The 113,512-nt window shown below is 49.2% G+C and overlaps 3 protein-coding genes across 5 annotated transcripts; 2 read left to right on the top strand and 1 right to left on the bottom strand.

Annotated features, from left to right (window-relative positions):
- Window positions 1–11,615: 11,615 nt before the first annotated feature.
- Mael (maelstrom spermatogenic transposon silencer) lies at window positions 11,616–48,485 on the top strand. 3 transcript variants are annotated; one of them, XM_027922852.2, is made up of 12 exons: window positions 11,616–11,806; window positions 11,958–12,050; window positions 13,025–13,124; window positions 14,351–14,506; window positions 15,615–15,656; window positions 23,147–23,271; window positions 24,007–24,061; window positions 24,162–24,303; window positions 32,720–32,782; window positions 33,510–33,642; window positions 35,342–35,417; window positions 35,959–36,317. In XM_027922852.2, exons 1-12 carry the CDS (start codon window positions 11,675–11,677, stop codon window positions 36,144–36,146), a joined length of 1,305 nt encoding a protein of 434 aa, XP_027778653.2. In that variant the 5' UTR covers window positions 11,616–11,674; the 3' UTR covers window positions 36,147–36,317. The 3 variants fall into 3 exon arrangements, with proteins under 3 accessions (XP_027778653.2, XP_071475866.1, XP_071475867.1); XM_071619765.1 differs by lacking the exons at window positions 35,342–35,417; window positions 35,959–36,317 and adding an exon at window positions 48,424–48,485; XM_071619766.1 differs by lacking the exons at window positions 35,342–35,417; window positions 35,959–36,317 and adding an exon at window positions 42,613–42,676.
- A 9,433-nt stretch (window positions 48,486–57,918) lies between these two features.
- On the bottom strand, window positions 57,919–68,489 carry Gpa33 (glycoprotein A33). The gene is made up of 5 exons (XM_027922855.2): window positions 68,399–68,489; window positions 64,314–64,469; window positions 59,352–59,471; window positions 58,595–58,730; window positions 57,919–58,213 (listed from the first exon to the last, which is right to left on the bottom strand). Exons 1-5 carry the CDS (start codon window positions 68,487–68,489, stop codon window positions 58,081–58,083), a joined length of 636 nt encoding a protein of 211 aa, XP_027778656.2. The 3' UTR covers window positions 57,919–58,080.
- A 17,184-nt stretch (window positions 68,490–85,673) lies between these two features.
- On the top strand, window positions 85,674–112,668 carry Styxl2 (serine/threonine/tyrosine interacting like 2). The gene is made up of 5 exons (XM_027922825.2): window positions 85,674–85,783; window positions 100,686–100,780; window positions 103,601–103,832; window positions 105,362–105,579; window positions 109,862–112,668. Exons 1-5 carry the CDS (start codon window positions 85,674–85,676, stop codon window positions 112,666–112,668), a joined length of 3,462 nt encoding a protein of 1,153 aa, XP_027778626.2.
- The last annotated feature ends 844 nt before the right edge of the window (window positions 112,669–113,512 follow it).

Genomic DNA, 113,512 nt, shown 5'->3' with positions numbered 1-113,512 from the left:
ACAGGGTGTTGAGACAGAACTAAGGAATATATGTTTGGCTTACCAAATATGTGTCGTCTCTCCTAGGTGCTAAGAACTAAGGATCCGAGGATAAGACAGACTTCTGCCTTTAGGGAACCTCATCTTGGGTTCAAGAGAGGAGAAATTCAGACCATTAGGGTCAAAATAATACATATTCATTGTAAAATCCAGCAAATGTGGTCATAGAGACACAGGGAAACTTCCTGGGGAACAGGAAGGAAGGAGCTAGTTGGTCTTGAGGGGGTGAGGATCACCATAAGGAGAGATAGCACTTGCACATTCTGCATGTGCAGAATGGGCAAGATCTGGGATGGTCAGGGATTGGTAGTGGGAAAATGTCATGTGTGGGGCATTATGGGCAGACAACACAGAAAGGTCTAAAATAGTGGCCCTGGCTTGAGAAGAGTTCCTAACTCCATACCTCAGGATAATCACATCTGAAAGCAGGGGTGACTTGAGCACATAGGAAACCAGGAGGAGACCCTGAGTGGGGGTCTTCCATGGCTACCTGGCTTTTGAGCTCCCTTCACATTTTTGAGCAAGTCCAACTCCAGGAGCTGAAAGTCCAGAGCAGCTCCCGATTGCTCCAGCCAGAGTGCAGATCCTTGACCCAGGCAGGTCAAGCCTGGCCTCTGGGTCACAGCAATATGGAGCGAGTCATCAGGAGGCAGGACAGTGTGACCATCTGTTTTGCTAGCCTCTCTGGGTTCCAGACTGTCTTCTGCATCTGGATCTCCAGCTTTCCTGGCTGGAGCCTCCTAGTATCTTTTCATGAACTCTCTTCCTGTCTGTTTTATTTTTGCCAAGATGATTTTGGGTGCACACCACTAAGAAACCTGAATAACATGCTGTGTGAGATGAAAAAAAAAGTATATAGAAACAAAGGAGGTACCTAACATTTGTGAGTTTCTTATTAGATTCTAGGCATAGAATCTCCATGTTCTACAATATTTCTCATTTAATCCTAATACGGACACCTAGGCCTTGTGAGTATAAGTAACTCCTCTGAGGTCAGGTAGCTAGTAAAAGACAGCACTCGCATTTGCACTTAGGTCATCCAACTCCAAAGTGATCGAGTCTGCACCATAAAAGGGTTTGAGGACACCAGAGGTTTGAGATGAGGCAGTGTTTGTATTATGTTCTGCCATTTGCTGCTATATGTATGTGCATACCTGGTATGCCAAAGCGTTTGAATAATGTTCAGTATCTGAGCACACTTAACAATGGCATTTTTATACACAATTTGGACACAAAAACAAGTTTCTACAGGTGAAAACGGGAAATGGACTGAGTGAAGAGACCCAGGATGTGCTGGTGAAGTGGAAAGTGAAGGCCCACAGAAGTGAGCTTTGCATGTGTGCTCAGAGTACATGCCTGTGCACACTTCCAGGGAAGGCAAGCAGTGTGCTGAAGAGCTCAGCCAGAGGGAATCACAGAAGACAGGCACCTGGTCTACCATCCCAGGAGCTGGAAGTCGGCGTAGCATCCTGCATGCCCACTTTATACCCAAAGAGCTACAGGTGGTCTATCCTGAGTCTTCCTGCATGAGTGGGGCTGCAGGTCATCCCCTAAATTAGTGTGTGCCCCCCCAAATGCACATTATTACCAAAATGATGGAGGTAACAAGCTTTAAGGGTTTAAGGGTATACCTACTGATTCAAAGCATGCAGCCTAAGGTAGGGAGCTGGGAGGAGGATGGGGCATATTATTTTGCCATATTGATGGAGGGTAGTAGAGTGTGACACCCAGAATCCCGTGTTCTTCCAAGTGTGGTTTTTGAATTTCCAACACCAGAATCACATTATCAGGCCCACTTAGAAGTCAAATTCCCAGGCTTTACTATAACTGATGAGATCTGATATGCCAGGCAGGCCTGGAAATCTGCCTTCCCCAAGTGCTTTTGATGCACATTAATGTTGAAGAAGCAATGCCTAACCTCTTGGGAAGCTGTGGAGTTAATGTTTTCAAATGTACCTACCCTCTGGCTAAGCTCCAGTTGTCCATTTGTCCTTGCCGCGTAGGACAGGACCCTAAATAGAGAGTGGCTCATCTTGACACTTTCTCCTGCAACTGGAAACCAACATGTCAGAACAAGTCCTATGTGGGACCAGACCAGAATTCCCAGGAAGCCACAGCTAGGGTTGTGTTTGGTGGGGAGGCAGGTGGGCTAACAGGCTGCTCCCTCAAAACTGTACATTTTAGAACAGAATTGGGACACAGGAAAAGGGAAGTGAACCAGTGCAAGGAGACATGCTGGTAGCTGGTAGCAACCACATAGTTATAAATACAATGCCACCGAATCCTTTAAAACACAGTCTTCTTGCAGACACAGGCGTGCACGCACACGAATCCTGCTAACACAGGTCTTTATAAAGCACACGCATAGAATCACATTTCCACTGCTCCTCTCCGATCTTGTGTTCCAGGAGGAATACAGGCAGTGTGCCTCAAGAACAGATGCCATGCTTCTCATCTAAGTTGGGTTCATTTCTCCTTCCTTGTGCTGCCTTCCCATCCCCCAAACCTTCAAAACCATCCTCAATTATAAGGTTAAAAAAACTAAATTAAACAAAAGAAATTTTAAAAATGGAGGCTCTATGCTGAAAATGGAAACATTTTTTAATCTGGAAGCCCTTTCATGTTGAGGAAAAAATTGTTTCGTTTTTTTAAAAAAGCAAATATAAAGTGCATGATGCCACCCCATCCCCAAAATATGAACTGGCAAGAACAGTGGTGAGTATATAATAAGTAAAAGACTAGAGAACATGCTGAGAAGTCGACTTGCGGCAGATCTAATCCAAGAGCCGGCTGCCTCAGGCTTCAGTCCAACTGCAGCAGGGCTGGATGCTGGGTGGGTGCTGGGCTGGGTACTTCTGTGTTCCATCCTGAGGCCAGACGCCCCCCCCCCCCCCAGCAGTGGGATAGCCTCCCCTGCATAAGCTCTCCCCAATGCTTTCTCCAAGAGTCCATCAAAGGATGGTGTGAAGAAAAAAAGAGTAGAACATAAAAGGATACTTACAGTATGGACTCAAATGTCAAAAAGTGCATTTAAAAGAGACAAAGGAAACAATAAAAGAGTAACAATAGCCATCTCTGGGTAAGACCGTCACCAATTTACATTTTCTTCTCTATGATTTCTATGTACTGTACTATGTTCTGTTGCCTAAGTTCATTTCTACAATGTAAAAAAAACTTGCTGGTCAGAAGATAGGCTTCTGCCAAAATTGACTGAGTCTCTAGGACGACCCCGGAGGAAGGAGAGAAGGGGGACAGGTGTTTGTCAGGTCTGTATTTTCAGCCGCCCAAAAAGCCCCCAAATGTACACCTGCTCTCCTGATGTTTCAATTGTGCTCAGTTAATCAGGTTAATTGTGAGCAGCGGGGCCCGGGAGCCCTTACCAAGGGAGAGTTCCAACTGTAATCTCTTTGTAATTTGAGCCAAAGATTGAAGTAAGGCTGCTTCCTTTAGGAGCCCTCTTTTTCCCTTTGCTTCTGTTTTTGTTTAGATGTGAGCATCTTCTGGAGACCTGAATAGCATTCATGGCCCCCCAAATGAGCAGCAGAGCAATTCTGATTCCAATGGGCAAGCAGGGCTCTAGGTCCAAGGGACCGTGCTGGAGTTGTGAGGGGGGACTCTCTCACACGTGTTGGTGCAGTACCCCTCCCCCAATTCGGGGTGCCCTACACACGGAGAGAATCATCATAAATTTCTTTAATTACAAACTATTCCAGGTTATTCACCTTCCTTTTCCTCATCTTTCTGTTGCCTAAGTTCATCCATTTTCCACACACAAAAGTGTCCATTATATCTAGAAATTCAAGATAGGCATTCAAAGGTGAATGAACTACATCCTCCTACCTCAAAGAGCTAATAATCAGGTTGTATCCATACGCACGGGGAAGGGCAAACACGAGGTCTTTCAATATGATGTGTGACAGGGTCTGGTAGGACATGTACCAGATATAATGTAGAAACAAGAGATGGAGAGGGATCAATTATCCATCAATAGTGCTGGTCAGAGATATCTTCATGTAAAGGTGACCCTGAGAAAGGGACAAGGAGGTCCTACAGAGGTGCAAGGAACAGGCAAGTGACAGCAGGACCTGCTGCCTGGAGCTTGGGTCCACAAAGCGCAGAGCCAGTAATGAGCTGGGCAGGTAGGCTGGGGACCGACAGGGGAGACCAAGCCACCAGGTGTGGACTTAACTCCACAGGCAAAGAACACCCCCATGAGAATTTCTAAGCAGAAGAAACATCAGACCTGTATTTGGGCAGTTTATCTGGCTGCAGAGTGTAGCAGGAGTTGGAAGAGAAACCAACAGAGGCCACTCCCCTGGGAAAGTTTCTTACCAGATCCCTAGAAGGGCCAAGCATAGAACTACACTCTGGGACAGCACAAGGAAGAACCAACAGACTCCACAGGGAGACAACAGGCAGAATCCACACGACCCTACAAGAGTTGCATGTATAGCCTGAGCAAGCAGGAGGATCCTCCACACTGCAGAGCACAGCGGTGTGTTCAGGCAGTGTCTAGAAGGTAGTTGGAGATTCCCCTCTGCTTTGGCACAGCATTTGGTAGTAAAAAGAGCATCCGTAAGGAGCAGATTGGTGTATGAATGTTGAAGCAGGGAGTGCTTAGAGCTCAAGGTCACTCATGTGGGGTGTGGCCTCAGTTTCCCCTTTGCAAACCGGCAAAATCACAGAATCCGTTTCATGGGGTTGCATGAGGAGGAGATGAAATGACCCTCCAGGAGCCTTTAGCAAAGAATCCAACACAGTACCTTGTAATGCATGTATCCTCTCATCAGCGCCACCATCATCACAGGATGGAGGGAGGACCCACAGTGAACAACGTCAGGAGCTTAACTCAAACCAGCATCAGGAAAAAACTAGGACATGTTTTACATGAACACACTGGTTTTCTCGGGTGATTTTCATAACATTTGGCTAGAAATTACACCTTACACTTCATGTTAAAAAAAAAAGTGGAAGCCGTCCAAGCCTCCAGTGGCTTCACCCCATGTAGGTAAACTCTAAGTCCTTATGGTGGTCTTGTAAGCCCTATAGGACTTGGCCCCCACTCCCTCCCTAATAGCCTCTCTACCTTCACCCTACCCATTTACCCCGGTCGCTCGCCTCGCTGAACGTGCCTGTGTGCTCCCACCTCAGAGCTCTGGACTTGCTGTCCCCTGTCTGAATGCACTTCCTCCCATATCTTCATGGTTTGCCTCCTCATTCCAGTCTTTGCTCAGATTTCATTTCCTCATAGACGGTCTTTTCTGACCACCCTAAAACTGCACAGTCCCTCCGTTGCTATTCCCTTATCCTGCATTAGTTTTCCTTACTCACCTTGTGCTATAAGATGACCTGACATCTTGGTAGGGGTATGACTGTGTATTTCTTTATTGTCTGTTTTCCTCATTAGAAGCTTTCTTCTATCCACCTATTATTGTGCTTAAGGTAGCCTAGTACTCAGTAGGCTCTTACTAAATAGACACTGAATAACTGAGTGCCTTCCTGCCAGAACGGTTCTCTTTCCTTGGTTTCCTGCACTTCTCACTTCTTAGAATGTCCCCCCTTATTCACATTTACTGGTCTTCCTTCTTTGACTTCTAAATGCTAGTGTTCCTCAGAACTCCATCCTGGATCCTTTTCCTCCTCTCCAATCTCTCCTTAGGTGATCTCATCCATTTCCATGAATTTAAATATCATCTTTATGTGGCTTACTTCCAAATTCCACCTCCAGCCAGAGCTTCAGCTTACATGGCTGACTGCCTACTTGACATCTCCACTTGAATACACAGTAGACATCTAGAAGTCAACATGACCACAGGGAACTCTGCATCCCCAGCCTCCCACACGCACCCCAACAAACCCTGCCAGCCTTTATAATTTCTGAATAGGAGAGCTGATTTGGTTGGAAAGTGGGGAAAGCTGTTCTGTTTATGTAGAATTATGTTTACGTAGATTTCTTTAAATGAATTGTACCAAAGAGGGAGAGGAGCAGATACCAGAAATTATGGGGAAGGTTTGGGCCCTCCTTGGCATTAGCTGCCCCCCTCTGTCTCCCTCTTAGAAAAAGCATCACTTGCCATTGAGTTACTCAAACCCAAACCTAGGGATCCCTCCTTTCTCTCTCTTACACACTCCTCGTATGAGCTCATTCTCTCTTTCCCTGAGATGCCCTTTGAGTTCTCCCTCGCCTCTCCACATCTACTGTGGTTTCTCTGTCCTAAGTCACCATCGTCTGCCACCTGGACTCTTGAGGGAGCCTCCCAACAGTCTCACTGTGCACATCCATCCTGCTGTGAGCCCTTCTTCAACAACAAAACTGATCTTCCTAAACTGCAAACCACACATTGATATGTCTTTAAAAACCTTACAGTAGGTTTCAAGTGCTCTCAGCATAGAAAATAAGTACATGATGTAATGCTTGTATCAGCTCGATTCAGCCATTCTGCAGTGGGCACATATTTCAAAGACTGTTGTACGTAGTAATTTGTCAATCAAAAACAAATGATAAATACACAAAATAAAACCCTTAAATGGCAACGGTTTTATTTAGAGCTGTAGTTGAACCACTCCTAGTGGCCACTCTCAATCCTGTCGATTTCTCCAACCTCAGCATGCACCAGTCTTCTACCTCGAGGACATCTGAGTCATCTGAGCCTTTACATATACTGTTCCCTCTGTTCAGAATGCTCCTCTCTCCATTCCTTTCTATCCTACCTTGTTCTAAAGGTCACCTGCTCTGCAGGGAGGTCTCCCTTGTCCACCTATCTAAAATTTAGTAGTTTAGTCTAAATACTGTTTTAAGATTAAAATAAGAAGGGAGTTATCTTGATCAAGATGGAGTAACAGGGAACAGATTTATCCAGCAGCCTGAAACTAAAACCCTGGTCGAATACATATGAAACAATTTTTTCAGAGAGGGTCTATCAGGGAACAGACGGGAAAACAAGGTGAGCCTGTGGTTGTCCCAGGTTGCTGCCAGGGGAGAGCCCCAGGATGTGGTATCAGGAAGGGCAGCCTGGGCAGAGTCAGGGGACTCCTGGGGCTGAGGGGATGGGCTCAGGTGTCCTGGTTGGACACAGTGGCAAGAGTGTGTGGGCAGACTACCAGAAAGATAGAAAGGGAGAGACTCCCTCCTCGCTGTAGCTAAAGCTGAATGCTGATCATCGCCGACGTGGGCGGGAACCACGGTGCCAGGGAAAGGACTGGGAGAAAGGATGGGGGGGGGGCAGTCTCTGGATTCACACAGGGCTGGAAATAGTTTGTTTCCCATCAGCCAAAATGGAGAAATCTCCAGACTCATGAGTCCTCAGGTGGAGTCCTCAGAAGGGTGCAGTATCAATAGAGGAGGAAATTAGTCCTAGTGGTTGCTCGGATCTCACACAAGAAACCACAAAAGCAAGTTTCAAAAGAAGCAAAACAGTCTTCAACTGTTTCTAAGTACCAAACTGTGACTCAGAACAAAGCACAAGAATATTTATAAGAATACAGAAATAGGCAGCATTTAAAAGGCTAAAGTTTACAAGAGTAGCATCCCGTCAGATACTTCCAGACATGCACACAGAGAAGCAAGACAATGCAGACCAGAAGAAGAAAGTCAGCCAGTAGAAAGAGACAGACCAGAAATGACTCAGATGACATAAACGAGTAAAGATGATTCAAGGTTACTATCTGTCTTCCATTTCTCTACTCAATATGGTCTATCTCTCTTTTCTACCTTTTTTAACATGCAATATAGTTATAAGGTTTAATATGATTATAATAACTATATGTGTGTGTATATATATATATGTGGTTCAGTTAACTTTTAATGATGAAAACTATAAACAATCTGATGAGAAAATACACTGGATGGTGTTAATAGCAGATTAGACATAGAAGGAAATATAAGGAAAGTATATAAACAAAAGAAAAGCCTAAAGGAAAATGAACAGCATTGTGAACTGTGGGCAGCCTCAAGCAACGCAGGGGTGGCGAGGGAACTTGGGAGATGGATATGTTTATTATCTCGATGGCAGTAACAGTTCCAGGTGTATACATGTATACATGTATCATCAAACTCCAACAACAACACTTTCAATATACTCAGTTGGTTATCCTTCAGTTATGTCTCAATATTGGTATTATTAAAAACCTAAAACCAAACAAACCTAAAACTAAAATCTTGGATGACATTGACAAGGCATGACAGGGACAGCAGGATGGGGGAGCAGTAGAAGAGGAGATGGAGAGGGAGAAGTATTAATTTTCTAAGCTTCTTGCCTGCTTGGGAACGGGGAGTATGGATACCTATAGAAGTTGTGATAAGCGTGTATGTTTTAAAACAAGAACCTTAAAACGTAATGGGTAAGGAAAGAATGAAGAGCAATAAGATGTGAACTTCAGAACCAGTGGAAGAGAAAGTGGAGAAAAACTGATTGATCCAACTAGTGTAAAAGAGAGAAAATAAGCCACAGACATAGTGTAGACATTGAAAAGAATGGATACACTTTTTATTCAAAAAACTAGAAAAGAATTTCGAAACAGCCTGAGGTGAGTAGAGACAGAGAGTAATAACCTCAAAAGTGGAAAGGAAAACTGTGACGCTGACAGTAAAACCCAAACAGATTTTTAAAGCCATCCGTAAGATAACGTTTGGAGGGCTTGGGTTGTAGCTCAACTGGGGTAGAGCACTTGCCAAGCACGTGTAGGTACTGGGTTTGACCCTGAGCACCACATTAAAATAAATAAATATAAAATAAAGGTATGGTTTAGTGGTGTATTAAGAATTGTAATGCAAAAATAAAGTTATAAAATTTTTTTCTAAAAAAAATTAGTTTGGGCAGTACTAAGAAAAAACTTAAAAGACACCCATAATATTAGGAATGAGAAGGAAAGGGACAATAGTACTGTAAACATTTGTTTTAAATTACAAGCAAATATCACCTTCCTTTTAAGCCAATATTTCTTTTGTTTATAAAATCAACTTTTGAGCTATAAATTACATGCAATAAAATGCACACATTCAGTGTATGGTTAGATGAATTTTGACATGTACTACTTACAACTACACAGCATGAAATATTTCTGCCAACCTAGGTTTCCAGTGTCAACCTCTTTCCCTGGCCTCCTGGACCCAGGTTGTGGCTGATATCGCATCTATACTATGGTTTCACCTTTTCTTGAGGCTTATTTTATGATGATGATGATTCTGGGGATTGAACCTGGGTGCTCTACTCCTGAGCTATGTCACCAGCCTTTTTAATGTTTTAATCTTGAGACAGGGTCTCACTAAGTGGCCCAGGCTGGACTTGGGCTCCTCCTGCCTTGGCCTCCCAAGTTGCTGGGACTACAGGCATGAACCATATCTGGATTTTCCACGTTTTTATATCATATAATATGTACCCTTTTATGTATACCTTTTTTTATTCAACAAAATTTCAAAACACATCTATGCTGATGAGTATCAGTGCTAGTTCATTCCTTTTCATTTCTGAGTAGACATATACTTAGCAGACATCTGTCAGTAGACTGTAACTTATTAATTCACCTGTTGACGAACATTTGGATTTTCTGGCTTGGGGTTCTTATGAATAGAGAGGCTATAAAAATTATCTATAAGCTTTGTATGACTATAGTTTCATTCCTTCTAAAAAAGTGGAATTGCTGGCTCCTCTGATAAATGTAAGAAACTGTCAAGCATCTGTCCCAGCAATAAAGTATGAAAGTTTCAGTTGCTTCATCCCCTTTCCAAATTTTCAATACTTGAAAATCCAAATGTAATAGATAATTGTTACAATTTGGATCTGGAATATTTCCCGAAAGCTCATGTTCCAACCATGGACCCCAGTGCAGCAAGGTTCAGAGGTGGGGCTTTTAGAAAATGATTGGATTTTGAGAACTATAACCTCATCAATGGATTAATCCACTTTATGGTTAATAATTTGAATAGGCTACCAGATAATAACTACAGGCAGACGAGGCATGCCTGGAGAAAGCAGGTCACTGGGATCTTGTCCTTGGGGACTATAGCCTCTTCCTCACTCTCTCCACTCCAGTCTTCATGGCTGCCATAAGCTGAACGTTTTTCTGTGACTGCCCTTCTGCCATGATGCTCTGCCTTTCCTCAGGCCCAGAGAAATGGGGCCAGCTGACCAGGGACTGAATGGTGTCAAATTCTGAGGCCCAAATAAACTTTTCTTCTAAGTTTTTCTTGTCAGGTATTTTGGTCACAGTAACGAAAAGCTGATTATCACAACAATTTTCTAAGAAAATTACAAAAACTGGCAGAGGAAAACTAGAAAAACTGAAAAAAACTAATAAACTATACTGAGATGGTAGTCAAAGGTCTGCCACAATCCCACCCTCCAGAGATGCACTATGATTAGAGAGTTTTACTAAGAACTTCTACCAAACTGTCAAGAAATAGGTAATTACCATCCATTTTCAAATCTGAAAGAAGAAAAAAATAGTAGTTCATTTTGTGAGGCTATGACAATGCTGAACGCTCAACGTTTGTTAAGGTCAACACCACAAAATCTGTAATTTGGTATCACTATAGTTAAAGAAATAAAAATTCTATATTAGGTATGGTTTTTAAAATTTTAGCAATGCCTCATAATTGAGAGGAGTTCATGCTAACAATGATAGGATGCTTTAACATTAGAAAAAACTAGCAGTATTATTCATTATGTTAACAAACTGGAAGATATAACTGTATGGTTATATGAAAAATGTAGAGAAAGCATGTAATGAAATTTCAATTGTTTATTTAAGATACATATATACATATAGTACTCATACACACACTTAATAAGATGAAGAAAGAAAGCATTTACTCTGGGAAATATATCTAACTAGGAAATTCAAGAGAATCCACTGGCAGTATTTGAACCAGTGCAGACAGTTCAGTATGACTAAATACACAGGATCAACACTGAAATCAATACTTCTCTACACATCAGCAGTAACCAATAAACAAAGAGAAAAAAAGAAATCTTTCATAATAGCTCCAAAAGTATTGTGACCTATTAATAAAACTGACAAAAACTGAGCCATACCTTCATAAGAAACCTAAAAATTTATTCAAAGACTTAGTTTAAATCTCAGCCTCTTGCTGTTTCCTTATCACATTTTTAAATGCAATTAAAATGTTTCTTTGTTGCTTCACTTGTTTCATCATCCAGTAAACTTCTTGCGGGAAGGACCTTATTTGTGGCGTTCCTCACTCTGTCCCCACCGAATGCCTCTCACAATTCTCAGCAAATAATCATCACTTGCAGTTGTAAAACACCAAGGAACCCAAAGCGCCCACCAGTACTTATTCTCTACCTACTTGCACACCTGGTACGCAACAATGTACGGAAAATGCGGCAACCCTACCACGTGACAATGCTCCTCCCCCAATCCCTCCTGGCCAATTAGAACAGTTCACATGTGTGACGTTGGCCCTCCCCACCCCAGGCAGCACCGTGGTGGAATCTTCCGGTTTCAGGCTGTTTTTTCCCTCCTCGGGCCAGTGCGGCTGCGCGCTGCGCTCTGATTGGCCGAGAGCTGGCTGGCTGCACGCGCAGTCGCTGCTCGGTTACTAAGGGCGGGAGCCCAGCGAGGGCGCTGGCGGCTTCTTCAGTCTCAGGCCAGCGTCGACGCCTGGACGCTCGCCATGCCGAACCGCAGGGCCAGCCGCAATGCCTACTACTTCTTCGTGCAGGAGAAGATTCCCGAACTGCGCAGGCGAGGCCTGCCTGTGGCCCGGGTGGCGGACGCCATCCCCTACTGCTCAGCGGACTGGGCGGTGAGGCCGAGGGCGGCGGCTGGGCAGTTGGGCAGCTGGAGGCCGAGGGCCTCGCCTGGGCCTGCGAGAGGACGGGCAGGCGAGGCTGGGACGGGCAGGGAGCAGCCGGGCAAGGTCCTCACCGTGTTCTCCTCTGGCCCTCCTCCCACAGCTCCTGAGGGAGGAAGAGAAGGAGAAGTACACAGAAATGGCTCGGGAGTGGAGAGCCGCCCAGGGAAAGGACTCCGGGCCTTCAGAGAAGCAGGTGAGGCGACCGGCCGAGGCGGCGCCACGAAGGCCGAGGGCGGGTGGGAGGCCGGGACCCTGCCTGAGCGCCGCGCGGTGGGCCTCGGTCGGCCGGTGCGTGGTGCGTGGGGCTGCGCTGGACGACCCCGGATTCCCCCGCAGCCCTGAATCAGCCCAGAATCACGACAGCTCTTGATTCTGGATGATTAAAGGTAGTTTGGAGGATTATTTTAAAGCATTCCCTAGAACCAAGCCAGGTGCTGTGTTTTAAAGGCTGGAATACGGGACTGGGATATCTTGGCGAGGGGTATCTCACAGGTTTGAATGAGCTGTCAGCACAGTTTCCGAGCAGTCGGATCTCGCTGGAGTACTGAGATTTGTTGTGTTGCTTATTTGTTTCAGGAAAGTACAAGGTAACTAACCCTTTCCCTCTGTTCCTTCCATTCTTACACTGTTAACACTGAATGAAATCAAGAGAGTTTTGCTTGTTTTTGAGAGATTTTATTATTTATGTTTGAGTAGAAGCTCTAGTCAGTTGAATTTGTACTTATATTTGTGACCCCTATTTTTTTTTTTTTAACTATGATTTCTTCTGTTTCCCTTCAAAACTTAAGGCGTGTTGTATATATACCTCCTGTGGGACTTGGAGTTGGCACAATCTGGTTTTTAAATATTAGAGTTCTTTGGGGAAAGGTGTTCTTTGGGCCACTGGCCTGGCATAGGTGGCTCAGGAACATGAGCTTGATCAATAGTGGATAATAGTTGAGTTTGTTATTTACCATTCACCTTCTGGTTCAGTATACTTATAGCTTTTGCAGCATTCGCTGCCTTTGAATGTTGGTGTTAGTGACATATATGATTTTTCATTGGGTTTATTGGCCCTGAGAGGTTTCTGACATAATCTATAGGTTATTGAGAAATTATTTTGGTGAATTAAAATGTTTGATCCATCCAGTTTTTAAGTGTGTGAATGATGATTCTTTTCTTCTTCAGAAACTTGTTTCCACACCACTAAGGAGGCCAGGCATGCTCGTACCAAAGCAGAGTGTTTCACCCCCAGATATGTCAAGTTTGTCTCTAAAAAGTGATCAAGGTAAAGTATTCCCCAAATATTTTGTTTGAATTTAGACACTCAAAACACTAATGATGTATTGGTCAGTAAAAACATTGTATTTTGATTCTCCATTTAAAAGTACTTGACTATAAGTGTTTAGATATTTATTATAGCTTTGTATAACCTTTAATAAAAGAAATTTTTAAAATTTTACTGGAGAGCTTTTTGTAACAAATGTCGTCTCTTGATTTCTATCATTCCAAATATTGTTGAATGTAGATACTTATTTGTATATAACTAAATACGCTTGTTATAAAGGTAGACAGGAGGAGTAAATTTTTGAGATCTATTGTATCATGGGGTGACTATAGTTAATAAAAGTGTAATGTATATTTCAAAATTGCTAAGAGTAGATTTTAAATGTTTGCATGACTAAATATGGGAAGTGATGGATATAAGCATGTTAATTAGTGCAGCTTAATCTACAATGTACATAATATCAAAATGACATTGTATCCCAAAAGGATATACAATTACTATTTTTCAACTAAAAATAAAGTTTAAAAATTATATTCTGGGGGAATAGTAAGGGTAAAGGTGAATTACTGAGCTAACAGAAGAGAAATAGCTAATAAAGGGCCCTTGCTCTTTCTTCTGGCTGTTTTTGACAGTTGTGGTCTTTGTTTAACACAGAATAAATATTTAATATTTGTCTTAAATATGGCCAGTCCTGCTAAATAAAACACTTCACACATTCATACATTTTTTTTCCTCATTTATACTTGGCTTACATATATTGGTAAAAAGCATAAAAGGAATGAGCTAAATTTTCCGTAGTTTACAGAATTTACCCATTCTGCTTGATTTGTATTTGCTTTTTATTTGTTGAATATGGGTCCTGAGAGTCAAGACTGAGTGTAGCTGATTTATAAAATTGAATTATTTATAAATTTATTTTTATATAATATATAAATTATATAATTTTGTATAATTAATAAATTTATAAAATTGAATAATTTTGTCACTTTAAACAAAGAGTGGTTACTACTATAATTCTTGATAAATGTAATTATAAAAATTTTGGCTTACTTATGGTGATACAAGCCAAAATTTTGTGAATTTTTTCTCATTTCAGCTCACTCAGGAATTTAGGAACACGCATTGGTTCCAAAACTTTCTTCCTCTCAAACTAAAGAGGCTTTTGGGGAGGGATAGATTTAAGACACTCATTTGTTCTTTTTGTCTTACGATTTTTTTTCTTGTAGCTCTCCTTGGAGGCATTTTCTACTTTTTGAACATTTTTAGCCACGGCGAGCTGCCACCTCATTGTGAACAGCGCTTCCTCCCCTGTGAAATTGGCTGTGTTAAGTACTCCCTCCAGGAGGGTATCATGGCTGATTTCCACAGTTTCATAAGTCCTGGTAAGTAGCCAGTGAGTGTAGATACTAGATCAAAGAGCATACTTTTAAAAAAAATTTATTTCATTTACTAATGGTATTTGTATTCTTAAAAGCATAAATACAAACAAGTTCTTATAATATAACAAGAAAAATTGAGGTTTTAGGTGTTTACATGGGGTTGTTGGTGTAGCTTTTAGCTTTAAGTAAGTGTCAGCATTGGTGAAACCTGCCCCTTGCTTTTCTGTGGCCTTACATTTGGATCACTAGTTTTTTATTAAGTTGCTGTTTGTAACCTTGAGGAAACTACGAAACCATTAGCTTGTCATTGGGTGGCCTTTACAGGAAACAGATGAGAGTGTGGAAATAGCTAGCACTCTCAAATTGTATTAGTATCTCTGCTTTCCATGATTCCACCCACAGTAATAGCCAGGTAGTTCTGAAGACATAGGATTTGGTTCAGTTCCCAAAAGGGTAGATGGAAGTTAAGGGAGCGTCATCTCCTTGAAGGTGAGAAGGGAAGGTTGAGAAAAGAACTTTGGCTTTAGTTTTGTCATTGGTTTAAATTAATTTTATATATAAGATGATCTTTCATTTTTATATATTTGAAAAACTAATCATTCTGCTCACACTTGTGAGCATTGCTGCCTAGAACAAGTTGAGCAGTTTCTTTTTCCTTGTGTGTTATAAGGCAAACTGTGGAGGTCTTCTTCCTGCAGGGCCTCAACCCAGAGCCCCATTCATGGACTCCTTTTGTAAAAGCTTTATATATATATATATATATATATATACACACACACACATACATATACATACTTTAATTTATTCATTTATTTTTGCATGGCGCTGAGGGTCGAACCCAGTGCCTCACGCGTACTGGGCAAATGCTCTACTATTGGGCCACAAACCCAGCTTTTTTTTTGTCTGTAAGGAGTAACTTTTGAAAGTAGTTTAGACAATATGCCAAGTTCTTGGGTAGTCTTTGCCTTTGGTTAAAAAACAAACACTGAAGGTTTAATTTTTTGTATTTTCACATAATAAAAATTCCTACGCATGCTGTAACTTGGAATATTACTATAGTACAAGTAGGGAACTTCCAAATTTCTGCTTCTCAAAATATTTTGTATTACAGGAGAAATTCCACGAGGATTTCGATTTCATTGTCAGGCTGCAAGTAAGTATCAAGGACTGGGAGAATGTAGTAGTTGATATGTGCTGCCTGGTTAGATTGTACCTTTAGCTGGGAAGATGGACTTCATGGAAATGGTAGATGGTGTCTGCAATCTTTGAAAACTTTTAAAACTTTTATAAACAGTAGTGTGATGTCTTTTCAGAGGGTGGTTTTATTTGTCATATACTCTATATCCTCTGTTTCAAGGTTTGCTGCTACTAGTGGCCAGGTACTTGGAAAAGTCTTTTGAGAAGGTCTCATTATCAAGCTTTAGGACCATTTATAAGGGAAGTCCATTCAAAAAAATATTTTCTAAGTTTATGGTTCAAAATAATAAGAGTTGAAAAAAGAAAGTAGTTTGAGTTTTGAGATGAGAAAAGCAAGTTTTTAAATATTTTGCAACCAAAGGGTATGACTATATGTATATCTACCCTTTCAAACTAAACTCCTTTCTAGAAACTATGTTTTAAGCAGTTTCCAGTTGAATTAGATTGATAGTCATAATAGGTTTATTTTTTAATTTACATTAATTGAAAAGTGTCATTGTTTGGTTAAGGACTATTGAAAGATTCCTGTTTTTATTTCTCTCTCTTTAGTTAACAAATGTAGATAAGTAATCTGTTGAAGTGTTTATAATTAGAAGTACATTTTCAAGTCTGCCATAAAAAGCAGGTATATTGTAATTCTTGTAATATGGTGTCTTTCCTATAAATGCCAATATTTTGACTCATTTTTACTTCTCTGTATTGATTTTTTTCCTAGTCTTATGAAAAATATGTACCAATTCATTTTTTTTATTATCTTTGAAACAGTATTATAAGTTGTAGAATATATTGTTTAAGGTTATTTTTTAGTAGTTCTCTTTATGTAGTTTTTGATGAAAAATAGTTTGAGGTTATTGAACAAAGAAGATGGTAGTTTAAAAAAAAAAACAAAAATAGAAACTTAGCCAGTAAACTAATTTTCACATTTTTACTTATGCTTTGTTTCTGGTTTGTTCGTACATTGGAATCTCTACTGTGTACCAGATAATCAACTGTGAGTGTCACTGGTTTACTGTTACTGTGCTGTCTTGATGCTGATAAATCCTTTTTAAAAATCTATTTTAAGGCTACTTTTACAACATTTTCAAATTAACCAAGTGTACTGGTTTTTTGTTTTTGTTTTTGTTTTTTAGAAAAAAATGTCTTTTAAAGACTAGGAATATTTTCTTTTTTTAAATATTTTTTTAGTTGTAGATGGACATGATACCTTTATTTTATTTTTATGTGGTGCTGAGGATCGAACCCAATGCCTTCCACATGCAAGGTGAGCACTCTACCACTGAGCCACAACCCCAGCCCAGGAATATTTTCTTAATTATTTAATCCAGTTGAAACTGAGCACAATGTTTCTCATTGAGGTAATCTCAAAATGTTTGGAGCTCACCAATTTAATAACCCTGGGAAATGTGCCAATTAAATATTATAAATGACAGAGTGACAGCTATGTCGACATAATAACTAAAAATGCCTGTGCTAAGGTAATTGAACTGACTGGGAGGAGACCATGTTATCTACAGAGTACACTGGAGCAGATATGTGTGTGTGTGTGTGTGTGTGTGTGTGTGTGTGTGTGAGAGAGAGAGAGAGAAAGAGAGAGAGAGAGAGAGAAATCCATTTACGTAGTAGCTAAATATCATGCATCTAGCCCTTTTGGCTCTGCTCTCTGATCTTTCATGGAGTAGTAAGTAACAATAAGTGAATGCTTCCTGGGCATTAGAATCAAAGAATTTCAGGATTGGAGTGATTTTGATGTGGAGTCCAGTTCCCCACCCACTACTGTTTTCCTCTGGAGAGGTACTGCAGGCTCTGTGTGAGCATGGGGTCTTGGCTCTTCTTCACTTCAGCCAGACCACCTCTGCTTTTGTTCATTTTACTGGTTAATATTAAAACTTGTCTTTTTACAAGTTTTACTTTGAAAGAAACAAAGCTTTGAATTTGAATACTGATGTTAGCTTTCAACCTTAAAACTCCATCAGCTTTTCAAATGAAGCTTCATAACACACACACACAAATATAACATTCATTTAAAGGGTAAAGAGTATTAATGGACAGCCACGCATGGTGGTGATGCCCATAATCCCAGCTCCTCAGAAGACTGAGGCATAAGGATGGCAAGTTAATAAAACCCTGTCTCAAAAATAATATTTATAAAAATGGTTGGGGATATAGTTTAGAGGTGAAACAGATTGTGTGCATGTTTCTGTACCTGCATTTGATTGCAAGTTGTCTTTTACTCATTTTTCTATTGTAGTATTTTTCTTTAAGCAGGTAAAATACACAACAAACCTTACTGATTTTATGATTGTGTAGATACCTATTTTCAGTTCATGTTTTGTGAGTTTCATTCTTTTTGGTCTGTTAAGGAAGAAAAGTTTTTGTTTTCAGTTTGCCAAATGTATTAATCTTATCAGTTGTGAGTTTTAGGTCCTGTTTAATAATTCTCCTGTACCTGAAGGTTATATAGTCAGTTTTCATCTTAATCCAAAAATTATAAAGTTTTGTTTTTTGTATCCAAGTCCTTTCCATCTGTAATTGACTTGTGTAGGTTTGAGGTAGAGACTCAGTTTCATTTTCCTCCATGTGGTTCATCCGTAGTTTCAGGATCATTGAGTAATCAGTTGGTTCATTGAGTAATCAGTTGGTTCATCAATAAGCAGTACCACCTGTATCCTATCAGGCTTCTGTTGACACACATGTCTTCTATTCTCTTTATTCTGTTGTTTTTGGTGCCACTGTCATACTCTTAAACATAATAGTTTGACGATACTTCAGATCAGTCCCCAACACCTTGTTGTCCTGGAATATTATGGCTATTTTTGACTCTTTATTCTTCCATGTTCAGTTTTATAATTAGGTATTCATTTTCACAAAAAAAGCCTGTTGGATTTAAATTGGAATCACCTTTAAATCTTTAGCTCATTGTGGAGAAAAAATGCTATCATTATAATATTTATATGAATACGCAGCACATTCTTAATTTTGAGGCCTGTAATGTCTTTCAATTTTATAATTATAGTAGTCTTAATACCTCTGTTAAATTTATATTTTGTCTTACCTTTTTACTACATTATAAGTGATGTCATCTGAAATTACATTTTCTAATTGTTTATATTTTTTTTGATGCCTAACACTAAACTTTGGAGTTTTTGTGAATTTCTTATCTGTGAAGTCACTTTTTTTCTAATCTGTGTATCTGTTTTGTTTTAGTATGTTGGCTAGGACCTCTAATTGATGATGTTTCACCAGTAAGGATTGAGGATGCCATTTGCTGTAGTTTCCTTTTTTTTTTTTTTTCTCTCTCTTAGCCCATCTCCTTTTTTTGTTTGTTTTACTCTTATCAAGAGAAATTTCCTTCTCTTCCCATTTTGCCTAGGGATATGTCAGCTCAGTGTTTTAATGAATGCTCTTTCTGCATCTCCAGTGATTTGTGTCCTTTGTTCATATGGTGACTTACTAATTTTTGCTGCATTTTTATTGGTGCATTATAGTTTTACATAATGGTGAGATTTGTTAATATTCATACATGCACACAGTATAACAATATAATTTGTCCAATGTCATTCCCCAGTAGTTCTTCTCTCTTGCCCCTCCTCCCTCTTGCTGCTCCCTTTACTGATGTCCCCTTGATTTTCATGAGAACCTCCCATCTCTTTCTCCCCTCTTGCTTCTGCATATGAAAGAAACATGCCACCCTTCTGAGTTTGACTTATTTCAGTTTCATCCATTTTCTGTCAGTGACATAAATTGATTTTTCTTGATGACTGAATAAAACTTCGTTGTGTATATACACCACATTTTCTTTATTTACTCCTCCACTGATGGACACCTATGCTGGTTCCATAGTATGGCTGTTAAGAATTGTGCTGCCATAAACATGGGTATGCATCTATCCTCTATAGTATGAAGACTTTAACTCTTTAGGATAAATATTTTAGGATAACTCTTTAGGATAAATATTCCTCATCTAGGAATGGAACCACTGGTACAGCTGGATCATAACGGTGGTTCCATTGCTAGATGAGGAACCTCCATACTGACTTGCATAGTAGTTGCACTAATTTATACCAACTGTGTAAAAGTGTTCCTTTTACTCCACATCATCTCTAGCAATTAGCATTGTTTGTATTCTTGATGGCTATGTACTCTGACGGGAGTAAGGTGAAATCTCAGGGTAGTTTTGATTTGCACTTCCCTAATTGCTAATGACAATGAACATTTTTTCATGTTGGCAATTTGTATTTCTTATTTTGAGAAGTGTTTGTTTAGTTATTTGCCCATTTATTAATTGGGTTATTTCTAAGTTTTTTGAGTTCTTTATTCTGGATATTAATCCTGCCAGAAGAAGAGCTAGCAAAGATTTTTCTCCCATTCTGTAGATTCTCTTCATATTCTTAACTGTTTCCTTTGCTGTGCAGAAGCTTTTTAATTTTGTGCTGTCCCATTAATTCTTTTTTTTTTTTTGAGGGGGTACTGGGGATTGAACTAAGGGGCACTTGACCACTGAGCTGCATCCCTAGCCCTATTTTATGTTTTGTTTAGAGACAGGTTCTCACTGAGTTGCTTAGTGCCTTATTTTTGCTGAGGCTGGCTTTACTTGTGATTCTCCTATCTCAGCCTCCTGAGCTGCTGGGATTACAGGCATGTGCCACTGCACCCAGCCTGGTTAACTCTTCTCTTGTTACTGTAGCTCTGTAGTATAATTTGAAGTCAAGAATTAGGATGCCTCCAGCATTGCTTTTTTGGCTTAGAATTGCTTTGGCTATTCTGGGTCTTTTGATGCCTTTTTTTTTTTTTTTTGAATGGACGATTGAACCCAGAGAGTCTTTACCACTGAGCTACATTACATCCCCAGCCCTTTTTATTTTTTATTTTGAGAGCGTCTCACTAAGTTGCTGCGCTGTTCTTAAACTTGCGATGCCCTCCTGTCTCAGCCTCCCAAGCCATTGGGAGTAAGGGTGTTTGCCACTGTGCCCAGCTGGGTCTTTTATTCTTCAGAATGAATTTTAGGACTGTTGAGTTCTGTCAAGAATGTCATTGGTATCTTGAGGGGATTGCACTGACTCTGTATATTGCTTTTGGTAGTATGGCCTTTTTGACAGTATTAATTCTGCCTATCTGTGAACAGGAGAAGTCTTCTATCTTAGGTTGTCTTCAGTTTCTTTCTTCAGTGTTCTATAGTTTTTGTTGTAGACGTCTTTCATGTTCTTGAATAGATTTATTCCTAGTTTTTTTTTTTAAGGCTATTATGAATGGGATTTTATTTCTGATTTCTTTCAGCAGATTCAATATTGTTATGTAGGAAAGCTACTCATTTTTGTGTGTTGATTTTGTAATCTGCTCTTTGGTGAATTTGTTTATTAACTCTAGCAGTCTTTTGGTTGAGCTTTTTGGATCCTCTAAATATAGGATTAGAGCATCTGCAAACAGTAATAATTTGGCTTCTTCCTTTCCTATTTGTATCCCTTTTATTTCCTTCTGTCATTTAATTGTTCTGATTAGAATTTATACTCCTGTATTAAATAGGAGTGGTGAGAATGGACATCTTTGGTCCCTGATTTTCAAGAAATGTTTTTAGTTTTCCCCCATTTGCTATAATGTTGGCTTTTTTTTTTTTGTAGATAGCTTTTATGGTATTGAGGAAGGTTCTTTTTATCCCTAGTTTCTTCAGTGTTTTTTTGTTTGTTTTAATTGCGAATGGGTACTGAAGGCTTTCTATGCACCTATCAAGATGACTAAGTATTTCTTTTTACGTGATGAATTTAATTTATTGATTTGTTTATGTTAAGTCATAGTTGCATCTCTGGGATAAAACCAGCTTGGTTATGATGTACATTCTTCTTACTTTGTCGTTGAAAATTATTTGCTAATATTTTATTAAGGATTTTTGCATCTAAGTTATCAGTGATATTTATATGTAGTTTTCTTTACTTGATGTGTCCTTATCTGGTTTTAGTATGAGTGTGAAACTAGCTTGATGGAATGAATTTAAGTGTTCTATCCCTTCCTGCCTCATGGAATTATTTGAGGTTCATTGGCATTCGTTTTTCTTTAAAAATTTTGTAGAATTCAGCTAAGAATCCATCTGGTCTTGGACCTTTCTTTTTGGAAGTCTTTTACTACTACTTCTCTCTCATTGCTAGTTATTGGTCTTTTGAGTTTTCTGTCTTCTTGATTCAGTTTTGGCAGGTTGTATATATCTATATATATCCAATTCTTCTAGGCTACCCAGTTTATTGGAGAATAGTTTCTAATGTTCCTCAAGATTTCTGTGATGTCTTTGTGATTTCTCCTTTTTTATCTCTAATTTTATTAATTTGGATCTTCTTTCTTTTGGTTGGTTTTGCTAGGGGATGATCAGTCTTGTTTATCTTCTTAGGCTGAATTCATCTTGAATTCTCTTTTTTTTAATTGTTTTAGTTGAACATGGACACAATACCATTATTTTGCTTATTTATTTACTTTATGTTGTGCTGAGGATCAAACTCAGTGCCTCATGTGTGCAAGGCAAGCACTCTTCCACTGAGCCATAATCCCAGCCCCCTGCGTTCTCTTCTTATAGTTCTTAATTTTACATTGAAATTCATAATTTGAACTTGTCAAACATAAGCATAATTATTTATCTGGAGTACCTGTGGATCTTTATCAACTTTATTTTGATTCTCATTCTTGTCTTTTTGTACTTGATTATAAAGTGTTTGAAAAAGTAAGTAATTTGGGACCTGTAATATTGTAATCTTCCTCCAGAGTAATTTGGGACCTGTAATATTGTTATCTTAGCTGGGCTTCTAGAAACTGTGCTTCTAGAAGTTGAAACCCCAAAACTGCAAAAGCACACTGCTCAGCCATTTGCTTTCTCTTTTGGAACTGGTAAAATAACCCAAGGGAAAACTTTTCCAAAATTAGCCTTGCTTCTCTGGATTTCTGTATTCTTGTGTACCTTGACTTAGTAATTCTTTACTCTTGTCATATGCTCTTAATATTCCCAAGGGATTTTATTTTTTTTCCTGGATAGTTGGTTCAAATTATTTGGTCTATTCTGGAAATGAAAGTCTTCATCATACAACCTCTTAAAAAGTAGTCATTACTACAGTGTTCCCCAGCCCTACTAATAAAATATTCCCAAGAGGCAGCATGGGAATAGTGAAAACACTGCAGGCTTGCTCACTTAAGCCTGTGTTTTGGGTCCTGACCCCACATTTACCAACTGTTATCTTTCTCTACCCATTTCTGGGATTCTCAGTGGCCTTTACTTTTGTATATATCATCAATCTCCTAAAGTGACTAAGACTATGAATTAAAATGTTAAGTACCTAAGCATACCAGCACATGGTACAAGTGCTTAAATATGAACTACCCACTATTCTCTTCTCTTACTCCTACTTCTAGACTACACCATAATATTTATATTGTTCAAAGTTTGAACTTCTACCTCCTTTTTATTTCCTTCAGGTGATTCTAGTCACAAGATTCCTATTTCAAACTTTGAATTGGGGCATGACCAAGCAACTGTATTACAAAACCTGTATAGATTTATTCATCCAAACCCAGGGAACTGGCCACCTATCTACTGCAAGGTAATTTCCAGTTAATAGTTCATAAGGTATCCATTTAGATACCGGAACATCCACAGAAAGCACCTAGAAAAAGAATTCTTGTCTGTGTATTAACTGTGTGTGTGAAATTAATTCTGAGTAGTTTCAGAGTGATTAATATATAATTCCTTTTCTTTTAAATTTCACTGATTTGGGAGAGATTTTGAAGACTATAAAGCTGAATATATTTTCATTTGGATAGATAACATATTTTCTGAGCTCTTCCTTTTGAAATATCTGCTGTGTCTTTTTAACCTGAAGAATGGATGCTGTATTCTGAACATCTATTATTCCACACAAGATTATCTTTCACAGAAAGTCTAATGTAGCATCCTCCCCTTTTTTGTAATACTGAGAGAAAACTATATTATTTATTTTATCTGAATTCTTCTAGGCTAGGAGTCAGAGAAATTGGGTTTTAACTTTTGTACTTATTAATCATGAGCAGATTATATAATATTTTCCTTCTTAATAGTTTTATGTGTTTGCGTATCCTAAGTCTCACTTTGTTAGCATTGCTATGTAAATGTAACTGGTGAGTAATAACAATAGTTTTTTTCTAATGTATGTCACTTTTTTTTAATAGTTCTCATTTAGTTATCAAATTTTTCAGTCTTTATTCCCTATATCTCCCCCCACCCATTTGAGAGGATTAATTAATTAAAAGCAACTTAAGGTAGGCATACAATATAAATAATTTTTTTTCCCCTTGTCCAGTCTGATGATAGAGCCAGAGTCAATTGGTGTTTGAAACGAATGGCACGAGCATTAGGTAAGTAAAACTATGGGTCACTGCAGAAGTGTGTTATAGTACCTGTTTCCATTTTGATACACACCTTCACTAATTGTGTTTTTTTCTTTACATATGGAAGAATTCAGGCAAGATCTAGAACTTCTCACTGTAGAGGATCTTGTAGTAGGGATCTACCAGCAAAAATTTCTCAAGGAGCCCTCAAAGACCTGGGTTCGAAGCCTCCTAGATGTGGCCATGTGGGATTATTCTAGCAACACAAGGTATTAATAGTGATTTTAATAAGAAAGTTACTTTGGCTTTTTTACTGAATTATATTTTCTTAGAATTGGTATTTTTTTTCTGAGAACATATGGTAGGGCTAGTTGTTTTTGCCTTTTTGAGCAATTTTTTCTATGAGACTTTGTATTGTATTTTTTTGAACATAAGACTCCATTGATTATAAGATACATTGTTACTTTGTGTACCACTAAAAACAAATGGAACTGCCAAATAAACTGACTGTTCTCTCTTATCACTTAGAGTTTCTGTACAATGAAAAGAATGTTTTTAAATTTATTAGATTTCTTTTTTACTGCATGAAACATTTTTGTGCTTACTGATAAAGGAACATGTAAAATGAATACATTGTCTGAAGCATTTTTTTATTTTGAAATAATCTCAGATTCACTGAGAAAGTTGCAAGAATAGTAACACACACCATTCTCTGATTTCCTGGTTAACATTTTAGTACATTCTCATTACAGTTTTGTCTCTACACACTTTTCATAAACCACTTGAGAGTAAGTTGCTGTCATCATGATTCTTTTCACCTAAATACTTCCATGTGTTTCCTAAGAATAAGAACATTTCTCTTACATTACCATAGTACAGTTACAAAATCAGGATATTGCCAAAGACACTGCCTAATCTGAAGACCATATTCATGGTCTCAACGGTTTAGAGAGTGTTAGGTTTCCATAGTGTCTGGAGCAAAAAACCAAAAATCAAGCCAGAGTACAATCCAAGAACACAAATAGTACGTTGTCTCTTTCAAAGCTTCTTTAATCTGTAACAGTTCCTTAGTTTTTTCTTTAACTTTCATGATCTTGACATTTTTTGAGAGTACAATCCAGTTGTTTTATAGAATGTCTCCCAGTTTGAGTTGGTCTGTTTTTCTTCATTGTTAGTTTAAGGTTATGCATTTCAGGCAGGAATACTACAAAAATGGTGCTGTGTCTTCTCAGTGTGCCATTATGTGGCAGTATGATGCCAGTTTGTCTCATTCCTGATGATCATGATAACTTTGTTATTTCTTTAAAATAGTGTCAGAGTTCTTTCTTGAAAAGTTACTGTTTTGTACCTTATTAATAAATATTTTGCCAGGAAATGCTGTGAGATTAGATCACTATTTTGCTGCTCGAATTTTCATATCCATTGATGATTTAGTCTAAATCATTTACTACTATGTGAAATAGTGGTTTTTCTAGTTTGATTATTTCTTTTGCATTTTTTAGTTGAAATTCTGTAAGAAAGAGCTTTTCTTTTTCACTCTTTTTTTTTTTTTAATATATTGACGTTAGCATGGACTCATGGATTCCTGTTTTATTCGGTGGAATCTAATCTGTTATTACAGTAATTTATTTTTATGCTCAAATTGTTCCATATATGGCCAGTGGGAAGTCCTTTAAAGCAGTGGTTTTGTTTTTTGTTTTTGTTTTTGTTTATGGCACTTAGAGTGAGCCACATCCCCAACCCCTCCTCACCTTTTTCCTTTTGGAGATAGAGTCTCACTAAATTGCTGAGGCTTGCTTTGAACTTGGAGTCCTCCTGCCTCAGCTTCCCAAGCCACCGGGATCACAGGCATGTGCCATTGCGCCCAGCTTCAAACAGTGGTTTCTGTGTCCTGACATTGACTCTTCATTCTTCAGGTGTTTTTAATTTCTGGCACTTTATTTTCCAGACTCACTTTGTAATCTGCTCCACCCTGAATTAGCTGTGATTCCAACCATCTGTGGTTCCTTATTCACTAATGATGGCATTGAGGGTTAGGATCTGGGTGCTAGGTGTGCTGTTGATTCCTTACTAGAATGTCATTGATTCTAGGTCTTAGTGCAGACAGTCAGGAAGTGTGTGTGTGTGTGTGTTCACACACACCCTCCATGTACACGCATCTCTTCTCTTTTTTCTCTGTATCTTGCTATGAGTTTGTACTGAACCTAAGTTCCAATGCAGTACGATAGAGTTGTGTCGCATTTTCTTATTTTTGTACTTCCTTTCTCTTGAAAGTGAGAAACCTGGATCTCATATTTTTACTTCCTTGTTCGATCCTAGAATGCATTGAAAGTAGGTTCAGAGTTAAATGGGGCACTGTTATAAAACAAAAGAAATGGCAATTATGATTTGTTTATAATTGTCAGATGGCATGGAGTCAAAGTAATGTTCAGAAGTTATTTGAGTTATTTTGTTTTCCACTTCAGTGTAGTTAAATTATGTGTTTGAAATAAGTTCATTTGCTTGTTTATATTCTGTGTTTTTGTTGATTTAGTTATTGTTTGAAATTGTGAAGTATGACCATTTTTCAAACAAGATATATGCAGATGTGTCACTTCAGGCCATCTCCATAACTTAAAACTGGACTCTTTATAGTGCTGAGTTGTATCCAAGGACAGGGATGTCTTGCCATTGGTCAAATCTACTTTTGTGTCTTTCAGATACATTTGAAATTTTTCCCACACAGATTGTGTATATCTGGAATTGACAGATTTTTTTTGGGGGGTGGGAGCATTTTCTTGATAACTGTTTTTGCTATGAAAATGAGTTTGTTTAGGCTTTCTAATTCTAATGGAATAAATTTTGATAAATTGTAATTTTGTAGGAAATTGTGCATTTTATGTAGAATTCTAGGTGTATTTGTTTACAGGTTTGCAAAGAAGGTATTCTTTAAAAAATTTTAAATTTCTCTTGTTTCATTGGTTATCTTATTTCTTGTATATCTGTGCCATCTTGTTTTTACTTAAGCCAGTGTGTGTGGTCTAGATCTGTTTTGTTTTGTTTTTTTTTCTCATTTTCAGCTTTTGTTCTCTGTACTCTGTAGTTCTTTTTCTACTTTGGGGGTCAAAATTTAATTCACTCCTCTTGTTTGGTTTTTATTGTATTTCATCATTGTTTTCAGTGGATCCCATTGATTCTGAAATGCAGTATTTTCATGGGTCATTTTTAACAAGTTCTTTAATTTTCATGACAAAGCTTTTAAATGTCCAGATAAGCCTTTCTGAGTTTTGTTTCTGTTAGTAAATTATGTTGCTTTTGCATTATGATCAAAGAGTGTTTTCTGTAACATTAGTAATTTTATGGAGTCACTTGGCCTTAGGTTTGGGGAGTTTGTTTTTGCTTAGTATATAATCAATTTTTTGTGGCTTGTTGTATGGGCATGTGAGAATATGTGTTATTTTTCAGGTCACAGCATTGCTGTATGTTCATAAGGTCTGCATTGATTATTGTGTTAGTCAGCTTTCTGTTACCGTGAAATACCTGAAATGATCAACTTATAAAGAGTAAAGCTTTATTTTGGCTCACAGTTTGGGGGGCTCCAATCCATGAGGGCTTTTGAACCTGTGTTGAGAGTGAATGGTGGTGGGAGTAGTGGGGAAGTGAGAGGGGAAGAAACTTGGCTCACAGTCCTTGGAGGCCACACCCCCAGGAACTTGGTGACCTCCCTCTTGACTCTACCTCTTGAGCACCACACTGGACATCAGGACTTCATTAGTACAGAGACCTTTGTGGGCATGTTCCAGATCCAAACTATAGCAGTTATGTTGTTTGGATTTTCTTATTGTTTTACTTTGACTTATCCTATTGCTCTATCTTGTACTGAGAGTGGCATTTTTTCAGTCTCATGTAATTACTGTGTTTCTGTGTCTCATTATATCTTTTGTAGTTTTGGCTAGTTGCTATGTTTTTTGGTGCCTGTACATAAAAAGTTCGCTGAACTTTGGTGTTAGTGGATTGATGAAAGGCTCACGGGAATAGTAAGAGGAAACTGTTTCCTATGATACTTTAGGCACATTAGTAAGGAAATGCTTTGCATAGGAGGGGCCTGTCACTGAGCTCTATAACATAGTAAGATTCTAATGTATGATATTTTACAAGGGAGTTTGGTTGCAGTGAACTCTAGTAGCTGATTCAAACCTGCTAATATAAATGAAGAGGACTCATTTCAAACACTGCTCTGAGACATATGTTAAGAAGACTGTAGTTGGTAATAAAATTTTGAAAAATGTCTCTTAACTCTAGGACTAAGGGGCAAGTTTATATTGGTGAAATGAATGCAGCTAGACAAAGCAAGTATTTATTATTATCTTTATGTTATTATCTTTATGCTTCCTGTAAGAATTCCTGTTGGATTAATTCACTGTCTAACCTACTGATGAAAACAGGTGTATCCTTTACTTAACCAACTAATATTTATTGAGCATATCCTTGGTGCCAGGCAGTTATGCTACTCACTGTGCTTACGGTGCAAAAAGTAATATGAGCCTGGTGCATTGGTGCACACTTGCAATCCCGCAGCTCGAGAGTCTGAGACAGGAGGATCATGAGTTCAAAGCCAGCCTCAGCAAAAGCAAGGCACTAAGCAACTCAGTGAGACCCTGTCTCTAAATAAAATACAAAATAAGGCTAGAGATGTGACTCGGTGGTTGAGTGCCCCCAAGTTCAATCCCTGGCACCCAAAAAAGGAAATTAATGTGATCCCTGCCTTTGTGAAGCTACCAGTTAAATGGGAAAAGGACATGGGTTAGTGGTTTTGAAATGGTAATTCTAGCTTATGGTAAGTGCTAAAAAAAATCAACAGGATACTCTTAACAGATGTTTGGACTGCTTTATAAAATGGTCCAAAAAAGCTGAGAACTGAAGCAGGAGAAAGATGAAATGAGGAGGGGCTCAAGGCCTTGTTAGCCATAGGAAGGAATTTTGTCAAATAGTGAAGGGTGGTAGGTTAGGTTTCTACAAGATGTCAGGGTGTTTCATGATTGTATTGGAAGGACACAATGAAATATGGAGCCTGTGATGGTTAGATAACCAGGCAAGCAGTGACTTGGCTTAGATAGGTGACATCAGAGATGGAGGGGAATAGGCTGATTTCACATTGTTTAAAAGTAGGCCTTCCTGGTGGCCTGGGCACAGGGAGAGAGAACTGAAAGAAAAAATGGCAGATGACATAGAGAGGAGCACATTTAATACATTCGGAGACACTGGTGAGGATCAGATGGACCCTGCAGCATGCAGATGAGATCACCTAGACAGAAGGCAGAAAGAGAAGATGATTCAGCACAGCTCTAACCAGTTCTGACATGTTAAAGGGGGCAGAGGCTGAGTTTTTGAGACTGTAGTATCTCTCTGTACAGTTGTGTGATGTTAGGAAAGTTCTCATAGCCATCATCAGTGTTAATTGAGGGGATCCTGAATGCAGTAACTGCAGATTTCCTTGAGTTACTCTTTGAGCCCTCTATTTGTTTTCGTTCCCTGGATTAGTTCATTTGGGGGAGTTGTAAGTTGCGGTCTGTTCTGGATGTTTTCATGTTGCAGGCTTTCCTTCAAGTGTGATTGTTCCTGGTTATGTTCATTATTAGAAATGAGGCTTCAAAGCCAAGTAAATATCCATTGTGTTCAGTAGGGATATCAACTGACTAGGCTTGGTTGTAAGGAAATTAGACAAGCAAGCTTGATAATAAATTAGAGGTAGAATCCTAGTTGCCAGAATATAGAGACTTTGCTTTAGGGTTTCAGCAACCACTTTTGCTGCCTGGTTCTCCAAGTTTAGTTTGTTCACCCCTTTGCCTGGAGTTGGAGAGGTCCTCTATTCTTCGTACAGAAGTTCAGCCTCAGTTCTTACCTCTGTTCTGTGGAGAGGGACATGTCCTCTTGAGAGTCCAGTGCCTCTAATAGATAGATCTTCTCCTGTTGCTTTCTCTGTTAGCACTGAAGGATATCAGTTACTGGTCTTCATTTTTCATGAATTTGTTAAATCTCTTCATCTCTTCCATGGAGATTTTTTCCCCTTTTTTGTTAAATGAATACATGTTATCTTTTTTTGGACTGGTAATTGAACCCAGGAGTGCTTTACCACTGAGCTACATTCCCCGCCCTTTTTTATATTTATATATTGTTTATGTATCTATTTGTCTTATTTATTTTTTACCTTATTTAGATTGGTAGGTATTGGGGATTAAACCCGGGGATGCTCTACCACTTATAAACATTCCCAGTTATTTTTATTTTTAGACATGGTCTCCATGAGTTGTCTAAGCTGCCCTTGAACTTGTGATCCTCCTGCCTCAACCTCCCAAGTAGCTGGAAGTACAGGCATATGCCACTGCACCCAGCTTGCCATTTATATTCATTGTCATTTTCAGAGGGTCTCAGAAACAATAGGAAATAATTTTGTACATGTATTTAATTCACAACCTTAAACTAGAAGCCCCAGCAATAGTAGTATTCAGAGAAGTAGTTTGTTTTGACATTGTTTTCTTTAGTCCAGTTTAATGACTTTAGTCCAGTTTTTATATTTAACAAAAATTTGAGTAGTTCTTGTGTACATAATGCATTAAACTAAATTCTGAGGGAAGTGTGAAGAAGTGACATGACCATCCCTGCCCTCTGCCTTTTGCCTCATAGGAGCAGTAGGCTGTGAAGACACCATGCTGATGCCCCATTTTCTGGTGATGATAGAAATGAGAGAGAAATCACTTTATATGAGTTTAAAAACTCTGAAATGCTATATGGAATTAATGTTTGATTTGGTTCCTCTGGAAAGATGGGTAAAATTTTTATGAGCAGAGATTTCAGTTAAAAGGAAGATTTTTCCATAAGGTTCAGAAATTACCTGAACAGTGACTTCAGAGTGAAGAAGCACAGAGATGGTTGAAGAAAAACCAGTGTGTCCTTTTGACTAGAGCGTTACATAGCTATAGCTGAATGGTTCTGAAGGCAGGATTGGCCTTGAAAAGTGTAAGGAATCATAACCCTGAAACAGGAGGGCAAGAGAACACCAGGACTGTCAACGGCTCTGGTGGAGGGAAACAGTATGGGGGATTTAGGAGGAAGCTGTGAGCCTACTCAGAAGATGTGAGACACTGTGGCCTGATGTTAGAATTTTGGAGTGGACATTCATAAAGGAAACATCTGAGACAGGGTACAATAGGAGCTAGATTGGAGGCTGCCCAGCAAGTATTAATAGCTTAACAAAGTACATAGCCAATCTGATTTTCAACAGATTTATAGAGTGAACTTTATTAGAAGAACACTCATTTTTAGGGAATGGGTATGATTTGGAAGTAGGAAATCACAGATCACAACAATGCTGTTTTTAAATACTTATTTTTTCAGTTGTAGTTGGATATCTTTTTAATTAATTAATTTATTTTTTATGTGGTGCTGAGGATTGAACCCAGGGCCTCGCCCATGCTAGGTGAGCGGTCTACCACTGAGCCATAACTCCAGCCCCAACAATGCTATTTTTAGTAGCAGTACAATAGCAGATTGAAGATGTTTTCCCCTGGGGTCAGTATTTTGTAAGTTTGGTTGGTTGGTTTTAATCCTTGAATATGTTGTTAGTTTTTCAATTTCATTTCAGTTCTGATCTCCAGTTCTAATCCTTCATTTCAGTTCTGCCCTCTCATTGCCTAAAAATGTGTTTATGAGGTAGATACTCTTGGGCCTCAAGTTCTAGACAAGGATCAAAACCAGTTAGAAATTAAAAGTTACTTAATTCTGTATGGTTGCATACAAACTTAGGTTTAGTTTTTTACTTAAGTTTAGGATTTGGAGGTTTATGAAGAACATATCCTGGATCACGTTTCTTTGGAAATAGTGGGGGAGTTTTAACCTTATTTTAGATAAGACTTTCATTCTGTTAAATAACTCATCAGTGTGAATGCATATCACTGACACTTTATATTTACTGCAGAGCATGTTTGCAATTTGAGATGAATATTCTTGCTAAGTTTACTCCAGTTTTGCATTATGCAAATAATGCTGTTCTGAATCTCAAAAGACTGTGTACTCAATGAAAAGACCCGCAGGTTTTGTAGTGGTACTCATCAAGTAACATTGTGTTGAATCACACAACTTATTTATTCACTTCCTCTCCAGCATTACCTCCTGAGGTCTCCACTCAAACATCGCCACCTCAGTGAGCCCCTTCCTAATGTTTATATCATCCCTTCTTACTTTTTCCTCCTTAGGCTGTATCATTATAACTTAATATCTAATTTACTATGTATTATGCTTGCATATTTTGGTTAGTCTCCCCACTAAAAAGTAAATTTTGTGTTATCTACTTCTTTCAACACTGTATCCCTAGTGCCTAGAACAATGACTGGCAAATAGTGTGCGCTCAATAAATGTTAAATGAATACGTGTTATCTTTAGTCACTGCTGTGCCTCTGGAACACCCTTTTTATTTCTGTTTAGGGTTATGTGTAATTTGTATAGTATCCTGACTCTGCATCAAATGAGATAAAATCTGGGTTTTTTAAAAAAAATCTATTGTGTATTAAATTTAGAAACCTTAATCTTTGAGTAATAGTGTGAGTTTTTCTTAAATTATTTCAGCTAGGCAAGCTAGAAGTCTGGCATGTGAAGACCCTTCAGCAGTGCTGCTTCAGTGAGGATATTAAGGTCCATTTTTTTGTACAGGTGCAAGTGGCATGAAGAAAATGACATTCTCTTCTGTGCTTTAGCTGTTTGCAAGAGGATGGCGTAAGTTGGGGAAGGAGTTTCTTCATAATGCTGCTTTTTGTGCTGAGTTCCTTGGTGTCCATTTTGCTTACTCTTGGGCAGGTGGGTGGGTCTGTTCACCCACCTTACTATATTTTTGTTAAAAAGAAAAGGTGGTTGTTCATGTTACTTCTGTCCTACCGCCCACGTCACTACTCACCGACACATTTTAGTAAATCTTCAGAAGCCTGCACTGAAACCTTTCCTCCTCGGAGTCCTGAGTGCTGAAGGACAGCACTTCCTTGTGGAGGTGCTCCAAAAGATAGACCTTTCCTCTCTTCTCGTAGTGAAAGCACCTTATAGTGAGTCCCGGATCTCGGGGGGTTCTGCTAGTCTCTTCACTTAGCAGGCAGTCGTGAGTTCTGAGGATTAACTGTTCCTGGTTTTAGTTTTATATCTGCTTCTGCCCTCTCATTGCCCTAAACATTAGAGAATCCTGGTCATCTTTAACCTCATTCCCATTCCTTCATAACACCTAAAATAGAACCTGGCAATCAGAAGATTGCTTACCCAGTAATAATCTTTTATGATATGAATTTTACTGCCTATTTCCAACTTATTTCTAAATCTCTAAATTTTCTTTTCCCCCCGCAATAAGAAGCAGTGTCTCTCAGATGCTTGCTTTTTGAGAATTTTAAAATATGAATGCTTTCATAGTGAATTGGATGAGAGTAATATAGTGGGTTTTTTGTCTTACTTCATTTTAAAGGTACTGCATCAGCAATTCCCTGGCCACTCTCTTTGGAATCCAGCTTACAGGAGCTCATATACCACTACAAGATTATGAGACCAGCAATAGTGTGACACCCAAAATGGTTGTGTTGGATGCAGGGCGTTACCAGGTAAGGACCCTAGGCTACCAGAAAAACCTAGATCTTTTGACTTCTTTGAGGAAAGTCTGTTTACCCTTTTGTTTCTAAATAAACTGACTTTCCTCTCGGGACGCTGCTTCTGTTAGTCTTCTCAAATGATGACATCATCCTCCCCTTCCTTCATCATGGGCTTGCATTTGAAGTAGTTGACCTTGATTTCAGCTTCCAGACTTCTTCATTCCTTCTCCCTAAAACCTATAGGCTTTGACTCTCATGCTGTCTAGGCAAGAGTACCTGACAACCCTTTTTGGATTCAGTATACACTTAAGTTGGTCCTCATTCTTAGAGCAACACTGGCTTGGGAAAACAGTTTTCCTGTCAAACTTCTTTGAGTTTCCCCATAGGTAATCTTTTCAGCTACCTGACCTCTGAATTTCTGAACTTCCCTTCCTCCAGTGTCTTCCACCATGGAAGTTTCCATTCCTGGGATCAGACCCTAGACCCCAAAGGTATTTTCTTCATAATCTCAATTTCAGACATGATCCTCTGTGACTGTCTTCCTCTGGTACTCTAGTGCCAATGATTATTTGACATATGTAGTTACTTATACAATTACTTATGCCTGCACGGTTGTACATGCCTTTGGACCATGCATTGCACAACCCCAGGGCACCTTTCACACATATGAAGATGCAGCCTCATTACCTCCTTCTGTCCCACCTTAGGTTCCCTGGTCTGTCACTTATTCCTTGCATTCATTGTCAGCTCCATTAGGCCTCTTTTCTTAATCATACTTGGTTGACAGAAACAACCCTGATTAACTCTTCCTGCCCTGTGGAGCTACGTGAGACTGGAAATAAACCAGTATGCTGACTGGTCTTTCTTCATTTTCATTATCACCAACCTCAAGAGGGCCATTGATATTGCCTGGCTATTATCCATGCCTCTAGTTTGGTTGCTCTCTCACTCTCCTTGACATTCTTGTATCTTCCATCACCTCTTCTCTAGCTGACCCTGATGACTCCTCTTCAACTCTAAGAAAATAGAAGCAATCAGGAGAAATTTTCCACCTATTCCTACCACCCCTGCTAGCTGCACCCACCACGTCCTCTGCTTTCATTCCTGTATTAATGAGTGGATTGTCTGTTTTCTATCTAAAACCAATCTGTTTATATATTAGATCTCATTCTCTTACTAATCAAGGACATAACACAGTAACTTATTCTTATTTCTTGTATCGTGAGGGTTTCCCTCTGTTCTGAATCTTATTGGCCAACAACCTCATCTTTAAAAAAAAAAAAAAAAAAGAACTACTGGGCACAGTGGCGCATGCCTGCAATCCAGTGACTCTGGAGGCTGAGACAGGAGGATCTTGACTACAAAGCCAGCCTTAGCAACTTAGTGGAGCACTTAGAAACTCGAGGAGACCCTGTCTCTAAATTAAAATACCAAAAAAAAAAAAAAAAAAAAAGGGCTGGGGATGTGGCTCAGTGGTTAAGTACCCCTAAGTTCAATCACCAGTACCAAAAAAAAAGGACCCTGTAATTCCTAATGTCCCTCCAGAGTACCCTATATCTCTCCTTCCCTTTGCAGCAAAAGCTGATAGACACAGGAAAACTATTTGAGTCTTAGTTTGCATTTGTAAAGAGTCATTTGAAGTAGACCATCCAATATTTGATAAGAAATAAACATTTCCCCCCACCCCTGGTATTTTCCTGTTACTTTACAGAAGCTAAGGGTTGAGAGTCCAGGATTCTCTCATTTCAACTCTTCTAATCAGGAACAAAGGTCAAACACAGCCACTGGTAAGCATCTTAAATTTTATAAGAATGTACATTACAGAGGTTTTAGGGCCTTAAAGCTTACTAAGGTCCCAGCTTACTAAGCATCAGATGTTCCTAGATAAGCTTTAGTATATAGGAAGCTTGTTGAATTAGGTGTTTTGCTTGGCATTAGTGCCTTATACAATTTGATATGTACATTTTTTTATCACTTTCATGGAGTATAACTTATTCCTCAGACTTTTGTTCAGGGTATTAGAAAAAAAGATTGTAGCCACTATGGTTGTATAATTTTGATGTGGTGATATATCTTTTGGGAGATGAGAAACTTTAAAAGCTAGTAAACATGAAATTTCAAGTGGTGCTTGAAGAACTTCAATTAGGATTTTGTGCTCTAAAAACAAAAGGGAACATTTTTCTGCCTTTTCCTTTACATAGAATTTCTTCTTTTCATTATCTATTTAAATAAGGCTTAGGGGCCTACAGTAGGATGAGAGTCAGCAATTAAAGTAGTCTTTAGAGAAAAATCACTACATTTCCTTTTATTATATTTTCAATATCCTAGGTGATTACCCATCTGGGGTGAAAATTTCAGGCCAAAACAGCAGTGTTCGAGGAAGAGGGATTACCCGCTTACTAGAAAGCATTTCCAATTCCTCCAGCAATATCCACAAATTCTCCAACTGTGAGACCTCACTCTCACCTTACATGTCCCAAAAAGACGGGTATAAATCTTTCTCTTCTTTGTCTTAATGATGGTACTTTTTTCAGTTTCTGGAAAAATAACAGGCCCAACTTCCCTTCTGACTACAGTCGTATTAAACACATAGATCACATCAATGATAAATGTCACTACTCTAAAGACTATGTAATTTGTAAGGAAACTCTGTTTCATAGATTAAAAATAATTGTGGTTGGAAAAGATCTTGGCATTCCTGCTTTTTTCCTTTTGAAGCTTATTCTGTTTTCTGATGGTATGGTGGGCATGCCGTTGAAGTTCAGTATTCTATAAGAACTGTGCTTTAGGGACTGTTATAAATTAGTAATTCTCTCCCCTGCAATAAAGGTATTTTGAGTATTAATCTGTTTCTTCCTATTATGAAATATAAGAACCTTATACTGGAGATCTTGAGGCCATTTGCATTGCAGATACCTAAGAAATTTAGATTTTAACAAAAAATAAAGTTGTGCTACTTTAAAAAGTTTTTGAAATAAGCTTACTCTGGCAAAAGGAGTCATTTGAAGATGAGAATTCAAAAGGAGAAAAATTATGTAAATTAATCACCTGGCTGGATAATGACTGAATTCTAGGATTTGGGGCCACAGAACTCAAGGAAATATCATACTGTATCAGGTGTCTACCCAGTGACTGAACCCTGCTGGCTGACGTTCTTAACCTAGTGTGGAGTATTAAGTAGTCCCAGAGGAGGAACACAGAATTTTGTTTCCTTTGGAACCAGAGCCAAGACTATACTTAACATAGGCAGAAACAGCATTCTTTCTTAGGACTGTCCAACCTGAGACCTTGGTCCCTCTGATTACACAGAATCACTTAAGGTGTGTCATGAGACTCTGAAGGGAAAAGGTTTTTCTTTATACATATAATTCTCCTTTACTAACTATTGAGTACTGACTTAGTGGATGTTTTATGTTTATCATCTTGTGAAATCCTTATCAACCACTCTGAAGGAGATACAAAACAATAGCACTATCAGCAGCCCTCAAGTTGCACAGCTGTTAAGGAAATGAAATGTTGTTCCTAACCGGGTCATTCTGATTCCAGATACCATGCTCCTGACATACCATCCTGCCCTCTAACTTCCTTTCCCCGACTCCATGTCTAATACCAGAGGTTTGAATAAGAAACAGTAGACTGTGTTTCTAGTAACAGGGGTTTTTTTTCTCTAAAAACTTCATATTCAAGCTTTGGAATCATTTTATCTATTAAAAATCAGCATAATAATAATTGGGTTTCCTGAGGAAGAGGAAGGAAGGTCTAACATTATAATTTAGCCCCCTAGCCATGTTTTCTTTCATTTGTAGAGAGAAAAAAAGGATAAAAAGGGATCTTATGAAAGTAGAAGGGAGACGAGTTGGGTAGAGGAAGGGGATCTGAAGAGGAAGGAGAGGAGGAACTAAGGAGTGAACTTGACCAAATTATGTTATGCACGTGTACAAATCCCACAATGATGCATTATTATGTACCATGAAAAAAAATTTAAAATATGCTTAACACAAATTACAAGGATACTACTGGAATGGTATCATCAAAAAATGGAAAATAAGAATGTGGAGAAATTTGAATCCTCAAATATTGCTGATAGGAATGTAAAAATGATACTGTTGCTATGGAAACCAATTTGGTAATTCCTCAAAAAAATTTAAACTTGCAGTAACCATATCATTCAGCAAGTCCATTCCTAGGTTTATACCCAGGAAAACTGAAAATGTTTTCCTGCAGAACCTTGGACATGATAGCCCCCAAATGGATATGACCCCAGTGCCCATTAACTAATAGATTGGTAAAGAAAATGTGGTATATTTATACAAGGGAATCATCATTCAGCTGTGAAAATGGAGTGCTACATGTACAACGTGGATGAACCTTGGAGACATTATGATAAGTGAAAGAAGCCAGACACACATGACCACATACTGTATGATTCTGTGTGCATATGAATTTTCCAGAAAGGACAAATCCATGAAGACTAGATTTGTGGTTGCCAGGGGGTGATGAGGAGTTACTGGATACAGGGTTTCTTTGGAGTATGTTGGTAATGTTCTGGAATTAAATAACGATGATGGTTCTAAAACCTTGTCATTGTATTGAAACCACGTCATCGTATTCTTAGTGAGTTGTAAAGTATGTGAATGCTCAGGAAAGGTGCTATGTGGAAGTCAGAGTAGTGGGACAGAGAAAGATTCCCCATTTGTGATGGACAGAATCCCAGGTTGATCTGGAGCAATTTTGTAGAGAGATTAAAATTAAAAGAGTGAGAAAGTTTCAGAATAGACGAAGTGAGGAGAGGGGAATTTAAAGAATAGCACTTGTTAAAATATGTATTTGAAATGAAGTAGTACATTTGAAGAATTTTAAGAATTTTTCCCTGATTGAAAGAAACCTGGATGCTTGTGCAGGAGAGGTGAAAGAGAAAAAGTACATCAAGCCAAACTGTTTGCTTTTGTGCTGATAAAACAAAGCCAGGAAACAGGTTTCAAGGTAGAGTACTAAAGCTGGATGCTGCTGCATTCCTGTAATCCCAGCCACTCAGTAGGCTGCAGAAGGAGGAGCACAAGTTCCAGTCCAGCCTGAGCAGCCTTTTGAGACTTGTATCAAAATAAAAAAATTTTAAAGGTCTGGAGAGTTGAGTTCAGTGGTAGAACACCCTTGGGTTCAATTCCCAATAACCTTCCCACCCACCCCCCAAAAATGAAAAAAGTCACAAGCACTGTCTACTTTTCCTCTCCCAAAATAACTGAAAATAATACATATGACAGTACAGCCCACACTGAGGAACAAAGTAGATTGAGAAATTCCTAGTAGAAAGGGCCTGCTGAGAGCCAAGTGGCATAAGTAAGAGAAAAACCGTAACAAGGACCTGCTGTCTGTAGCTTTATCTTTTTCAGGATAAAGAAGATCTTCAGGAGAAGATCCTTGAAAATAATTATTAGAGACGGGAATAAATTGCCTACAAAAGGCAGTTGATAATCAGATTGACCTCAGGATTCTTGTCAGCCAAACTGGTTGTAAGAAGACAAAGCAGTAATATCTTCAGAAGTTTAAGGAAGTTAGAAGTCTGCAGGCAAACTTTAGAGATGTTGTATGTTTGGTTCTAGATCACTGCATAAAGTAAATATGTGGCCATATTGCAAATTACATGGACTTTGGTTTCCCAGTCCATATAAACTTACGCTTATGCTAGACTAAATGTGTGATAGCATTGGGTGTTTTTTAAAAAAAAAAAAAAACTACATGGCTGAATTTAAAAATACTTGATTACTTAAAAATGCCAGTATCGGGCTGGGGATGGGGCTCAAGCGGTAGCGCGCTCACTTGTCTTGCGTGCAGCCCGGGTTCGATCCTCAGCACCACATACAAAGATGTTGTGTCCGCCGAGAACTAAAAAAATAAATATTTTTTTAAAATGCCAGTATCATCCGAGCCTTCAGGGAGTCTGTCTTTTGCTAGTGGAGGGTCTTGCCTTGATGTTGACGGCTGCTGATGAGTGCGATGACTGCTGAAGGTTAAGTTGGATATAGCAATTTCTTAAAAATTTGGCACATCAGTTGGTCCTTTCATGAAAGAACTCTCATGGGATGCTGTTACCCCTTTACCCACCGTGTTCACTTTCTGTCACTGTGACAAAGTACCTGAGAAGATCAAAGAAGGAAAGGTTATTTTGGATCATAGTTTCATAGGTTTCAGGCCATTTTTCTGTGGGGACTGTGGTGAGGCAGAACATTGTGGCAGGGAGCATGTGCTGGAGTGCAGCTGCTTATCTTATGGCAGCCAGGAAGCAAAGAGAGCAAAAGGGGGCCAAAACCAGGATATTCCATTCAAAGCCATGCCCCAAATGATCTACTACCTCCAACTAGGCCCACCTCTTATGGTTGTACCACCACCCAGCAGGCCATCAAGCTATAGTGGAAACAATTCATTCATGAGGTTAAAGCCTTCGTGATACAGTCACCTCCAGAGACCCCACCTCTGAACACTGCTGCAGTGGGACCAAGCCATCAACACATCAGCTTTTGGGGGACATTTCAGATTCAGATTCTAACACAGTAGAACTCCTTTCATAACTGGAGTTGATCCTCTGAAACACTGCCACTGCTTTATCCACTAAGTTGATATTCTTAGTCTTTGGTTATCTCAGCAGTGTTTCCCGGTATCTTCACCAGGAGTAGATTCCATCTCAAGAAACACTGTCTTTGCTCTTAAGAAGCAACCCCTCGTCCATTAAAATTTTATCATGAAATTGTAGAATTATGTCACATATTCAGGCTCCACTTCTGATTCTAGTTCTTTTGCTGTTTTTGCCACATCAAGTTACTTCCTCACTGAAGTCTTGAGACCCTGAAAGTCAACCACAAGGGTTGCAACCAACTCCTTCCAAACTTCCTGGGTGTTGGTATTTTAGGGTCATCTAGAATAGTGAATCCTTCCCAGAAGATTTTCCATCAGAGGAATCACTTTGTGTGGCAGCTATAACTTTATAAAAGGGACTTCCTAAGACTTGAAAGTAAAAGTTACTCTGACCCATGGGCTGTAGAGCAGATGTGGTGTTAGTAGGCATCAAAACAGCATTAGTCTTGAACCTCTCAGAGGTCTTGCATGACCAGGTGCATTGTCAGAAATTTTTTTCCTCCTGAGCAGTAGATCTTAAAGTGTTGAGTAAACCATGTTGTAAACAGATGTACTGTCATCCCCGTGTTGTCCCATTTATGGGGCACAGGCAGAGGAGGATTAAGGGCCTAGGATTTTCAGTGAGCACTGGCTTCAACTTGTCATCAGCAACACTATCTCCTAACTTAAAAGAGTCAGTCTGTTCTTTGAAACCAGGCCTTGAGTTCTCTAGCTATGAAAATCCTAGATGGCATCATCTTCCAAAACAGGGCTCTTTTATCTGTTGAAACCTGCTGTGAGTGTGGCTGGACCTGGTGGGTAACTCAGTGCCACTTGCACACCAGCACTTGCTCTATCATGCTGTGGAGATGTTGCTTCTTCTTTCACCATTGAGAGTTCTGTACAGAATCTGACTCTGGCAGATAAATGATGTGTGAATATTTTCTGCCATTTTGGGGTTGTCTTTTCACTTAAAGGAAAGTGTCAGTACACAGTTTTGTCCCTGTGTGAACATCGTAGAGTGTGCTTACATGAAGTTGGTTATGTCACTAGTTAATCTGAGGCTACTATCATATCATCATATACATGGTCCATCATTGACCGAAATGCCATTTTTGTAGCACATGACCATAAAAACATTTAAAGCTTATCACTTACAGGCTCTTTTCTGAAAGAATTGCTAAAGGATGTTCTTCAGAAGAAAAATGAATAAAATACAAGAAGTTAATTGGTAAAACATGCTGTCTAACTCACAGATTGGCAAGCCATGAAGCTCTGGCCAAAGCTGACCTGCCCCATTTTTTGCCAACAGTTTAATGGAGATATAGCCACACCAATTGTTTAAGTATAATCCATGGTTAATTTTACACTATAACAGCAGAATTGAGTAATGACAATTTTATGTCCTGTGAAACCTGAATATTTACTATATGGGCCTTGACTATTTAAACCAGTTCAGTTCCCAGTCTAAATTATTAGTGTTGAAGTGTACTTAAAAATAACATTCTAGTGAATAAAGAAACTGTGGTACATATACACAATGGAATATTAATATTACTCAGCATTAAAAGAGAATAAAATAATGACATTTTCAGGTAAATGGATGGAATTGGAGAATATCATGCTAAGCGAAGTAAGCCAATCCTCAAAACCCAAAGGCCCAATGTTCTCTCTCTGATAATGGATGCTGATTCATAATGGGGGCTGGGAATAGGAAGAATGGAGGAACTTCAACTGGGCAAAGGGGAGGGAGGGAAGGAGAAGGGGGCATGGGGCCAGGAAAGGTGGTGGAATGAGATGGACTTCATTACCCTAGGTACATGTATAACTGCACATATGGTATGACACTACATTGTGTCCAACCAGAGAAATGAAAGGTTATGCTCCATTTGTGTACAGAGAATCGAAATGCATTCTGCTGTCATACATACCTAATTAGAACAAATAAATAAATAATATATATTTAAAAAATGGCATTCTGGGGCTGGGGAGATAACTCGGGGTAGAGCGCTTGCCTAGCCTGTACGAGGCCCTAGGTTCATCCCCAGTACCCACCCCACCCAGTGACTCTGGAGGCTTTGACAGGAGGGTCACAAGTTGTAGGCCAGCCTGGGCAACCCTGTCTCAAATGTAAAGGTCTGGGTATGTAGCTCAGTGGTAAAACACCCCTGAATTCAGTCCCCAGAACTAGATAAAACTAGAATCCTTGACTCTGTCTGAAGGAGAGGTATGACAGACAGAGAACGGGGAGCTGGAGCCTGAGTCTTTGCCCTCTCAGGGGCTGAAAATGGTGCCAGGCTGGTGACCTGTTCTGGACACTGTCAAAAATGGGCAACAGTCCTCTAAAGGAATATTTCCTCCCTTGGTCTCTAGGATTCCTGGAGATCAGCATCAAAACAGTAAGCTTGTTAAGCCTGGGAAGTGTGACAGAAGGTGGAGATCCCAAGGGCAGTGTCCACAGACAGCAGTTGCCCCAGAGGACTGTCGCACTGGGGCTGTGGGTGAGAAGCTGGGACTTCAGGTATGAAGTGTCCGCACAGTCCACAAAGAGCAAGCTGTGACTGCTTAAGCAAGAATGTTTGAAGAAACAAAGGAACTTCTAGGAACAAAATACATATAATTGTTCCTGAAGTGACAAAACCCTCAATGAAAATTTATATCTGAAAAGAAAATTACTGCCTTGGAAGGTTATTTTAAAGAAATTACCTAGAATATAGGGAAAAAAAAAAGTCTAAGGAAAAAAAGGAAGTCTAATTGGAATCCCTACAGAGAAGCATGAAGGGAGAAAGGATGAGTAGAAGTATTTACAGGAATAATGACTTAAATTTTTAAGAAGTGAAAATCATGAATCTTCAGGATAAATAAATCTAGAGAAAGTGAAGGGAAAACAGAACATGGTAGATCTGGGAAGCAGCTGGAGTCAGACTGCAGACTTCCGGCAGCAGCTGGGCAGCCACAGCATGTGGAGAAGGACTTCACAACTTGTGTGAGAAAATAATTGTCAAACTAAACTTTTGAACCCAGTATAATATATTTGAAGAGAGGGGATAAACTAAATGTGGATTAAACAGAATGATAGATTTAATGAAATTGTGGATTTAACGAAAGTTTGCCGTCATTAAACTTACAATAAAGGACTTTAAGAGAATATTATTCCAAAACAGTCAAATGTGAGATGATATGGCAGGGATATCAGCAAATGTGAATCCAGACAGATTATTTGTATCAAAATTATACTGAGACTTTATTCCACTTTAGAAAATAAAGGTAGAAGGATCCTGTGTGCTTGTCCAGTAAATTGTGAGATTTTATGCCCTTAACTTTTTGCAAGGGAAAAATAAATAAATAAATAAATAAAAAGCCACCCTGAAACGTTCAATGCAGCCCCTGTTGGCTGCCACCTTAGGATTTTATTCACCCACTACAGCAGTTTGAAGAATCTAAAATGTCCATTTCACCATTTAAGATGATAGACAAGAGGACAATTTAAATAAAATTGGCTTCTGGGGAGCTGAGAGGCAAATCTGCCAGCAGGTTCCAAGGAGAATCTAGCATTTGTACTAGAACTCGCTAAAAATAGCGTGCATTTCTGCGTCCTGCTGGCACACCCTGGTGTTCAGCACAGCTACCTGAACGTTGGACAGGTCACAGAGGAGGCTGGCAAGCACTTAAGAGGCCTCTAACTAATGACCTCAGACCCTGACTCTACCAAATGCTGTCAACACCCTTTTTCAACTTTTCTCATTTTCTGGGACCTGTTTTTAACCTCCCCCCAACCAAAACAAAATGTCAGAGGCCACAGTGCTCTGAACACGACTTGAGCACAAGGTGAGAAGCTCCTTCTAGTGCCAATGAAGTATATTTAAACAATGACGCCAAGTCCTTGTCCTGGAGCTGTGGCCCTGGAGGGCCACAGAACCCACCATCCCAGTGTGGGTCTGAGGAGCTGGGAGCCAGAGGGTGCAGACTGTCACCTCACAGGGGCAGGCTGGCCTGGTGTGGACACCTGCTCTACATATACCCCCACTCTGCAACATCCCCAATTCCACGAACCTCTCGCTTCCCAACAAATGGGTATAAAACAAGTGGGGCAGAGCTGAATGGGATTGTAGGGCTAGCCAGTAGCATGGCACTTTCCCAAGCCCTGATGAGCATGAATTTGGACCAATGGTGTTGACCCAAGTGTAGAGAAGCCCCTCGACTAGCACATTCAGGTGGCAACCTCTGTCAGGCTCACCTGTTGTCCTTGTGAGAGTTCTCTATTTTCTAATTTTATTTGTTCATTTTAGAAATACATTCTGCTGTTCTTCACACTTGAATAAATCCTGCTCTTTCCACCCTTGGATTCTGTTGTCTGGTTTGTAAGACAAGAACCCAGGGAAAAGTTGGCGGTGAGCAATGGTGGCTGTGGCAACAGTGGTGGGCATGGCCCACCATCTAGAGCTCCTACCCTGAGAGCCGTAACACACACTCAATAGCAGAGGAAGAAGCTGGCTCTTCCAGGTGCCACACTTTGAGCTGATGCCACCTGCCAGGAGAAGAGGAGAATGGAGTTTGGTCTCAAAGTCTGGCTTCACTAGGACATTGTTGAGTGGTAGAGCACCTGCTGGTATGGGGAGGTTCTGGGTTCAGTCTCAGTACCTTAAAAAAATAGAGAAATAGACACACATAAAAACATAAGTTCTCACTCCTGCCTAATGATTCTCCAGCCCAGCCCAGGACAATTGTCCTCTGCCTCAGAGCATGTCACATTTTCCATCTTGTAGTAAAGCTGTGTATGTATATTTTGTCTCCCCAGTATAGGGACAAAAGATATTTATAGAAGTGTAGGATAGGTATTTCTGTAGTTCAAATTCAGAAGTTAAAAAGGGTAAACAGAAACTCTTAAGCATGACACCATTGTCCCAGAGTACCCAATTCCTTTTCCCCCAGACTACCAATGGGACCAGTTTCTTCGAAATTATTGATGTAAAATAATAACTTTAAAGGAAATAAGAAAATAGTTTACTTTGAGCCAAATATCAGTGTGACCATGGCCTTGAAACACAGATTCAAGTTAGTTTGGATGACGTTCCACTGTGAAAGAGGTGACATGAACTTTCATAGTCACAGAATAAAAAGTCATGAGTCAGTGTACTTACTAGATACACCGGTGAGGTCCTCCAGCAGGCGAACCCCAGTGAGATGGCGCAGTCTCCTCCACAGGGTTCAGGTGTCTCAGCTTTGAGGTTGGTGGAGGCTAGAGGTGTTTCAAGCTTAGCAATACATTCTGAGAGTTTTTTCTGTAAGTCACAAGGGTGTCAGATACAGAGGTTGATAAGAAGTGACTGTTAAAAGGGACAAAAGTAGCCCAAGATAACTTTGGCTCCCGATCTACACCACACCTCTGACGTTCCACTTAGCCAAGGCACACGTCTGTAGGGTCTTTGGTACACAGATGCAGCTTCTTCAACCCCAGGCCATAGCAGAACCGTACTCACCATGCCATGTATTATTTATTCCCTATATCAAAAAGCAGAAATGCTAATGTGGGGGAGGAAAATGTTTTTCTACTCATCTTGGGTTCATGATTAAGATCTTATAACCAAAAATCAAAACAAAAAACAGAAAAGCATACAAATTATAACTTCCACATGACTTGAGAGCCTTTATAACAAAATGGGAACTCAGTTAAAGTGATTTTCATAGTGGACTTAATGAGGAACGGTCAGTCATGGAAAAATATGATTGACGGCAAAAAGATATGAGGTACCAGTGATCAACAAGGGACTTAGGAAGGCCTGTTCGGATTCTTCTTGGCTCATAGTCCTGGAGGTGAGGATGCTCTTTCCTCCAGGTAGCCAGGAGGGCACTCCCTACAGGAAGGTCTCATGACCTGTGTTTTAGTCAGATTTCTCACTGCTGTGACTAAAAGACCAGACAAGAACAATTTTAAAGGAAAAGTTTATTTGGGAGCTCATAGTCTCGGAGGTCTTAGTCCATAGACAGCTATTTTTTCTTTCTTATGTAAAAGGTGGCATATCATGCATGTTTTTCTTCACTTTGCTTCCCTCAACACTGTCCCCTAGCGATCACTGAGAGACCCTCCTTGGTGTTTCTACAGTGTATTTTTCTGTGTGGTGGAAGCTCTGCCTGTTTAACTATTGACCCATCAGTTCCGGCTGCTGCTAGTCTTTATCACCAATAGTGTTGCAATGGTACCTGTGCATCTTGTCTTGTGCTACTCTTGCTAGTATGTTTTTGGATGGTGTTGTAGAATCTCGATTCCCAAAAGACTAACTTCCAGGGTGACTGCTTTGTCAAATGGTATCTTTCTGCTAGGTTTGGCCAAGTTCCTCTTCGTCTGAATTGTGCCATTCTCCCCTCCCTCCAGCAGTGCCGAAGGGCCCTCCTGCATCACGGTTGCCTCACCAGCAGAGCACATGCCACATTTTAGTTGTTTGCCAACCTTACTGGCAAGCAATGGTATCTTAGTGTAGTTTCAATTTACATTCATCTTGCGATAAGAAAGAGTGATATTGGGCACCTTTTCAAAGGGCTAACAGTCACTTTCACTTATTTTCTGTGCATTGCCTGTTCATATCCCTGATGAAGCTTTTCTTTTTATTTTGAATTATGACCTTTCTGTAAACAGTCTCGAATTCTAGCAAAAATACTCTGTCCAAGAGACCTCAGCTCCTGTGAAATGCAGTTGGAAGGTGGCATGGGACCCTAGAGTGTAGCTGATGTGTAATTAGCATATGGACAAAGCACAGATGTTTTCAGATGTTGATTCAGGTTTGAATCTAAGGTAAGGAATATTGGATTTCTTGGGTATTTCAATTCTCATAATTAACTAATCAATTCAACTAATAATGTTTGCGTACACACCGTGTCCGAGCACTGTTCTCCCTCAAAGAGTGGTGGAGAAGGAAAGGACATTATTCTCCTGATTCAGGGATCAGCCCTAAAGAATATACTCTTCTTTGCTATGATTTCCCTGTGTTTGCATTTTCTCCACTGAGTCAAAAGCAGTGGTAATGACCTGGTTTCTACTGCAAGAGTGACTGTTAGTGCTAGCAGACCTTCAGCCTCACTTGTCTCAGTATATTCTTTCATCAGTGAGGCCAAAAATCAACCAAACGAAGAAAAAATACCAAAAACCCTCCAGAGGGCTTGTCATTGCTAAGTCACACACAGCAGGGCCCCTGGTTTTCAGTCTTCCTGAGTTATTTCCACAGCCTCCGCCTGTAGAGCTAGGGGAGTAAAAATAACATCAATCGACTCTGCCTTTGGTGGCCTGGTCCATCTAGAGAGCAGCCCTTGTGACCTGGCCAAGCCCCAGAGCCCTCCTGGTCGTGGGACAGGTTCAAAGCGACTACAAGGTGTGTTTCATGTTGTGAGGGGGACAGTGGAAGCCAGAAGTGGAGCACGGGGCTGAGGGGAGCACGCGGGAGGGAAAGGCTGCGAGCAAGGGACCAAGGGAGCTGTGAGGTGAGCAACGTGTTGAACTCCTGTGTTTATTTAAGGGCTCTGCATCTCTCTGCTGTGGCTGGGACCTGGGGTGTCCCCACGTCTGAGTGCTGAGGGCGCGGTCCTCCCTGCGGTTCAGAGGTGGGGCTTTAACTGAATGGAACCCTGTTGAAGGGAGTAGGTCCCTGAAGGCATGCCCTTGGGGACTGTCTCTGTCCTAGCCCCCTTCCCCTTTCTCCTTCCCTCTGCCTCTCCCTCTTTCTCCTTCCTGGCTGCCGTGAGGTGAGTGGATTTCCTCCTCCATGCCCTGTGCTGCCACAGGTCTATAGCAGTGGGACCAAAGCCACTATGGACTGAATCTTGGAGCCAAAATAAACTTTTCCTCCTATAAGACAATTTTCTCAGGTATTTTGTTACAGTGACAAAAAGCTGATAAACATACAGTCTAAAAGAGAAAGTTCAGTAATAAAGCTCAGAACTTATAGCTAGGCCTGAGACTGGGTCCTATCTGTCATCGATTGGCTTCATGATCCAAGTTTGACAGGTGCCATCAATGTTCTGAGACCCGGTTTCTTCATCTATAAATCGAGATTAATAATGCCTGGCTGATAGTGGCATGAAGATTAAAATGGTGTGTGTCTTTGACTCTGCTTTATAAAGCCCAGTGCTTCTCAGGAGATGCTCGTGAGCTGGCTCTGTGAACTTCTAACAGATCGTTTCCACTCTTGACAGCTTCCAGCATGCCTGTGCACACCGCAAGATATTTAGGCAGGGAAACCAGCTAATTGGGATTTGCTGAGTCTGATTTTCTGGAAAGCTGGTAGAGTGTCTGAAGCCTCTTCCTGGATACCTGCTGAGAAGAGACTTAAAACCCACCTTGCAAAGCTCCTGCCTCCAGACAGCTGCCACCTCCTCTTCTCACAGCAATCAGGGATAATTGCTGCTGGCACAGTGAGGCCCGTGCCCATTCGGGCAGCACAAAGAAATTAGAAAACTCCTTGGGTTCTGATTGCTGGCGGGGGAGGGAGTGGAACAGCCTCAGTGTGTGTCCAGGTGCCATCCTGCAGGCACCCACTTCCGCCTCTGCTGCTCTGGAGATGCATGCAGGTGTGTGCTGCCGTCACTCAGGGCCCACGCACTGTGAGGCACTGCCCAACCCTGGAGGTCCCCACGTAGGCAAGGCTCAGAGTGAGAGTCTGTCCAGCCCTCTGGGAACGTCAGGAGTGAGTTTCATGTGCAAGCAGAAAAGCTTTGATCATGGGAACCTGACACTGATTCAGGAAAAAAGGTTGTGGAAGATTCTTGCACTGAATAAGCGATGCCCAATTAAGTCTTCCCACTTTAGAATTCCTCCAGCCAGTTCTGTGACAAAAAAGGGCAAAGTGGAAACTGGTGGGTTTGCTTCAAGTGCTAGAAAGGAAAGGACATCTTCTGGTGCCCTGTGGACCCTCCTCCAGCTGCGGAGGCAGCCCCTCCTCCTCCGCGAGGACACTCAAGGTGTCCTCAGAAGGCCCGGCCACTTCCTGGCCACCCTCAGAGGGCATCGCCTCCCCTTGCTGCCTGGGGTCCCAAGCCTGCCCCAGCTACAGCCCTCCATGCTCCAGGGACTGCCCGCCTGTTTCCTGTTTCCGCTCTCCTTATTCAAGGCCATTCACTCCCATTTTCTTAAAGGCTTAAGGCGGTTCCACAAATGCACAAATGATGAAAACCAAATAAAGGCAAAATCAATGTGAAGATAAAAATGAGGGGAAGGAAGCTGGAAGATAGACCACTTGTCACCAGCTCTACTTAGGAATATCCTGTACAGGGGCTGGGTGTGCCCAAGTTTGACCTGGAGCTTCCTCAAAACCACTCTAAAGAGGAGAACACGAATCATGTAGAGTTCGTGGTGTCCTTAAGCAAAAACAGTATGTATATAACAAATTTGTTGTTCGTGAGTAGCCATAACCTTCCTAGTAGGAGGACTTGAGAGAAGATTCTCCGGTGGATTCAACAAACGTGGTGAGCAGTGTCCTCGACAGTGTCCTAACAATAAACACAGAAGTGACTTAATACTGTTTTTAACAACAGCACCCTGTGGGGTACAGTGATTCCAGTGCCAAGGTGGCCTGAACCAAGAACAGCTCTGAGGGGTGGCCTGGGACGGGGTGAAGTCACTGTACCACAGACTTTGTACAATTCCCTGTATTGTTTCTTTCAATAGACATTTTGGAATTTACTGTTGGCAGTGAATCCAAAGTCAGAACCTGTCGAGGCTTCTGGGGTGCACATGTTCTTTTTGGGCCAGCAGAGGGAGGGGAGGGGAGGCCCCGTGGTCTTCATTCTGAGGAGGGGGTGCCTCCTGGAAACACTGCCTGTGTGGAGGCCACCCGGCCTGGTTCTGCATGGAGTTGGCCTGGGGGCCCCGTGAGAAGGAAGAACCGGGGAGGGTGGCTCCAACCAGGAAGGCAGCCCAGGTGGACCTCAGGTGGCCGGCCAGACCATGGGGAACGGGAGGACTCACAGAGGAGAGCTGAAAGCGGCATCTTGAGCCCCGCCTCGGGCTGACCTGGAGGACTAGGGCTGGGAAGACACAGCGGGGCCCTCTGCTCTTGGTGTGGCCCGGCCAGGTCGTGCCATCCAGCCATGATGGAGAAAGGAGGGGCTGCTGCAGCCCACACCTCTGGAACTGGCCGCAGGCATTGAGACCTCGCCAGTGAAAACCAAAGAGTCTGACTCCGCCTGCCACACCTGGAGACCGTGACCGCGACCAGGAGCCATAGGGGGCCCTTGAGGACTGGGGCTCATTGGGGTGGGGCCACCTTGGAAGCTTGGCCTGGGGGACCAGGGCTGGAGCCAATACGTATGGTCCCTGAGCCTCCTCCTCTGACCACCTGACTTCAGTGCAGGGATGCACAGGTCAGCACCCGGCTCTGGGCACCTGTGCCAGCACACGTTTCAGTCTCTTCTCTTTTGCCTCAGGAGGATGCCACCCACCCACCGGGGCACCAGGAAGTATGGGGATGTGGCAGCCCAAAAGCAACCCTGTTAAAAGACAGTTATAAGGAATCCAGTTTTTCAGATCTTAATTGGCTTTTCCTGGCAATTCTAGAATCTGGCAGCAATTCAGAATGTACCACCCCACCACATGTGCAGGCTGTATTTATAGCCAGAGAAAAGGAAGACACACACAGAAACCAGAAGCAGGAAGACAGACGCCTTTGCCTTATTTCAATGTGGAGACACCTGCGATGGATGGGCCAGCGCCGGTCGTTCTGATTGGCCAAGACCTGGCTACTGTTGCAGAGCAGATTCCAAATTGTCAGCCTCTGTTGTTCACTTACTGACTTAGGGGCAGCTCCTCACAGGAGGAATTAGCCCTTAACCAGCAGAATCTGCGTGCAGGAAGTTGGTAGGTCAATGCTCCAGGGGGTCACCGCTCCAGAGGGACAACCTGGGGGCCATACAATATGTAATATAAATTGTGTTGATATGTTTAGTATGTGTGTGTGTGTGATATATAGTTTATATGTAATTTATGGCATATGTAGCATATTATATAATATGTAGTGTATATAATATATGAATAATATTACATGGAAACAAACCCTCCATTCAAAGGAAGAGACCATCAGAATGGATTTTAAAAGGAAGATTCATTGTAAATAGAATGACACAGGTCAAATCTAAAATAATTTAAAAAGACATCATGGCCAGGCTCAGTGGTGCAGGCCTGTAATCCCAGCAGCTTGGGAGGCTGAGGCAGGAGGATCACAAGTTCAAAGCCAGCCTCAGCAAAAAAGCAAGCTGCTAAGCAACTCAGCGAGATGCTTTCTCTAAATAAAATATAAAATAGGGCTGGGGATGTGGCTCAGCGGTTGAATGCCCCTGAGTTCAATCACAGATACCTCAAAAAAGAAAGAAAAGAAAAGAACAAAAGCTATCATGAAGAAAATAGCAAAGTTTTATATTAATATTAGTCAATATAATTCTGAGACAGAGCATTGCCACTGATAAAAAACACCATTTCTTCCTACTGACAAAAAGGTTGATTCAGTAGGAAGACAATCATTTTAAATGTGTGTGGTTAATACCAGAACTTCAAAATAAGCAAAACAGATGAAAGTCTAAAAGCTAATTCCAGTTATAATAGTGTTAACAAAATTTAACAAATTTTAAATTTAACAAAATAACTGCATATCCCCTTACTGAAAACTACAAAATTCTTCTGAGAGACATTAGAGACCTAAGTAATAAGATAAACACACCATTCTCACAAATTGGAAGACTCAGATGTTAAGATACCAATTTCTCCAACTTGATCTGTAATTAAATGTAATACTAATCAAAATTACAAGCATTTATTTTGTAAGCATAAAGTTAATTTTCAAAGGGATTTAGAATTGTCAAAACACCTTGAAGAAGAATGAAGAGGACTCCAGCTCACTTATTGTAGACCCCAGGTGATCAAAGCAGTGTAGTATTGGCATAAAACTAGATAAATAGCTCGATGGAAAAGCATGGAGTCCAGAATTAGAGCCACATAATCGGTGTTTTGATTTGTTTTTGTAAAGGTACCAAGGCAAGTCAAGGGGGGAGAAAAGGCTTTTCTACAAATGGTGCTGGAACAGTTGGACCTACACAGAGTTGAAAATAGCACTGACCCCTAAGCTGAACCCCTCGCACCTCATCTGAACCTCAGTCCAAGGGAAGCAGAAGCCGCCTGGCTCCTAGAAGAGAAGTAAGAGAACACCTACAGCAGGTCCTCCGGGTGCAGAGTACCAGCGTGAGCAGGAAATGTGGCCCTCAGGGAGACTGACAGAATAAGCCAATAACCAAAGGAAACGGGACCCAGCTGGTCCCTGGCTGAGTCCAGGCAGACGGACCCAGGGGCGTGGTGGATTGGAATCGCAGGCCCTGGTGTGAACGATCCTCTTTACTACAGAGGGATGCATGGAGAAGTAAATACCGAGAGGAAGAAGTCGAGCATCTGGTCTGCTAGATCTTGCCACCACCAGGAGGCCTGAGCACAGAGCTCCCTCACAGCAGTGAGCACTCCTCATCCACACTCACGCACAGGCCTTGGCCTCTGCCTTCCACTTCCACTAAACAAGCCCAGTGGTCCTGGAGAGATGGCTGGTGTCAAGATGGGACAAAACAGAACACAACCAACCTAGAAGAGGGACAGCAGAAAGTGAGGGAGTGTACGAGGAATGATGGGGACCCGGCAAAGGTCCAAGAAGGCAGCTGGAAAGGCAGGTCCCACTGCAGGTCGGGGACAACTGAGTATCAAAATAACAATAGCAATGGATTCTAACCTGGTGCGTGACACTGAAGTGCGAGAATCTATAAAGCCTTCGGAGATCCATGAGTCAATTACAGGTTTGATGAGAACTGAAATCTTCACATAGTCTCTAAGATCCTCCCAATACTTACGATTTGCAGTGGGAAGCGAGTAGCTTTAGCATGGAGAAGACTTGCTATACCACCTTGATCCAGTGATCAAAGCTAGTATCTCCAGTACAGGAAAATGGAAATCCAGCAAGCCCTGGGCCTCGTGGCGGGTGCGAGGAGAACAGCTTCGCATCTGTGATTGTCTTGTCAGAGGCAAGAGCTTCATCAGGAGAAAACATCAGTCATCTCAAATCGAGACTCATTTTACAAAATAACTGGCTTGTACTCATCAGAGTGTCAAAGTCACAGAAAATCAAGGAAAGACACAGGAATTGTCACAGACTGAAGAAGATTAAATACGTGTGATAACCAAATGCACAGAGTATTTCTAAACTAGACCCTTTTGCTCTCACGGACATTGCTGAAAGGCTGGAGGGACCAGTGGGCTGGCCGCAGGGGCCCAGGAGGGTCCCGGGTTTTGGTGGCTGTGCTGCACTTGTGCAGGGAAACGCAGTGGAGCCCTGTGTCTGCAACCTGCCCTCAAGCAGGTATCTTCATAGTGTTTTTAGACATTTTTTTGGAAGATTAAGGTTGTTTCAAGAAAAATAATGTAAAGGGAAAGTGTAGGGGAGGGACCCCACACAATCCCCACCACCCTGCACGTGTCCAGCAGCCTCCCCAGACTCCCCAGTGACCTGGAGACACAGCTTGTTCTTTAGGTGCTCGGAATAGGCTGTGAGTTTCCTTTTGGGAACTTAAACTGCATCGGTGACTTTTATAGTGAATGCACTTTAGGGCGTGTAGAAGGGGGGCGAGCCCTCCTCTCCCTCCCAAAGGCACACAAGGTGGGGTGGTGGGGATGGAGGGCACAGGGCTGCTCGTGAGGGCAGATGTCTGGGGGTTCTCCCTCCCTCCTCTGCTCTTTCTTTTCTTCCCTGCTTTGCAGCCTGGTGACCCCACAGAGGGTGTGGTCCAGCTCGCTGTCCTCTGGCTGCTTCTTGGCTCCAGCCAGGGGGGGTGGGGCTGATGGGGAGTGGGAGGAGGACTGGCTGCGGGGCTCTGCCCACTCCAGAGGTGGGTGCTGCGGCCTTGGCAGTAGCTCCCTCTCCTGCTGGCCTCCAGCCCTCCGGGCTGCACCCCTGCTCTCCCCTGGCTCCCTCAGACCTGGGGGAGCTCAGGAGTGTTTTCAGAACACCCTTTCTACAATAAAAGGCACAGGCTGAGCCACAGACGAAGGCCTTAAGAAAGACGCTAAAGGCTCTGCACCAAAGCCTTCCTTTCCTGAGAAAGGTGGCTTCCAGTGAAGAGGATCAGCAGTCTATTGGCTTTGCGTTAGGGTCAGCCATGCGGGGAAGAAACCCTGAAGACACACCTCTCCCTGCCTCCCGCTGTAGGAGGAGGTGAGTCCTGCCCTGACACCTGGCTCCATCTGGGCCCTGAATAGGAGCACGGGCCACAGGGGCTCCTGCTCAGCTGAGGCCTCAAGGGTCACCTTGTGGTCTTGCCATCTTCCTTTTCCCTCGGCCTGAGACCAGCACTGTGCAGGAGTTAGGGTGATCTTCAGCTTGGGCCACAGAATGAGGAAGACCCAGAGCACAGCTGAGCCAGTCCGCTGTGTTACCTGAGCAAGAAGTGACCTTGCTACCATGAGCCACTGAGAGCGCGTGTGGTCATGCAGCTTGGCCTGGCTTGAGCTGACCAAAACAAAGGCCTTTCCTCTGTGTTACAAAAGAAGTTATGGATGAAAAAGACTACACTTAGGACCACCTTTTAAACAGATGGACCCTGGTACCCTCCTCCCTGCAATGTGGCAAGGGCAGGATCTATCCACACACTAGCAAGAAAGCTCAAGGTCAAAGATAGGCACATGGCTAAAAGTCTTGTGAAGAAAGCCAGCATTCTAGAAGATCCCTCACTTGAAGTCAGAGGAGCTGTCTGGGTCATTTTCACCTGCGGATGAGCCGGTCTTCAGCAGTGGGGCCAGCGCTGAGGTCCACGGACGGCGAGCCTGGTGTTCATGGTGTCCATCAGCACCACTGTGTTTCCACAAGGATCATCAGGGTCTTAGCATGATCTGGGGACTACCCCTTCATTTTGATGTAGCTGCCTCTAAGCCTAATTCTCCTATAATTCCTATTATTTTTAGAGTGTGATTTTGAAGAATGCAAAGTTTTTCAGAAATGCACGTGGTGTCATCCTGGAATGTCTATTGTAATGGCTCACAGTGCCATGTTCGAATTCAGACCAAAAGCCCTCCCTCCCCAATCCTCCCACAGGCTCAGGGCTGGGGGGAGGAGTGGGCAGTGCGGGGAGCTGGGGTTTGGACAGTAGAGCCTCCTACCCACTCCCCACCTTCTAGCAAGGTTAGCTGATGAGGTCCTTCTTGGAGCCCTGTCCTCCTCTCTGATATGGGAGGGGGAGGAGCTAGAATGATGTGGCTGTGGCAGAACCGGCAGCCAATGGCTTTTCCTCCTGAACAGTCTAACAAGGCAAGGAGCCTGCATTTCCCTGCTTGCCCTGCATGGTGGGCAGCGCTATGACTAGTGCTTGCCCCAACAGAACGGACATGGTCCCTCTGGGGCAGTTTAAGGAAGCTGCTATGCCTCTTGCCTGGCACACCTGCTCTGTTGGCTGCTGGCAGAAGGTGCCCAGCCCTGGGGCATGCAAGGCCACCACGGAGACAGGCAGAAGACTGGGAACCTGGGTCTGGCTCAAAACCTGCTGGGTGGGCAAGAGGGAAACTGCTGTTGATGTGGGCCTCACACACATTCAGTCCATGTTGTGTGGCAGTTTAGTTTATTAAGACAGAATCCACCCAACACCACAGAACCAGGGATACGAGCTTGCCCTCGTGGAGATAAGCTTTAAATCAATACATCCTAGACCACAGCAGAGATTTTAGGACCCCCTTAAGAAAAAAGAGCAATTTCCAGACCTCCTGACTTCCCTGGAGCTGGGGGAATTTTGGAGTAGGAATGGGAAAGAAGAGAGGAGCAGGGCTGGTGTGGTTGACTGAGGAGGTGCAGAAGAACTAAGTAGAACCAGGGCCAGCTCCTTCTGGAAACGCACCTGAGAACAGGAGAGCTCTCTCCGCAAACTCAGCAGCCAAGGGTGCCAAGGAGGCTGCTCCCAAGGACCACACTTCCCAACAGAACCACTTCTGCAGGTGCCAGGGCCCCCCCTGGAATCTCCAGGGTGTGTGCTTGCCTGGCATGCACAAGGCCTGGGCTCCATCCCTAGCCTCACCCCAATCGAAACAAGTCAGAATATCCAGAGATGGGGCTAAGACCAGAGAATATTCCAGAATTTCTGCACGTGATAAGAGGTCTGGTCACACTGGCACAGAGGACAAGGTTTCCTTGATGGTAACCAAGCTGTCCTATTCTGATTCCATGACCAGTCAGCCACTGAGGGCACGGTGGCCCCAGGTGAGATGGACCTGGGTCAGGTGGACAAAAAGAACCATCTGCTGGACGGATGTGAGCAGCAAGCCAAAGCTACATATGACCTGTGGGGACATCTCTAAGCAGCCTAGGGCCGTCCTTGGGTGACGTGCACAGCCAACATTGTCATATGCCTTAATATTTGAAACCACAAGGGAGGATTGTGTGAAAACTGACTCAAGTGCCAAACAAGGGCCAGTTGGGTGGCTTTTGACTCTTCTGCAGCACCTTGAGTCTCTGAACTGTCCATGAACACCGTGAAGTGGGAACGGGTGCCAGTCAGCCTAAGGAGACCGTACTGGGGGTGATTTTGACAGTGAGAACCTGCAACGACCTAAATTCCACTGAGTTTCTAGACTGAGATAAGTTCACGTCCACTGCATCAAGGTGCAGCCTGGAGGTCGCCTCCTCTTTGAAGAACCCAGACTGCCTCGGGCTGCTGTCTGCCCCACCACGTCCTGTGGGTCTCTCCCTCAGGTAATGGTGTTGCTGGGTCACTTCCTCCACCAGAGACTCGCTCCCACCTAAGGGTGTCCTGGGGACCAAGAGGACAGGCATACAGTAGGTGCCTACAAAACACCTGCTGTCGTGCTGACGTGATGGGTCTGATTTCCTGGTTCTCTTCCTCACTTGGGTCATCCAGACAAGACATCGATATTTGCTTAACAGTAAACTGCGCTTGGATGAGAACAGCCATGGGGTGGCCCCAGGCAGCAGGCAGGGCGGTTGGCCGGGGGGCCGAGGCTGAGGCGTTGGCAAGCCTCCACCAGGCGCACCATGTGGGCTGGGAGGCAGAAGTGGGCTCGCCACTCCTTCTGGGAGCCACCAAGAGAGGAGCCACGGGGACGGGGCCCCTGTACCATCCGTGAGCTCGTGGGTGTTCATTTTAGACCAATTCAGTTAACTTACTGACAAGTGGGGCACACCGTCCTATCAGAGAGGACCCACAAAGGAGGCCCGCCCTTCCAAACAGGCTCCCAGTCACGCTGCGGGGACTCCAGGGAAGCAGGAGCTGTGAGGGCTGGGCGCCCCAGGGGTTCCTACTCCAGGCCAGCTGAGGCTGGGCAGCTGGAGGCTGAAGGCCAGTTGGCGTGTGCCCGGGAGTGAGGCGAACAATGGAGTCCTTCGCGTACTCATTTATTCTTTCACTCTTTCAGCAAAAACGCACTAAGCACAACCCTCTGTGGGGTGCTCCTCTGGGTGCTGGGCTCCCTTGCAGGGCTGGCATGGCGTCCTCGGGCAGTTCTGAGCAGGGCTGCCCACATGCAGTGCACGCCTGCGGGAGCTCCCGCCAGCTTCAGCCGCTGGAGGCTGTGGCCTGGTCCAGGTCTAGGGGCAGACCCTGAACTAGGTGTGGCCGTGGGCAAGGGTCATTTTTCAGGGGAGTGGGTTGGCGGGTTGGTCAGAGGTGGGGTTCCTTCAGCCAGGCCAGCCAGGCCCCCAGAAGCAAGCATGGGGAAGAAGTGCTCCCACCACTGCCTGGGCTGGAGGACAGAGCTGGGCCTGGAGAGAAGGAGGCCAAGAAGCAGGAGGCTACGCCCTGACCCTCCCTGCACCCAGCTGCAGCGGCCTGTCACCGTCCAGCACGGTCAGGGGATTCGCGCCCTGAGCTCCTCTGGTCTTCGTGCCTGTAGTCGTCTTCCTCTTCCCTCCCTCTGGGAAGCTCTCTCAGTTGCTCTGATGGCTCCTGGTAAGCCGCCCGGTTCCTGCAGGCAGTGATGACAGAGGGGAAAGGTCCCTCACCTGGGCACCGGGAAGCTGGGCTCCTGCAGACTATGGGAAGAGCAGCCTCCACCCCGCCACCCCACCGCCACTGCAAAGGGACCTGCATGGGAGGGTCAGGCAGGGAGTGGGCAGGAAGGTGCCACAGACCTGACCTGCAGGCACTAGGGAGCAGCACAGGGACCCGCCCAGGCCCGGCCCCGGCCAAGCACAGACCACAGAAGCCAGCCCTGGGACTGTTGGGTGAGTTGCTCTTTTCTCAGCTACAAAATAGGGGTGCCCACGTAGTAGGTTCCCCAGAGGGGGTGGACGTGCCTGTGAGGAGTGGGCTGCCCAGGCCCCCCATGGCTGTGCCCCACACTCACGGCCTCGTGTCCTCCCGGTCCACCTCCTTGTCATCCTTTTCCCGGAAGCAGCAGCAGTAAATGATGATGCCGATGAGGAGGAGGGCTGCCACCACGCCCCCAGCAATGCCCGCATACAGGGCCACGTTCATGGAGGCTGCAACAGGTCAGAGCAGCTCACTCCCCAGCCCCTGACGTGGCTCGTGCCAGGGGGCAGCGGGCAGTGCAGGGGGCTGGGGCAGGTCCCTCCCAGCCTCTGGGCCTGTGGCACTGTTGGCTTCTGGCCACACCCCTCCAAAGATATAGTCTACAGGACCGTGACCAGTCAGGCCAGGGACACTCCTCAGGTTAGAGAAGGGACAGATTGGTCCCTGGTTCTGTACCTCAACACCCTGGGTCACCTAAGCTCTGAGACCTCAGGTGTTAGTCCCGCCAGCTCCTAGCTCATGCTAGAGCTAGACCTGGCGTCTAGCTAAAAAAAAGACGGGCCCGGGCCATGGCAGCTGTCTCTGGGTACAGCCCCATGATCACTGAGTGACCCTCGGGGCAGAGGACTGGGACCCTCCAGAAGGCCAGGTGCTGAAGTCTCAGGCTCCACTTCCAAAGATCCAGTGGAACTAGACTGGCCCCCAGGTGAGGGCAGGCCTGGGACAGGAGGCATCTTGCCCAGGTCCCCATGCTGCCCTGCCAGTGAGTGGCCCTAAGGGAGTCCCAGTTCATCTCCCTGGGGCTCAGCTGAGTTGGGACCACGGCCAGCCACCCGCCCCACGGCTCTCACGGGGTCTGACAGCCACGGTGATGTTGCAGAAGTCCGTCCCCGCTTCGTTGCTGGAGGTGCAGATGTAGTAGCCCGACATGTCTGTGGAGATGTTCTTCAGAAAGACGGTCTGGCCGGAGACTGAGGGGACAGCAGAGGGTGAGGCCGGGGCAGGCAGGGCCCACGGACGGAGCCGCAGCAGCCGCTTGCTCTGGGCAGGGGAATCTCCACCTCCGTGGCCAGAGCCCAAGCCCACGGTGGCTCAGTGGCGCGCGGCTGGTTAGCCCTGCGTCCTCGGCAGGTCCCGTGGCTCCCTTGAGCCTGTTTCCCCACCATGGTCAGAGCTGGCCACACCTGCCCCGCAGCCCGAGGGCAGGACATGAGGTGCTGCTGGTGAACGCGGCCTGGTGTGGCCTGAGGGCTCCAGGGAAGCACCGGAGCGGGGCTCGGAGGGTGCTTCACGGCTGGAAGGCTGCTCACCACCCAGACCTAGCTCGGAAGGCCAGGCGCTGAGCACAGGTGTCTGCCCCGAGGGTGTGCGCCTGCGCTGGGGGAGTGCAGTGTGGGGTGCCGTGTGGGTGTGTGGGAGGGTGGGGTGGGGGTGTGGGTGTGTGGGAGGGTGGGGTGGGGGTGTGGGTGTGTAGGGGTGTGGGAGGGTGGGGTGTGGGGGTGTGGGGTGTGGGGTGTGTGGGTGTGGGGCGTGGGGTGCGGTGTGGGTGTGGGGTGTGTGGGAGGGTGGGGTGGGGGGTGTGGGGCGTGGGTATGAATGTGTGGGGGTGTGGGGGTGTGGGGTGTGGGGTATGGGGGTGTGGGGGGTGTGGGGGGGTGTGTGGGGGGGTGGGGTGTGGGGGTGGACATGTGGGGTGGGTGTGTGGGGTGTGCGGTGTGTGGGTGTGGGGGGGTGTGGGGGTATGGGTGTGGGGTGTGGGGGTGTGGGGTGTGGGTATAGGTGTGTAGGGGTATGGGGGTGTGGGGTGTGGGTATGGGGGTGTGGGGGTGTGGGGTGGGGGTGTGCGGGTTTGTGGGTGTGGGGCATGTGGAGTGTGGGGGTGGGCATGTGGGGTGGGTGTGTGGGTGTGTGGGGTGTTCGGTGTGTGGGTGTGGGGGTGTGTAGGGGTGTAGGGGTGTGGGGGTGAGGTGAGGATGTGGGGGTGTGGAGTGTGGGGGTGTGTAGAGGTGTGAGGTGAGGGTGTGGGGGTGTGGGGTGTGTGGATGTGTGGGGGTGTGTAGGGGTGTGTGGGTGTGGGGGTATGGGTGTGGGGTGTGGGGGTGTGGGTGTGAGGTGAGGGTGTGGGTGTGAGGTGAGGGTGTGGGTGTGAGGTGAGGGTGTGGGCATGTGGGGGTGTGGGTGTGTAGGGGTGTGGGTGTGTGGGTGTGTGGGTGTGTAGGGGTGTGGGGGTGTGGGTGTGTGGGTGTGTGGGTGTGTAGGGGTGTGGGGTGTGCGGTGTGTGGGTGTGTGGGTGTGTAGGGGTGTTGGGGTGTGGGTGTGTAGGGGTGTGGGGTGTGGGTGTGTAGGGGTGTGGGGGTGTGGGTGTGTAGGGGTGTGGGGTGTGCGGTGTGTGGGTGTGGGGGTGTAGGGGTGTGGGGGTGTGGGTGTGTAGGGGTGTTGGGGTGTGGGTGTGAGGTGAGGGTGTGGGTATGTGGGATGTGGGGTGTGTGGGTGTGGGGGTGTAGGGGTGTGGGGGTGTGGGTGTGTAGGGTGTTGGGGTGTGGGTGTGAGGTGAGGGTGTGGGTATGTGGGGTGTGCGGTGTGTGGGTGTGGGGGTGTGTAGGGGTGTGGAGGTGTGGGGGTATGGGTGTCGGGGTCTGGGGTGTGGGCGTGTGGTGTGGGCTGGGGAGGAGGCAGGCTCTGGCTAGGCTCTCTTGCCCCCATGGCTCCAGGGAGCCAGCCTCTCTGAGCCTCAGCTGGGAAGTGGAGTGAAGACACCACCCCGAGTGAGGGAGCAGCCGCAGCCTCAGGGAGGAGCTGGAGACCCGGCCTCCTTGTTGACTGCAGAGCCAGCCTCCACACCTGCTGCCACCTGCTGGTCACATGCCCTCCTGGGCCCTTGTCCTGCCCTCGCTGATCCAGAGCTGCCCCTAACCTTCAGCAACAAGTCCAGCTCCTCTCCTGGTGACAAGTTATAGGCCTGGCCTGTCCATCACGTGGCTTAGTCTCCTGCCCCTTCCCCAGGGGGAAGCCCCGCCTGGCAGCCTTTCCTGTCTGGATGTGCCACGCAGTGCACAGAACCCTCCACGTGCTCAGCCCTCCAAGGGCGCCCATCTCCAGGTCCTGGACACAAAAGTCCTGTTCAGGTCTCGAACTCCCTGGAGAACACCACAACTGTCCTTCAAAGATCACACGATGAAAGCAACGCACGCCCATTATGAGGATGTGCAGGGGACCCACAGATGTCCCCCCAGTTGGTTTAACCTGGAGCCTATAAGCTGACCACAGCTAAGGACCACCAAAGAGGGCCTTGTCCTTTGGCCCGTTCAGCCCACAGAGGAGAAAACACAGAACAAAGTCCCAATGGCGCTGCTGGAGCCGAGAGCGAGAGGTTCCGTGTGTTCTGAAGGCTGGGAGGGAGCCTTGCGGGAGCGGATGCCACCAGACCCCGTACCTCACCACATGGCCTCGGGCTGCTTTCCCTCGATCTTCTCACAAATGCAGTACTTTCTTCTAATTCCTCCCTGCTCACCGGGGCACTGACCCCTGGATTCTCTCAGAGACTGCCCTTTCTGCCCTGGAATCCCCCCTGCGTGTTCCAGAATAACACTTCTGCTCCTGGCAAGGGGGTCCATGGGCGAAGCCAGCTTAGGTGTCTCTGGGCAGGCGTGAATGCGCTCCCCAAGGCACAGCTCTCCATGTCCCCAGGTGCTAGCCGGCCCTGGGAATCTCTGATAAGGGTTTATGGCACCAGTGGTCCCATTTCCTCAGTGCACTGGATCTTGTTAAGAGGGGAACACGCTGTGGGGAGGAACACGCTGTGGGAAGTGCTTGCAGACCCTGGGTAAGCTTAGACCTGAAGCTTGACAAGGTGACACTCCGTCTAAGGCCAGGCACACTCAGCGCCCTGCAGATGGTACCTGGCGGATGGGGCAGCGTGGGGCACAGCTGCTCTGAGCCGGGCACACCACTCTGTGGGTCGGCCTTTGTGAAGGAGCTGGGGCTCCAAGCTGCCTTGTAAAGGGACTGATCAGTTCTGAAATCCAGGGAAACTGCCGTTTCTGCTGCAGTGGTGACACCTTGTGGCTAAGGGGTACACAAAGGGGACAGCCATTGCCTCCCACCTTCACTTGGTTGCTGCTGTGAGAAGTTCCCCTCCCAGAAGCCCTGGTCCCCCCAGACACGAATGTCGGGTTATCAAGGCCTGACTTTTCTGCCCATCCCCTGCCACTGTGGCTTGTCCATGAGCTCTGGCTGCCACCGCTCACCCTGGGGGTTCAGGATCCTCCTGACCCACCCCTGCCCTTTACCACCGCCTTTCCTAAAGTATTCCAGCCTCCTTCCCTGATATTCGAATCCTCTTCCTTCCAGTATGTGGAACTCAGCTGACCGGCATGGGCTACAAAGTGTGCTCAGAGGTCTCCCCTGGGTGAGCTCCTCCAGCCCTGCCCACAGCCTCCCAGGAAGGTGACTAGGCTCCTCCTGGTTTTGTTGTTTCTCAGATAAAGATAGTAAGGGCAGAGAGGCTGCAAGACACTCGCAGCTACAAGAGGAGAAATCCTGGCTTCCTGGTTGCAGATCCCTGTTCCTTTCTCTGCTAGTTTGTTTCCACTGAGCGCCAAGTCAGAAGGGACCGATCTCTGATGTCGGACATTCTGTCTGCGAATGCAGGAGGTCGGAGGGGCCATGCCACCATGGTGGGCTGCAGTGTTTTAAAAGTCAGAACAGGTTTCGGACCGACACGCAGAGGAAGAAGATGGGGACAGGTTCCGGGCCCGTGGCAGGTGGGATGGGAGAGCCTCTCCTCGGGACCTCAACTTGAATCTGGCACTAGTGGGGCCATGCACAGCCCTGCCTGTCCCCCAAGGTCCCCATTCTGACTGAGGCAGGACAAAGCTGCTCCCTCCAACCTCCTGCCTGGCTCTCAGACCCCCCCCCCCCCCAGGGATCACCTGAGAACTAAGCTTTGGCTCCTGGTCAGAGAGGTCTCTCCCGGGAGAGGCAGAAGGGCTGGGACCCGGTGCCCTGTGAGGCTCCCAGAAGGTGCTGAGGCCCACGGCAGAGGCCGGCCTCCCTGAGGGACCCTTCAGGCCCTTTCATCCCTGTCCTCAGGAGGGTGCAGCACTGGGTGAGCGGCGGGCAGCTGGTGCGCTCATGCAGGACTTTCCACACGGGCCGGCGCCAGGCGAAGGCAGTATAATATTTGTAGAACTCTTTTTCCCTCCTAGCTTCTCTCTGGACTTAAAGGTCAAATACCAGCTGCCCAGCACAGAACTGGTCTCCTGGCAACAGGAGCCAAACCTCCCGCCTCCTTCCTTGTGGCCCATGTGGTGAGACTGGGGGCAGGGCCATAAACGGGTGGTGACTTTGCAGAGGAGGGGGTGGTGAGCCTGGGTGGACTGGGATGGGATTCAGACAGGAGGTGGGACTAGGACATTCCCCTCTTGGGTGCAGCCACAAGCTTAGACTCAGGGCCTCAAATGTACACTTTAGGTCATAACTAAAATCCCACCAGTGCCTCTGCGCAGAGTGGCCGTCAGTTTGTGCTTTCACAGGAGAAGAATAGGATGGGGAACGAGGAAACTGAGACAGCACTTATCACATGCTTCTGCTAAGTGATTCTGCTGAGTGCTTCTGCTGAGTGCTTCTGCTAAGTGCTTCCCATGAATCATTTTCATTTCTCACAAATACCTGCCAGGTAGGCCTTATGAGATACCAGTGCTTGAATGGAAGGCCCCAGAATCACAAGCGCCCAGTGGAGGAGCAGCCCTCCAGGGCATCTGACTGGTCAGCCCTGCCTCCCGGCCGCCCTCGCCTCCCCCGCTGTCCCTCACCTGGCGGGACCAGTGGCCGCTCCTGGTTCTGGGTGTTGTAGCTCTTCCAGCTGTACTGCGGGGCCGGGGAGCCCTCTGCTGACTGGCAGGTCAGCTGGATGTTGTTCCCAATCACTGTCTCTCCCTCAATGCTGCAGTCCGGCTTGGAGGGTGGCACTGGGAAGGAGAAGGAGCACGTTGGATGGGGTGGGCCGCCACCTGCCTCCCCAACACACATCCACGCACAGACCACCGTGTTCGTTCCCAGGCCGAGGAATCTGCGCTCGGTGGCGAGATGGAACGCTGGGAGATCACTTCACTTCAAAGTATGGGCTCCTGCTGTCGCCCGCTGAGAGGCAGCATGCACGTGGCCAGCATGGCGTCGGGCAGGGGCGCCGCAGCTTGGTTCCTGTGCTCTCTACTTCAGAGTACGGGATTTTGAAGGCAGTCCAATGTGGCCATCATAAAGATGGGGAACTGAGGCCCAGAGGGGACACCTCTCATGGGTGCTGGCGAGCTGGGATAGCTCCCAGTTCTCCTGACTGCAGACCCAGCGCCCACTGCACACCCCTCGCCACTTTGGGGAAATCCCACTCCCTCAGGTCCCCCACCTTCCTATCTGCAAAATTAGGGACATCACACCTCTCCGTAGAGGGCTAGAGGCGATGCTTTTACATCTGTGGACTGTGTTACTGCGACTGCTTTTTAAATAACGCTTTAGACCTGTGGAAACAGGCAGTGGCCTGGACCTGGTGTTGGCCACCCCTCGGTCAAAGGCTCTCGAGAGCCCTTCAGCTCTGACCTCTCAGTGACGTTCTCTGGTTTTGCTTTGGCCCCTTCCCGCATTGTGCTCAGAAAACACATCACTGCCCTGGCATGGCAGGAGGGACCCTGGGCAGCCCCAGAGGTGTCCACTGAGACCAAAGGGACACAGGGGCAGGGATAAGAAAGGGAAGCCCCAGCAAAGAGGTTGCAAACCCACAGGCCACCAACTACCCACATCCTCAGCTACCCACAGCCTCCCTGGGGCCTGGAGCCTTTCCCCCAGCGGCCTTCACAGGCCACGGTGTAGGGTGCGTCAGCAGGCCTGCCTTACTGGGCACTGTCATGCCGAAAGTGCTGGACACTGCACCAGGGAACCCCGGGGGCAAAGGACAAGCAGTCTCACTGCCTCCAGGCAGACAGCCAGGCCCGCTCTCACACGGCTGGGACATGAAGGAGAGTGGGGGTACAGGAGGCGACAGTGGAGCTGGGTGGGCCAGAGGAGAGGCGGGGCACTCCGGGCCAGGCCGACTGAAGGCTCTGTGTGCGAAGGCTCGGAGCTTGCTGGAGGGTGGGGGAGAGCACATTCACATGCCCCCTGGGATGGCTTGCTTGCCGTTGAACAATGCCACCACTTCTGCCATCCAGGTGCACAGTCACTGAGCATTGATTGTCATCCCAATCTGGGCCCCACCCGGAAGTTACGGGGAACAGCTGTCCAGGACACACCTTCCTGCCCTGGCCAGCAGCTGCAGTGCTCTCTGAAAACAGGTGTGTTGCTGGGTGTGTCCAACATCCCTAGCTGCCAGGGAGCCAGCCAGGCGTGAGGAGGAGGGATAACTCATCAGACGCACTTGCTCATTGCTGCTCCCAGGAGGACAGTCCCTAAACCTAAGGGGCAGAGGATCCAATCCAGTCCTCCTATACGCCAGCCCAGTTCCCCAGGATTGCAGCAGCATGAACCCAGGGAGGCTGCCCCGGAAGACCATGAACCAGCTGCCTTCTTGCCCACTTTGGGGATGAGAGGTCCCTGGGGGACAAGAGGAAGTGACATTTCCAAGGAACCAGGACAGGCCTGCTGCTCCACGTCTTCTCTCTTGAGCTCCAGGGGGGTACAGAACAGGGCTCTCTGCTGCCCGACCTTTCCCTCTTGTTCCCAGGCAGCCTTCACCAGGAGGCGCGGCCCTCAGGCCACAGGGGAGCCGGCAGGAGCCCCAACACCTGGAGGAGCCCCAGCCGGCCAGAGTCCCACCAAGTCCCACCAAGTGTGGGGCTGCACCTGGAGCCCTGCTAGGTCAGGTAGCTCCGTGAACCGCGACAAAGGGGAAGGGGAGTAACCAAGGCCAACTGCATCTCCAGAGGCATTAAGGGGGGGGGGGGGTGATGATGATGATGATTCTGGAGCATTCGAAGACCAGCAGCGTGATGGGGAAAGCCTGGAAATCACATCCTGAATTCTCTCAGGAGCCCAATTTGAGATGATGGCAAGAAGGCAGCAGCCAGCCCCAGGAGGTGAGCTTTCCACAGCGCCCTGGCCTCTGCAGGCCGCCCCTGCCCTCACTGGGCTCCCACCAGAAGCAGGGCGACCTCCACTGAGCCACAGGGGCGCGGGTTCTGCCTCCCGGGCCACCCCTGGGAAGCGGGACGCTTCGCCCCCGCGGCAGACGCCAGGGGGCGCCAGAGGCCGCGCGGGCGCTGCGCACCTGCTCCAAGATACAGGGACCCACAGCAGGCCACCGCGCAGCCGGCCGTCTCCGCCCAACAGCGGCCCTGCGGAAGAAAACTTCCAAGAATTGTTCGTAGCATGTAGGACAAACTGATCTCTTTCTTTTTAAAAGCAAAACATTGATTTCACTGAGTGATGTGATTTCAGATTGAACTTGTGTCCTTCACCCTCAGGCTGGCTCTTGACACGGAGTGAAAGGACCTGGGGCTGTTTAAACTGACCCCAACATATATATCTCCGTGTGTGTGCGCACCGGGGTCATATGACAGCATGGTCCCTGTGGGGGAAATGGCAACTGCCTTGATGTGCACCATAGGAAACAGTTGAATAATCATGATACATCCAGGTGGCAGAGTTTACGCCGCGACTGGGTGGGTCTATCTGAGTTGATCAGGAGAAATGTGCATGAAGAATAAAGAAAAATCAGGTTGCAGAATGATCTTTATATTACTGTCCTGCTTTGGAAGGAGCCTGAGGGAGCAGGAGGACCTGCTTGCCTTGCCCGGGCGGCCCACAGAGGAGGGTGGAGCTGGTCTTTGCGGTTGTCTATACAGCACTAGCTTGTGTGGCTATGCAGTCTGGCTCCCTGAAATGCTTTCAAGCAGTCAAGCATCCCCTTATGCAATTAGAAATAAAACACTGCCAGGTGCCGTGAAGGGGAAAGAAACAGAAAAGTGACCTTTTAAACAGAAAAAGGTTTGACGAGTTGCTGCCTCCCAGGGTAGGGCTGCTCCTTACAGTGGGCCTACGTGGCGCCCACTGAGGTTTTTCCAATACTCGCTTTGAGAAGTTGCTTTCTTCCTCTCTGTCTCATCTTAAAACCGAGGATATTGAAGTAGATGATCTTTGGGGCCCTTCCAAAACCATACATTCCAATAAGTCACTTGTCTAAGAAGAATGTTGTCTCAGAACGTCTTCCAAAGTAGCGGAGGGGCTGAGGCTGGGGCTCAGCGGCAGAGCGCTTGCCTAGCGTGTGTGAGGCCCTGGGTTCCACCCCAGCACCACGGAAAACAAACAAAACCCAAAGGTAGCGGAGCCTGAGAGTGGTGTCTATAGGGCTGGCGTGGGAGGGCTGGCGTGGGAGGGTGGTGTGGGGTCTTCCTCTGGGAGCTGCCCTAGGACAGGGAGAGGCGCACTACCTCAGTCATCACGTGGCCCCAAGAGTCCCATATTGAGGCACAACAGGATTTGGGGCTTCTCTTTTTCTTCTCTTTCATGAGTTTGTCATGGAAAGGGAGGAGTTGGTGTGGGGAGAAGAGCTCCGGGTGGGACACTCCAGACTCTCCTTCTCCGATCTCTGGAACAGTCTGCCATTTGTGGAGAACTCAGGCAGCCCACATTTCAAAGGGGGAGCAGTGGGCCCTGCCCTGGGACAGACTGGCAAGCCACTGCTGCCTGTCGTCTTACCTGGGGAACCTACCACGGTACCACCTACCAAGTACCTGACCACCAAGTACCTTGCCTCATCACTGGGCAACTTGCTTACCTTACCACAGGTACGTTACCACCAAGTACCTTGCCACCAAATACCCTGCCTTATCACCAAGTACCTTACCACCAGGTGCTTTTACTGGCCCCAGCCTCTTCCCACCCCCCAGGAGAGAGACGCAGCACTCACCAAGGACCAGCAGGCGGACGCGTGACTTGGAGGTGCCCACCATGTCTGACAGCAGCGAGACGGAGCACTCGTAGGTGCCGTTGTCATCCATGGTCAGCTGGTCGATGGTGATGGAGGCGTCCGACTGCCCAACATTGCTTGATACGTTGACGCGATTCTCATAACGCTCGCCGTAGATATAGCTTTGGGTCTTAAATGTCCAGATGACCACTTTTTCCTGAGAGGAATAAGAAATGCCACTTGGTCCTCTCCCCCAAGGCCCTGACCTGGGCCTGTCCTTGGTGGCCCTTATTGGCTACCCCGAGACGCCAGAGGCACAGACGCAGGCCCCTTGGACCAGAGCCAGCGCAGGTGCCCATGGGTGGTGCCTTCTGCTCCTGTCCCTCTAGGAGGTCTTAGGATTCACCTTAAGTGGAAGGACCGGGACCCTGGGAAAGGGCAGGGCAGTTCAGCCCCCGGGGGCACTTGTGTGGGCAGCGGGCTTTCTGGGATCCCTGGGGCCTCTCTTGCTGATCACCCGCCCCTTGTCTCCTCCCATTCAGACAGCCCGTGCTTACCGAGCACCTGCCGCGTGCAACCACCCAGGGCTTCCAACTCACTTTCTTTTCTGTTTTCTTTTACTTTATTTTTATTTTTTTGATACTGAGGATTGAACCCAGGGGCACTCAACCCCTGAGCCACATCCCCAGCCCTTGTTATTCAGAGACAGGGTCTCACTGCGTTGCTTAGGGCCTTCCGAAGCAGCTGAGGCTGGATTTGAACTCGGGACTCCTGCCTCACCACTGAGCTGCTGGGAGGACAGCGTGCAGCACAGCCCAGCTCCCTTTATTTTCTTGACTCCTGGCTTTGGAAGTCATTCATTTGCTGATAACTGATTCTTGGCCTAACAGCACATGGCGGAGCTGAACCCGGACATTCCAGCCAGGCTGCTTGTCTTCTAACCCCAGTTCTGCCACTCACTGCTGGGGGGACCTTGAGCATGTGCTTGACCTCTCTGTGACTCCATTTCCTCTTGTGCCTGCCTTAGAGAGCTGCAGTGAAGACACAGCAGGTAGCTCAGGCAAGGCAGCCTTGGCTCCTGGCCCTCGGGGGTGGGTAACTCGGTAACTCGGGGGCTCTTCCCCAAGAGTGATGGGCTGGCGGGCAGCCACACTTGGCAACCTCTAAGGCCAGCGCTGGGACTGCCCAAGACAGGCATCACTTCTAGGCGTGGAGGTCCGGGGCTTCCTAAGAGAGGGGCTAGGAATCCTGAAAAATAACAAAGAACTAGCCAGCAGAGGGCTGGGGCTGGCTGTGCCGGGAGGAGCCCGTGGACGTCGGGGCAAACGGACCAGTCGGTGGTCAGTGTGAAGGAGCTGGAGGGAGGCTGGCAGGGAGGGGGCGGGGGAGGCCAGTGGCGGCTGCTCCTTGGGCAGTGCCTGCCACGCGTTGGCTGCGTCCCGGCAGTTGGCGTGTGTCAGCTCACACCCCACGCGGTGGATCTCAGGATTCCAGCTGCATCCCGTGAGGCAGAGCGCACCCCGAGGTCTGGCCTCTTCCCAGGCCGCGTGGCCCAGGAAGCGGCAGAGCTGGGGCTCCAGCTGGGCACCTGGCTCTGGACCTGAGCTCTGGAGCCCCTGCCAAGCCAGCCCTGGGGGAGGCCTGCGCGGGGCTGAAGAGTTTGCATCTTACCTCGAAGGCCCTAGAGTCTCAGATTTTAGGAAGTTGGTCCTTAAAGTGGGGCACAGAATGAATTGGAAGGGGAAAGGGGATCCACCAAGAAAACAGTCCCACAACTCAGGTGGAAGGCGCTGGCCCCAGACCAGGTCGTGGTGGTACACTCGGGTGACGGGCTGGAGCGTGGAAGAGGCAGGCCCCAGGGTTGGAGAGGGTTTAGAATCAGGGCACGGCAGCCCAAAGAGGAAACGCGAGGAAGGAGTGCTGTCTGTCGGAAGAACTGCTGGCTCCGTTTCCCCAGGGGCTGCCTGGCGTGTCCGAGGATGACCCGGAAGAGCAGGCGAGCACAGCTGGGTGAGGGTTTGGGGGCAGTGACAGTCAGGTCTTCTCCGACCCGCAGGCTAGATAAAGCCACCAGTGAAGGAGTGGAGAAGTGGCAAGCCTGGTGGTGTCACTCAAAGGGACCAGGGGGGCTTGGAGAGAGCCAGGGCGAGACCGCCCGGGTGCTGGGGGCCTCTGGGTCCCAAAGGCTCATAGTGGAAACACGGGCGAGCTCAGTCGACTGTGGGGGTGAAAGCAAGCCACGGGGGCAGAGGAGCACGTGCAGACGGTGCCACCATACCAGGGGGACCAGGGGACCAGGGTGTGGAGCCGTGCAGATAGAACAGGGGTGAGGTGGGAGCAGGTTCTCAATGGACACGTTTTATAAAGTTCTGACTTTTGAACCAGGGGTTTATATCATCTGTTTATAAGTAGAAGGAGAAAATAAAACAGAACTCCTGCAAACTCTCCAAAAGAAGCCCCAGGAGGCAGGGAGGGCCCCATCAAATGACCCGGCCTTAGAATGAGGAGTCTGCTAATCAAAGAGAGGACTGACTCTAGTGGAACAATCAGGTCATTCAAGACTGGCCAGTGGAGAGATCTGGGGACAGGTGACTTTGAAAATGAAGATGATGTACTCCAGCGGTCCTTCACCTGACACACCTGCTCCTGCCCAGCCCACCCCACAGGTGCAGTTGATTCTGCGGACGGTATCAGAAGACCTTGTATTGCTGGCCTTCCGAGGGGTCACGGTCAGGTGATACCCATCCCCGTGATGCCCCGGCCTTTCATGGAGCCTTACCGAATGAGTCCTTAGAAGCTTGTCCCACTGAATAAATCCGTCTCTGTCAGGGACAGAAGTGTGGTAGGTGCACGGAAGGGTGGCACTCTTTCCCCTGGCAGCCCGAAGAACTTCCTGCGGGGTTTCCACAGAGATGGCATTGACGGTCACCCAGACTGGAAAGAAAGCAGGAAAGCCATGCAAAGGTAACGACATGGACGTCACCAGGCACGGCATGGGACCTCTGCCAGAATGCCCAGCCCTCCTGTCCTGATGGCCTCAGATCCGGCTGCCACCACAGCAATGGTGGCCAAAGACCTCCACTGTCCTCCAGGGCAGGGAGGCCAGCGCCTGTGCCTGGTCCAGGCATCTCCACCCCGCAGCATCATGAAAAGGTTCGGTGCATCCGGTGGCCAAGCCTGGCTGCCACCTCAGCCCCACCTCCTCCCATCTCCGCAGATTTTCTAAGCCTCATTTTCTCATCAGTAAAATAGGAGTCTTCATACTGACTTCCCAGAGTTGTTGGGGAAATGAGAAAAGAGACCGTGCATCCATGTTTCCTTGTGCCTGGTCACAGGAGACCTCGACACAGATTGCTGGCCTCCCATGGGACTTCTTCATCTACTAACTGATGTGTGTGGTGAGAGTAAAGGGATGAGGGTGTTCCCGGGAGTGACTTTCAATGCCATCTCTGCTGGTCAGGATCCAGCCAGCAGCCAGAGGGGGGAACACAGGACGACACTGTCAGGGCTCCGCTCGTCACTCCGTGCCAGCTTTACCATAGCTTGGCGCCAGCCCCCTGTAGGCATCTTGCAGTTCTCTCATGTATTCTCCCAGTTTCCTTGACAGTAGAGACTTGTTACCCCTGCCACAGGGTCAGGGACGTCAAGCAATGTGCTCTGCTTAGCAGCTGACCCAGCCTCGACAGCCAGCACCTGGCCAGCAGGCAGCAAGGCCATCTGACAGGCAGCCCCAGAGGGCGGGACCACAGGATCCACCTGCTGTCCCAGAACTTCCACCTGCCTTCGTCCGTCCCCCTCGAATAGTTAATATGTGCCGACGATGGGGACCAGGCCCCTGCTCTGCCCACCAAGAGGTCATCTCCCGGGGGCACAGTCTGTGGACATGAAATGGGCTCACACGAGGATTAATTCAGTGACCAAACTCCAAGGACGACTCTCGCTGGCAGGAGGGAAACCAAGAAGCAGCTGGGAACTGCAGGGCAGCAGCGTCCACCGCTGGTCTGGACCCCTCGGCTCTCGGGCTTCACACACGTGGCAGAGGTGTCACCTCCAGATACAGGACACGCAGGGCTGAGGCAGCGAGCCTCGCCTCCTGCAGGGCGGCCACCCTTTCCCCTTTGACCTTGTATCCCCTGGTCTGCGCCCCACGGTCCTTATCACACGCCCCTCCCCGGCCACTGGGGAAGTAGCGGCAGAGAGCTGAGTGCAGGGCTCCAGACCCTTCTCTGTTCAAAGCACAACCTTGGGCAGTCGACTTAGCTCTCTGTGCCACAGGGTCCTCACTTGGGGGTGGATTGTATGGGGACTAGGTGACATGAAACGCAGACTTCCTTTGGGGGTTCCTAACTCAAAATTGGCGCTCAGCAAATGAGAGCTGCTACTCCACAGCACACACCTCTCCTTCCCCCGCCGTGGGCTGCTGCCGAGGTGCCCCCTGGGTAGGAGTTAATCCCAGAAGACAACCACCCACCGCTGTCCCAGGTGAGCTCTCCAAAGGACTGGCAATTGCTAATGATGGTAACCAGAGAACAGATCCACCTTAGAGATCATGACAACAGTGAGTCAGGTCCTTTTATGCTAATAGATTTGCGAGGGAAGACAGGAATGGATGAGAAAGAGCTTCAAAGAAATAAAGGAAAAGGGGCGAAGGTCGACTGTAAACCTGAGAAGGACGTTAGAGGACTGGTCCCAGCCCTGGGGCTCACTCACGCTCCCCACTGCCCCAGACAGGCTTAAGAACCTTGTGCCTCAGGCCACCTGGTTATCTGCCTGGTGGAACCTCAGCCCCTCCCGGGCTCAGACACTGCCCTTGCTCTGAGGTCAATGGCGGTGACACATGGGACGACTTCTCCGCGATCCTAACCTGTTCCTTTCACTTCTTCCCACAGGCCTCAGGACCACTGTCCCTCACTTTCTCTTCTGTGGGACATTTTGGTCCCCACTCGGATGTGCCAAAGTCACCAGGAGGGACAGGTGATCCATGACTGGAAAACTGGGAAGGGGGGAGATTCCTTTCTAGAAGCTTCCAACTGCCCCCTTTCTGCTTCCTTGTAGGGGGATGGTGGGGGCACCTTCCCACTGCCCAGAGCCGCCTCCCCGACCCCGTCTGGTGCTGCTTCGACCTGCGCCCCTCCTGCTCCAGAAGTCTCCTTCCTACTCTGGGTCCCCTCTCCCCTTTTTTCCCACTCTGAGCCAAGTTGGTAGGTGCTGATGACCATCCTGTCCCCCCAGGGGCAGGTGGCCGGCAGAGCAGGGCCCGAGCTCCTCCTGCTACAGGGCTTGGTGGGGGGCTGGCCAGCAGCCTCCTCCAGGAGGCCCCTCACTCTCCCGTGGAGTCCTCCTCCTGTTCCTGGCTGTGTCGCTCCTCAGCCTCATTAACTTCTCTGTGCGCAGCTTCCTCAACAGTAAGGTAGGAGACCACGCCTCTCACTCAGGGTTGCTGCAGGGCAGGGCTGCACCTGGGCGGCAGAGCACCTGCCCGGCACCAGCCAGGGCCAGGCTCGGGTTCCCTCCCAGCGCTGGGAAAGGAAAGATGGAGGGCGCCACCACCGAGCGGCTGTTTATCCCGGCCCAGCTCTGCTCTCCAGCTGCCACCCTGCGACTGCACCTCACCCGGCTCAGCCCAGGCTGGGCACGCAGGGGGGGCTGCAGCAATGCCCTGAGCTCGCAGGGGGGCTGCAGCAATGCCCTGGGAACGCAGGGGGGGCTGCAGCAATGCCCTGGGCACACGGGGGGGCTGCAGCAATGCCCTGGGAACGCAGGGGGGGCTGCAGCAATGCCCTGGGAACGCAGGGGTGGGGGCTGCAGCAATGCCCTGGGCACACGGGGGGGGGGGCTGCAGCAATGCCCTGAGCTCGCGGGGGGGGGGCTGCAGCAATGCCCTGAGCTCGCAGGGGGGGCTGCAGCAATGCCCTGAGCTCGCAGGGGGGGCTGCAGTAATGCCCTGAGCTCGCAGGGGGGGCTGCAGCAATGCCCTGGGCACGCGGGGGGGGCTGCAGCAATGCCCTGGGAACGCAGGGGGGGCTGCAGCAATGCCCTGGGAACGCAGGGGGGGCTGCAGCAATGCCCTGGGTAGCCTAGGAAGGAGCCACGGGGAACTAGACTGAGGGAGTGTGGAGCTCGCCACCGGAAACGAAGATCCCAAGGACTCCTGGAAAATACCTCAATAAAACAGAGGACCCGAGGAGCCCGAGAGGGGACATGGAGTGTGCCAGGTGCCCCAGACAGAACAAGAGTCACCTAACCACTTGAGGAGGCAGGGAGTGGAGGCCCAGCTTGAGGCCTCCACGGTTGCTTGTAAATAATTAAGGTTTGTTAAGAAGATAGTAAACTGTCTCTTGAGACCAAGCAGAAAGGAGTACCTCGAAGGAGGATAATGAAACGCTCGACAGACTGGCTGCTTGAGGCCTCCACAGCACATTAGGGGGCCCTGGGGAAACGGCCAGCAGGGCCTCCATCAGGAAGATCCATTTGTTCAGAGAAACCACTTCCTCGGCTAGGGAGGAGATGCCGAGGCCAGGTGGGACCAGCGGCCCCAGAGCTAGACGCAGGCTCTGGCGCTGAGAAAGGCTCTCCAGGGAGAAGCAGGCAGGTGTGTTCTGCATCCCAGGTGGAAAGTCCCCAGGGGCTCCCAAGCCGGCAGCCGAGGGACAGTGAGAGGGTCAGGGACTGGAGGCTTGAACAAGCCCGTTGAGATGTTGATCGACACGGATCTTTAGGATCCACAAATTAGATCAATTCAGTGAATTTCTTCCCAGGTCCCAGCTTTGGCCCCCTGCCCAGAAAGCCCCCAGGACCGCTCGGCCCTCACTGCAGCCCACTCTTCTGAACTGCGTCAGGCCGCACGCATCGCCCATGGGTGTGACTCTCAGGCCATGTGGGTCTGTGGGTACAGGTGGCATGTCCCTCTGTGCCAGCTCCGTGCCCCAGACTTCTCTTGAGCCCCCCACTTGCTGGCTCAACCCCAAGTTGTCTAGGCAGAGCTGGGGGCCTATTAGTCCTGGTGAGTGAGTGACCTGGGCACAGTCCCTGCCTGGGAAGCAGCCAGAGGTCACCATCAGCAGCAGCCTCACCAAGTGCTCCCCACGACAGTGAAGGGGGCGGAGTCCAACAGAAGGCTCCCTAGAGCTGGGCCTTGGCCTGGCCCCGGGCTCAATGCACCCTGTCAAACTGGTGTACATGAGGAGTGAAGCCGGGGGGAGCAGAGCCGTCTCAACACCACCAACCCCCACAGAACAAACCAGGGTCAGTAAGCCATCCTTGGGTTGGGGACCGCGGCACCCTGGGGCTCTGCCTGGAGCGCTTTACTCCCCACACGCTCCGCAGTGAACGCACAGTACTCTTGTGGCCTCGAGGCCAAGCAGGAGGTGAAGACCAGGAGACCTGGGGCCTCCTTGGTGTCAAGAAGCTCGCGTGACCCGGAAGGTGACAAAGCTGAAACCAGGGGCTGTGAAGGGCCTTGAAGGTCCTTAAGTCCCTCAAACTAAGATGGAGAGCCTTGGGTGGCCCAAGGTTCCCGGGAAGGCGCTCCCAGCAAGACTGGGAATGGGGAGGAGCCAGAGGAGCAGGCCTCACGGGGAGGACCAGCCTGGCCCTGGGAGGAGGCGGCCCGTCCACCCCTCACACCCCTCTCCCAGGGAACTTGTGACGGTCCCAACCAGGAGCGGCAGTCTGAGGCAGGTCTGTGCTCGCCAGGAATTTCTGGCTCCTTACTCCCCAGGGCAGGTCACGGGGCGGCGAGGAAAGCGGAGCACCCAGGAAGAGGAGGGCTCCAGGAGGGACCGTCGGTGCCCTGGGCAGAGGGGCCACTCCAGGGACTGGGCAAGAGCCACGCCAGCCGAGCAGCGGGGAGGAGGCCCCAGGCCCCAGCCGAGCGCTCCCAGCAGGGGAGGTGTGAGAGCCACCAGATGTCCCCTCCACGCCCATGTGCTGTCCCCGGGCAGGAACGCCCACACGGAGTGAGGGCACCAGCTCCTGCTAGAGAAGCTAGTGTCCCAAGAATGTGACCCCTGGAGAGGAGCAGAGGCAGCCTGGGAGACAGGGAGGGGGACCAGCAGGAGGGAGGCAGGGAGGGCAAGCCGTCAGTCACGGGGCGGGGGGGGGGGGTGTCGGAGGGGAGGGTGCTTGTCCCTCAGCACCTAGCCAGCAATGGGCTGGGCGCCTGTGTCCAGACTCCCTGCCAGACGAGGGAGGCGTGGCTGCCCCAGTGCTGTCCAGCTCTCAGTGAGTCAGACAGTAATAAATAAGTAGTCACAGAGTAGAGGGGAAGCCACCATGGTCACAAGTGTCACCCATTGAACAGAGAACAGAGCTGGGGACTCGGAGGAGGAAGGGCCCGTCCAGCTGGGGTGGAGGAGGAACAGGAGGAGCAAAGAGGAGCTAGGAAGGGGGTGTGGGAGAGAGGGCGTCGTGCAGAGGTCAAGGAGGAAAGGGTGTGTGTGTGTCCCAGAGGTGCCAACCGGCCGGGTGTGGCCGGGGCCTGAGCCCCATCCCCCAGTCTTCAGCCTCCAACCATTCCCTCAAAGACACAGGTAAAATGGCAGACCTGCCCCACCCCGGCAGCTTAGGGCAAGTCCTGCCCTTCGCCAGGCCGCATGCTGCCACCCCCAGGCCCTCCTACAAAGGGACTCCAAGGTCACACCAGGAGTCCACAGATGTGGGCTGGGTCCAAGCCTAAGAGTCATCGGCAACAATAGTAGAAGAAACAGAGGAAATGAGCAGAGACCGTGAGAGCGAACATCGTCAGGCACAGTGGGCATCTGGAACCAGTGCCGAGAGACAGGGGCCGTGAGTGGCCAGGCCATTTCAAAAGCTAGTCCCAAGACTGAGACTCTTACCCTCAAGAGGCAGGGGTAAGCCTCCTCTCTTGACTTGGGGTCTGAGACTGACCCATAGGCTGTGTTCACAGGGTAGGGCGGTCCGTTCTGGGCCTAGGCCTGCACTTCCTGCCTCTTGGGTAGTTTGCTCTTGGACTCCAGCCACAGCCCTGAGAAAGCCAGTTCCCTGTGGAGACCCCCCCCCCAGTGGGGAACGGAGTCAGCACCAGCTTGCCAGCCACCCAGTGCCCATCTTGGAAGGGGATTTTCCAACCTCAGGGAAGTCACCCCGGCTGAAACTGCCAAGCCTCATCCCAATTGTAGATTGGTGAGCAAAATAAGTGATTTGCATTGTTTTCAGCCACTACATTTGGGGTGGTTTTGTACATAGGAATAGAAAATGGTTTCAATTCTTTTTTTCCCCCTGAGCAATAGTGAACATGGCAAGTGACTCTTAGGTCTCTGCCCCCTGATCCTGGATGGGTTGGGTGACGCCTATGGACCGAGGTCACTGGGAAGGACCCGGTTAGGGGGCCGAGGCCATGAGTTTGTTTTGTTTGAGAGTCTAAAGTGACTTGGGACTCCGGGTTGGGCTGTTGGACTCGTGGGACTCCAGCCCAGGAGAGAGGTGGCGCCTGAAGGCCGGCATCTGCGAGCCAGCTGCGCCGGGTGCCAAGGAGAGCGTGGGGCGGATGTGGACGCAGAGTGAAGCTGGAAGGGTCGGGTCTGAGCGTGAGGAGCTCTGACCCCGTGGCAAGGCCAAGGAGGCTGCGGAGGAGCAGAGCCCCTGGTGGAGGGGAGGGGGGGACGAACGCGGAGCACCGCAGGGAGGAGGAGGAGACGGCAGCCCTACAGGCCTGCCGCCCACCTCACAGCGAGCAGTGTGGCTAGGTCACCAAGAGCCCTGGGCTGCAGTCCCCGGGGCCAAGGCACCGTGCGATCACACCCGCATTCAGGAACAGCTCCTTCCCCGGAGCCTTGCCTCTCAGCCATGGTCCTGCCACAGCTGCGCCACCAGGAGCTTGTTAGAAAGGCAGACCCCAGAGCCTAGCCTGGGCCTCCTGCAGCAGCCTGCACCGTAACGAGATCTCCAGGCCACCGGGCGCACGGCTGGGCTCCTGAGAGGAGGCACCAACCAGAGGCTGGGCAGACACTCGGGGAGGTGGTAGAACGAGGAAGACCGAGCTTAGAGAGCAACTGATCACTAACCCACTTCTCCTCAGAGTGCAGCTCTGAACCCAGAGCACACACCAGAGCCACGTGGGCAACTTCTAGAACCTCAGAGAGAAGTCCCGACCTCCCTCTGGATCTGGATGCAGAGGGTTAGGGAGGCTGGCTGCTGTATTTTTCCTCCCCGGGTGATTCCGATGGGTGACCAGAGTTAACAGCCACTCCCTAAACGGCCACTCCTCCCCACCTGAACACATGCCCCTGTTAGACTGACCATCCCCACGTCCTCTGCCCTTCAGGACTGGGACTGGACTAGCTGGGGACGGACTGGGACCATCAACCCCTGAGTGCACTCTGACGGACAGAGAGCCTCGTCTGTGACTGCTGGCTTCTGCCTAGTGCCCAGGAGCCAGCAGCTGGTGCCCAGTCCCTGGGGAGCCAGGGTTTGGAGTGGCACAGGACACAGGGCCGTGGCCTGGATAGAGGTCAGGCTGCCTCTCTTGCCGTGGCACCTGCCGTTGACACCCCGTGACTCTGGTCCAAACACACCTTTGGGGACTGAGATTCACTGGGCACAGGACACTCTAGCTCATCTGAGAAGAGCCCCGTGGACTGCCTAACCTGGGCCAGGCCACTGCGCAGAGCGCCGACACGTGGGTGACGCTGGGCTCAGACATGCCTGAGGGAGCGCCCCAAGCCAGCCAGCCATCGGGACGCGTGCTTCAGCGTGGGCCTGGGGGGGGGCAGCACATTCAGGAGACCCGTCCTTCTGGGGATTGTGCCTCTCACAGAGGCCCAGGAAGGAGGCTGACCAGCCTCAGAACGTCAGCAGCTTGGACTCCATTCTCCTTGAAGACCCAGCCGGCTCAAGCACCATGGGATTACGGAGGCCTTTTACGGGGAAGGAGGAGACAAGGCCTTCTTTTCTCATCGGGTACACTTCGCAGTGATGGATTCCTCCATTTGTCTGTGTAAAGCAGTACTTCCCTAAACTTTCCTAATTAACTGGGAAGACAAGGAAGCTTCCCGTAGTTGTTGGAAGGCGGGTTGTGTGGGGGGGTGGGGTGGGGGGGGTGGGGGGGTCAGGTCTTCACAGTCTTCACGGGCCCTGGACAGAGCTGATCAGTGGCCTCCCGGAGCCTCCCCGCATGTCCCTTAAGCACGTCTCTCAGCCCTACCTTATCACATCAGATCCTTTGGCATGGAATCTGGTGGCCCTGTGAGACCTGGAGTCTGGTGGCCCCGTGAGACCTGGAGTATGGTGGCCCCCTGAGACCTGGAGTCTGGTGGCCCCATGAGACATTTCCCGGAGTGAAAGAGCCTCGATTTTGTGCACAGATTGGCGCCTTTTCCTAGCAAGTTGGGGAGGGTCAGGCACAGAGTGGCTTTTTGGGCGACAACACGCGGCTCATCCACAGTGACCTCCAACTCCATTTCTTGCAGGCGTGGGCCAGATCAGACCTGAGATGAACGGTCACCAGAGCCTCATCAATTTCCTGTGTCTGCACTTGCCACACAAGCCACAAAGCCGTAGTGGTAAGGAGCATTGGCGGAGCGCTTATGACGTGCCGGACACTGTTCTAACTCGTCACATGGCGGGTCCCAGTCGACAGCCCCAGCCTGAGGGAGGGCACATGGGCTGTAAACCGCCCTCTCCATTTCACAGACAGCGACCGAGGTTCAGCCAGGTGAAGCGGTTTTGCATCGCACAGTCAGCTCCTCGGCTGAGGAGGAGGGGCTGGGTGGGTCCCCAAGACCTGGTGGCAGTGGGGTGCCGAGGTGGAGGGCAGGAGCATCCCACCCACTCTGCTTGGAGTCAGCGGCTCATGACAACACAGAGCAGACCGACCGACCCGAGTTGGCTTCTAAATATTCCCAGGGAGTCTGCTCGAGCCACCTCTACACAGACGACGTGACACCTCTGCTGCCCTGAGGTCCACTGAGCCAGGGCCTGTCTCACCAGCCATCAGCAGAGCCATTTGTGGGCACAGCCAGTGCAGGAAGGAAGAAGGGAAACAGGCCCAGGACCTCGAGGGCCCAGCTTGAACTCCGCCTCCTCCAGGAAGCCCTCCCTGGCCTGCTCCTTCCCGGACCACCCCTGTGTACAGGGGGAAGTTTGTCCCGAGTTGGCCAGAGTGCCGCTTCCCCCGCCCCTTCCCCTAGAGTAGGCGTGGGGGAGGAGAGGGGCGGGCCCATGTTTCTGGGCTGAGCTGCTGGGAGGATGGGGGTGGGGGGTGAGGGCAGAATGCACTTCATGAGGATGTGGGAGAACATGCCCAGAACTGGTTCTGCTGGTGACTTCACCAGGTCAGTGCCTCCCAGGAAGAGATGAAGTGCCCCGCTCCCGGCAATTCAGTTAAGGCCCCTTCTCCTTCCCACCTGGGAGAGCAGGGGTCTGGCTTCTCCCCAGCCAGCATGACTTTTTCACACGCGTGGGTGGCCACCAGACCACAGAGGTGGGGACTTGCCTGGGGCGGGGTGCGGAATCCCCAGGGGACAGTTCTGGCCCAGGAGACAGAGAACTAGGCCCGACTAGGAGAGGATGGTCATTCTCTTTCCGCCCCCTCCCTGGAGCCTGGAAGCATCCTCCCGTGTGGAACTGAAGGCTGAGCTGACCACCAGATTCCCGGGCCTAGGGCGCCCCCACAGTGATGTGCCCACTAGAGTGTCCATTGCTGAGGAAGGACCAACCAGGCCATCCTGGCTCATCTTTCCCTTGACCCAGCCCTCCCCAGCACCAGCTGGCCCTCTGCTCAAAGGCCCCCAGGCTGGCTTTTGAGAGATAGGGCAGGGAGGGAGCGGAGGCCTGTGGTAGCCCAGGTGGTCCTGGGCCAGCCTGTCTGCCCAAAGGAAGGCTCTGGGCTCACTTCCCAGGGCGTGGGGGGTTCCTGGTATGGCTGCCACTGGTCCCCATTATCACCGGGTCCCGGGAGCCCACGACGGTTCCTGAATTGCACACTGATCTGAAGTACCCCTAAAATCTCCCACTTCTCAGCTTCCTCTCTCCATCGGCTTCCTTCCTAGCAGCGGAGCCAAATGCCAAGCCCTCCTTGCTACTCTCGCCTGCTCTGTGGGACTCTCCCCAACGACTTCACTGCTTAGCACTTGGTTTGGATATGACCACTGACCCATAAGCGTCTGCTTTCCATCGGGGGTGTCCCCTTAGAGTTTTCCATGCCCAGAGCACCGGGAGCTGCAGAGCTTTGGCCTCTGGGAAGGGCCCTCTAGTTGGTTATGCACTGATCACGATGTTGGTTGAATAACGTCACCCCTCTGCCTCAGTTTCCCTTGGTGATAGAGGTGAACACTCCTATCATTGTGCCTTTCTCTGGTTTTAAGGCAGCGGTTAAAATGCGAGGTTGTGAGTGTGTCTAGATTCACATCCTGGATTTTCCTGGTTTCAAAGATTCTGTCCCCGTGGTCAGATCTTGTGTCTGAACTAGGATCTGCTTTGGACATAGAGAAAGGTGGACTCACTCCAGCAATGGGCTGGGATCTTACTTGCTCCTATGCAGATGAGAACCACTCTGACCAGGCACTGGCCTGGAAATGCTACCCAAACACAGTTCTGCCCAGCGCAGCGCAGGAGCCCTTCCTGGGGGGGGGGCCCTGGGAAAGCCTGTCCCTCAGCCGTCAGTCCCTGTCTCACCCGCCCCTGGGCACTGGTCACGGAGGGCCACTCACCGGCACAGAGTGTCAACAGTGTGGGCCGCATCTTTCCCACCATGGCCTTGCTCCTGCTCTGCCCAGACCCGGCCGGGCCCTGGGAGCACCAAACGAGTCCGGCTGACCAGTGCAGGAACAGCAGCCTTGGCCTGGCCCAGCCCGAGGTCTCTGCTCTTCTCCCTCCTCCTGCCCACCTCTGCCCAGCCTGGCCCCATGCCACGCCCTCAGCTGGATGGGCAGGTGAGCTCACCTGTGGGTTGGGCCATGCTGTAGCTCTCTACCCAAGGGACCCAGCATTCTGCCCTCCCCTCTTCGGAGCCAGTCACCTACCCTGCAGTCTCCCTGTTGAGCAGGTGTCCAAAGTCCTGGCCTTCTCTAAGGTGTGGCCTCTTTGATAACTGACACAAAGCTGTTGCCTGGCAATAAAAGGGGGATGGTCTCCGAGACAGGATTCTGATCTAGTGAAGAAGGGAAACCTGCATTGGCTGAAATACTTCAAGATCCAGTGTGACGGTGCCTGGGCTTCCCTCCTGTTCTAGTATGCTTCCCAGCGCCCAGGACAGCCAGGAAGAAGACGGGGAGTCCCCTCCCTCAGCGCATAATCTAGTCTGGAAAGTCGCAGATAGATGACCTTGGAGATAAGTGACCCCTGGGACTGTCCTGGTTTTTAACCCACAGGCATACTGTCCTGGAAATCCCCTCGGTTACAAGCAAGTTGAGATGCTGACCACCTGCTAGGATGATGGTTGGGAGGAGGGGCAACTGTGTAGGAGCAGCCAGTGGCACAGATTCTTCCACAGATATGTGATAAAAGGTGCACAAACGATGGTGTATCACATCCTCTATTCTGCAGTGAGGTTGGCTTTTTTATTTTTTACTTAACAAAATACCTTAGAGTTTTCTGTATCAGTACATGTAGCATCATCAACTTCTGTTTAATGGGTCATAAAATTCTGCTGTATGAAATTTCCTTTTCTGAATCTGGGTAGTCCATTTCCCCCTATATCTGTTACGTGGTTGATCTCTAGAAGCTCTTTGTGTATTAAGGGAAATGTCTTTTGGGAGTGATAAGTATTGCAGATTCTTTTGCCTATATTTGTTTGTATTATGAATTCAGAATTTCCTACATACATTATTTTATTAATCGTTTTGTGGCTAGTAGGTTTGATTGACATACAAAATTTATTTGATTTATTAAAATTTACTTGAGGGGCTGAGATTGTGGCTCAGTGGCAGAGCACTTGCCTCGCATGTGTGAGGCACTGGGTTCGATTCTCAGCACCACGTATAAATAGATAAATAAATAATGAAAGTACATCAACAACTAAAAAATTTTAAAAATTCAAAAAATCATTTTAAAAAAAATAATAAAATAAAATTTACTTGGTCACCTGACTGGATTTTCTTATTGTAAGTAATAATTTTTCAGACCAAATATTTCATAACACCATTGTCCTAACACACGGTCCTTAGATCGTCACTTCTCTGCTTAGGTCCTCTCACTGACTGCAGAACCTAACAAGTGAACCCAGCTCTTTTGTTGGCTGTTAAGTTGTTCTAGCATTTGTTCTTCTAAAAATCCTCTTCCAGACTATATTACTTTTGCTTTGAGCAAGTAAGACATCCCACCCAGAACTCAGACTTCCTGGGGCAGAACTCGGTCCACACGTCCCTGTGTACTTCCTCCCCTACCCGTCAGCCGTGGTGACTTCACCTGTCTTAAAAAGCCAGCTCGTGGGTTGCCCCTTCTCCTAGGACCCCTTTGCTGCCTTCCCCGGCCTTCGAACTCGCCTAACTCTGGGTCTCTTCTGGGGCCCTAACTGCACTCTGCCTTGTGCTTGAGTTATTGGGGGTCTGTGGTCACTCCTCCTAATAAACCGGGAGCTCACTCACTCATTTGGCCAGTTTCTAATGGTGCTGTTCCATCCAGAGAGGAAGAACGGCCGCTTCAAGCCGTGTGCCTCGCTGACTGTGGCCAAGTGCCATGGCTGATTCACAGCAGGAAACTAGCGAGTGTCTCAACGGACAGAAAAATAGATGGACGGATGATGGGGTAACTAGAGAATGTGTGGGGAAGGGGGAGAACCCTGGCTCTGGGCTCTGATCCTAGTGATGGGGGCGGTAGAAGGTGGGTTATGAGCTCATTCGACGTTTATGAAGCCCACGCAATTTTTAATCACCCAAAGTTGACAACTGGCCTCCTCCGGGGGCTGGAGTGAGGGCAGGGTGTGGAGGAGCACAACTGCCACCTCTGTGGAAGGCGGCCGTCCCCGCCGCAGGCAAGGGCCCCTTCAGCCGCAGTGTGCTGCTCACCCTACCTTCCTGCTGCTCTCTCAGATGCCGCGGGGCTGAACTAAGGCTCTTCTAGGTCTGATGATTCCGACCGTCTGGGGAAGGACTCTGATGGACAGGCCCAGGCAGGAGGGCCTGGAGAGGGCCCAGAGGAGGCTGCCTCCCGAGGCCTCTCTGTCCACAGTGAGGGTCCTCCCACTCCACAGCTGAAGGCCGCTGTCTGGGGGCTCAGCCAGGAGGTAAAGGGTTAAGCAGGCCTCTTCTGGGGACTGGCCCCAGCCTGCATTCCTTCCTCACAGAGACCTGCCAGTCCGGGGCCAGAGGCTAAATTTAGAGGGTGGCTAAGGTTTCCTCCTAACAGCTGTCTTGCTCCTCAGAGAAGTCGCCCAAGAGAGGAGAGAGCTTGGTCTCTCTTACTGGACGCTGTTTTTGGCCATTCCATCTGGGTCCTCGGCCCTTGGTGTGGACACGCAGGCCGGCTGGTGGTAAGTGCTCTTCCCTGGTTTTGCCCTGATGAACCTGGCTCAACAAGGGGGCAGCAGCTCTGCCCACACGTCGGGGGCCAGCCGCCATGTTGGGACCACCTTCTGTGGAATGGCCCCTCAGCCAAGGCCCAGACTCCTGCGGCCTTAGAAGGCTCCCTGGTGGAGGCTGGTCCTGCCTCTCCCCAAGCAGGCAACAGGTGTGTGCGCCAGCCTGTGTGTGTGTGTGTGTGTGAGTGTGTGTGTGTGAGTGTGTGTGTGAGTGTGGTGTGTGTGTGTGAGTGTGGTGTGTGTGTGTATGTGTGAATGTGTATGAGTGTGTGTGTGAGCGTGTGTGTGTGTGTGAGTGTGGTGTGTGTGTAAGTGTGAGTGTGGTGTGTGTGTGAGTGTGGTGTGTGTGTGTGAGTGTGTGTGTGTGTGTGAGTGTGGTGTGTGTGTGTATGTGTGAATGTGTATGAGTGTGTGTGTGTGTGGAGGGGCTGGTGCCATGGCACACGCGGAGCACCCTACCATTCAACAGAACGTCTCGTCTGGGGATTTGACTGTCCTTGGGCCCGCGTGGCTACAGTTACGGTGGAGTCGGTTCCCCTCACTGCCCCGGCTGGTCCTGTGGAAGGGGCCCAGTCCGCCCTTCTTCAGCACCAGGTCTGCAGGTGGCTGTGAAACAGCCCGGGCACTCTCTGGAGACCTGATGGAGTTGTCCACGCCGGCTTTACGCCCTGGGTATCAGCAGGCAGTGACCTTCCATTCCCAGTTCCACCAAGGTGACATTTCTGGCACTCCCCCCCCAAGCCTTGGAACCTGGTTCTAACCACCTTTTCCCCTGCCTGGCAGGAGCTGGTGGCTGACATGGCGTCTGGTGGGGACCCAGAGGAAGAGCAGGTGGTCCCAGATGAGGAGGACGGAGCCACCGTGCTGGCGGTGCAGGCCCACTACCTCCGCAGTCCCTCCCCCAGCCAGTAAGTGGTCAGGGAGGGGCCAGGGCACAGCGGGAGGAATGGGGCCGGGAGCACACGGCCAGCCCCTGAGCTAGTGCAGTCGCCAACATCGAGGGCTCCGTGTGTCCTCCTTTGAGAAGGAGGCAAACGTACGAGCCAGCTGACGGCAGTGTGGCATGTGGGTCCAAATAGCACCCTCTAGGGCACAGGGAGAGTGGGCAGGGGAAGGGACAAGTGGCCTTTGAAGGGCCAGCGGAGGCTTCCCGAAGGGGCTCTGCAGGCCCAGACCATGCAGGTGGGTAGGGATCTGGCAGGTCTGCCCTGCAGGCTGGATTCAGTGGGTGGGGCTGGGGGGAGGGTGGTGGGGCTGGGGGTGAGGACGGTGGGGCTGGGGGTGAGGAGGGTGGGAGAAGGGATCAGGAGAGGCAGAGGCCCACACGAAAATAGCTCTGCCTCCGTGAGGAACCTTTCAAACTGGAGATAAGCGTGCCGGGGGCCGAGTGGCAGGGCGCCAAGCGTGATAAACACGCGTCTTCCTGGGAAGGCTGCCTGGCTCTGCGACAAGTGATTTAAAGCTTTCTTGTCCACTGAAAGCATGGAGGAGATGTGATGGTGTAGAATGACAAATTTGCATGAATGTTTAAGAAAAACCATGAGACTAAAGAAGCGCCGTGCTTCGTCGCCTGCTCAAATAGTACTGTGTGCACCTGTCCATCCCCTTCTGCCATGAATGACGGCAGAGCCAAGCCCCGATCGCAGCTCTGACACCAAGTCAGAGTGACAGTCCACTAGATTCTGGAGCCCGCATCTTCTTGTCTCGAAAGGGGAAGGAAAGGCCCAACTAGAGCACCTCCAGGTGGCGGCGTCCCAGTGTCTCTGATTCGCCTGCCTCAGGCTTCTCAGCCCTCCTGGGTCTTGCTGGTCCCTGCGTCCTGGGGTTCCAGAGGCCTCCCTGCTGGAGAGAGCGGGAGCAGGGCAGGTGCCCCCCACTCCCTGGCCAAGGCTCTTTGCCAAATGGAGCTGGCAGACGGCTCCTTTAATTCAGCACCATGTTCCCATCAGCATGGAGGGACTGGGAGCATCCCCTCCCTCTCGGGCCCCAGAGGGTGGAGCAGCTGTGTGGCTGGGATGAGACGCTCTGCGTCCCTGGCTCATGCCAGCCTTCCTAGTCAAGGGTGTCTCTTTCTCACTCTAATAAGTTCCAAATCAGGGGCCCAAGAGAGCCAGGCACAGAGCTCCTTCTGCCTTGTGGGCCGCTGTTTTGAAGCAAGGAATCTAAGGTCACTGTGCCCACCCACATCACAAGATGGGAGACCACAGAGACTATCCCGGTGGCTTTTATGGGCCAGGTCTGCAAAAGGCCACGTCTCTTCTCGGCATATTCCATCCACCAAACTCCAAACCCCATGAGGCCACGTGGTTTTTTTTTTTTGTAAGGGGGGATGGGAAATAAGGTCCGTGGCCCAGGAACAGGAGGGAAGGAGTTTGCTGATTCACAGTGTCTTTGCTCTGCCGTAGCACCCCTCCCCTCTGGGCAGCCTTCTGTGTCGCTCCTCCACCCACAGGACACTCCCTGGCCCCCAAGAGGGACAGCCCAATTCCCAGGTAGGGCTGCTGCTTGACCCCTTCAAAGGCCTGAGCATAGCACCCATGGTCCAACCTACAACTGCTAAGAAATCTCCCATCCTATCCGTGATTGGTGGGCATTTCCTAGGTTCACCCCAATGTGGCTCTCTGGGGGACTTCGGCCCGTCATTCTCTTTGACCACAGCTCCATTTCCTGGTCCATTATCCTCCAGGGACCCAGCTGAAGTGGGTGGGAAGGCAGGTCTTCCTGCAGGCAGAGCGGCCTTTGCAGACCGTGTCCTGCCTGTGGAAGTCTAGGGCTCGGAGCTGCTTTAAGGCTTGTGCCACCTGAGGCCTTTTTAAAGCGCACGGTTTCTTTGAAAACATGATCGTTTCCAAAACCGAATAGGTGTCTGACTCTGTAGGCCAGAGAACTCCGTGTGTCAGGAGCACGCCCGGAGGTGTGTCTGGATACAGGTCTCGGCCCTTTCTTCCTTGTCGGTTACTGACAGTTATCTTGAAAGGCACCTGAAGCGGTAGATGTGGGTGAACATCCAGAGTGCACATTGCAATTTCCAGTGTGACTGCTGAAAGGTTTGCAGCAGGTGCCATCTGTCATATCCCTAGTCAGGGAAGACACACAGTGGAACACAATCAACCCGAAGAAGGAAAGAGAAAGAGGAGAAGAACGCAGAAAGAGCAGGACAAAGAATAAGGAGAAGATGGGAAGTAGATTTAAACCCAGACACATAAGGCATGACCTTACACTTGGATAGACTAAGTACTCCAATCAACAGCCGAAGATTGTCTGGCTCCATTTTTTCTATAAAAACCTACCTGCCATTTATAAGAGTTATGCCTCAAAAATAAAGGGACACAAAGATCATGGAGAGTGGGAAACTTATGCTGCAGGGTTTCAGTCCCTGTTGTGACTTCACAGTTCAGTGATACAGAACAGCCGCCCTCCGCAGTCACCATGAGGCCCCTGGACAAGGCACACTGGCCAGCTAGTGTCTGCTGTAGGTCGTGAGACCTCAAATGGGAGGATCTCAAGGGTGACTCTAGGCTGAGGGTCACCCAAGAGCTGGGGGCTGGGACCACAGAGGCCTCTCTGGACGATGGGCAGTCTGTGTTATGACTCACCAGGGCTGTTGGCCCGAATCCCGAGGATGGCCTTTCCACGGCGGTCACTCTGGGCTGCCTCAGAGCACACTGCTGATCCAAGGGCTGCGTCCGAAAGAACGGGCCACAGGGCATCGGCTGTGTGTGGTCTAGACTCAGCAGTCGCACAGTGGCACTTCTGCTGTGCTCCACCGCCACAGGGTCCACATGGTCCCAGGGGAGGACCACAGACTCCCCCTGTCTACCTGTCGGAGGAGGTGCCAGGGTCACAGAAGAGAGAGCAGTGGGATGGGCACTTTGTGGCCAGTGGAAAGCCCAAGTTGCCCCGACTGTAATCACCAGCAGAAGGCCATCCAGCGAGGTGGCACCGAGAGCAGACGTTAGGGCAAGCGTCCCTGGACACAGAGAGGGACCTTTCACAGGGATGGAAGAGCATCGTTTTAGATATCTGTGATCTAATGACATCCTCAGGATTCACGCAGCAAAAACCAGCAGACTCAGGAAAAAATCAAAGTCTGCAGCTTTAGTCAAGTATATATTTTTAAAAATCACTAAGAATATAGAAGAGCGGTGAATACCTGTGAGGGCCTCGGGAGGCTGAGGCAGGAGGGTCACAAGCTCCAGCCCAGCCTGGGCAACACTGTGAGCGCCCATCCCGAGAAAAATACAGAAAGTCTGAACAAACAATAAAGAAACTAGCCTGGCCGGCACGGATAGAGTGTGTGCCCAGCAACTGCAGGGGACAGGTTCTGATCACAGGTGTGTGGAGTATTTACCAAAATGGATCATATACTGGGCAATACATAGATCCACAAACTTCTCTGACCATGGGAAAATCAAGGTGGAAATCAATAAAAACAGGAAAAAAAGATTAACAGTAAATCACAAATCGGAACCACTTTATGCCACCAGCATACCTAAGACTGAAGAGTGACAACAGTCACTCTAGCACTGCGAGGCTATAGGACTCCCAGTCGCTGCCGGTGACAGGGGCTCGGACACCAGTTTTCACAGTTGCTACTGAAGTTGAGGACAGCTGAGCCCTGGCCCAGCAGGCTGCTCTGGCATGCACTGACCAGGAGTCATGCCACGTGCCCTTGCCAAGGATGTGGCTGCCCATGGACGTGGAAAGATAAATACAGTGGCATAGATTCTTGAGTAATTCCCCTGTGAATATGCATGCGATGAGCCACCTGTCCCTGGTGAGACTAGCCCTGAGAGCAATTGGTGGGGAAGGACATGGTGAGTGCACTGCGGGGGCGGGGCAGGAGTCACGGGGGGAGGGGCAGGAGAGCAGTCTGCCAATCACCTGGCTTCACACAGTTCCCCTGCCCTGGGACAGAAGCGCTGGTTAATGGAGATGTCCCAGTGGCACTGGGCCCTAAGCCTTCCAGCAGTCACTTCAGGGAAGATCTGAGGACACTTCCTGAGCATCTCTCCCCACAGTGTCATCATGGGATCCTAGGATAAATGTCACAGCTGCAGGGGCTTTTTTAATTCATTGTTTCCTACCACTGAGCTACATCCCCAGGCCGTTTGGGTTTTCATTTTGAGACAGTGGCTCACTCTGTTGCTGAGGCTGGGCTTGAACCTCCGATCTTCCTGCCTCAGCCTCCTGAGTTGCTGGGATTACCGGCGTGGGTACTGCACAGGCTTCTGAGCTTGAGTAGATGAGGCCCCCTCCAGTACACAGAGGCCAACCCAAACGGACTCCTTGTGGGTGGATTTCCAGTGTTTGAAATGAAAAGACAACCCTCAGACTGGAGAAAATATTTGTAAATATCTGATAACGAATTTTTATTCCAGATTTTTTTTAAATCAGATATCAAAACCTAATAAGAAAACAACACAATTTAAAAATAGACAAACTTTTGAACACATTCTTCAGTGAAGAAGACACGTGGATAGTAAACAACTATATGAAAAATATGCTCAAAATCCTTAATCATTGGAGAAATCCAAATTAAAGCCACAACAAATTGCCATTATATATTAATTAGAGTACTAAAATATGATTAAAAATTAAGAAGACTGAGAATATGAAGTAGCTGAAGTAATCTCTTCTTGCTGATGGGAAGATAAGATGGTGCCACTGTTTTACAAACTGTCAGCGTCTCACAAAGTTAGAGACGTGAAGGCCTCTGTTCACAGAAGGACTTGTGCATGGAGGTTCATAGCAGCCGTATCTACAATTGCCCAGAAACTGGGGACAACCCAAGTGTCCATCAGCCAGGGAACGGCTGTCCACATGGAAAGACAGCAGAGCTGTCAAAGGGTGCAGTGCCGCTTCAGCCCCAGGGGTGACCCTAAAGTGGCCGTGCCCGTGAGCACAGCAGAGAAGGCCATGCTACAGGGCTCTGTTCACGTAAAATGCTAGAAAATGCAAGCTGATCTCTCCAGCGACAGACAGCAGGTCACAGTCACCTGGGGGACACCAGGCAGGCAGGGAAAGGGGAACAGAGGCACGAGATAACACTGTGGGTTAACAGATGGGTCACAACCTGGATTTGGTGATGTGTCACAGGTAAATATGTGTGTTAAAACTCAACGGCGGTACATTTAAAATCGGTGTGGGTTTGTATACCAATTTGCCTCAAGTATAATTCACTTTGAGAAACAGTCTTAGAACAACCAGTGAAGCCCTCCTGGAGGAAGCAGCATGGTGTGGGGGGAACTTCCTGGTGGAACTGAGACCAAGGCTGAGGTCAGATCTGCTCCTGGCCACCAGAGCGCACGTAGCTGATTGAATCATAGCCTCGGAATACTCGCTCTACCCTGTGGTAGAGATCAAACCATGCCCCTGTCCAAAGGCACGTTAGGTATTTGACAGACAGACGGTGGTCCTGTCCCTTTTCCCTCCCACGAAGGCTCTCTGATTACCAATCACTCTCTGGACTCTCAATGTCGAGGGAGTTTTATTCAACCAGAGTCCCACGAGCGCTAGTTAATACGTCGCCTTTATCTCATTCTGCCAAAGCAAATACTGTCTTCTCAGCAATGCAGGGCCACTTATTCTACTGGTCCCACCCCAAAGAGTGCTCCCTGTGGTTGGCAGGTCCCTGAAATCCCGTCCTCTTGCTTTATCGCTTTAGCTAGAGGCTCGGATCCTTGTAAACTCAGGTCACACCAAGTCAGCAAGCGCTTCGCCTGCAGACTGATGGCTCTCTTTCTGGTTGCCTAGGGCTGATGAGCACATAGCCACAAACTACCTTGCTTAAAAGCATCATAAGTTCACTGTGTCACTGTCTGGGAGGGCAGCAGTTCAGTCAAAGTAGCAGCAGAGCCACATGCCCTCTGAAGGCCCCCGGGGAGAGGCCTCCCTCTCCTCCCAGCTTACGTTGTCTGTGGGCCGCATTCCAGTCTCTGTCCCCACCTGCTCTGTCTTCTCCCCTTCTCTTATAAGGACACTTGACTTTGGAGCCCACCCAAATCTAGGGTGATCTCATCTCAGGATTTTAGCTTCATCACATCAGCAGTGATCCTTTTAAAAACTTTGCGTTCATAGGCCCCGGAGATGCACCAGTGTGGAGGCCCACCATTCACCCACCGCAGCCCTAGCCCCAGTCACAGGAGAGCTGACGTACGCCTTCCCGTGGAAGGGGAGCGGGCCTTGAGACTTCACCAGGTGCTCCAAATAGCTGACGACTAAGTAGATCAGTCAGGGATGAGGCCTGCTTGCCGTCCTGACCGGGGTCTTAACGTCTCAAGCCTCCTCTGTAAATCTCGTCCTAGGGTGAATGAAAACCTGCGCAAGTGCGTAGTCAGTGGCTGGACTGTCAGGCTTCATGTTTGCCTGAGCGAGGCTCTGGGAGTCCAATCCTGCAGCTAGTTTTCCACCTCCTGGCCAGGCAATTTCCCCAGGTGAGTGTGAGTTAACACTCAAATGCAAACCCCTCTGCCCTGTGGGACGACTTGGCAGGGCTGTCCCTTGCCCGTCACCTGCAGCAGGCCTGCCCAGGTACCCAGACAGAGGCAACCTGAGCATGGCAGGCTTCTGTGCCAACCAGCTCTGACTGCAGCCGCCTCCTTGGTGATGACCAGGCTCCTCCTCCTTCCTAAAACAGGGAACAGGGATTTCACTCTCCTTCTCTTGTTTCTGATCTGAAGAATTCTTTTTCTGTGTCCCTTTGTGCCTTTTAAATCGACACCCAGCCCTGGCTTTGGATCCCCAGACTGTAGCCCTCCCTGGTGATCTGGCGGGGCTCCTCCTGGACAGCATGTGCCCCTCGACCTCCAGGAAGCTCCTGACTGTGCGGCTGTCCTTCCCAGTGTCCAGCTGCCATGGAGGAGTGGGGGAAGGAAGCGTGATTTCAGGGTGTCCACACTGCTTCCTTGGGCCTCCCGTTTCTCTTACATTTTTTTCCATGAAGATTTCTCCACCTCGTCCTGTTCACTGAGCGAGCTGGAAACTGCCTGCTAAAAATCATTTTTCTCTAGTTACTGACTCCGTTCCTTCCTTAGTGCCTGAGCTTCGCCTGTGTGTGGTCATTTCCTCTGAAGTCCTGCACACTTGGAGATTAGAAGGCACTCAGAAACCTGAGCTCACAAAAGCCAAATCAGAAAAGATGCCCCCTCTCGGGCCTCTGTCTCCACTCAGGTCCCAGGGCCTGCTGGACTGGAGGCGATTGGCGGTTGGGCATCTGGGAAGGACCCCAGTCCACTCCATTCTGTTTCTGCGCAGCCTGGCAAGTGGTTGAAAGCAGGGGCTTCCCAACTCTGCTGGCTGTACTCTGCAGGAGGACAGGCCTCTTGGAGTGTGTGTCCGAGCTCTACCCATCCCTCCCGGGAGTGGCACTGTCCTCCCTCTCTCTTTTCTCCCTCCCTCCTCTCTCCCTTCGTTCTTCCTTTCCCAGACAGTGGCACCGTCTGTTGATGCAGGACTGGGCCCAGCCTGCCGTTCTGAGAAGCACAGGCATGAAGAGGGCTGCTCGGGTCCTGCCCGGGTCCTGCCTGGGTTGGGACATCCGTCCTGCTCCCCGGGAGACTCACCTGTGGGCGTTGAGCTGCTGCCCCCCCCCCATCCTGCGAGGAGGCCTGTCTCCATCCTAGGTCCTCCTTCCCCTCCCATCTGCTTGAACAGTGGCCCCTGCGGCCTTCCCATGACCCGAGAGTCCATCTCAGGTGTGTGGCTGGGGCACAGGTGGGGCCGTAGGTCAGGACCCCTAGGGCTGCCATTTTACCAGGCTTGCCAGTACCCCCCACCGGGCACAGCTTCTCGGGCTGCTCCTTCCTCGTTCTTTTTCTGCCATCCTGCTTCTCTGCAGAAAACAGGGTCCTCTGGGGTCCGACGGACACAGCCCTCTTTATTAGACTTAGTAAACGGTGTCGGGGCTGAACAATTTATGACGACCAGGCTTACGTCTTCCCTCGTGGCAGTGACTCGTGAAAATATTCATGATCCACATTCCACACTCGCTCATTACTCTTCTCCATCCCCATTTCTCAACGACAAATGTGCCACCTTCTAAAATCGTACTGGGTAGAGTTCACGTGTGCTTTCTCAGATTTGAGAAGTTTCGTCTTTACACCCACGAGAAGGGAAATGTTTCTCAGTCATTTCTGTTTTCAAATTTTAATTTCAAATTCTCCCCCCATCAAACCCATAGCCTCAGAGTTTAGGTATATTTTGCAAAATAATCTCAATCCTGAGGATTTTCACCTAAAGCCAAATCCTCACAATTTGAGGTGGGTGTGTTTAGGGAGAGGGAGTAGATGATCCCAAGGCAGGATGGGGCAGCACCACCCGCCGAGCTCCTGTGGGGCTGTTCTGCACACCTTCAGTCTGTGTCAGTGCTTGGAACACTGCTCACACATCTGAGAAATCCTTTTTGGAATGCAGGGCCCTGGAGGCCCACAGAGGAACAAAGGAGGCTGCCCAGGGGGAGAGAGGGGGAGAGAGGGGGAGAGAGGAGTGGCTCTTCAAAGCCTCAGCCCTAGTGCAGCCCCAAGATTCTCAGGGTGGATTTGCCCCAAACCTCAATTTACATGATACTGACCCTTAGCACATGCAAGGACTCATATTTTATTAATAGTAATGTAAGCAATGTTAATACATGAAATTTAAAAATCCCTTAATATGGAAATATGACTCACAATAGTACTAAACTTGAGGTGCTGACGGCCCTGTGGGGCGTGGCTCTTTGGAGCAGGCTTGGTACACAGGGCAGTCCAGAGCAGGCTCTGCTGGCCATGTTGGCGTGGTCTTGTGGCTACTTCCCAGCCCCAGCAGACTGGCCGGCAGGCCTTGATCAGGCTCCCTGACTCTGTCACTCTCAGGCGGGACAACGCCCTGCACCTGCCCAGAGCTCACAGCATAGCCCCAGGAGTAACACCGCTCCCTTGATTTACTGGGACTTAATGAACGATCCCAAAACTTAGTGACTGAAAATCATCCACTTATTTTTCTCTGTTTTGTGGATCGGGAATTTGGACAGGACTTCACTGGGCGGCTTGTCTCTGTTTCACAGGCATCAGGTGGTCGGAAACGCGGGGCTCTGCCTGAGAGGCTCCTCACAGGGCTGACTGTGGCAGGGAGGCCAGCCCTTGCCCTGCATAGGCTGGGAGTGGACTTCAGGGACAGTGCCAAGAGCCAGGCAGGGAACCCGAGCTCAGGGAGACCGAGATGGCTGTGTGAGGTCTGGGCAAGCCACCTCCCCCAAAAGAGTGACAATCCGAGAGCGAACAGCTACCCTCTGGCTGGAATGTTCAGGGGAGAACTCTGCACACAGCGTGGACAGAATGGGGTGCTGCGGAACGTGGTGACTCCAGATGGCTTAGGGAAGAGGGGACAAAGTGCTGCAGAGACCACCCCTTGTCCCAATCAGGATCAGTTTGAACCAAAGAAAGTCCTTTCATAATGGGGAAAAAGTACACAGGGAGGCCTGCAGCAGTCCACCTGGCACCAGGGCTACCTCGGGTTCCCCTGCTGGGCAATCCTGCACCCTCGTGGCCCCAAGCCCCACAAGGGTGTTACGGAGTGAGCCCCATCACTGCTCCAGAAGGGCACCCACTCACCCTGCACCTCCCCCACAGGGCCGTGCTGCAGGCTGCTGGGTCGTGCCCACCTGGTCCTGCCCACCCTCTGCTGTGCCGTCCCGGGCCATGGCCGCGGCCTGACTTACACACAGTGTGTAGGGCCTGCCAGGCATGTGCTGCGTGTGCTGCACCCCATCACACAGGCACATTGCCACCGGCATGCAGCCACCAGAGACTTACAGGTACGCGCTGGCCACCCAGGCACCCTGCCCCACCTCCATGCAAGTTGTACCTCACCCCCCGCCCCCACGCTGGAGTGGCTCACTCCACACAGCCTCCAGAGACTGACTGGTGACTCTGCACCACGTAGGCACCCACGGCATGCAGGCTGCACCCCACCTGCCAGGGCTCGGGGGAGCAGCCCCACCCTGCACGGCCTGCAGAGACTGGCGCGCATCCTGCCCAGGCTCACTCCAGGGCCTCACGCCCACATGGCCCCCAAAGGCTGACCATCACACCACTGTTGCCCTGTATCTGCCTGAGCGCATTGGGGTGGACGTGAAGAGGACACCCACCCCACTGCTGTATGCTCCACCCCTGTGTGGCCTGCAGCAATGGGTAGGCTCTCCAACCCTGCTGCCACATGCACCATGTCAATCAAGGACGCCATGCCATCAATGACAGCTGAAGAAGCTACACAGAGACTGAAGAAGCCTGCCTACTGACCCCACACACTGCTCCAGGACCGCCTTTTACTGTGAAACCCACCTGTACAGTTGGCAGAGATAACAGACCCACCCCATGTGCAGACATCCACACAGGTCACAGGAAGTGCAGAGAAGCAGGTGACATGGCAGCTGCACAGGACACTAACTCCAGCAGCAGACACTGGGGTGGGGGGAAATCCCTGTGACACTTGAGTACAAATTCAGCAGAGTTGTTCTAAGGAAGCTCTGGGAGACACTAGGACACAGACAGACAGACAGCTCGACAACACTGGGAAACAATCTCCAACATACATGAGAAATCCGGCAGAGAGAGGTCACAGAAAAGAAGCTAACAGCCACCTCGAACTGAAGACCCAGGGAGCCAGGCAGGACCACGGCGAGGCCCTTGGCTACAGAGGAGACCAAGGAATTCCTAAACTCAAAGAGTCACATAAGTAAATAAATAAAAGTGGGGGGCACTTTGAGACTTACAGGAAACTTTCAAACAAATATTAGAATTACGGGTGTTCTGAAAGAGAAGGGGAAAGGCAGGGAAACTTAGTCAGTGAGATAAAAGCTGGAAAATTCCCAAATTGTGGGAAGATCTGGACATGCAGGGAACTCTGAAAACAGCAAAGAAAAGCTTCAGGTCACATTAGAGAGCCACCATTAGACTAACAGCAGGTTTCTCAGCAGAAAACGCACAGGCCTAGAGGAAACGGGATGAAATATTTGAAGTTCTGAAAAAAACATCTGCCAACCTCCAGAGCAGCCAGACTTTAGTAAGGAAGAGGAATTAGGGCTTTCTAAGACAAACCCAAATGGAGGGAATTTGTCGCCACCAGACTGGCGTGTGGAAGATGCTGAAGGGAGTCTGACATCTAGGAAGACCCCTACCACACGAAGCTACCAAAGTGCAAAACCCACCAGGGAAGCAGATGAACAGGAGAAAAAGAACCAAACCTTATCAACACAGAAAACCCCAAAGAGAGAGAGAGAAAGGAAGGAAATTCAAAACCTCCGGAGGAAAATCAACAAACAGCAGGAGTAAATCTTTACCCATCAACAGCCGCCTGCCATGCAGATGGCGGAATTCTTCAATTAACAGACAGACTGCTTGGATGAATTCTAAAAAAGACCGGACCACAGGCTGCATAGAGAAAGCCACTTCACCAGTCAAGACCAGAGATGGGAGGGAAGGAATGGGAGAGGCACGCCTCCAAAATGGAACCCAGGAGCAAGACCCACTACGATCACCCCAGACTCCAAGTCCAACACTGGAAAAAGAGAAAAGTAAAGAGATCAATTCAAGGAGAGGAATAAGAATTGTCAATGTGCAAGCACGTAATGCTGAGGCACCCAGTTTCATAAAGCAAATGTCATTAGGTCCAGAGGGAGAGGTGGGCTCCAGTACAGAACTTCAACACTCCCTTTCATCAGTACTAAAATCCAACACAAAACACAGGAGCAAATGGACTAAGAGACCTTCCCGGGGCATTTCATCCAACAGCAGTGGACGCACTTCCTGTCAGCACATGGAGCGCTTCTAGGGCAGACCCGAAGGCTCAGCAGCCCAGGCCACCGATCCAACCGAGCCTTCAGTTACCTTCGCTGACCAGAGGACTGAACCAGAAATCAACAAGAGAACTTTAGAAACTGTTCAAATTCATGGAAACTAGACAACGTGCCATTGAGTAAATAATAGGTCATCAAAGAAGCTCAGAGAAAGAATTATTGAAACAAATGAAAATGAAAACACAATATACTAAAACCCGTGGGACCCAACGAAAGCTGTACTAAGAGGGGAGTTTACAGCAATAAGAACCTATTATTAAAAAAAATCTCAAATAAGAAACCTAATGATGCAGCTCGTGGAACTAGAAAAGCAAGAACAAATCAAACTTAAAATTAATAGAAGGAAAGGAATAACAAAGTGAAGAGTATAAATAAATAAAACAGAGATAGAAAATACAAAAGGTTAACAAAATGAAGAGTTGTTTGTCAAAAACATAAAATCACCCAACCTTTAGTTAGACTCTCCTAAAAGAGAGAAGACCAAGTAAAGAAAACCAGGGATGAGAAAGGAGGCGTGACATCGGGTAGCACAGGAATCTGAGGGTCACCGGGGATTGTTGTGAGCACCTGTACATTAACAAATTGGGAAATCTAGAGGAAATGGGTACATTTCTGTACAAATACAACCACCACAATTGAACCATGAAGACAGAAAACCTGAACAGAACAAATAATGAGGAATAACACTGACTCAGTCATGAAAAGTCTCCCCACAAAGAAAAGCCTGAGATGAGTGGTTTCATTGCTTAGTTCTACCAAACTTTTAAAGAACTAACACCAGTTCCTCTCAAACTATTGCAAAAAAATGAAAGGGAAGAGCTCTTCCAAACTCATTTTTCCCAGGCCAATATTACCCTGATACCAAAACCAGACAAGGACACAGCCACAGCCACAAACTCCACAGACCACTGATGAACGTGATGCAGAAGTGCTCAGAAACACCAGCAAGTTGAACCCAACAGCACGTGGTCAAGAGTGGTGTGTCCTGGGGATTCCAGGAGGGACAGACATGACTCATCAACAAATAGAATGCATCGCAGCAAAAGAATGAAGGACGGAGTGCAAACGATCTTCTCAATAGATGCAGAAAAGCGTTTAATAAAATTCAACAGCTCTTCATGATCAACACTCTGAATCAGGCATAGGAGAACCGAACCTCAACAGAACAAAAGCTGTATGTGATAAACCCACACATCACCGTTGGAGCAGATAAAAGCTGTGGCATTTCCTCTCGGACCTGGAAGGAGACAAGGGCACCCACTTCCATGACTGGGATTCAGCATGGTGCTGGAGGTCTGAGCCAGAGCCAGTAGGCTAGAACAAGAAATAAAAGAATACAAGTAGGAAGGAGTCAAATTATCCCTGTCTGCAGGTGGCATGATTCTACACCTAGAAAAACCTATAGACCCCACCTGAACTATTAGACTGATAAATGCATTCAGTGAGGATCCAGGATACAACATTAACATACAAAAATAGATAGCATTTTTATGTTCCCAAAATACGAACTTTCTGGAAAGAAACTGAGGAAGCAGTCACACTAAAGAGGCTGTCCTTTCTCCCATGCATTTATTGGCTCCTTTACTGAGAGTCAGTTGGCAGCAGATTTATCCGTGTGGATTGATTTCTAGGCTCTCCATTTTGTTCCGTTGGTCTGTGTGTTGGGTTTTAAACAAGTACCACGCAGTCTTGGTTACTTTGGATGATAAGGTCACGTTGTGCTGTCCCCCCAACTGCAGGGACAGGTGTGGCCGCATCCTGGGGACAACCGCAGGCTACTGCTCTCCCCTGCCAAAGGCGCTTTCTTTCTCCTTAGCCTTGAGGGTGCCAGGCGCACCCATCTCCCGAGGGTGCACCCTGGTGTTGCACACACTCACTTCAAGGCAGCTGTTCTGCTGATGAGCTCAAAAAAACTCCATTCTAATTCATCTTAGCCCGAGTTGGCTTTGTTCAATTATCTGGACTCAACTTGACTGAGCCCCATCAGCCGGCCCACACTCTCAGCAAGTATTTTAAAGTACTTTTCTGTGTCGACATCTATATGGGGCCTTGGGGCTCAGGTTGCTCTCTGAGCAAGTGGTCTCACTTCTCTGTTCTGACCTGAGGGTGTCAGTGTGTTGTGGTGAAGAGATTCCAGCAGGACATGGAGCAGGACTGCCCTGTGTTTTCACCCAAGACCTGCCCCCTGTTTCTTTATCTGTAAAGTGGGAATCGTAAAACCTACTCTGTGGGGGATTTGTCAGAATTAAATTCATAGAAGGCACTCAGAAATGGTATCCACTAGATCTTCCCACTTCTCTGGTCCTGAAGGAAAGATTAAGAAACCCAACACACACACACACGCACACCAAAGCTCATCCAACACATAGAAGGCAGAGAGAGTCCGCAGGGACCCGCAGTGGTCCTAACCTTGTCTCTCCCCACGCTCCTCAGGGGTCCCTTCTGGTACCTGCACTGAAGTTCTTTTGGAAAACAGCCTTGACATTTCTCCAAGTTACTGGAGGGCACCCCTGGGCTCAGTCTGACCCTTGGCATTTCACTTGGCCTGTGCCAGGGCTTCATTATTACCCACCCCCTCGGGACCGGGAGACCACCCAGGAACCGAGGGGATGGCCGCAGCCTCCCCGCCAACCAGCCAGCAGACCCCTGTAAGGCCCCGACAGGTCACCCTGCAGTGTTGACCGCAGAGGACAAGACGGGAAAGAACCTCTGGACTCTAAGAGAGCGAGGTGGCGTCAGGGTGGGTCCCCCAGCCCCGGGTGCACTCCTCCCCCACAGCAGGGCTGCAACCTCCGCCAGGCTCCAGGACACGGCCGTGGGCAGTGCGTGTTCTGCAGTTCCTGAGGCCCAGCGGCCTTTCCTCCGCAGCTCGCGGCTCCCCGGTGGTGCTCATTCCAGGTCCAGGCTGCGCCTCTGCCAACAGCGGCCTCCCTCAGAGCTGCGCAGGGTCGCCTCACCTGCATGTCCCCCTCTTTCAGGTTCTCGATGGTCTCGGACGCAGAGACGGAGAGCATTTTCATGGAGCCCATTCACCTTTCCTCGGCTGTGGCGGCCAAACAGATCATCAGTGAAGGTGACGTGGTGGGCCCTGGGCGGGGGGGACCCACATGGGGGGCCCTGGCCTGTCCATTCAGGAGGGCAGTGTGAAGAGAGCAGAGCTGCCAGAGCCACTGTCAACTCTGATGGGAGGGAGGAGGTCAGCAGTTCTCCTTGGCTGTGGGGAGGCAGCCCCAAGCTGCCCCCGGCCTCCTGTTGAGCCGTTTTGGTTGGCTTCAAGAGTCGGGGGCTGGTGGCTTATAGGAGACCAAACCTGAGAGCCCAAATGGCTCCAAACGGATCCTAAAGGGATGTCTGCATCCTCTGAGCTTCTGGTGGCCTTCAACTGAGGGGCTCGTGGGAGGAGGCAGGAAGGGGCAGGAGCGAGGTCCACACTGTGCCTTTGCCCTTTGAAGCCGACGGCAGACTGTGCTTCACTCAAGGACGTTCATCCCAGTGGGAGGGATTTTTCCTCCCGGTCACTTTTGGACAGATCATCATTCACTTCACTCCTTGGCTTTCCTGGGCCCCCACGCCTCTGGGGGAGGTGGGCAGAGCAAGGCAGCACTGCTGAAGAAGCACCCTCTGGCCCTTGGGCCTGATCTGGCTCCCGCCACTGGTGGCACGGTCCCTTCCCTGGCCTCGGTCATGCCAACCACCCATGCTGCTCCTTGTCCACCTAAACCACAGGTTCTCTTGGACCCCTGGCCCTTTGAATCCCCACCAGGGGCTCTGGAGGACACTGGAGCTCTCACACCTCACAGAGAACCAGAATCCAGTGTGCCCGGACACTGAGAGGCCCCACCTCCTCCCAACCCCTCTGCTCCACGCCAGGCTGGGCCCTGGGCCCGGGCAGTGCCTCCACCTTGATCTGGCTGTCTCGGCATTTCCCCTGCACACTGCAGCACGGCAGGGCCTTCCTCCTCCTTCCTGTGTGGGAGTTCCTAACCTCCGCCCGGGTCACCTCGGCCCTGTGCTTCACTCCGCAGGCCGCTCTCCAGGCCTTGATGAGTTACAGTCCAGCTTGAGGAGTTGTAGAAACCTCCTTTTCTCTTTGAAAGCTGTACTTTCAAGTCTACAGAATGCCGTGGACATTCAATGTCTAGATTGAAGCAAAAGATGAGAAATGGCTTTTTTATTCCGGGTCTTATCTTCTCTCCCCTTTTCTAGGGCATTAAAACTAACTTGCATCAGCCTTAGTGACTGAAGGACTGGGAGGAGAGAAAAAACAATGTATCGCAGAGAAAGGACAATGTATCAGGTGGCAGGTTAAAATGTTACCAGCACTAGGGATCAGGAGGGCAGAGTTGGGCTGGCCACGTCGTCCCGGGGAAGGGCCAGGAGATGGGTGTGGCCTCGGCTTTCTTGGAAGCCAATTATTACAGGAATAATTAGGAACCTTGCTCAGGCAGCGAGTGTACTGTAACCAAGGTGAGGGAAGTGCACATCCGATGTTCTCCAACCAGAGGCCCAGGGAGAGCAGGAGGGCCAGGTGAGGGAGGGGACATTTGTTTGTAAACCGAAAAGGAAGGAAATCAAAACAACTGCTGCTCCAAAGCTCAGGAACAGTGCTGTGTCTTCCACTGAGCCCGGGAGAGCGCTGCGTCTACAGGCAGCAGAGGAAAGAGATCTCGTTCCTTGTACTTTTATATCTGTAGGAGACCCCAGGGAGCCAGGAGAGAAATCTGAGCGGTGGGGAAAATAGGAACGCTTCATCTATTTTTGAACAACACAGAGCTCTGGCATTGCAGTCTCCTTCCTGCTTTTGAAACAGAGATCAGAGAGCATTTAGAGTGGGACCTGCTGGAACTGCAAGGGGCGGTACTCCTCACTTCAGACAGACAGAATCCTCCGCCAGGGCCCAGGCACAGCCGGACTCCCTGGACTCCAGTCCTGGAACAGCAGCCCACTTCAGAAACCTGCCTGACACTTCCCTGAAGGGCTGTCCCTCTTCCACAGCCACCACTGCAGGAGGCCGCCCCTCAGGGAGGAGGTGGTGCAGGCCAGAGGCCGTGTCCATGGCAGAGGCTGCACCTCTCCTCTCTCTTCTTCTCTCCATCAGTGCATTTGGCTACCCAGAGAGGCTTTTCTCTCTCCTCTTCCTTCCCGCCTTCTCAGGGAAGGAAAGCATCTTGCTCCCAACTTGTGAGCTGGTATATTATCAGGAGATAAGGTTGGCTCAGACGGATGAGTCAGACTCTGAGCTGGTCTGGAATTTGAGCTTTTCTGACCTGGTGGCAGAGAGACGCTGAATCTGGTTTGAGATTGATGGACTCACCTGTCTGGGGTCAGGGCGGCTGGGGCCTCCAGGTGCTGAGGCTCTGGGGCGGGGAAGCAAATACTAACTGAAATAGTTAAAGTGAACACTCAGGTAGCGCTGCATCCGTGCCTCCTGAAAGCTCTACTTCCCCAGGGTAATTTGCGTTCCACAGGTAAGGGAGTCCAACCAGCAGAGCGAACCAGGTTAGGGAAGAACATGGTTCATTCACTGGGTGAATAACTCGGAGCATCCACTTTGTGCTGAGCGCCCTAGGACTCCTAAGTGTGACTCAGACAGACCCCAGTTCTCAAGGACCAAGTCTAAACTGTGAGCAGCCAGCGTTAGAGAAACCAAGGAGAGAGTAAGGGAACCCAGCTGCTTCCCATCACCCATGCCCACCTGCAGCTGACCCTGACCCCAGTGTCCAGCTGGTGCAGAGGGCCATGGGGGCCTTGCTAAGTCCGTCCTGGCCAGATCCCCTGGCATTCAGCTCACGCCCACAGTCCCAAGAAAGCTGGCCAGGAGCAAGTTCTCCAAGGAACAGGGAAGGCTACGGTGTCCTCACTCCCTAATGCAAATGCCACCTGTTGCCTGTAGAACTCAAGCCTCGGAGGCTCAGAGCAGACGCAGAGTGTCCGGGCATGCTGGAGTCTGCTGAGCAGCTGCTGGTGGAGGACCTGTACAACCGGGTCAGGGAGAAGATGGATGACACCAGCCTCTACAACACCCCCTGCGTGCTGGACCTGCAGCGGGCCCTGGTCCAGGACCGCCAGGAGGCCCCTCGGAACGAGGTGGATGAGGTCTGGCCCAACGTCTTCATAGCTGAGAAGTGAGTGTGACCGTGGTGGTGGTGGTGACCTTTGTCTCCCCTCTGTTAGTGCCTGGGAGAGGTGACATTCCTTCAGCTTCCGCCCACGGCCCTCGCAGCTCCAGCCCCCGAGGCTGCCTGACCACGTGCCCTGCCCTGGCCTGGGGAGAGACTCCCCAAACCCGCAAACAGAGATGCCCAGGCTCCCTGATCTAGCCTGGCCCCGTGGGTGCCTCCTCTGGGCCTCCTTTCCTGACACACACTCCTGACACCATGTCCACCATCTCTGGACATCCCCAACAGCCATCGGACAGAATGGCAGGAGCCGTCCACAGTGCTGGTCTGCATGCGTGCTCACCAACACACGAAAGTGTGTGCCACACAGTGGGCGGGAAACCGGGTTACAAAAGAATACTGTATGCTCCCAGACAGGTAGAGGGGTGTGTGTGTGTGTGTGTGTATGCTCGCACTCACGCTTTTCCATCAACAACAAGTTAGCAATAAGGGTCTCTGGGAAGTGGTTTTACAAGTGGCTTCAGTTTCCCGTCTAGGTTTGTTATGAATTTTACAAGTTCCCAAGACATTTATTGTCTTCGTAATCAGAAAAATGTTATTTTTTAAAAGTTTATGAATGGTTTCCAGAACAAAAACAAAGACAACTTGCACATTCCACGTGTTATCCCTCCAGGCCTTACCAGAGCATAATTGGTACCAGCAGGTTAATATAAGAAACTGATTTTGGCTGATCCACTGTCTGCTGAATGGATGTGCTCCCAATGTAATTACCCAGGTGTCCACAAGCACAGGAGGACCCGGGCCCAGGCGGGCAGTAGCATCAGATAGCTGGGGACGTGAGGTCTGAAACTCCTTCCTGTAGTGACGGGTGCCTGGGGCCTGTTCCCAGGGCAGGGACCAAATCCTGCGTGTTCACCACCAGAAGCACTTGGCTTGTGGCCCCAGGCATCTCCAGCTGCCCCAGCTCACTGTCTGCTCCTTCCCAGGCAGGCCTGTGCCCAGGGCTCTCAAATTGAGCCCTTCAAACTCAGCTGCAGCACAAAGAGCTCAGAAACACTGGTTCTTGTTTCATCTTTTTCTTCTTTCACAGTCTTGGGCAGTTATTCATTTTTAGAATCTTTGAATTGAGTTAGAATTGTTGCCCTTGAGTTTACTGTAAGGGGAAAACGAGATGATGCATGTGAGGGGATTTGGGCAACACAGTGTGTGTCATCCGTGCCCAACACACCTAATGTCTTGTCTGCCAGCTTTGTGCTTGGGTGAGTGTGCATTCCCAAGGTATGGGATTCGCAACTAGAGAACCCTGGACCACCCTAAAGATTCCTTGCACCCCAATCTCGTTCCCCCCACCCTGCCCATCCAGCTCCGTCTCTTCCCTCTCTCGTGCAGCAGCCAAGTCAGGCCCCTTTAAATACAGGTGTCCACGGTGAGCCCCAGACCTCCTGGGGAGAGGAGGAGGCACTCACCCTGCTGGGTCTCCAGGCCCAGAGGCAGGCTCCCACTATAGTGGTCAACCTGCCCGGCTCTCCCTGCAGGAGCGCAGCTGTGAACAAGGGGCGGCTGAAGAGGCTGGGCATCACCCACATCCTGAATGCTGCCCACGGCACCGGTGTCTACACTGGCCCTGAATTCTACACTGGGCTGGAGATCCAGTACCTGGGCGTGGAGGTGGACGACTTCCCCGAGGTGGACATCTCCCAGCACTTCCGGAAGGCTGCGGAGTTCCTCGATGAGGCACTGCTGACCTACAGAGGTGAGGGGCTCTGCTGCTCGGGCTGCTGGACTCCCCCTGGGTAGAAGCAAGGGGGGGTCACGGTCATCTGAGGGGATCTGGCGACACGGCTGTTTCTCTGGGAAGTGGAGAGAGGACAGGATGATCATTGACCCCACAAGCGATCCCGAGGGCCTCTCGTGTGCGGGTGCTGTGGTGGCACCCAGGCAACAGGTGGACACGCTTAAGCTAGCCAAGGAGAGATGAAAGGGAGGGTGGAGGTGTGGGGTGGTGACAAGCACAAGGCAGGGACTGTCCTGTGATGGCTCCCAGGGCTGACAGGCTCCTTGGAGAGGCCATCTGGGAGGTCCTTCTGAGTGCCTTTAACCCAAGTGCTACTGCCCTGGTCCCCTGGGGAAGTGATCTGAGAGTAGCCACAGTAGAGCCTGGAGGACAGGCTGGAGTCAGGACAGTGGCCACAGAATGGCAGCCAGAGTGCAGGGTGCTGCCCAGAAACCTGGGCTGAGTCCAGGATTCGTTGGGCTTTTTCCACCTGGACTGGGCTGTCTCCCTGTCCCAGGGAGCTTGGGTTTCGTCTACATAGAACAAAGATTAAAACATCTGATTCTAAAGTTGTCATGAGGGGCTGGGGCTGGGGCTCAGCAGGAGAGCACTCGCTTAGCACGTGCGAGGCCCTAAAATAAAGATGTTGTGTCCAACTAAACAATAAATACTAAAAAAAATTTTAAAAAATAAAGTTGCCATGAGGGATAAAAATCTTTAATGCATATCAGGGTTTATTTAGCACAACACCCAGCTCTTGGTGAATGCCTGAACGTCATGCCATTATTGTAATAATCCATGTGGCATTCCTGGGAAGGGCATTTCCTGTCACCACCAACATCAGGGATAGGTCACATGTAACGTGTATGTTGTAAATACACACACACGCAATGCTTAAAATCTCCTACTTTAAAAAACAGGGGCCTTTGGACACATTGCTGGCATCTGTCCAGGGTCTGTGGGAGGGGACCTGTTCCTGCCACTGGACCTGGAGAGCAAGGCCAACCTCCCTGTGGAGAGGGAGCCAAGAGCATCAGACACAGGGTGGGTGGCAGGTCCCCACAGCATCCAGGGCGAAAGAGGCTTCAACTCATTTTGGGGGCCACCAAGGCACCACGAGAGCCTGTGGGGAGGCGGAGGGAGGATGTTGCATTGGGTGCAGGAGCTGTGGCTCTGGGAGGAAGCTCCTTGCTGTGTCCATGAGGGGCCAGCCCACATTGAACACCCACGTTGGTGTCAGCAGGCGTGCACCCAGTCTGCCGGTGAGGTGGCCTCTCCTGCTGGGTTTCTGTTCTCACGACTAAAAGGCTCAGGGGTCACTCCAGTTGAACTGGGCTGACTGGGCTGTGCAAGAGACAAGAGACCCAAATACCTTTTTCTTTGGGGTCGCGGTGACGGCTCCTCTGAACTTAAAAGAAAGAGAAGAGAGCGAGAGCACGCGCTGACCCCTTTTATTGAGAAGCTAATCAAATGAGGCCAGGGGTCAGGTTCAGGGGGCTGAGTCTATCTTCATGATGTCCACTGTCAGCAGGTTGACTGACACCTGGGTAGGCCACACCCAAGGGCACAGTAAGAGAAGGGGACACACACAAGGCACTTCCATGGAAGATTCTATCCTAACCAGGGCAAGGGGTTATATTACAAAGGAACAGGTGAGCGTAGCTCCACCCACGGGGCTGTAGCAAGACACACCCGTGCACCAGACACCGACCCTGGAACCCAAGAAGGGTGGGGAAGGCTCTGCCACATTTCTGTGACTGAGCGCCTCAGCACCCAGCCGGGGAGTGTGACCCAGTCATGTGCAAGGTTGGTCTCCCACACTCTCCTGTCCCTCGAGCCTCGCTCTTGAGCGGGCAGCAGAGGGCCATGCCCTGACTCTGGCTGCTGCCTGTGGGGAGGTCCCACTCGTGAACGCCCCTACTCTAGAGCCTTCTTCCTGTGGCTTCCTCTGCTCCTAGATGCTTGGACACTAGCTGCTAACAAGGAGGAGGGTGGAAAGGGACACCCTGACCCCTCAGGGCAGTGCTGTTATCCACATCTAACCGTCCTGGAAGCTGAGACCCGCCGGCAGTCTGGTGACTTTGCCAGATGTAACAATCAAGATGCCCTTGGTTGCTGGTAACAGAAAACCACCCCAAACCCCTTCACAGCAGCAGAGGCCTTCAATAGGAGGCCACGGGAGGATCTAGAGACCACAGGAGTGTGGCACAGAGTGGCCAGGAGCAAGGACAGGCAGGGCACTCTTGGTCCCACCCTTCCTCGCTTCCCTGGGTGGCAAACGCAGGCCTGGCATTAGCCGATCACCTGCCTCTGCCCATCGCCATGGGCTTCTACCCTCCAGCAGTCCCTCAGGCCACCCCGGCTCCTCGGAGGGACCCCAGGGTACAGAGTAGGCCCAGAGACACACGGAACCTGCAGCCTCGTCTGAGTGGGATCTGATGCCCTTACGAGGAGGACTGGGTGGTCGCGTCCTGGAACGCGTTGGCAAGTCCAAGGTGAGGCCTTGGTCCTACCAGATGGCCCAGGGAGGGACCGTGGAGCCCTGGGCTGGAGTGGGAGGGGCAGGCAGCCCATAGGTAAGCAGTGGTCTCAACCCCTTGGATTCTGCTCTGCTGTGGCCCGAGGCTACTGGGTCTTGGCAATGGTACCTGCAGCATTGCTGAACCTCAGGGCCCCGTCTCATCTCTGACCCCTTGTGTGACAAAGGCATGGCCTTGGCTGGCAGGGAGACAGAACAAGGAGACTCGCCTCCCATCTCATCTAATCAGGGCTCTCAGCCGACGTTAAAGGTCCCCCAAGACTGTGGGCAGACAGACGGTGACGGCCAGGAAGCAGGTCTCCAGGGGTCTGGTCTGCACTATCAGCCAGCACCAGAGGGGCAGTGTAGACGTCAAGGCCATCCCGTTCAGGGCAGAGGGGAAGCACAAGGGAGGGGCAGATAACTGACGTGCTGAATGCCAGGGTCACGACTGGACAAGCCACACAGACTTACAAGCAGGTCACAGCTACCGCAGTCCTGGAAGGAATCTGTGAGATGCTGCGAGATAAGGAAGACAGACTTGGGATTTTTTTAAGTTTTACAGATTTCGGTTGATATAGAAGACGACTTGAGCGCATTGTGTGACAGGCCCACCCACACAGACCACAGGCCCGGGCACGTGGTGCTGTGGTTCAGGTTGGTCTGAGTGTCGCCCAGCACTTCCCGTATTGGAATTTAATCCCATTGTGAGGTGTTAAGAGGGTGGGAACTTAATCAGAGTATGGTGTTCAGAGACCTTTGGGAAGTGATGAGGTTCGGATGCAGGCATTAGGGTGGAGCCTCATGATTGAATCCTGGAAACGTTTGAAGAAGGGGGGAAGATGAAGGCAGACACATATGCATGCTCCCTGCCTCTTATCCTGTAATGCTCTGCATTGCCTTGGGACTCTGCCAGTAGGAAGGCCATCACCAGATGAGGCCCCTGAATGTCGCACTTCCAGAACCATAAGCCCAAATAAACTATTTTTCTTTGAAAAGTAGCCTGCCTCAGGTATTTCATTATAGTAATGGACAGCTGACTAATACAGAATGCATGAACGAAGGCTATGTTCTTAGAGCCAGAGTGGTGAGGGTTCCACCTACTGTATGCCATGCAGTCAAATGTGACATGTTTGGCTTCATCCTAGACCCAAACTCCTCAGTGAGCAACTGATAAGTTTAACTCTTAACCTGGAGGAGAGTGTCTAGAATAGCATGGAAATATGAAAAAGAAAGTTTGAATATTGATTGAAAGACACATAATAGCCATAAAAAAAAAATCCTTAGGGAAGAATATGATAGTGATCCTCTCGAGGATTTTTGCACATAGGTCGGGATCATGTGGACGTATTCATTATTGAATCCAGAATGTCAGAATAGGAGCGCTGGCTGCCGTTGCACTGTTATGCTTTGCCCTAGATAGGAAAGAACTTCCAAGACTCGAGTGATCCCACATGAAGGGGGCCATGTCCACTTGTCTCCGTGAGCCAGTGAGCTCCAAATCGCAGGAAGCATCCTGCAGAGGCTGGTGGTGGCCAGCCAGCATGAGGACCCTGTACAGGGCCATCCCAAGCTCCGATGACTGGGGGTGCTCTTCCGCCCTGGGATCTGCTCTGATTCGGGGACTCAGGCCATGATGAACAGCAGCTCCAAGCACTGGGTCCAGCACCCCCAACAGCACTTCAGAGAAGCAGGACCGGCAGCCGCCAGGTGGCATCACGTCTCTGTGTGTTCTATTTGCAGGGAAAGTCCTGGTCAGCAGCGAAATGGGCATCAGCCGGTCGGCAGTGCTGGTGGCGGCCTACCTGATGATCTTCCACAACATGGCCATCCTGGAGGCCTTGATGACCGTGCGCAGGAAGCGGGCCATCTATCCCAACGACGGCTTCCTGAAGCAGCTGCGGGAGCTCAACGAGCAGCTGATGGAGGAGAGAGAGGAGGACTGCGGCCCAGAGGGAGCCGGCCAGGGCCAGGAGGCCCGGGGCACCCTGGGGGCGCGAGCGCAGCTGACGGTGGAGGAGGAGGACGAGGCCACCAGCCACCTCAGCGGCTGCTCCCTGGGGAGGGCCAGCCAGGCCTCCGAGCCCCTCACCCTCATTGACGAGGAGGAGGAGGAGAAGCTGTACGAGGAGTGGAAGAAGGGCCAGGGCCTCGCGGCGGGCAGCACGGCCGGGGGTGGGCAGTGTCCAGGGCCGGCCTCTTCGCGCCAGGCCAGCCAGGAGCAGGAGCAGGAGCTCGAGGACCAGGGCGTGGAGAGGATCGTCCAGGAGTGGCAGAGCCGGAACGAGAGGTACCACGCCCAGGGCCACCAGCGGTGGGCCCTGGAGGAGGAGGACGAGGAGGTCGAGGAGGAGGAGGGCAAGTCCGCGCGGAGGCGCAGGCGCGCGCGGAGCCAGAGCAGCGTCTCCGAGAGCGAGAGCGCGCTCAGCCGGGAGGCGCGCGTCCTGCGGCAGCTGGAGCTCGGCGGCCCCAGCCCGGGCGCCCGGCGCCGCTCGGACTCGGTGTCCACCGAGAGCACGTGGGACCTGTGGAACGAGAGGCTGCTGGAGATCGAGAGGGAGGCCGCGCGGGAGTTCCGCTCCAGGAGCAGGAGGGAGGAGGAGGCCGGGAGCACGGGGCCCGAGGATGACCAGCAGAGCGTGTGCTCCGAGGCCAGCTCCTTCTACAACTTCTGCAGCAGGAACAAGGACAAGCTCACTGCCCTGGAGAGGTGGAAGATCAAGAGAATCCAGTTTGGATTTCACAAGAAAGACCTAGGGGCGGGAGAGGGCAGCGGTGAGGCGCAGGGCCCCGAGGATGCCCCCGGGGAGAGGAACCCCCCGGACGTCAACCTGACGGCCTACCAGGCCTGGAAGCTGAGACACCAGAAGAAGGTGGGCAGCGAGAACAAGGAGGAGGTGATGGAGCTGAGCAAGGCGGAGGACGCCGTCCTGGCCAAGAAGAGACAGAGGAGGCTGGAGCTGCTGGAGAGGAGTCGGCGGACGCTGGAGGAGAGCCAGTCCACCGCCAGCTGGGAGGTGGACGGCTCCGTGGCCAGCGGGAGCATCCCCCTGTCCGCCTTCTGCTCTGCAGCCTGCTCCGTCAGTGCTAATGGGGACACAGGGTCAGTACTGAGCGCCCAGAGCCACCACTCCCACCTGTCCCAGGCAGCCAGCAGCATCGGGGGATGCTCGGCCGCCAACCCCGGCACCCCCCTGCCCAGCCTGCCAGTGGGGCCTGGAGACACCATTTCCATCGCCAGCATCCAGAACTGGATTGCCAGCGTGGTCAGTGAGACCCTGGCTCAGAAGCAGGGTGAAATGCTGCTGCTGTCTCGCTCACCTTCCGTGGCAAGCATGAGGGCAGGGCCAGCCACCAGCTGCCTGGGGGACGACCAAGTCTCCATGCTCAGTGGACAGAGCAGCTCCCTTCTGGGTGACCGCCTGCTGGGTCAGAGCCAGGCAAGGCCCAGCTCCGACTCCCAGTCCATGCTGTCCTCCAGCACCTCACTGAGCTCCAGGGCCGAAGGGGCTGGGAGCAGGGTCAGGGGGACCAGCAAGCCCATCTACAGCCTCTTTGCTGACCATGTGGACCTCAAGGAGCTGGGCCGCAAGGAGAGGGAGATGCAGATGGAGCTGAGGGAGAAGATGTCTGAGTACAAAATGGAGAAGCTGGCCTCCGACAACAAACGCAGCTCCCTTTTCAAGAAGAAGAAGGTCAAGGAAGAGGATGATGGTGCTGGTGATAAGGATGGGGACACAGACAGTGCCATCGGGAGCTTCCGACTCTCTTCCCGCAGTAACTCCCAAAAGCCTGAAACGGACGCCTCTTCCTCCCTGGTGGTCTCTGACCACGGCAGGAGAGGCAGCAGAAATGGCAAGGAGATGGACAGCAGCATCAATAAGTGGCTCAGTGGCCTCAGGACCGAGGAAGACTCTCCTCCCCAGAGTGACTGGTCTGGCAGCTCCAGGGAGAGGTACAGCAGATCTTCCCTGCACCGGGAAACCGAGTCCAAATCCTCCAGTTACAAGTTCTCCAAATCCCGGTCAGAGGAGCAGGACACCTCCTCCTACCACGACGTGGACGGCAGCTCTGTGAGGAGCACTTCCCGTTTCTCCTCGTCCTCCACCAGGGAGGGCAGAGAGACACACAAGTTCTCCAGGTCCACATTCAGTGAGACCTCCAGCTCTCGAGAGGAGAGCCCCGAGCCCTACTTCTTCCGCCGGACCCCTGAGCCCTCCGAAGGGGAAGAGTCCCCAGAGCCACGGCGCCGGGACTGGGCTAGGCCCAGGGGCTGGGAGGACGTGGAAGAGTCATCCAAGTCGGACTTCTCTGAGTTCGGAGCCAAGAGGAAATTCACCCAGAGCTTCATGAGGTCTGAAGAGGAAGGCGAGAAAGAGAGGACAGAAAACAGAGAGGAGGGCAGGTTTGCCTCTGGGCGGAGGAGCCAGTATCGGAGAAGCACAGACAGAGAGGAAGAGGAGGAGATGGACGACGAAGCCATCATCGCCGCTTGGAGACGCCGGCAAGAGGAGACCAGGACTAAGCTGCAGAGGAGGAGGGAGGACTGACAGGGCCTGGGCCACCTGCCGCTCAGCGGAGCACAGGGCTCAGGCACACCTGCCACCCCCCCTCAGGGGCCGAGGATGCAGAGAGGATCTCTCCAACAGGCAGAGGGGCAGTGCCCGAGTGGAAGGACACCGGGTGCAGGGTGGGAGGAGAGGAGCCATGCTGGGCCAGCTCGGGCTGTTTTCTGTCGTCCAGGGCCCTCTGTGCTTTGGTGCTTATGTGTTGGACAGTGTGTGTCCTGGACTGGAGAGGAGAGCATGAAAGGAATTGCAGTTTGTTGGAGAGTCCAGTGTACATCCAGGAAGGCCATGAAGGCAGGACTTGGTTCTGTTCAAGTGGTTTCATAACAAGTCCCAGGAAATCTGTCAGCAATGCCCAGCTCTGTTTAGTATCTTGGGTCTCCATTAAATTGGTGTGTTGTGAAATCTTCCTTCTGCACTCTGGTCACTTTAGCTCTTTAGATGTTAGGGGAAGCTCACTTCAGAAGTCACGGTGGGTTTTTATGGGCCAGCCTCACCTTGCTCCACAAAATCTGTGCCTCCAGGCAATGCCACCACCGTCTTGTCCTGTATAATAAAGGAAGATTTGGTCCAGGATGTAGGGCAGCTGAGAGGCCATTCCAGGACCCACCCCCACCTCTCCCGGGAGCGACAGAAGGAACTAGGGAAAGAGTGAGGTGAGTGTGTGAGCGGCAAGGTCTGGGGTACAGAGAGGGTCCCTTGGAATGACAGGAACACAAAACCAGCCCGAGGGAGACCAGAAAAGCCCCCAGTACCAGGTGGAGATGAGTTTTTATAAAACCTCGAGGCCATCCTTGCTTTCATTTCTTGAAGGCTGATTGGATAA

This window comes from Marmota flaviventris, chromosome 12, assembly GCF_047511675.1.
Source record: "Marmota flaviventris isolate mMarFla1 chromosome 12, mMarFla1.hap1, whole genome shotgun sequence".
Taxonomy (NCBI): Eukaryota; Metazoa; Chordata; class Mammalia; order Rodentia; family Sciuridae; genus Marmota; species Marmota flaviventris.
Note: the sequence above shows the minus strand (reverse complement) of the source record. Positions and strands in the feature narration are given on the sequence as shown.

Bases quoted from the DNA above. Each gene is read 5' to 3' on its own strand.
- Gpa33 (XM_027922855.2), bottom strand. From the start codon at position 68,489: ATGGATGACAACGGCACCTACGAGTGCTCCGTCTCGCTGCTGTCAGAC. The intron at 59,472-64,313 runs GTGAGGGACAGC...CTGTCCCCTCAG, and splicing joins GCGGCCACTGGTCCCGCCAG to TCTCCGGCCAGACCGTCTTT. The intron at 58,214-58,594 runs GTGAGTGTGGGG...CACTGCCTGCAG, and splicing joins GACCGGGAGGACACGAGGCC to GAACCGGGCGGCTTACCAGG.
- Styxl2 (XM_027922825.2), top strand. From the start codon at position 85,674: ATGGCGTCTGGTGGGGACCCAGAGGAAGAGCAGGTGGTCCCAGATGAG. The intron at 85,784-100,685 runs GTAAGTGGTCAG...CCCCTCTTTCAG, and splicing joins CGCAGTCCCTCCCCCAGCCA to GTTCTCGATGGTCTCGGACG. The intron at 100,781-103,600 runs GTGACGTGGTGG...TGTTGCCTGTAG, and splicing joins CAAACAGATCATCAGTGAAG to AACTCAAGCCTCGGAGGCTC.
- Mael (XM_027922852.2), top strand. From the start codon at position 11,675: ATGCCGAACCGCAGGGCCAGCCGCAATGCCTACTACTTCTTCGTGCAG. The intron at 14,507-15,614 runs GTAAGTAGCCAG...TTTGTATTACAG, and splicing joins CCACAGTTTCATAAGTCCTG to GAGAAATTCCACGAGGATTT. The intron at 24,062-24,161 runs GTAAGTAAAACT...TACATATGGAAG, and splicing joins ACGAATGGCACGAGCATTAG to AATTCAGGCAAGATCTAGAA.